General features: G+C 39.1%; 2 protein-coding genes across 6 annotated transcripts; one reads left to right on the top strand and one right to left on the bottom strand.

Moving 5' to 3' along the window:
* Nucleotides 1-58,889: 58,889 nt before the first annotated feature.
* On the bottom strand, nt 58,890-111,164 carry Pdhx (pyruvate dehydrogenase complex component X). 2 transcript variants are annotated; one of them, XM_048361489.1, is made up of 12 exons: nt 110,964-111,158; nt 109,652-109,706; nt 101,250-101,330; nt 91,879-91,979; nt 86,405-86,604; nt 82,531-82,629; nt 80,467-80,641; nt 78,095-78,242; nt 75,929-75,987; nt 72,817-72,975; nt 68,938-69,002; nt 58,890-59,985 (listed from the first exon to the last, which is right to left on the bottom strand). In XM_048361489.1, exons 1-12 carry the CDS (start codon nt 111,006-111,008, stop codon nt 59,727-59,729), a joined length of 1,446 nt encoding a protein of 481 aa, XP_048217446.1. In that variant the 5' UTR covers nt 111,009-111,158; the 3' UTR covers nt 58,890-59,726. The 2 variants fall into 2 exon arrangements, with proteins under 2 accessions (XP_048217446.1, XP_048217445.1); XM_048361488.1 differs by lacking the exon at nt 109,652-109,706 and having other exon boundaries at nt 110,964-111,164.
* A 215-nt stretch (nt 111,165-111,379) lies between these two features.
* Nucleotides 111,380-129,596, top strand: LOC125362666 (APAF1 interacting protein). 4 transcript variants are annotated; one of them, XM_048361490.1, is made up of 7 exons: nt 111,380-111,559; nt 117,096-117,196; nt 123,073-123,121; nt 123,672-123,789; nt 124,265-124,400; nt 128,343-128,510; nt 129,282-129,596. In XM_048361490.1, exons 1-7 carry the CDS (start codon nt 111,485-111,487, stop codon nt 129,379-129,381), a joined length of 747 nt encoding a protein of 248 aa, XP_048217447.1. In that variant the 5' UTR covers nt 111,380-111,484; the 3' UTR covers nt 129,382-129,596. The 4 variants fall into 4 exon arrangements, with proteins under 4 accessions (XP_048217447.1, XP_048217449.1, XP_048217450.1 ...); XM_048361492.1 differs by having other exon boundaries at nt 111,381-111,553; XM_048361493.1 differs by having other exon boundaries at nt 111,382-111,541.
* The last annotated feature ends 14,583 nt before the right edge of the window (nt 129,597-144,179 follow it).

Below are 144,179 nucleotides of genomic sequence, written 5' to 3'. Positions count from 1 at the left end.
AGATTAGCATCCTACTACTTGATCCACATCACCAATTCTGATTTTTGAGTGGTTAATTGGAGATAAGAGTCTTACAGGGACTTTTCTGACTTGGCTGGCTTTGAACTGCGATCCTCAGGTTTCAGCCACCTAAGTAGCTAGGAAGAGACTTTTGTCACACTTAGGACTCTGACCATTGGAGGTCAGATTGAGAAACTAGGGGGAAGGCACCCAGAATTTCTAGGTTTGTGCAAATTATGATTAGTCAACCTTTTCTTGCCAATAGGAGAACCAGTTGCAAGTGACCAGAAAACATAGGAAAGAGTCAGTCACATGTCTAAATTGCTAGAGGACTTGTGACTTACAGCCTCATTAAGATAAACCAGTGAGGCCAGGTGCTGTTGACTCATACGAAAAATGCTAGCTACTCAGGAGGCAGAGATCAGAAGATAGTGGTTTAAGGACAGCTGAGGTTAAAAAAAAAAAAAGTTTGTGAATGCCCCAACTTAAAGAATAGCTGGGTGTGGTGGCGTGTCCCTGTTACCTGAGCTCAGTGAAAAGCTGAGATCAGGACGGTGGCCATTCTAGGCTAGCCAGGGAAATGGAAAAAGTTCAGCATGGTAGCATGTGACTGTTATCCAAGCTACAGTGGGAAGCATAATTAGGAAGCCAACTTGGGCCTGTTTCAAATATACCAAAGCCTACCTATCTCAAATTCTGAAAAATAACCAGAGTAAAAGAGGCTGCAGGCATTGTTCAAGTGGTATAGAACCTGTCTCACAGCAGAAAGCCCTGGGTTCAAACCCAAAGAAGAAGGAGGAGGAGGAGCAGAAAAATGAAGGAAAGGAAGAAGAGGAAGAAGAGGAGCAAAAGGAAGAAGAGGAGGAGGAGAAGCAGGAAAAGCAGGAGATGGAGAAGGAGGAGGAGGAGGAGGAAGAGGAGGAGGAGGAGCAGAAAAATGAAGGAAAGGAAGAAGAGGAAGAAGAGGAGCAAAAGGAAGAAGAGGAGGAGGAGAAGCAGGAAAAGCAGGAGATGGAGAAGGAGGAGGAGGAGGAGGAAGAGGAGGAGGAGGAGGAGGAGGAGGAGGAGGAGGAGGAGGAGGAGGAGGAGGAGGTTAAGTTAGTCAGTCATAGGATTTCATTCTCTGAGTTCAGCAAAGCAGCTTACAAAGTGTGAGCCCACATTGCTTGCTTGCTTTGGAGCTCTGCTCGTCATCCCTCTTGAAGAGCTGACATGATCTGCTTCTCCCTGAACAAGCGCCCAACAGTGAGCTTTAGAACATGTTTCTCAGAGACAATGTCATGAGGACCTCCGTAGACATTACAAGCCTAGGAAAAGGAGCCAAGGCAAGTAAAAACAGCTGTTAGGATGACAACCAGCAACGCTGAGAGCAACTGGGCTGGGCCTTTGATTTATTCCTCTTATCCCTCTTATTCAGGCAAAGCCACATCATTTGAAAGGCGTCAAAAGGGATATGATCTGCCTGGATATGAGGTCATGAATTGTTGGTATGCTGGCTTAGGGGCAAGCAAGTCCATTTTAAGATTCTGAAGTGACTCCCAAAAACATTTCCTGAGTACCATATAAAAGTAAGTCATGAAAGAAAAACCCCCACAACTTGCTGTGATTTCTATGTTTAGCCTGGATATCTGTCAAACCTCACCCTCTGGGCTAACAGCCCACAAATATCTCATAGCCTTTACTAAAAGATGTCATGATCAGATGGATTTGTTAATTTCTTTGCCTTCCCCACCATCTTGACTGTAAGATCCATCTTTTTTTGGCCAGTACTGGTATGTGAACTTGGGACCTCTCACTATTGATTTGCTTTTTCACTCAAGGTTGGCACTTTAGCACTCAAGCCACATCTCTACTTCTGGATTTTTTATGTTTAATTGGAGATAAGTGCCTCATAGATTTTTTTGGTTTTGTTTTTTTCCTGTCTACGCTGGCTTTGAACCTCAATCCTCAGATCTCAGCCTCCAGAGTAGTTAGGATTACGGGTGTGAGCCACCAGTGCGCACCTGTTTTACTTCTTATCTCAAATGGGTAAAGTAGATGTTTCAAAAAGAAAAGGCACACAGAACTATAAATGTCCTTACTAAATTTTTGTTGAGAACTAAGGATTGATTTTTAATGTTTTTCTCTATGCAGAATCCTGGGGCTGAACACTGATAGCTCATATCTGTAATCCTAGAGATTCAAGAAGCTGAGGTCCAGAGGATCATGGTTAAACACTAGTTTAGGAAGAAATCTTTGGAATAACCAGCAAAAACCAAGAACTGGAGGCATGGTTTAATGTTGCAAACTGCTGCCAGTGCCTTGTCTGGCCCTGGCCCAGAGCAAGGTAATGATGGACACCGAACTAGGAAACTGGTTTTGGGATATCAGAGGGTCTGTGCTTCCCTTCAGCAACAGATGTCCAAGGTCCTGTGAACAGGGCTTTTATTGATCTTCCAACAGGGCAATACATGCAGGATGCAAGGTAGCAGTCTTTTTAAAGTTACTGACACCAGAGTGGGGGAAACAATCCTAGGATTGGTGACTTCCTATAAACAGGAGGTGAAGGTGAACAGCAAACACACACAATTTGAATAGGCCCCGGCCTGGTTCCAATGTCTGGGGAAGTTTGGATGCTGATTAGCTGACACCTAGGGTGGAATCTGTGGTCTTTGTAATGCTAGGAGCAATAGATCTTTCTCAGGCCACTCTCAGCCTTCTGAGAGTCAGAGAATGACATTCCAATGCTGTTTGGCAGACCTCATGGCTCTGCAATTACAGGCTCCCACAGTTTAAATGGTAGAGCATCAACTTGAGCAAGCATAGATCCTGAATTCAGATCCAGATCTGCAAACAAGAAAAGAGTCCCTTCCTCCAAAACAAAACCGCAAAGAACTAATATAGCCCACTCATCAAGTGGGCTAAAGACCTACAAAGAGACTTCTCTGATGAGGAAATGAGAACGGCCATGAGACATATGAAAAAGTGCTCTACATCACTGGCCATAAAGGAAATGCAAATCAAAACAACATTGAGATTCCATCTCACCCCAGTAAGAATGTCATATATCAAGAAAACTAACAATAACAGTTGTTGGAGGGGTTGTGGCCAAAAGGGAACCCTACTTCATTGTTGGTGGGAATGTAAACTGGTTCAGCCACTCTGGCAAGCAGTATGGAGATTCCTCAGAAGGCTAAATATAGAACTTCCCTATGACCCAGCAACCCCACTTTTGGGTATCTATCCAAAAAACCACAAACAAAATCACAGTAAAGCCACCAGCACAACAATGTTCATTGCAGCGCAATTTGTCATAGCTAGAATCTGGAACCAACCCAGATGCCCCTCCGTAGACGAATGGATCAGGAAAATGTGGTACATATACACAATGGAATTTTATACCTCTATCAGAAAGAATGACATTGCCCCATTTGTAAGGAAATGGAAGGACTTGGAAAAAATTATACTAAGTGAAGTGAGCAAGACCCAAAGAAACATGGACTCTATGGTCTCCCTTATTGGGAATAATTAGCACAGGTTTAGGCAAGTCACAGCAGAGGATCACAAGAGCCCAATAGCTATACCCTTATGATCACATAAGATGATGCTAAGTGAAATGAACTCCATTTTATGGAAATGATTGTTATATCACAGTTGTAACTACTTTCAACATCCCATGTGTATCTGTAGTTTCTACTATTGATGATGTTCGTGTATCACCTTCTTGTGATTGTATCTGCACTATCTCTGTAAACCTATCTGAGTGTATGGGAAACAGTGTGTACTGTTATTAGAATTAGGAAATTCAAAGGGAATACCAAAATTGAGAGATAAAGGGTAAAATAAGAGAAACAACAACAAAAGCAATACTTGCAAAACTGTTTGGTGTAAGTGAACTGAACACCGCAGGGGGGGAAAGGGGGAGGGGGGAGGGGGGTATGAGGGACAAGGTAACAAACAGTACAAGAAATGCATCCAATGCCTAACGTATGAAACTGTAACCTCTCTGTACATCAGTTTTACAATAAAAACTTAAAAAAAAAAAAAAAGAGTCCAGTCGCTGTTTCCCAACATCCAGTGGGGAGAGGAACAGGATTGGTGCTGGTTCCACCATTGGCACGTGGACTTCAGGTTCCGCCAATGCAGTAGCCATCTTACCAGCTACAAGGGAAAGTTAATTTTAATTCGTGTTTAATCTCTAGGACTTTGGTTGAAGGTAAGAAAAGGAGTGCTTTCTCTAACTCTCCAGACATCCCAAGCCCCCTGTGTGTTATGCTTCTAGAAGTGACTTGGAAGGAGCCCCATCCTCCCTCCTAGGAGAAAAAGCAGAGTCAAATTCCCAGTGAAGGTGGGAGGGATGAGAGGCCTTCAGACAAGTCCCAGACAACTAAGCTTTGAAGGTCATGGAACAGTTGTGTCTTCTCACTTCTGACTTCCCACAAAGGGAAAGAGAGAGGAATAAAAGGATCAAGCTGAGAAAAGAGAGTAGAATGGAAAACTGAAGGTAAAAGAAGAACAACTTAGGTGGGGAAATGATGGGGCCCTGGAAGGTGGGTTGGCAAGTTTAGGCTAATGAGCACTATCTCTGCTGCTATATTTCTCCACTGTCTCCTCAGTGGGTGCACTTAGTGATCTAAACAGAAAACCTAGGGAAATAGAAAATAAAAAATCTTTTCGAAGGCTCCTCCTGCACTGCCCCACCTCCCCCTCCCCCCCCCCTTCATCATTTCCCCTTGTAATCTTGTTGTCAACACTCACTGTGGGAAAAAAAACTGATGGCGGCCTGCCATGGTCCCAATGAGCCATTGCATTTCTTCTCTTTGCTCAAATTATAAAGTCTTTGTGTGTTCTTTACTTTTTTTTATTAACTTTCTCACAGGGATCCTGGTCCATCGATGATTCACTATAAGGAGAATGAAAAATATCCTGAGAGTATTTTCATCTAATGGGTAATATGTATAGGTATCTCCTCATAGATCTTCACACCAGTAATGAGTCAGCCGTCTGGCACAGAGCTAACTGGGGCCAATTCTTTCACAATGAGGACATCCCCTTCCTGAAGTGAAAGCAGGGTTTAGGGAAGGGCTGATCTCAAGGGCCTTCCTTAGATGACTTCTCTACTCTCGCTATATCCCCTCTCAAGTTGATCTCATACAGTCTTAGCTTTAAACACCAACACCCAAATGTATATCTGACTCCTTTGCACTCCAGCTGCCTTATCTTTAAATGCAATCTGTATGATATCTATTTGGATATCTAATAGGCATCTCACACTAGCAGGGGCAAATAGCACTTCTTTTTTCTTTCTTTAAAAAGACATATATGTGGAGCTGGGGATATGGCCTAGTGGCAAGAGTGCTTGCCTTGTATACATGAGGCCCTGGGTTCGATTTCCCAGCACCACATATACAGAAAACGGCCAGAAGTGGTGCTGTGGCTCAAGTGGCAGAGTGCTAGCCTTGAGCGGGAAGAAGCCAGGGACAGTGCTCAGGCCCTGAGTCCAAGCCCCAGGACTGGCCAAAAAAAAAAAAAAACCCACAAAAAAGACATATATGTGTATATTTATATATGTATATATATATACACATATATATATATATACATACTATGGCTATTGTAGAGGTGATGTGCAGAGGGGTTACAGTTACATAAGTCAGGTAATGAATACATTTCTTTTTGAACCATGTCACCCCTTCCCTCACTCTCTCCCAGTTTTTCCCTCCCATCCCCATGCACAAGTTGTATAGTTCATTTTCTACAGTGTTTAGTGGGAGCCACTGCTGTATTTGTCCACCCTTTATGCTACCTTATCTGTGTACCCCTTTGCCCTCCCAAAGACAGATAAACTAACAAACAAGACTAAAAGAAAAGACAGCAAAAACAGCAGCAGCAACAACAACGATTCTCTTGTTTCCATTTTTTGAATTTCACTCATAAAATATTATTATTATTTTTGCCAGTCTTGGGGCTTGGAACTCAGGGCCTGGGCATTGTCCCTGGCTTCTTTTTGCTCAAGGCTAGTACTCTACTTCTTGAGCCACAGCACCACTTCTGGCTTTTTCTGTGTATGTGAGGCTGAGGAATTGAACTTAGGGCTTCATGCATGCGAGGCAAGCACTCTACCACTAAGCCACATTCCCAGTCCCCTAAAACATTATGTTATATGATGATAGCTATCGACCCTTTGTAAACTGCTTCTATGAGTATCCTCCTTTGGTCACACAAATATCAGTTCTTGAACTTTCCATTCATACTACTCTATCCACATCCCAGCTGACAAGAACTTGGTCATGTAATTATATTACATTTGGCTCAGGCCAAATGCCTTTCTTTTTCTCTGTGTCTCACTGCCCTCCTTCAAACAGTAAGTCTTGTTTGTCATAAAATATATCTAGTTTTCACTAAAATTGTCCATGACCCAAGTATCTTTTTCATCTAATTATATTAACTTCATTACTGGCCCTTCTGCTTGTATACCCCTCTAATATGTTCTCACCACGCAGACCACAGGACTTAAAGTTTAAATCAGATCATCTCATTCTTTCCTTCAGATCCTCGCCTAGTTCTTAAAGGGAAAATCAAGCCTCAGCCGTACAGGCTCCAGTAACTCTCACTTCAATTCTTAGGATTCTCTCTGGGCTCTCCTCCTGTCCCAATGGCCTCCTGGATGTTCACCCAGATACTCCTGTGCTCATTCTTCTTTTCCTTCAGTCTCACCATTGGGTGACACCATCCCTTAATACTTTCCATGCAGCGCAAAACCCACTGTCCCACACCCCCAGCTGAGACTTCTCATGTATGCTGTATCTTCTAGTCCATTTATATATGCTCTCATTTCTATATGACAATCAGTCAGAAGTCATGAGAAGAGACAAAGGATAGGTTCCGGAAACAAACACAGAGTCAGGTGGCAAAGTATCAGGTTGTTCCAAAGGCAGAGACAGGAGCCAGGGAAAACACTGAGCCAGATAGGATGGGGTGATCTGTTCAGAACTGGATAATCTCAATAATTTCAGCAGGTGCTAAGCTACTTGGAGTGGTCCTTACATGCCTAGTGCCTGGCCTAAGGATGATTAAGGATATTGCCTTTGAGTTGCCCAGGCCAAATAGAGGTTTAGCTCTAGATTGGTTGCTTTGCCTAGAAAATGCAGGATCTAAGCTGGGCCCTTTGCTGTCTCTTAAGAATTGTCTGGAAGGTAGGGAACACAGACTTTTCTTAGCTAGAAAAAGCTATGTACAAATTTTAAAAACACCTTTACAATGAGTCTATTTTCTACCTCTACTATAGAATGTAAGTTCTTTGAGAACAAGCCCTTTTTCTCTCCCATTTCTCTATCTGCAGTGTTGGAAAAGTACATGAGATATTACAGGTGTTTAATAAATATTTACCAAATATATAAAGAAACAAATGAAGACTCCAGAATCTTTCCACTTTTGAACCCAGAAACACTACTTTCCTAGACCTATCATTTCAGTTTCCTTAGGACTAAAGAGAAGAAGAAGGTTTGATGGTTTCATATGAAGTTAGTTTTTAAAAATCAAAACATTGTTGTAAAGAAGACATTAAACTTAAGGGAAAAAAAAGTCTATCGAAACCATTAATTCCCAGTCCATCCATTTTGATCAATTTGTTTGGTCGTATAAATTCACACAGTGGGGGTGATGGGTAGTCACCTCATCAGAAGCAGAGAGACAGAAACATTGGGTCATAATTTCAATAAGATCATCCTCTCCCATTTCATTTCTTTCAGCATTTCTTTCTGTTTATAATTAGAGCATACATTCATGCCAAAAAAGTACACAAAATTTGAATGAATGGTTGATGAATTGTTGTAAGCTACAGACACCGATACTCATCCCCACATGATAGTTGAGACATTCATTGATAAGATGTACACATGAGTTAATTAATCTCTAGTGTGAATAATATTCCCTTTTTGTACAGGCTACCACTTATGTATCTGTCCTACTCCTGATGGATGTTTTCATTATTTCTACTGTAGCTATTATAATAATGTTGTATTGAACATTTTTGTACATAGTAGGATGAGCATACAGCCTCATTTCTGCCATATATATTTTTTTCATGAGTTTTGGACATGCTCTATTTCAGTGTGTAATAGATATGCCAAACTTTCCCCCATCATCAATGTATAAAAATTCTATTTGCTTCACATCCTTACTGATATTTAGTATGGTCTGTCATCTTAATTTTGGCTCTGGTGTTTGTTCAGTGATATCTCAATAGCTTCATTTGCATTTCCATTTAATTGTTGACTTCCCATGAGTTCACTGTTTTTGCTACTTGCATGATATGCCTGCTTGGGCCTTTTGTCCATGTACTTCCAACTGGGCTGTCCTTTCTTTTGTAATAATTCTATATATATTCTGAATGTGATCCCTTTATCCATACATTTACTGTAAATAGCCTTTGTCAGTCAGTAACTATACTTTTAAATGTTAATCTTCTTCATGGCATCTTTTGATTAAAGTTCTCTCTCTCTCTCTCTCTCTCTCTCTCTCTCTCTCTCTCTCTCTCTCTCTCTCTCTCTCTCTCTCTCTCCCTCTCTATACCTGGTATTTACAGGCAGTTTCCCATCCAAGTTTCTACTAGGCCTAATGCTCCATAACTTTTGAGATCATACACATTCAAGATAGTAACATGTTCTCCCTTACTTTTCAGGATAAAGTCCATCTTGCTCTTGCTATTTTCTAGTAAGTGCTTCACATGTACTACCTGCTAGGTACTTTCTTCCTGCCCCTTACGGACTCACATTATCACTTCAAGAATCCTGATTTCTGCATGTGTTTATCTTTCTCTTAGCTTCAGTATTTCCAGAAGCATGTGGCTTTTTCTGGGTATGGTGGCACTGCAATCAGGAAAAGGAAAGGAAGGAGAATGAGATATTACTTTTCTGAGGAGAAATGACCTGAGAGACATTTGACTTGATGAATGAAGAAATTAATGCTCAGAGAGGGAAATAATCAACCTAGGACCTCTTCAGGTGGTTAATGCTAGAAAAAAGATAAGAACTCAATTATCATGCCAAGCATGGTGGCTCACACCTGTAATCCTAGTTACTCAGGAGGCTGAGATCTGAGGATTGACTTAGTGAAACCAGCCTAGATAGGAAACTCAATGAGACTCTTATCGAAACAGGCAAAAAGCCAGAAGTAGAGCTATGGCTCAAGGAACAGAGTGCCAGCAATGGAGAGCAGGAGGCCCTGAGTTCAAGGACTAGTACCAGCACACACACACACACACACACACACACACACACACACCAACTCAACAACAGAAATGTTAGAAATGCTGGGTGCCAATAGCTCACACCTGTAATCCTAACTACTCAAGAGGCTGAGATCTGAGGATCATGGTTCAAATTGTGTGAGCAGACAAATATGCTGGATTCTTCAATTAACTAGCAGAAAGTAGAGGTATTTCTTAAATGGTGGTACCCTAGCTTTAAGCGAAAAGCTAAGAATGAACTCAAGATTCTGAATTCAAGCCCTTGTACCTGAGATGAAGCCCTGGTACACACACACAAATACACAGACACACAGACACAGACACACACACACACACACACACACACACACACAGATGTATGTTATTTAAGACCATGGGACTAGTGTCATCACTTAGAAGGGAATGGATGGAAACCTAGGTCAAGAAGCAAATATAGGACAATGTACCATCTCAATTACAGCACAATGGAATTACAAAAGTATAGTGAGGAAGAAGAAAACGTGGGAGTGTAGTTATAGAGGAAAAGAAAGGAAGTATTCAAAGAATGATGGGAGCAGTTTGGGGTAGGGGGAGTTGAAGCTATGTGAGAGGTCAGAGAAGAGAAAGAAAACCATAGGCATGGGGTGCTAGTCAGCTTTTTATTGCTATTATAACATGCCTAAGGCAATCAACTTCAAGGAAGAAAAGATTCATGGTTTCCAGCCTCACTGAAATTCAGGACTGGTGGCAAAGCAGAACTCTCTGCCATGGTGGGGAGATGGAGGGTGCCACACAACTAATGGTGGACAGGAAGCAGAGAAAAACAGGAAATGGTGTGGTCCTATTAGCTCCTTCAAACCACACCTGTAATACTAGGCCCCACTTCCTCAAGGTTAACTGCCTTCCAACAGCACTACAGGCTGAGAGCCTTTAGGAATTATAGAAGATCTGAATGGTAAGTGTTGGCAAGATGGAAGCCATTGGTGGCCTAGATGAGAGTAATTCCAGTGAGGAAGTAAGACTAGAGTGGGTGATGGAGAGAAAGAAGATGAGGAAATGGAAAGAAGTAAAATATTAGTCAGATTTTTACATGGAAATTCACATGGAAACAGGAAGGAAACCATTTGGGGAACAGGAGGGCAGTGTGATTGCTAGACCTTATAGCTGGAATGTGTATGGGAGAAACATGGGGTAAAGTGACAGCTGAGATTTTTGTTGTTTTTTATTTATTTATTTATTTTTGCCAGTCCTGGGCCTTGGACTCAGGGCCTGAGCACTGTCCCTGGCTTCTTCCCGCTCAAGGCTAGCACCCTGCCACTTGAGACACAGCACCACTTCTGGCCGTTTTCTGTATATGTGGTGCTGGGGAATTGAACCCAGGGCCTCATGTATACAAGGCAAGTACTCTTGCCACTAGGCCATATCCCCAGCTTTTGTTGTTATTTTTATTCTGCTTTTATTTGACTTAAAAATGTTTACAGTACTGTGTCGGGGATGGCTATACCTTTAAGACCTGGGACTGCATGGCTGATAGCCACTCCTACCTTCTCCCTGGGTCTGGAACCTCCCCCAAACCAGCCCCACCTCTCTTTTGCGAGCACATGTCTTGTAATGGCGCCCAGGACTGGTCCTTGGGGGACTGTGGTCTCCGCCTCTGAGGGAAGTTCTGTGACATCACCGTGATGGACAGTTCATTAGCCAATCGTTAATACCCAGTTAGTCCCTCCTCTTCCTGCCGCCATTAATGTTATATAGCCCCCCCCCCCCCCGAATAAAACTTTGGGAAGCTCCTGAAACTGATCCGAGGTGTCCATGTGTACCCGGCCTCCTTGGCGAGTATGGGGGGGGGGAGGGCATTCTTGCAGCCACACGCAACCGAGGCTACCTGTGGCCCCCATTCCACCTTGGATTGCCCGCAGGTCAGGGGGCCAAGGGAGAGAGTGAAAGGGGAACACATAAGGGGATAAAAGGCTTGGCTTCTCCACAAAAGGAGAGGTATAAAATTTAGCCCGGCAGTACTGGAGTTTGAACTCAGAGCCTTGCATTCATTCATTTACTATGTAGGTGCTCTATCATTGAGCCATGGTTTCAGTTCCTTTTTACTTTTGTTATTTTTCAAATAGGGTCTTATGTTTCATCCAGGTTGGCCTGGACTTCAATTCCCTTATTTAGGCTAAGATGATAGATGTGAATCACTATGATCACTTTTTTTTTTTTTTTTTGCCAGTCCTGGGGCTTGGACTCAGGGCCTGAGCACTGTCCCTGGCTTCTTTTCACTCAAGGTTAATACTCTACTACTTGAGCCGCAGCACCACTTCTGGCCTTTTCTGTTTATGTGGTGCTGTGGAATCGAACCCAGGGCCTCATATATGCAAGGCAAGCACTCTACCACTAAGCCATATTTCCAGCCCCCTCACCTTTTTATTGTTTAATATAGGATCTCACAAACTTTTTTGCCCCATAGGCTTCAAACAATAATTCTCCTGACATTCATTTATAGTCTCTGTGGGTCAGAGACTGTCCTGAGAGTTGTACACACATTTTATCAACTGCACTGTGGGGTAGATAGTGTTAACTCTCTCCTAGAGATCAGGAAATTGACACATTAAATTACAAAGACTAAATAATTTACCTTAAGGCACACAATGTGGAAACCAGCAGGACTAATTCAATCTGATCTTGATGCAACATTGAAGACAGGAAGGCTAAAGCTCTTAGGGTTTTGTTCTTTATTTTTGGTAGAACACCAATTTTGGCAAGTGGCAAGTAAGAATAGAACCTTCCATTTCCTCACTATGAGTCAGTTACTCCCCCAGATATCTTAGAATACGATGCTGCCCTTAGCCTAAGTGCCCAAACCAGTAACATCGGACTTGGCCTTTCTTTCTTCCTTCTCTCTCTCCACTTTGCAATTTATCAAGTCCTGTCAATTCTCTCTCCAAAATGTCTCGAGTCATCTACTTCTGTCCTTCTCTACCTGCAGCCCTTCAGTCTAGGCTACCATCATTCATTGCTCCCCCTCTCCCATCATTCATATCCACACAGATCTGTGCAGTCTACTTAAGACATGACTTGGATCTTACTACGACTCTCACGGAGTATTCTGGTTGGGTTTAATACAACATCTCAACTCTCTTATGAATCCCAAGCCATGGAAGACTAACTCTTCCATACTCCAGACCCTTCACCCACATCAGAATGATCCCCTGACTCTTTCTACAGATGTTACCTCCTCTAAATGTCCCCTGACTCTGAAGTAGGCCTCTTCACTGTATCCAGATTAAATATTGATCTATCCCTTCAAAGTCTCAATCAAGTACCTCAAGCACTAGGTATGTAATGTAGTAAGCACTTACTGTCAGTTCTTGCTATTATTTTGACTGTTGTTATAGTAAATGCTGTAAAATTGCATGCCTCATGTGCTACATAAATGGAGCACAGAAGAAGAATCATATCACTTCTGGATCCCCCAGGAGCTTCTAGAAAGGAAAACTGGATTTTTTTTTTTGAGAATAAAAGCAATGGGAAGTCACAAATCTTCCTTCTCTCTTGAAAATAATAAGAACACTTAATTTTAAAGCAGTTTATTCACGTCTTCATTTTTCCTAAATGGTTTTGCTCCCTTAATGGTTTTCTATAACTTAGTGACAGGTATCTAAAGTAGTATGTGTTCATTTCACTTTTCCAGTATTTTTATGAACAAGATAATGAATAGCTTCCAAGACAATGGAAAGAAGAAAAAATTAAGGATAAATTGATCACTGAAAAAAAATGACCCATGAATTAAATCAGTTGGCTTGGTCCTATTAAGATCTGCCTTTTCTCCGAGACAGGGGAGACAGCCTGGGGCCCCATACCCAATAGGGTGTGAGGCTGGATTCTTTTTTGACAAATGTTGTCCATTGATATCCATCACCTCACCATTGTAGCACTGCACACTGAATAGGGGCCCTGTTCAATAAGGTATAGAAGAGCCACTTGAAAGAATGTCACAAAGCTATTAAAATAACGCTAGTCAAGAAATGTTAAAACTTGAGGAAAGTCTCCAATTAGAATAATAAGTGAACAAGGAAGCCTATGAATGTCATGTATTATTTGTGCCATTGTGCTAGCAACACTCAATATACTGTTGCCTTAGGTTAGGCCTAATTCCTAATTGGAAGCACCCAGAAGGAGCTGGCCACCCAGCAGGTATCTCTGACCTATGATGCAATACCATTGACCCCTTAGCTCTTCCTACATGAGAAGCCATGATGGGAAACACCAAAATTAGTAACAATATACATCATAGCCTGTTTTTCTTCATTCTTCTGTGTTTTGCAAATGTTTCTAATCACCATTATTCTCTTTAAAAGTTTCCCTGGGAACTTTTAAAAGGCAGCTGCCCTGGGCTTTCCACCAAGTCTCTGCCTTTGCAAAGGTAAATAAAGAAATACCACCTCTGTGCCACCCACAGGATGGGCCAGCTTTCCCCTATAAGCCAACTCTGACCGGAAGTCTGTGGGTGGGATGGGTAGAAGTCTGACCTTTGGGTTGTTGTTGTAGTTCCTTTGGGCTGATAAACTAACACTTAAGTGTTTCCCTTTCTGAAGCCCCAAATGACAAGTGTCCTTGTGGTGAGGTGGTGGCCCAACTGCCAACAAGAACAGGCCCAAAGACACTTATTTTTTAGTTTGCCGTTAAGCAAGTGAACAGCTGGAGAACCGGAGACCTTAGGGCCCAACATTTTGGAATCAGAGTATGAAGTTTTGAATAAGAAGGAAAGGGGAGGCAAGCAGAGAGCTTCAGGGAGGACTGCCAGCTTTCCTGAAGATTGACTAGAAAGACATTCAGAGAAGAAATCCTGGGTGAGAAGACCACTGCCTAGTTTTTCGACAGCTTCATTTGATCAGACACAGACATGCTGAGTCCATGTGAACCAGTGTAAACCCAGGCAGTCTCAGAAATGGAATGCACCAATGGAGGCTGTCGATAACACATGGGGACTGTGGCAGAGTGGATACTACAGCCTGCTTAGCAGGAGATACTATTCCATTTGGCCTACATGGACCCAAGGAGCAAGTGTCTCCTCTTGCGTCTTACTTTGTGCTGATAAACAAGCTGGTGTGGCAGATTACTAGACAATGGAAAGTCCATTGGTTTCACTTTCGTAATCATCCTCATTTTCTGTCTTATACAAAGCCAGGTTCTCTAACGTTTGATTTGATTCTCTGAGCTACCCTAAATGTGTTTCATGTATGATGTGTTTAGTTTATTCCCTTTCTTTACATAAATTGGTTAATGTTGGTTTGTTTTGCTTGGAACCAAAGCTTTCCACCTAAAATGAGAGTCTCAACCTGTGTTTCTGCATTGCATACATCTGTGATAGCCCTGGACAGAAGGGCACTTCTCACCTCCCCAGTATTTAATTTAAGGGGAAAATGGGCTCCTCTTCCTTAAACAAGAACTGTGGCATGCTGGGTTTGATGAAAGCATTCATTGTTTTTTTTCCCTTCATCTATTTTCCATGAATTAAAGCTTCATATGATTTCCTAACCAGAGAAAGCCAAGTGGCAGCAGCCTCAGAGGAGCCTCTTAGAATAGGAATGTAAAGCTGCCCTGTCACTTGGCTTTGTGTGGCTGGCTTTGCACATCCTGCAGTTCCTGAGCTGGAAATCAGATTCTAGCATTGACACTTAGAAACTGGAACCATGGACAGAAGGGCCTTGAACTCCATTGAGGAGGTATCAGATGTCAAGTGCATAAGGTTCTGTTAAAAACATTACAGGAAGACCTAATATCTACGCAACACATCCAAAAATAGTTCCAACATAGTCAACATAGCTGTCATCAACCTAAAGGCTAACAGGATGGAGGATGACACTGCTGCCCCCACTGCCGTTATTGCTAGTACTGTATACAGTGTGGCTGCTATGTTTGCATTTTCAACAAATTCATAGATTTTAGCCCAATTAATGAGGTGATGGTGGAGGAGATGGGGACATTAGAAAGGTGATGAGGTAATGAGGGTAGTAGAGTCTTGTTAAATCTTGTATTATTGCTGAAATTAACAATGGGAGCCATTGATAGATTACCAGACATTTCTCCCATTAATGTTGGTTGCATCTACTCTTATGAGATTCCTATTTATTGAAGTAGATGCAATCATCTATATTTAAGTTAAAAAAACAACCTGAGGGGCTGGGGATATAGCCTAGTGGCAAGAGTGCCTGCCCCGGATACACGAGGCCCTAGGTTCGATTCCCCAGCACCACATATACAGAAAACAGCCAGAAGCGGCGCTGTGGCTCAAGTGGCGGAGTGCTAGCCTTGAGCGGGAAGAAGCCAGGGACAGTGCTCAGGCCCGGAGTCCAAGGCCCAGGACTGGCCAAAAAAAAAAAAAAAAAAAAACAACCTGAGGCTCAGAAAGATTAGTAAATAGCCTAGAATCACACTAATAGTATGTAGTGAAGCCTAGGTATGAATGAATCCAAACAATCTGATTCCAAAGTTGTGTACTGGACTAGCAAACTACATTTCAGTTGTTTTGTTGTTCTACCCTAAACTGAACTGGAAGCTCCTTTGCCCATGTACAGTTCTCATCTGACTCTTCCACTGTAACACTCTGTAGCCTGAGAGTTAATATCTCAGATCTACTAGAAGTGAGAATGACTCTACTAATATTTTCATCTCAGAGGGAAAAGGAGGAAGAATTCCAAGGAAGACGGTATCCAAGTCCAGTTCACAGGCCTGGGTGGTTTGAAAGACATGTGCCAGGGCTGGGAATATGGCCTAGTGGCAAGAGTGCTTGCCTCATATACATGAAGCCCTGGGTTTGATTCCCCAACACCACATATATAGAAAATGGCCAGAAGTGGCGCTGTGGCTCAAGTGGCAGAGTGAGCAAAAAGAAGTCAGGGACAGTGCTCAGGCCCCGAGTCCAAGGCCCAGGACTGGAAAAAAAAAGAAAGACATGTGCCAATACTCAGTCCTGAAGTTTGAACAAGCTCCCTTCCTTGACAGGTTGATTACCTTACCTGTGGTACTCAGGGCCAATGGAAATGGTAGCATGGGAAATGTCAAGAATGTAATAAATCATTTAATGCTGAAAACAAACCTTTTTTTGCAGTGTGTGTCTTCCCTCTTAAGATAGTATCCCCTGCACTGCAGGTATGAAAATATGGCAAAAAAAAAAAAAACCAAACAACCAGTAGTCTAGCTAGCAATTTATTTTCAAAGCAGTATTGGGAAACTTGACATTGTTTGAAGGTTACCCACAGACACTGTAAAAGTGTTTTGTTCATAGGCAACCTGGGGCAAAGTGATATATTCAAGAACCATAGTCAAAGGCAGCTCCACTCTCCTTCAATTCTTTCTTCCTTGGAAAGCCTTCTTCATACACTTCTCAAGCATCATCCATTTCCAGAGTCAGAGCACCCAAAGCCTTCCTACACAATTTCTGTCCTGCCTGACCAAGACCCTGAGACTTTTTGTTTTCCTTTATTTAATTAGAAAAGGAATTTTAAAGTATATTACTCCTATAACTGTTTAGTCCTTCAAAACTTCAAAAGATTAGTGAGTGAACAAAACCCATCAACTAATTCGTGATTAGCATGCTACTGACTTAAGACATTAATTAGCACTCTGAAAAATCTTTTGTAATTTGTCCTGAAAAACATTAATGGAACTTTCTGGTGCTCTGGTAGGCTGATAAAATAGAGATATTTTGTGTTTAGATAGAGTTATATGACACTGGCCTATGTGGCAGGTAGAGACTTTGATATTTAACTACCAGTGAGTGATGCTCCTGTATGCCCCACTTCCCATGGATAACACTGGAGTCATTTGTTAAAATAGTTCAAAGTGGCTCAGAGCTCTGAGTTACCATGCAGAAGGCAAGTGTCTTAGAGATCATCAAGACCTATAATAGATTTTGGGTTAAGCAGTAACAGTATCCCTTCATGTTAATCTACGGATACATTTGTGCTATATGTTACAGCAGCATAATCTAGTATATCCTGACAGATAAAGCTAGCACCTCAATCTCAAACCACAGTTTGGTTCCTAGCTACTGCTACAAGGGACATATGCCATCTATTAGGTATGTGACTTGAACAAGTAATTATGTTTCCCTAGAATGAGTCCTTGTGTCATCCTCTGTGGGACAGAGCCAACTGCTGATCTCTTTCAGGTATAAAATTCTACGTAGGTAACAATCCAAAATTGTGGGGTATCTAAAGATAACTATTACATGCCAAGACAAAACAATTCATCCCTAAACAAATGGGGAGATTTAACCCAAGCCAAACATTTTTACCTACTCATCTCACTGAAGAAGAGAGTAAAGATTCCAGGTTGGTAGTAAACTAAGTGCACATTTAGATTTTAGCTTGCACTATGGGGACACATAGTAGCTTATTATATTCTAGAAGTGGTCATTTAGTACCTTTCAGTTTTGATATTGGCCAAAACATATATATTCTATTTGGAAATTAGGCAACCTTTCTCACAGTCATTTAATGCTTGTTACTTTGTCTCTGGAAAAAAATCAGTTATTTATGAAGACAAAAAGTTATAGCATCTAAAACAGTGGCTCACAAGATTCAACTCCAGAATACCTCTTTGAAGTAAAACCTTTCCTGATGGTGTGTGTGTGTTTGTGTGTGTGTGTGTGTGTGTGTGTATGTGCATGCATGTGTATGTGCATGCATGCATGTGTGTATATGTTCATGTATTTGTACTTATGTGTACCTACGTATATGCAATGCTATAATATTCACTGATCAAAAATGCACTATTAAATGTTTTAGTCTCCTTTTATTCATAAAAATTTAAAATAGCACATGTATTACTCAACATACTTGGGCCTATTATGCATTCAGGCTGCAGGCAATGTTGGCCTGAATCTATTTCCAGACCCCTCACAGTAACTCCATGGTTCCCAAGGGTCTATTCATACCCCCAGGCTGGGAGTAGGAAACTTAAGAAATTTAGACACACAGTGAAGCCTATATTTGGCTCTCATTTCCTTCTCCTCATCCCTTACCTCTTGCCCTCTGAGAAGCAGAAACTAAGGAAGAATTTGGAATATTGAAGGTTTGGGAGTAGGAAGAAACATTCGTAAAAAAATAACGGGAAGAAGCACTGGACAAGAAAACCATGCAATCATGATATGTAGTCTGATATTGCCCCCACAGACAGTATCACTGGGCTAACAGACTGAGTCCTCATCAGAGAGAAATGAGCATGTCTTCCTTCCACGGCCTTGCTCAGTCATTGGCTTTCATGAGAAGCTGTCGGCTGACTACTTTCCTAGTTCTTTGTTGAAGAGTAGTCTGAATGGTATATCTCCACCAGCTATGCCCCACATTTGTTCCTAATTCCACAAAGCAATTTTGCTACAACAGACAACATAACTGTATGTGACAGTGTGATGTGTCCTTGGGAAATAGGCCCCCTCTAAACTAGAAGCAGAATCATAACCATCTGAGAACATAATTACATTGACTAATGGGCAATGTAGGATATGGGATTGCATTAGATGTACCTAGACTATCTTTCTGCAGAGGGAGCTTCTGGCAAACAGGAAATAAGATGAATAAAGTGCTTGCTGCACAAGTCTGGTTTTAATGTGATGCACACACAGTGGTAAGTACTGATAATTCACTGTTGGGAACTATGCAGAGGAAAATGAGGTCATAGAGGCAGGAAATTATCCAAGAGGCTGCTTGGAGGTGGGCTCTATGTCAAATGGCAGACCTGAACATCTACGGTCTCTCCTGTTAGCCTGGGCTAAGAACAGGCAGGGATGAATCCCAGCTAGGAACTATCTACAAGATCTAATCCAAGGAAACCAGGTCTTATTTTAAACACTGAACCAGTTGATCTCCAAAAATACATCTTTTGGAAACTACCATAATGGTTTCCAAAAAACTGTTCATCCTGACTAGAGAGAACAAACACAAGGGAACCATGCAGGGCTGCTCCATCCCATGCCTCCAGCCCTCCTGGGGAAAATCAGATTACTCTCATCCATTTTCCAGAGAATCTGTGGAAATATACAATAAATAATATACTATTACTACTTTACCACAAAATACATATACATACACTTGAAAACAGGAAAATGAAAAGGATGAAATAAAGACTCTTTCTTGAAAGATCATCTTGATTCTCCCTTCCCACAGGCACTCCTACATGGGGGAATTCTCCTAGCCTTGTTGATGATAAAAAGAATGTGTGGAAAGTAAGAGAACAGTACACTATTCCTTATTGATATAAATCCATCTGACCATATTGTTAGTGCTTAAGAGCCATTGGGACAGTGGTAGCAGCATCCTACCCATTTCTTCCTCTGTACCAGGAATACAGGTTAGGATTTAGATGGGGGGTGCATAGTATGGATAGTAACGGTAGTTGCTTACAAAGTTGGGAAGAAAGTTACATGTCTTTGTCCAAGCCACATGGATTCTTCTTCACCTTTCCCTTTAGCCACCAATAAATCCATCAATCCACAGATGACATTTCAAAGCTATGCCTTCACCAATTACCAATGTTTGGGATACTGAGCAAGACGGCTAACTTTAGATGACAAAATTCCCTATAGCTCAGTTCTGAAAGTCAATCACAAACACAAAGGCTTTGCTATCTGCAAGGGTAACTAGTGACAGGCCAGTCTGAAGGCCTCATCTCTGAGCAGAGCCAGTGATTATCAATGAAAAGGAGATTTCAAGGCCTGAGCAAACAAAAAGTAAAGGTCACTGCAGGGAGTAAGGTGGCTTGCAACAGAAACCGCACGTGTTTGTGTTCCTTCTGTGACTCGGAGTCTATTTCAACCACTAACAAATAAAGGACCATTTCCAGGTATGCTATGTTTGGTTAAACCCTAAACTTGGACATTAAGTATAACCCTAAGGCTACTAAAACTATTTTCTCTAAGCCACCATCATTTCACACGTGTTAGATTAAAAAAAATAACATGAAATAAAATTAGAAGCATGCAGAAAATGGTATAAAAATGGCTGTGGGTTTCCCACACAATGGGCAGGTCTGCCTTCACTACCCACACAATGTGGGAGTTGGGCTCCTTCCGCCTTGGAGATGCACTTTCAATACTGTTTCCCCATGTGATTTCCCACCTTCCCATGATCAGCGTCTCCCTCCCCCACTCTTTCCTTCCAAATTCCCATGTGCAGGTTTATGTTTCCAACCCCACCCCCAGATACGCATGTACAGGCTTTGCCCCAAAGCCTCCCCAGTGAGCAATATCTTTCTTTTTTTTTCTTCCTGAGGAGAGTAAGCACTGACTCATTGCCTCCTTCCTACCACAGTTTCCAAAACAGTCTTATTTCGTCCTGTCTCTATGCAGATCTTCCCAGATCAGGGCCACCATGAACATAAACACTTGTGGTGGGGGGAATCCCTCCTTACCTTCTGATCACTCTCGTTCCCTGTCTTTTGGTACATACTCTCCAAAACCTCTGAAAGAAATAGAGCCTACAATGGATGAAAAATCTTCAGAATATGTTTTTATTGCTGCATCTCCAACTCCCTTTTCAACAAAAGAAGACACATTTCTGTCATTAAAAGGAGACTTCAGGTCTTTAGAGAAACAGTATTGGGAAAAAAAAAAAAAGAACAGTTAGTAACAAGTCCATTCCGTATTATCTTCACACTGGGGCAGGAAAAAAAATCTATCTGAAAAACAATCTGAGACTCTGAATCAAGGGGCTGACTTCTATCTCTCTTCTCCCATGCATTGTGAAAAGCAGTAAAAAAAAAATAAGAAAGGAGCTGGGGAATTCCTATTGAAGGACATCAAGATTCTTAAAATGTTAATTATGAATATTCATTCCTTTATTATGTCCCTTTAGACAATGCAGAGTAAGGGTTATTCTTGAAGGTGGAAATTCACTCCTCAGCAAAAATCAACCTGATTTGCATCATAACTGGTTCCAGTTCCTATCTCTGACTGTTCTTGTTGGGTTTGCCTACCTCTAGACACTTTTCTCTGGTTGAGTTTCCAGATCCTTCTCCATGTGGAAAATCAGGCTCTGGGTGACTCAGAATGATTTTGGAAATTTCACTCCTATACCTGCTTGTCTGATCAAGTCCTAGACTGTTCCCTATTGATTTCCAGCAATAAACCCCTGCAAGCGCTCAGCTTTCGTCTCTGTCAACTTCCATGCAAATGGTGATGAATCATTCTACACCAGATTTCCTCAAGGAATCTACTGAGAAATTCTTCAGTCTGTCCTGCCCTCATTTTTCAGAAGAGGGAGTGCCTTCTTGTCTTCTGGAATGTTCCATGACTTGGCTTAGTTCTTATAGAAAGTACTACCTATACCTATGGGGTATAGTAAGGGATTCACATTCATGTCCATTAGAAGAGCATTAAACAAATGAAAAAGCAGCACCCTGTGGGTCAAAGGGGAATGTTCCACCTGAAGTCATGCTGGAGTGCCTGTAGTTGCAGACAGAGCCTCTAAGATGGTTTGCTTAACTAGATGACCGTTCTCAGAGAAAGACTTCTGTCCCATGTGGCTCGCATGTGACTTCTAGATGCTGTACGGCTGACCATCTAAGGGCTTTGCTCAACATGTCTAATCATGTGTAAAAATTACCTTTTGACTCTGGGGAGTTTCCCAACAGTACAGAAGCATTCCAAGGTCGCCCCATAAATATTACATAAGCCCAGGGCTGGTTGTTCACAGCAGGCAAGTAACTAGAAGCAAGTCCCTCTTCAGAGGACCTGAAATGAAACACAGTTAAGAGAATCTGAACTTCCAGGATCCCATTCTCTTCATTTTATATATCTAACAGATAAAGGAAGAATATATTTTTGCTATTATAAGATTTTTCAGGTTCTTACTTACATCCTTAAAGACATAGTGTAATGCATATCATCACTTCCGATATATGTACTCATCTTTGAGTACACTCCAAGATGACTCACATTCTCTCTGATGAATGATTTCACTCATTGATTCAATTGACATTATCTACATAGCTATGCAGATCACAGATACACCAATTGCTGTCTACGCCTCTTAATTTCCTTAGACAGCATAGATGGTACAAACATGCCTCCAACCCTTTATTGCAAACATTTTAAATCCCCTCCTTTATATCTCAATAAGATAACTTAAGTGTGCACATTTGGGAATTTCTAGTATCTCAAATAGCTGGATTCTAAGATGTTAGCCTCACCTCACCCAAATAATACAACCCAGTGCTTAAGCATACGCCAGGGAAGTATGCAAACACTTTAAATAGGTAAAACATCAGAAACATAAAGCACATGTCTGACAAGTGAATGCCGTAAAGTTACACCTATTGTCCCTGTGTTTTAGGTAATAGACTAACCCTAAACTTATAAACTCATATCCTTGGAAACTTAGCAAAATGATGACTGTTTGTTTTATGACCACATCAGATATCTAGATGGAATTCAAGAGGGAAAGATTTCGAGATATTCCCCAGAAAAAAGTGAAAAGAACTTTTTTTACTCACATTTGCTTGTAAAAGAGGTATTTCTCCTTCCCTTTCCTATTTCTTCCTACTTTATCCTAATGATGCAAAATAAATCCTTGCAAAACTTCATAAGAGCAACTATAGTTAACTGAAGCAAAAAAAAAAACCTACAATGAATTTATTAGAAGAATTTAGGGATGTTCACAACATAGACATTGAATTAGAGGAATAAGGCTTGGAAAAATGCAAATGCGGAGCCATTCCAGGGGTTTGAGGACTAGCATGTAGGCTGAAGTTCACTTCTCAGAAAGAACTGCCATAGGGTGTGCTGTGGACATTGCCAACTGCCATCACAGCAGCTGCTACTTCCTGTTATATACTGCCATTATTGCTGTAACGGTCCTATTTCTACGTGCATTCCAACCCAAAGAAGATTCCAGATGCTGCATAAGTATGGAGAAGTCATGCTGAAAGAACTCAGGAGAAGGGAGAAGTTTCCTCTGGACTTACAACTTCTATCAAAGTAGTAGAGCACTGGATTCTACCAACACAAAATGGAAGTGAAAGGAAACTCTTCAAATAGAAACAATTGAATGGTGGAGAATTAAAGGGAGGGAATCCATCATACATTTTAATCTTGTTCTCTCCCCAAAGCCATTTCATACTTCATTCCTCATAGAAATCTAATTTTTATTCTCTTTTTTTAAAAATCTGAGGTTGTACATAGCCCTTAGCTCAAGAGACCCAACTTTGAGTTGTATCGATCTTATTTCTAGTATTATTTGTTCTTCTTTGGCAAATTCCATGCTAGTTAACACATTGTGTGTGCTCATATCCATTTAGTCCATGATAAATGGGAATATTTTTGTCCTTTCCTTCCAAGAGGCAGTTGAAATGACTCACCAAATTTCAGACGGTCTAAAACATAAGAACAGTAAGAATAGAGCAATCTATGCCCACATGAAAAGTTCTGGTTCTCTAAGTGGTGGCCACTTCTCTCAAGACTTGCATGCTAGGGAGACACAAACAAGGAAGAGGGGTCAGTCAGGCGTCTTATATTCTCCTGGTGAGCCCGGGGTGGGGGTGGGAGTATTTTGATGCCATGTGAGCTTTTAGGGGATGGGACAATGGATCAGTTCAGTTTACACGTACTTAGTAGGGCTAAGCTATGTTCAGGACAAGTAATAACTAGGCTAGGAAAGGTGTTGAGCTGAGGTCAGAGAACCAGGCTACAATTCCCTGCTCCCAAGATAGGAATGTTGTTGGTAATGGCCACTTAGAAAGGAAGCTGGAAATAATTATTCTATTATTAGGTTTCATAAAACCTAGAGTACCTAGAATGGCACTTCTGTATCTTTATCTACAAATTACTCTAATAAGAAAAGAAATGAAGCAAATCATATTTTGAAATGAGCCTTTCAGACAATGAGTATGACAGAACAAAGCTTGTTTCTACTTGAATCCAGCTGTCCAACTAACAAGCTTTGTGACAATGGACAAGTCAAATTTCCCAAGGCCTAAGTGTCTTTCTATAATATGAGAAGTTTGGGCTAAATGTTGTCTGAAGATTTGAGCCTTAGCAATGACTAGATCACTTCTAGCACTAGTATAAATAAGTGTGTGTGTGTGTGTGCATGTGTACTGAAAGTGTACTGTGTAAGAAAGTCACAGAACACTATCCGTACAGGGCATCTGACTTCTGGAACAGGAGAGCTCCTCAGAAACCACAGTTGTTTAAATGGTCCCAAGGAGGTTATTCTTAATTCCTGTTTCCTAACATCCTGAATGTGGAACCCAGTAGAACTGATAATGGGGATACTTCCCCCAAATTACAACCACAAACTGAATGGGTGGGTAATGCGACAAGAAATAACAATTCTAACCTGAGACTTACTGATTCATGGCTCAAGAATGCACAGTGGTAGCCCAGCAAGGATTTCCTTTTTCCTCCCGAACTGCCCATGCTGACCCATTTATCCTTCTTTATTCATATTCTTTTTACCCAAAGTTCATTCTAGTATTAAGTTTTTGTGGTAAATCCTTGAAACTATTAAAACATTCTAAGGTGCATCACCTTCTTCATTGAGGGACTTACTACCTTTGGGTAGGAGTCATATCGGGGTTTGAACTCGGGGTCTCAACACACACTAGGCTGGCATAACACCCCTGAGCACTACCACTAGTTCTACTTTTCACTGGTTACTTTTAGGATAGGGTATTACCTGAACTGTGGTCCACCTATTTAGGCTTCCCTTGCTGGAATCAAATCCACTTGCCACTGTGTCTAGCTTCTCTTCGTGGAAATAGTGTCTCATGGAATTTTCTGTCAAGGCTGGCCTGGAACTGTGATCTTGATCTTCCACACAGCTATTGAGAAGGTGGGGCAAAGAGGGGAGGAGTCTCTAGATGCTAACTCTTCTGCCTTGTGTGGCCTCAAACTGCACCTTTCCCAACCTCAGCCTCCCATGTAGGTAGGATGATAGGCCTGAGCCACCAGCACCTGGCACCACTTAAGGACTCTGAATGTTTCTGCACCAGGCGTTGTGCCAAGTGTCAGCAATCCCACAATAAACAGATGGCTGTGTCCATGCTCTGTGGGATGCGCAGCCTAATGTGGGACCTGGAAAACATATAACTAAGAGCAGATGCATATGCACCCACAATGAGTGGTATGAAAAAAGATACAGGGCAACATGATACAGAATAATGAGGGGAAGGCAAAGGGAGCATATTTGCATGGAGTGATTAGAAAAGGTCCCTGCATGGGGTGGCTCTAGAGCTGAGACCTGAGGATGAAGGAGGCAGTGTGGTGAGTTTCAGGATCTAGTGGGTGCATGCCTGGACAGGGGAGAGTGGTAGATTTCCTGGCAGTGGGCAGGAGACGTGGGTAGGAAGCTCAGCTGTTTCTAGCAGCTGTGCAATGCCCTCTCTGGGTGAGGCAAAGAGGAAAATCATGTGAGATGAGCATGATGAAGTGGCCAAGGGCAGATGACACAAAGCCTTTGGAAAAATCTAATACTTTTCCATTGACATTTCCCCCAAATTCAATAGCAAAGCCTTAAAGCGGGTTAGACAGAGGAATAGCATAATCTTGTTTCTACATTGTTGGGTTTATGGACAATAAAACAACAAGTAGGAATAAAAATGGAATCAAGAAGGTCAGGTATTGTGGTCTGTGGTTGGAGTTGAGGCAATGATGATGAGGGCTTGGACTAGGTTTGGTGGGTTTTGGTCTCTCAGGCAGTACTTGGCAATGTGTGGAGATAACTCTGGTGGTCACAGTGAGTAGGTGCTGTTGGCATCTGCTTGATAATGGCCACAAAACTTCCAAACATCCTAAAATGTCCTGGGCAGCCCCTCATGGCAAGGAGTTCAAATGGCAATAGTGTTAAGGCTGAGAAACTACAATAAGTATTAGCAGGAAAAAAATGGAAAGAAGTGATGTAAATCATTGAAAAGCCAAAAATAACCAGAAATTCCACATAGATTAAATGCTGAATGACATGAAGAAATAACTCAAAGACGACTTCCAGACTTCTGTCTTAAGAAACAGGTTGTGAGAACATGTGAAATGCTGCTCAAATTTTCCATCCAGTAGACAAGATCAATTGTTTAGCCTCAACTTGCAGATCTATTCGTTACCCAGTGTGGGTTGCCAGATATGCAACCACGGAAGTTGGTCATAGTGGCACAGGGCACAGACCTGTCAGCACTCTGGAGATTGAGGCTGGTAGACCATTAGTTTGAGGCCAGCCTGGTTACACAGTGAGTTCCAGCATGGCCTACAAAATGAGATGCTTTATCAGAGAGGGAGAGAAGTGATAGGGGGAGAGAAGAGAGAGAACAGACAAGAGGAAATCACATTATGACTTAGTTTCTTTGTCTACAAAATGGGAATGACAGCGTATCTATTTTGAAAGTATATGATAGAATCAGTTATGCAATCATATAACATGCTTCAGGTAGGCTTGGAATATAGTGTCTTAGTTTCTTTATTTCTTTTTCTTTATATTAGAGCAAGGACTTCATAGGAGCCATCAAATTTGAACACATGTTTGGAAGCTATCAACATAGACATGGCAGTTAAAGCTTTAGGGGGAGGTATACAGATAGAAGAGCAAAAACACTCTAGACTGGACCCTGGGCACTCTTGGTAAGGGAATGAGAACAAACAGCAAGGACCAGAAAGTGAGTATATCAAGGAAAGCTATTCAAGGAGGGAGGGGATGCTTAACTGAGTTGAGGAAGAGACTATTTTTACATATACATACATACACATACATACATACATACATACATACATACATACATACATACATATATGTTGGTAGGCAGTAGAAAGAGGAAAATTAGTGATACATGCAGGAAAGAAGATGAATAAGGTACCAAAGTTGCTCAAACACTTTGAAATAGGAGACAAGTAGCTGATCAGTGCCATGTGCCCAGCTACTGTGTTAGGGAAATAAAGGTACTATATGGCAATTTCCTTTTATTCTCTTAGTAAAGTATGGGGTGAAGTACTCCAGAGGGAAGTAGAGAACAAAAGTATATGATTGAGTACAAATGATTATTTTGGAAACTGAGAAGGCTACATTTGTAGAGAAAAAATGGTAGGAATGCTGGACATCTTTTGGGACTTAATACTATGAATTTTAAGTGAAATCAATGAACATTGATGATGTATTTTTAATTCACACATAGCAATTGTAAATATTTACAGAGCATAGTGTGATATTTCAATACATGTGTCCAATGGGTAACAGTCAATCGAAGTGACTGGCAATCTTTGATTTTTCTCCTGCAATGTCCAGTGATTCACTGATTTCTGCAAGGAGTCAGGACAGGCAAGGGGGCTGAGGCTAGTTGAAGTGAATGCTTATAATAGTGGCCACGACATCCAGGATGAGATTTGAATAAAGACAAGAGTTGCTGGACAGGGAGAGCACTGGTGGTACGTCAAAGGATTTGTCATGAGTTTAAGTAGAATGACAGAATTGATGAGATGGTAGGTAGCCTGTGGTCACCAGAAGGAAGGATGGGTACTTACACTGACATTTCAAGGTGACATACTCTCTCAGGATGACAATACTCAGCATAGAAATGTGTGGCTGAGGTGGGGGGGGGCGTGGATTGGTAACTGTCCAATATGAGCATCGAGGACTAAGAACCTAGAACCTGGCCAACTGTCTATCCAAAAAATGAGTCACTAAGAACAACCTAGGATCTGACCTAGGAAGAAAAACAGAGTTTAACATCTTTCCTTACAAAGATGTGACCAACAAGGTACAGAATGGAAATAGAAAGAAAAGTGAGGAAAGATGATAAGAGAGGTTACATACTAAATGGACTGGAAGGGGACAAGAACAAGATAAGCCTCCACCTCTTGATCCTAGAGTACATGGGATATGGACAAATTTAGATTCAGAGATGAGGAGGTGGAATTGTGAATTGGCTTCCAACTCCCTGTTCGAGCACTGGGATGCAGGGCAAAGAAGAGGCCACAGTATTTTCCACTCCTTCTGCATACAGCAAGATCAGGTACCGTTGTAGGCTGACTTCCTGCTATCTGGGAGCCTCTCTCCCTCCTTCTCTTCCTTGTCCTCCCCTACTTCTCAGTGCAAAGAAAAGACTTTCAAACATTTGCAAACAAAATAGCTTCAGATCAAGCCAATTAAATGGAGTATGTGGTTTAATCCAGCGCCCATACTTAGTGCCCATGTGGATTGGGAAGTATAGTTTTTATGTCATCTGCATCATTCTGAGAGCATCCCATTCAACATAAGGATTCAAAACCTATTTTTAGGTTTTGTTTTAAATACTTTAGACGCAAAATACCTTCTAGGTAATATTTAAAAAAAATAAATTGTCCAGTTAACTCAAAGTTTGCCATGGCCTTTTAAATCCAGTTCTCATCCTTATATATAACATAGGCATGCTACCACTGTTCATGGTAAGTGTCCAAGATTAAGTTATTGAAGATCGACAATATACCTGGCATTGTTGAAGGCAATGTTCCCACATTATTGCATGTAATACCCACAGAAGTTTTATGGGCTTTTATCACTATTTACAAATTGAAAGAATGAGACGCAGAAGGATTAAGTGACTCTCCCAAGGTCACCAGCCATAAAGGTTATAGAGAGGAAACTATTAACAGAGCTTATGCATTTAAGCATGGTCATATGGACATATACTGCATGTAGGTAGCATGTGTACATTTATTCTCCCCTCATTCAAGCAGGCATCACTGGTTGATTACAGAACAATCCTACCAAGCTTATCCAATAAGCCATTTTTCTGGGAGCTCTACCAGTAGATGTTGCATGTTGGCAAAGGAAGTCTCTTTGCCAGTCCCACCCTACACTCTTCTGGGAGCAAGTCTCTGTTCTACTCCAGAGTTCTGTTCTACCCTGACTCCAACTTTCTACACTACAGATACAGTCGTGGTCTCTTTCAACTCTGACTCTGGCTAAGACTTAGCTTCAGGCCCATTCAATTCCATCACTGCCAATGAAAACCTGTAGCAAGGTAGTGATAATGGGTAGGACACAAAGGGAAATCTCAATAGCCATTTGCCCTCAGAGTTTTGCGCTTGCAAGCCATCTATAAAAATTGCTGTGTGGGGGCTGGGAATATGGCCTAGTGGCAAGAGTGCTTGCCTCATATACATGAAGCTGGGTTTGATTCCTCAACACCACATATATACAAAAAGGCCAGAAGTGGCACTGTGGCTCAAGTGGCAGAGTGCTAGCTTTGAACAAAAAGAAGCCAGGGACAGTGCTCAGGCCCTGAGTTCAAGCCCCAGGACTGGCAAAAAAAAAATTGCTGTGTGAACAGTGCACTTCTAAAACCTTAGATGTGGAGCCACATTCTAACATTCTTACAGCTCAAATATACCACTGAACAATGGTGAAAATGACTTTTAAAATGAAAGGGGGGAAAAGCCCATTTCATTTCTAATCAAGTAAATTATAAACCCAAGAAATTCTTTTAGTTTTGGAGGAAAAATGGAGATAATTATGCTTGAGATGCTACCTCAGAGGAATGAAAAGAAATGAGTTCTAATCAGCTATGTCATTCCAGAAAATTGCCTGTCCTCTCTGAGTTATGACTGGTATGCGAAATGTGTCCCAACATGCTGAGCCCCAACATTCTGGGTCAACAGAATCCATGTTTGATGAGCTCTTTCCTCATCTGCTTTTATCTCTAGAAGTCACCAGAAGTGTCCCACAGGTACTTGTCCCTGCTCACAGGTCATTATTTGTGGAGACCCTGTCCCCTCATGAGTGCGCAGTGTAGGGTCTCCTGTCTAACACCCATTGCATCATCACAGGCATGGAACCTTGGTGCTGTCCTGTGTAAAAGCTCTTTTGGGAACTGTCAAGTCTGGTCTTCAATCCAGAAGTATGGACAGAATATGCTGCCACCACCCAGGGAACCTGAGCGTCCTCACCCAGGGGATGTCCAAACTCTCAGAGACACCACTGTTATTCCTGACTACATGTCAGGGTTTTTTTCCTCTCTTTCCACAAAAACAACACGAATCAGGTGAACACTGAAGACCCACAAAGTATAGGACTGATCTAATCTGTCCTGGAAACAACCGAGACAAAGCCATTATCTGAGAAGCCAGGACAGGTTATAATTAGAAGCCCAGTGAGTCACAGCTCATGGGAGTCAGCTCAGAAACTCTCACTCATAAACTAAAACGGCAGTTTGATGTCTGCGTCTGCCGAGGGTCATCCTGGGAGCTGGGATTCAGCCTTTTACAAGGACTAAGGGTATCTGTCTGAGAGGGAAAAGAGAACCAAAGAACAGGGACATCCACACTGAGCCAGGCCTCCCTGTGGTGGGCCTAAGCCTCCTCCTGCTGACAGCTCTGCCTGACACAGGAAGTTGAGACAGTGTGATAATTGTTAATTTAATCTCATTACCTACTTTCTCAGCAGTGGCTTAAATTCAAGCATTTACTGCGCAACATTCTCGGCCTGATGGATTCAGAAAGCATCAAGGCTCTCAAATATCAGCTCTACTGGCTGGCGTGTGAACAGAGCCATCAAATATTCAAACCTTAGTCTATATTTGTAAAATGAGATTTTAAAATGAGGATTCATGATGGTGATGATTATGATGTTGATGACTGGGGCACCAGTGGCTGAGCATTGTAATCCTAGCTACTCAGCAGACTGAGATCTGAGGATTGCGGCTCGAAACCAGATCAGGCAGGAAAGTCCATGAGACTCTTACCTCCAATTATCCACCAGAAAACCAGATGTGGTTCTGTGGTTCAAAGCGGTAGAGTGCTAGCCTTGAGTGAAAAGGCTCAGGGACAGTGCTGAGGCCTTGCGTTCAAGCACCATGACCAAATCCCCAAAAATTAATAGTAATAATAATGTATGTGAAGCACTTGACACTGGATCCCACACCTGATTGGCTGATTGGTGATGAATTACCCTGCAGGCTCTTCCCTTCCCAGGAAAAGCCTCAGATGGGACTGATTCTGGGTTTTCCTCTAGACATAGAACACACCCTTCAAAGTGCTAATGTTGATGCAGCTCAGTAGACACCTTGTCTCAGAAAAGCCATTAGAAACCCCCAAAGTACTATATTTTTCTCCTGGTAAGTACAGCAGAGTAGCTCACTTCCCACAAGTTCCCACCACTTTGAATTAAGTGAGCACAACAAACGAATCACACCATTTACAGAAGCAAATTTGGGAGCCACTCCCAAAACAGAGGTGACTTGATTTTTCTCAAGAAACTGTCAGTCCTCCCCCAAACAACTCCTATAAGACCCAACACCCTAAAGCTACCTCAAAATATAAGTGAATCCAAGAAATGTACACACTGCCCTACTATGTAACTGTACCCTTTTTGCACAACACCTTGTCAAAAAATTTGTGTTTAATTAATAAATAAATTACAAAAAAATATATAAGTGAATCCAAGCACGTAGGCCATTTCATACTGTGAATTTCTATCCAGTGTGCTCTATGGCAGCTGAGAATCACTGTCACGAAGACAGAAGGTGATTATTTACATTTAGAAAATGCCTATTACAGCATCTAAATTATAACTATAGTGTTTCAAAAAATCACAAGAATTATCTCATATAAAAATAGATGCACCCTTTATTCAGATCAACCCTTTCTGGCTATGGGCAGCAAAGTAGAAAGTGCTTAGAGTCACAGGAGGCTAGGATTTCTTTTTTCTTTTCTTGTTCTTGTGCCATCACTAGGGCTTGAATTTAGGGTCTGGGCACTGTCCCTTCAGCTTTTTGCTCAAGGTTGGTGTTCTACCACTTGTGCCACATCTCCATTTACTACACTTTGGTGGTTCATTGGAGAAAAGAGTCTCACAAACTTTCCTTCCTGGCCTAGCTTCAAATGGCTATCCCCAGATCTGATCTTCCTGAGTAGCTAGGGTTCTAGGAGTGAGCCACCAGCATTTGGTGAGGCCAGATGTCAAAGCTAGTTTTTTCACTTACTTATTATATGAGGTAGGATAGTTCTGGGACTCAGATTGTCTATAAAGTGGAGATAATTACTTAGTTTGCATACTTTGTAGATTCCAAAATAACACACACATATATATCTATAGAGATGTATATAATCACAGCCTTTAGAATGAAGAGAAAGACTGTTACATAGTATCTATTGATCACAAGTCTAAAAATTAATTTTTCTAGGTAAGGTGCATTGTTTGCAGAGAATTCCCACACTGTTCTTTTTTCTGTACTGAGCTACTATTATGATTGATTTTTTTTTTTTTTTTGCCAATCCTGGGGCTTGGACTCAGGGGGTGAGCACTGTCCCTGGCTTCTTTTTGCTCAAGGCTAGCACTCTGCCACTCAAGCCACAGTGCCACTTCTGACCTTTTCTATATATGTGGTGCTGAGGAATTGAACCCAGGGCTTCATGTATAGGAGGCAAGCACTCTTGCCACTAGGCCATATTCCCAGCCCCATTATTGATGTTTTATAACTCTTGTCATCAAAAGATGCCTGTTTTCTCCCCCTTGTATCTGGGCTGCCTTTGTAACCTTGTGTAAAAGTGAGGGCATGCTGTGTTCCAAATCTTGGCTTCAGGAGATTGTATAGCTTCCTGTTTGATCCTTGCCAATAGCCATGTGGGTGAGCCTTATCTAGCTGCTGATTGGGGAGCAAACCATGGCCTCATCTTCTCTGGCCTTTAGGCAGTCAGTAAATAGCCATGTATGTGAATGAGGCCATCCCAGATCAAGCAGCAGCTGCTTGACCTATCAAGTGGATACAGACACATGATTGAGTGACAAGATTAACCCAGTTGGATTCAGAGAAACAGAGCTATCCACTAATCTCTAGATTTGTGGTACATGATCATTGTCTCAAGCTGCTAATTTTGGTATGTTTGGTGACACAGCAATAACTGATCCATGAGGTTTTTTTAAGCACTAGAAAAATAAATTCAAAACCATTTCAAGTAATAGAACTTCCTCCTCTTATAAATCCACAATAATGCTGTCTAAAATCCATGGCCAAGTTCAAGAGAAATAAAGGAAACCTCCAGGAGTAAGATAAAGAGAACTCAAAGATAATCACAAGGAAGAGCTAGTGTATACATTGAGCATGTATTTCTGGACACAGTTATGGGTGTTTGTGACTGGGGGCCCGGGTTTTAATCCTTACACATGGATGGGACATTTGTCTCACCCAGGAGATGTGGAGAAGTAGAAATGAAAACCTTGCTATATTAAACCTGAGTCTATAAAGAGCTGTCCTTTCCATGGAAAGAAGACTAGTTATAAAACATTTGTCTGCTGCCTCAGGGAAAAAATAAAGGAATCATGCCACTTGTCAAGGCTACAAGTAAGAAAAAATGTTGTCCTGGCAGGAGCAACACTGCATGCTGATAGACCATGCAGACCTATGGCTTAATCCACACTCCTTTTGTGGAATTAACACTAGAACCGTTCTAGGGCCCTAGAAACAAAAATGACACCAAACATTCTTTATAGACACAAAGGTAAGCTCATAGTATTAATATCAGAAAAACTGGAGACAATCACCAGAAAACAGAATCATTAGAGAGCTTGAACCCCACCAGCTGGAACTACAAGACAATCCAATAGAGGCATCAACATATGAAAAGGTTTATAAGAAAGGAGAGAGTGATCAGGTGTGGTGGTGCCTGCCTGTAATACAGCTACCCAGGAGGCTGAGATCTGAGGCTCAAAGTTAGAACCTAACTCTGGTAAGAAAGTCTCTGAGATGTTTATCTCCAATTAACCACCAAAAAGCTAGAATTGAAGCTGTGGCTCAAGTGGTAGTCTTAGAAAAACACCAGGATAGCACCCAGGCCCTGAGTTTAAGTCCCAGGACCAATACACACACACACACACACACACACACACACACACACACACACACACACACACACACACTAACAAGCAAGAAAACAAACAAACAACAGAAAGATAAAGAAACTCCAAAAAGAATATAATCAAAAGAAAAAATGAACAGGATATTAGATATGGCTACTGATAAAAATTTGTGAAGTAGTCAGGTGCTTGTGGCTCATGCCTGTAACCTCAGCTACTCAGGAGACTATGATCTGAGGATCTTAGTTTAAAGACAGCTGAGCAGGGAAATCTGTTTGATTCTCATCTCCAATTAATTATCAGAAAACCGGAAGTGGCTCACAGCGGCAAAGCACTAGCCTTGAGCAAAAAGAGCTCAGAGATAGTGCACAGGCCCTGAGATCAAGCTCCACAACTGCAAAAAAAAAAAAAAAAAAAAAAAAAAAAAAAAAAAAAAAAAAAAAAAAGTAAAGTGGAAAGCACAACTGAGGAAATTACTTAAAATACATCATGGAGAGAGGACAAAAATAAATGCACAGTTAGAAAATAAGAAAGGGAAACTGAGAAAACCACATAGGCAGTAATATAGATAGGGCTGTCATAACCATAGAATTTCAACAGCCCATTTTCAAAGAATCCAACACAAATAGCATCCATTCAATTTTTATACCGTGTTAGCCTTTATTTCATAACATTCCAGAGGTGATTCTATAGAAGATGAAGGAAAATACATAATTAAGAAAAAAGATAATAGCTAAGAAATCTCCAATATTGAAGACACAAGTTCTCAGCTTGAGGAAGTATATAACATGCATGTCAAGGCAAATAAAAAATAAATGAAGACTTAATCAGCAAGGGAGGAAGATGAGAAATACCAATGACAAACAGTAAAAACAAAAAGGAAAATAACCAGATTTCTTGAAGAGTAATGAGAAATCAAAACAACTGAAGAGTTATCAGCTACATCATGTCAGGAACAATTAAATGAAAACCTCAGAGTTCAGAGGCAACGATCTATCATTTGAAAACTCTGATCTAGGTCAATTTCCATGCCTCCACATAGCATAGTTCATTCACATCATAGAAGCTTATAATGGAGATAAATCATTATATATTTTTAAGTGAAAATACAAAAACAGAAGCAACAACAAGACAAAACATAAAACCAATCCAGATACTTTTATATTAGGAAGAAAAAAAACCCTATACATTTAATTTTCTAATAAGTATAAAGCATTGGAATACATCCTAAGGAAGGAACATAGTTGGTTACCTATAGGAGAAGACTGAAAATCAATTGGATGTAAAGAAGAGTGATTAGCCAGAAACAGTAGTTCATGTCTATAAGCCCAGCTATGCTGGTAGAGAGATTAAGAGAATCATGGCTCAGAGGTAGCCCAAACAAAAAGCTAGTGAGATTCTATCTTATCAGCAAACCAGCTGTGGTGGTCCATGTCTTATTCTCAGCTAAGCCAGAGACATACAAGCATAAGGATTGGGTACAAGCTAGCCCCTGGGCAAAAATGAGAGATCCTTTTTGAAAGGCGAGGCACCATTGTTAGGTACCTGCCTAGCAAGGATGAGGCCCCGAATTCAAACTTCAGTACTGCCAAACTGTTGTTGTTGTTTAATAAACAAATTCCTAGAAGCACACAACTTGACAGAACTGAATCATGAAGGAATAGATGTCACTTGGAAAGGAGACTGAATCAGTAACCAAAAACCTCCCAACAAAGAAACATCTAAAACCAGATGGCTTCACTGATGAATCCAAACATTTAAAGCATGAACACAAATTTCTTCAAACTCTTCCACAAAACTGAAGAGGAAGGAAAATCTCCAAAAATGCATGAAGGGAGTCACCAGAGATGATATTACATCTGGAGTGTCCTGTGCAGAATGAATCTAATATTAATAGAGAGATGATTTCCCTAAGTGCACCTGAAGAAAAATGGACACATAAAACCCCGCCATAAAATGCACCTCTCTGGGGGGAAAAAAGGATTGGATTTAAAATGGTGATTCAGTTGTCAGTTGTTTCATTCAGTCCATAAGAGCAGAGGATGTAAATGTAAAGATTTCCATGATTCTATTTTTGTGCTCTTTAGAAGGACCAGTTGGGCATTACTGTAAACCCTGGTATATTTGCTCAGCAGAAGTAACTCAATACTGATTACTCCAGGTTAACATTTTACTTTGGGACCTAGAGTTTGGTCTCCTCAGAACTGTCTTCCCCCCACCCCCACCCATATTTGGAGTTTACATTGCATTTTCCTTTTTTATGTTGTAATTGACAGGTGCCAGGGCAGTGATAAATGGCACTCTACTCATATCTAAGAACAGCAACTCTCAATGATATTATTACAAAGGCAAATAGCACATTTTCCACCACTACTGCCATCTAGCAGAGCACTAGATTCATTTAGCTAACCTGATTTCCAGGAGTAGAATTGCATTGTCTTCAACTAATTTCAAAATGATGCTTTCATATTTCTTCATATGTTCACACACAGCCAGACTGAAGGAGATACCCTCAGGAGAGGAACAGAAAGATAACTTCTCTGAACATTTACCATTTATCTATTGACATGGGGGAAAATGTATGTTGAATATTTCTTAGAATTCAGAAAAGAATCTGTTTTGTAAGTAAAGCTGACAAGTACAGAACTAAAAAAGGCAATCAGTACTTGAAGGAGCCAAAATAGTAATAAGTAAAGACTGTACATTGGCTGAGTATGGTGACTCATGTCTATAATCCCAACTACTCAGGAGGTTCAAGGCCAGCCAAGGCCAAAACAAAACAAAAAAGTAAGACTTGCATCACAACCAACAAGCTGGGTGTGGTAGTGCATACCCACAATCCCAGCTACAGGGAAGGCATACATAGGAGGATGGAGGTCTGAGTGTCAAGCACAAATAGAAACCCTATCTGAAGAATAACTATCAGAAAAAAGGGCAGGGGGTAGTGTGGCTCAGGAGATGGAGAGTGCCTGCCCAGCAAACATAAGGCTGAGTGCAAACCCCAGTACTTAAAAACAAAAACTAGAAGAGCTAACTAAAATTGACAAAAGATTTTACACTCTTTCTGTATGTATATTTTCAAGAAAAATTTGATGGGTCAGAAAAGCTACATCTGGAACATTTCTGCAATAAATCAATATTATTTGGAGATGACAATTTGGTCCTAAGCGTAACACAAGCTTGACTTCGGAAAGTTGATCTTTCACAAGAGCTTCCACACACGGGAGCCTTTAAGGAACTGGAATCAGTTAAAAAAAAAAAAAAAAAAAAAAAAAAAAAGGAAGTCTTTTGTTTGCACTGTCCAGTCACACATGAATGGCCAAATGACTTAAATGCCATTATGGTCCTGACAGCCAAACTTACTTTCCCCCATCTTTATAAACTATCACCAGCATTGGGTATAGTGAGTTAAGCTTGTAATCCTAGCTACTTGGGATTACTTGTAGGCAGCAAAACAAAAACAAAAACAAAGTTGGTGAGACTCCATCTCTACCCATGGCTGGATGCTCTGCTGCATACAGTCAGCTATGGCAGAGGCACAGTGGTTAAGTATGGTGGTACCTATCTGCTTTCCCAGAAAGAGGAGCATTGCAGTCCAGGTTGAATTAGGCAAAACATGAGACCCTATTTTCAAAATTACCAATGCAGATAGGAGCTACTGGCATGGTTTAAGTGGTGAGCGTGTTTCTTTAGCAATCACAAGCTCCTGAGTTCAAGCCCTAGTATCACGAATGAAAGGAAACTACCAATGAGACTTAACAGTTGTGAATCTCTGATGTGAGAAGGAACATCCACTTAGCTTAGCACCCAGTGTTGCAGATGTATTTTGGATTGTACACTGAGTTGGTACACTTAACGCTTTGACTCATAGAATTGATTTGTGTTAATTAAATATAAACTAAATAAGAAGTGGTAAATGAAAAAAAAAAGAAGCGGTAAATGGCTGCAAGAAACATGTGAAATTTGTTGGTGTTGTTGTTTTGGATTTTGCTGTTTGGGGAGTTTGAACTCAGGACCTGAATGAAGCTCACTCTACTTGTTTGGCACTCTACCACCTGAGCCCTGTCTCCTGCCTGGCATTTTGCTGGTTACTTTTGGAGATAGTCTCTGGAACTTCTTTCCCCTGGGCTGGTTTTGCACAGTGATCCTCTGGATCTCAAAGTCCTAGTATGACAGTAAATGCCACCGGAGCTGGCTAATGTTTGACAAACCTGGTGTGGAATTAAGTAACATTTTGGTATAGGGATAGGAGATTTATCTCTTTTGCTGCCCATAATGGATGAGATCTTAAAACAATGGAAGCCTATGAATCATAAACCTATCTAAGTGTCCCTACAGGGGATGTCCCTTATTTAACTCATTTAGAAACAAGAGGCTCACAAATTGAATGTGACTTAAAAATCAGTTGGAAATCTTTCATTGAGGTTGTTTCCGATGAACAGAACGCTCCCTGAGGGCTTTTGCAGGACCTGCCATTGGCTTGGGGACTATCTGACAGTCCCGTCTGCTCTGTGATGCCTGAGGCCTTGCTCCACATTGCTGAGTACCCACTCTGCCCAAGATTCTGGAGTGCATGACACCCTGTCCTCATAGTGCATGTAAGGGGGGAGGAGACAGGTGTTTGTTACTTAGCTGTAAGATTTTCCTTTCCTAACCTGGCTTCTACTCACCGGAGGCTTCCTTGAGAAGGAACATGTGTCCAAACTCCTTCCCATGCAGAAGATGGGAGGCTGACACAGGGCCTCCTGTCTTGCCCCCAGGCTGGGTTTCTGAGGACCCATGTAACACTTCCATCTTTAAAAATAGCTTGTAAAATGTAGGTGTTTACAGGTGTGTATCCACTTTCTTTTTGTCCTAATGCTTAAGCATTCCATGCATTTTTTTCTTCTATTGTACAAATTACATAGACTTCATACTGGGAAATTTGAAAAGACAGCAAAGAGAATTATATGAATGCAACATTGAAAATGTCAAACTGTGAACACTCTGGTTTAATGTGTTTTCCTAATCTTATCTGCTAGCTTTTTATATGTTTTTTTAAAAAGTAGAATTTTATTGCACACACAGCTTTGATTTCATGTAAATTAAAATCATAAACATGTATTAGAAGCCTTTCTCTTGCCAGAGATTACATTTCTCAGTCGATCTTTTAAATTAGCAGAGGGACAGCAGCGATGTCTAATTAAACTCTGCCTGAGACAGGCACTGGTGTGATCCTAGCTAGTTGGGATCTTAAGTCTAAGGATCACAGTTCAAAGCCAGCCCAGACAGGAAAGTCCATGAGACTCTTATCACCAAGTAACCAGTAAAAATCTGAAGTGGAGGTGTGGCTCAAGTGCCAGACTAGAAAAAATAGCTAAAGAACAATTCTCAGGCCCTGACTTTAAACCTTAGTACCAACACACACACACACACACACACACACACACACACACACACACACACACACACACACATTGGCTGAGTTCCTTCTGTCACAGCTTACTTATATGAGATGCTTTCCTCATGCTGGGGTATAGGCATTCATGTCCTGAAAGCCCCTGAGAAGATAAAACAGCTCCTCTTCCTTCTACAACGCACACAAGGAACACTAGCTATGACAGGTCACCTGTTCTGAAGTATAAGATTAGAAAGTGCTTGATTTCATTTGTAAAATTTCTACATACCAGGAACCAAAAAAATCAAAGGACCATCTTCTGTGTCACCTTGAATTGGGAAGAAAGTGTAAATAAGGTATGTGCTTATTTACTAGTATTTTACTAATATGTCCTTATTTACTAGTAACAAAAGTTACTAGTTTCTGGAAACTTTATCTCTTAGCCAAAGACTACCTTTGAGGTTCACTCAAACAGACTGACCACAAGGGACTCTGATCTCAAAGAATTGGGTGTCTAATGCAGAAATCCCATTTCACAAGCAATAAGATTATGCTGGAAAGCAATACATCCACACGAGCATGGAACGCAAAACTAACTAATATTGCTTTTCTTCTACAGTGTATTGCTGGCTAATGGTTGGTATTCATTAGATGTACACAGGAGAGAAGGCACATGAGGTAGAAAACTGAGAACTCAATGACTTAATTCTCACATTTCTCTTGCCTTTGTAGTTAATTAGCAAACATTCCTTTCTCCACCTTATAACTTTGTTGAGGTCATTATCAGTAACAATCTACCCTTCAGTTTATGTTATACTACCTAAATTATTCATATTACAGAAGAGTTTATCAACTTTCTTTATCTCATTCATCAAGAATTATTAGTGATGAATGTGCAAACACACAGAAGAGAGGTAAACAAAACCACCCAGATTGAGCAGAGGGCTAGCCCTTTAGCACAATGCTTATTATATCCTTGGTAAAGCTCTTTGGTTATCATGGCCTTTTGTTATGACACATCTGCACATATGTAATATGTACATATTATATAACATATTAATATGTAAAATATACATAATAAATATATATTATATGTAAAATCTCAATTGTTGCATATCTGTGATCAGCTGGTCTATACTGTTGCAATACGGCCTACCCTATGGGGAGGGCATGAGACCTAGTGTTGTGTGGTTGTTAGCAGAGGTCTGAAGCTACGCAGATCTGAGCTGCAATCTTACTACAGTCTGAGAATGTATGAACTAGGGCCTGTACCTCATAGATAAAAGAGATAATACATAGCTTGTTGAGAAGTGGTGAGGTGACATAAGTACAATGGTATGTACAGATGGCAAGTGGCTGTTGTCAGTCTGTGTCTCTGTTGTAGATGCTGAGCAGGCCTCATAAAGTTCAATCTGGGTCCAACTGAAGCTGGATTGGCCAGGAACCATCAATCAACATGTAGATAATTAATGGGTTCATCAATGCATTTCACTCCTATTTGTGAGGTTAAGATGTAGCCCAGTGAAAAGACTCTTATTTTTTAATCTTTTCTTTTAGCATCAGGCGGTGACATTTCTCCAGGCCTCTGACTCCAAAGACCAATGGAACTTTACAGTTTTCTAGCACTTCCTTCTCTGTAGAGCCCTCTGTAGAGCAGCTAGTAGTCATTATCGTGAAGCAAGCCCCTCTGTGAACCCATATGGGCATTATCTGGCTGTCTTTATTTCTTTAAGCATCATCTATCCCCCATCCTTAGGTTCATCTTATTTGTGGTTAAACCAAATTGCTTTTCAAAAAAGCAGCCAGGTGCCAATAGCTCAGGCCTTTAAGCCTAGTTACTCAGGAGTCTAAGATCTGAGAATCACAGTTCAAAGCCAGCCTACACAGAAAAGTATGACATTATGTCTCTAAGGAACCAGAGAAATGTCAAACAAAAGGAGTGTCTCAAGTGGTAGATTGCCAGCTATAAGTAAATAAGCTTAGTGAGAGTATGAGGCCCTGAGTTGAACCTAGTACCAATACACACACACACACACACACACACACACACACACAATCACATCATTGGGCTGAAGGCATAATCCATAGAGCACCTACCCAGTGAGTGTGAGGCTCTGAGTTCAAGCCCTATTTTCAATAAATGAATGACTGAATGAATAAATGAATAAAAAAATAAAGAATTTTTAAAATGAAAGATCGCATTTCTCAACACTGGATCTGAATTCAAAGTTCATCTGTGGTATTGATATACATAGCTATCAGATGAATGTGTATATACACACTCCCAATGCCTTGTTTAAGGCTTTCTGAGAATTTCTGGAGGTGATAAGCTGAACAGGAGGGAAGTGGGAAGGGCTAATATTCAACTCACGAGGAGTTACTACAGATTCAGGATTGAAAATCTGAAATGATATCTGTCTGAAATATAGTTTAAGAGTTTAGAATTAACCAGAAAGTCTTAAAAAAATTTGCAGGCAGGATATTGCCATTACACATCTTCTGTTGCAAATTATGTGTTCCATAGGAATGAAGTATGCAATGGCCCATCCAAGCCCCATGTAAATTGAAACACATGTCCATAGCTGGAACAAAAGCATTAGGACCACCTAATCTAGTAGATTCCACGGGGATGAATGTGTGTGACACCACATTGAAGGAATTGCAAACAGTCAATCTAAAGGAAGTTACATGAAAGCTAGCCAAAAAACTAACAAAACCATTAGCTTTAACCCCATCTTCCAGGGGGAACAATCATATAATGCACAGAGTTCATAGATTTGTGAACAAATATAACCAAAGGTTAGAAACTGACCTCAGAGAACTCTGACATAAAGCCCCTATTTTTTTTTTTCAAATTTTTATTATCAAACTGATATACAGAGAGGTTACAGTTTCATACGTTAGGCATTGGATACATTTCTTGTACTGTTTGTTACCCTGTCCCTCATACCCCCCTCCCTCCTCCCCCTTTCCCTTTCCCCCCCTGAGGTGTTCAGTTCACTTTCACCAAACAGTTTTGCAAGTATTGCTTTTGTAGTTGTTTGTCTTTTTTTTACCCTGTGTCTCTCAATTTTGGTATTCCCTTTCAATTTCCTACTTCTAATACCAGTATACACGGTTTCCAAAATACTCAGATAAGATTACAGAGATAGTGTAGGTACAACCACTGGAAGGTGATACAAGAACATCATCAATAATAGAAGCTACAGATACATATGGGACGTTGAAGTTAGTTACAACTGTGATGTAACAATCGTTTCCGTAACATGGAGTTCATTTCACTTAGCATCATCTTATGTGTTCATAAGGGTATAGCTATTGGGCTCTTGTGATGCTCTGCTATGAATTGCCTAAACCTGTACTAATTATTCCCAATAAGGGAGACCATAGAGTCCATGTTTCTTTGGGTCTGGCTCACTTCACTTAGTATAATTTTTTCCAAGTCCTTCCATTTCCTTACAAATGGGGCAATGTCATTCTTTCTGATAGAGGCATAAAATTCCATTGTGTATATGTACCACATTTTCCTGATCCATTTGTCTACTGAGGGGCATCTGGGTTGGTTCCAGATTCTAGCTATGACAAATTGTGCTGCGATGAACATTGTTGTGCTGTGATTTTGTTTGTGGTCTTTTGGATAAATACCCAAAAGTGGGAAAGCCCCTACTTTTCTTGTCTCCTGCTTTCAGCTCTGCTTCCCTCTCTTCTTCCTCCTCCCTGCAGTAGCTGCATCCTCTCAAGTGACAGAGCACGGAAATGTTTATTGTCTGGTCTTGAAAGCCACAATGCATCTAGAGCTAGAGAGGCCTTTTGAAAATCATACTTCTCTTTATTTGTTTCCATGGCAAGAGAAAAATAAGACTCTGTTTAAACAACAACAATAAAAGAAGCCACATCCCTCAGGCAGAAAACCTTAGACCAAAAGTTATTCAGCCTTGGGTAGACAATGCTGGGTAGACCTTGCCTGCATCTGAGGAAGTAGGCGACTCCTAATGGTACTGTGACAATGCAAAGTCAAGACTCAGAAGCTACTGTTAGAAGGCATGGACTAGCCAGGGCCAGTAGCCACTGCTTGTAATCCTAGCTACTCAGGAGGCTGAGATCTGAGGATTACCATTCCAAGCCAAATCAAGCAGAAAAATCCAGTAGAGTCTTATTTCCAATTAATCACCAAAAAGCCAGAAGTAGAGCTGTGGCCTGAGTGATCAAATACCAGTCATGATGAAAATGCTAAGGGACAGCATCCAAAGCCTGAGTTCAAGTCTCACTATAGGCAAAAATAACATAAAATATTTGTTATTTAAATAATTTAGAATATCATTGTTACTTAATTTTTAAAAAAGAAGGTACTGACTTCTTGTGGTTTTCTCTGTTTTTGGTTTCTGCTGTCAAGTTTCCCTTTCCATTGGCCTCCAGAAATCACAAATGAAAATCAGCTGGACTTTCAGAGCCATTGAATTCAAAGTAATCAAGAGCTAGCAAATAACTGGATGCTGGCTGACTTCTTCCTTTAAATAGGACCACTAAGAGACTAGGTCAGCTCTGATGCTGAGGCCAGAGAAGACAGGTACCATGCCCCAGACAGAGAGGCTCTCTAAGGTCAGGTAACTACAAAGCTGGGTCCCTCTCCCTTTGAGGAATTTGGGCAACCACCCTAGCAATTGACACAGTCATGTACTTCCCCCTCTATAACCTCAGTCCTTATTTTGTTACCCTTGCATGCAAGTGACATGCCCCATGTTATAGGAACATTTTATGTTCTCTCCCTATATAGGCTCCAAGTACCAAACTTTTCCCACCCACTCAAGGTCAGAGTTCCTGTGGATTAAGAGCATGCTCAGAAGACCCTAGAGAACTGGGCATACAATAAATGCTAAAAGCATTTAGAAAGAGTTTCTAGCAATTTGTTGTCACTTTTTTTTTTTCAAGGTTGGGGATTCTCTCCATAGAGTCACTGAGCACAAAAAATGGTATTTCTTGAGGTCAGACACCCAGGCATTTGTTCATGCTGGTACTTTTCCTTTAACTTTTTATAGTAGGCAGGCTCCCCTCTACCTAAAAAATCAAAGGGGAAACCCCATTTCATTAATTTACACACATCTTGCTAAGTCTTCTCAGGCTGTTCGTTTTCATACCAAGCCTCATCTTCAGCTGACAGCACAATCAGAAGCAAACACTACTCATTTCCCAATCTGTTTAGGCTCAGGGAGGTTAAATGAATATAGTAATCATACTGGTGGTTCATGCCTGTAATCCCAGCCACTCAGATCCGAGAGCCTAGTACTTGAGATCTGAGGGTTGAGGTCAAAGCCAGCCGAAGTAGAAATACCAATGAGTCTCTCACTTCCAATTAACCAGAAGTGGAAACATGGCTCAAGTTGTAGAACACCAGTCTTGAAAGAAAAAGCTAAGCAAGAGGCCCTGAGTTCAAGTCTGAATACCACCTCCCCCCACACACCCAGGAAAGATATGCCCTGAGCTTTTGGAGGAACTGTCTTCCTGCCCTGAGAGGGACCCCCACGACTTTTGGAGACCACCTAACACAGAAGATCAACGATGGTCCTCAAAAAAGTCCACACTCAATGTTAACTTACACTTAAAGGAATAAATGGGGCAGGAGAAAACAAGAGGGGTCATGAATAGTATGTGGCTGACACAGACAGTGACAATCTTGGGGGAGGGTTGGTGGGATTTTGTGCAGATAATAAGTGAGACATGGCTATAAAGCCCCCCCCATTTTCTGTCTGCTGGTGAAGTCATCAACTTTACCACTATACTGCTACACAGAATAATGCAAGTAAGATGGAGATCTTTTCATTCATTTTTACCATTGGGTGATATACCCACTTTCTGTGTTGCATAGGCAGCCCTACTAGGTCACTATTAACCTATCAGCTAAGTTCCATCAAAGCCATGTTTCATGGTCCTCAAAGTATAGGAGCTCAGTCCATTGCTATTTGACCTTCTGAAATCCTTGGGTTTCCTTCAGAATTCACATACTTACAATTTGGTTGTATGTGTGAGTATATGTGGTTTTCTTTTTCACTTGTAACTGGCACTCTACTACTTGAGCCAGGCCTCCAATCTGTGATTTTTTTGAGACTAAGCTAGCCTGGAACTAATAACCCTCCTGCCTCAGCCTCTTGAGGGCTGGGATTACTGGTGGGCACTACCACACTCAGCTCAATTTGGTAGTGTATCCTTAAACTATAATGTCCTCCACATTATGCCCATTTGGGATGCCTAAGCAAAGCAGACTAATTTAGGAAGTGGCCACTTTAGTCTATGGAAATCTGGCCCTCTAGTTGCCTAATAATCATGAACCTCTAGGAAAAGCTGCCTCAGATGAAAAGAAGCATAGACAATAGTTCTTGTTCTATTCCTATAGTCTATTCCTATATTCTATTCACAGCCATGTGACTTTGAGAAAAGACCTCTTTCTGCTGGACTAGATTTCTCTTCTTTAAAAATGAGAGGCTACCTGTCTGGTCTATCATGTTTCCTCCAGCTACATGTTGTGTGATACGTGACTGTTAGGTTAAAGATCTAAGGACTAGTGCATGCCCAAGAGTCTTAAAAATAATAGTACCTAACACTTAAGTGCTTTACGTGTATTAACTCATTTAATCCTCTCAATAACCTTATGAGGTAAGTGTTATAATTATGACCTCTATATTTTAGATGAGAGGGGAAAAAAAAGCATAGAGAGAGGTTGAGTAGCCCGACTTCTGTCTTACGTAGTTGCCAAGCTGGGGTTTGCGCCTTTAACCACCACGTACATGGGATAATAAGCACAGGTGGGGATTAGGCTTCCTTGACGTTTGCATGCTGAGAAAGGACAGAGAGGGAGTGTGAGAATTCAGTTAGTCTGTCAGTCGATGGCATTTTCAGAGAATCAAGACCAGAGCTAGAGTTACCCTCTCTATTTCTTGTGGGGCTATCTTGCAATTATCTTGTGTACAGCATTAATTAGCCCAGGCAAACACCAGCACTTTGTGGAGATAATGCAAATGAGGAGGATTCTGACAGCAAAGCATAGAATCACTCAAAGATAACCAGCTTGGGCTCTTGTGCTCACTGGCTGACCTGTCAGTGTGTTGAGGTAGACTGGAGGGGAAATCCTCAAATGATTTTGGTGGATGGAGTATCAGAAGGCAGGCAGTGGGCTGGGAATATGGCTTATTGGCAAAAGAGTACTTGCCTCGTGTACATGAAGCCCTGGGGCAAAAGAGTACTTGCCTTGTATACATGAAGCCCTGGGTTCGATTCCTCTGTACCACATACATAGAAAATGGCCAATTTTAGAAATAGAGCAGACTCATTGTTAGTTGAATTTTGATTTACTTTTTGAGCTTCAGAGAAATTCTACAAGCTTTGATTAGTGACTCACAGGAAGGTACTAAATTATGTATATCACGGTAGGAAAATAAGATATTATTTAGTTATAATATTGAAGGATTGTAGTATCAGCAAAATAAAGGTAGAGTTATAATTTGTGGGAAAAAACAACAACAGAAAATGGCCAGAAGTGGTGCTGTGGCTCAAGTGACAGAGTGCTAGCCTTGAGCAAAAAGAAGGTAGGGACAGTGCTCAGGCCCTGAGTTCAAGGCCCAGGACAGGCAAAAAAAAAAAAAAAAAAAAAAAGAAGGCAGGCAGACTGAGCAGTGCTTAAGTTTGGAAAGCTAAGTGGTCTCTAGAGAGGTCTTCATAATACAGACACTTTGAGCCTCCTCAAAAGCAGGAGCCTTTCACTAGGCCTCATCCTACCAGAGTAAGATCTTTGCAGAGGAAAGAACAAAGGGTTTCTACTAATAAATCAATTACAAACACACCAACCACCAACTCTACCAGGAATGTCACTTGCCAATCTATTACAGAGGGGTAATACTAAGAATTTACAGTGCTGTTTGGGTTAGTTTATTGTGTCAGTGAGAAAATAATGAATTAGGGGCTCTTTCCAATTTGTATATTGCCATAGAAGAGTTCTGTAGGAATCTTAATTCAGTGTCATTGAATTCTGTGCCCTTAGGGTTTTTTTCATCATTAATCTTTGGGGAGCAGTTATTCCATCGAGTAATTCGGAGTGTAACCCAGCATGCCTTTTGGGGGAAGCCAACAAAACAGGACTGTTTAATACAGCCAAGCCCACTGATGTGGCAACTTGGAAAGAATTCCATATGTTGATACTTCATTGAGCCTAATAACCACGATGTTTTGTGTGGCATGCATATTATTGTACTGAATAAAATACTTTTCTTTCTCTTGATATAAAAGTCATCACTACTATGCCTTTATCTACTGTACTTCATAACTCAGATGGTTATGAATGATCCTAACTTTTCAGCTTAAAAAATACAGGTTATTTCTGATGCAACCTCTCTGTTATCTAGACTTGTTCTGAATCCTAATATATTCTTAAGGCACAATTTCCAACTGAAGGCAGCACTCCCTCTGTGTTTAATGATTTTTCTTTCAAACCCTTCATCTGTTTACTCCTTCTCAATGCTTTCTGTTCACAGAAATCTGAATCACACACGATCAGATCCTCAGCTTTAACAATCACATGAAGGGAGTATATTTTCTTGTCTCTTTTTTCTCCCATAGGTCTCTGAATATTATTAAAATTCTGACTTCTTTAGGAGTGGAGTTCAGAGACATTCCTTCTTACTTATTTTTACTTTTTGCTAGTATGGAGGTTTGAACTCATGCTTGCTCAGCTTTCTGGAGTTCCACCACTTGAGCCAGGTCTCTAGTCTAGCTTTTTGCTAGATAGTTTCAGAGATAGAGTTTTGTGGGTGTTCCCTCTCAGACTGACTTCAAACCTTGGTCCTGTGGGCCTCAGCCTTCAGAATACCTAGGGTTACAAATGCGAGCCATCAGTACCTGCCTGGCTTGTCCATCAATTTTCATCCCACAGATTTCATTCCATGACTAGTTCAGGAGCTATAATGTATCATACTTCTTTACGTGCTGAGATAATGAAATGAAGACTCACAAAGTACTCCCAGGAAGGTCACAATATGGTATCTAACGTAAGAAAAATCATGATGGGGCTGGGAATAAGGCCTAGTGGTAAAGTGCTTGCCTCACATACATGGAGCACTGGGATTGATTCCTCAGCACCACATATACAGAAAAAGCCAGAAGTGGCGCTGTGGCTCAAGTGGTAGAGTGCTAGCCTTGAGCAAAATGAAGCCATGGACAGTGCTCAGGCCCTGAGTTCAAGCCCCAGGACTGGCAAAAAAAAAAAAAAAAGCAAGACATTCATCAATGAGCAGAAGAGTACTTGATGCACCTGGAAGAGCCCAGAAGAGCTCACCCATGAGCCAAAAAGAGCTTATGCTTGATTTGGACCTTAAAGGTAGCAGGGGTAAAACTTAAAGGGAGACCCTTGATGAGTCACAGCCAGATCCTGAGAAGGGCTTTGTACCCTGGGCAAAGAAATTTGAAATTTTTATTTTACCTTTTATATTTATTATAAAGGTGATATGCAGAGGAGTTAGGTCAGGTAAAGAGTACACTTTTCTTTGGACAATGTCACCCCTTCCTTTGCTCTCTCCCAGATTTTTCCTGTTGTCCCCACCCACAAGGTGTATAGTTCATTTTCAGTGTAGTGTCTAGAGAGTACCATCTGCATCTGTTTATCCTTTGTCCCACCATTTCTGTTCACCCCCCTCCCCCATTAAAGACAGATAAATGAACAAAAAAGACAACCCCCCCAAAAAAACAAAAACAGCAACAAAGATAAAAATCTTTTTTATTTCCTGGAGTCCATTTTGATAAATATTATTTTGTATGATCAGATGCACAGAGGCACTGTGCTTTTATGTTTGTCTCCTAAGATTGCACCACAATGGTAACACAGCATGGTGCCCAGTCTGAATGGACAGTATACCTAAGTTCATAAAAGTTAGTAAGATCATGTGTTTCCAGTTTGGTCCATTTGACCTTGTTTCTTGGCCTCAGTGACAGCACACCACTTGGTAAGAGACTGGGGAGAGATTGTTGGTTCAGGTTTACAATCAATTAATGGTCTGTGTCACCAGGACACAAATGACCTGCTCCAAGCTCTTAAAGAGCTGGGTTTGTTCCCAGGGAAAGCCAAGAAGCAAAGGGCAGTGATCGGCCATCATCATCTTGAAGGTTTCCTGGAATAAGGTATCTTTGTACAGGGTCATGAGTTGAGGGACGGAGGTGTACAGTACACTGATATTGGCAGTGAAGATAGAATGATAGTGGTGACAGAGGCACAGTCACAAGCCAACAAGCCCCTACTGTGACACATCAATGGTAGGAGCTAGATGAGGTAGAAGACATGGTACAAGAGAGCCAATGGTCCTCTCTGTTCCATGACAACATTGTTGCACAGAATATTGCAATGTTAGGTTGGAGAAATGAAGGTAAAAAGAAATTCAAGTGTCTAAACATGGCTGTGAGCCAGTGAGAAATGAATGGAACCATCCACGTGCTTTTATGTCTATTCTCTAAGCCTGTCACATCACATTACATCTTGTCCCTTTTAAATCATGCACTCACTGAACATTTGGAAGCTTTCAAATGGAGATGTCATTACAAATAGAAAGAAACTGAAGTGTGGTCATCTTGCATTGCCACTGGTATCTGATACTCAGGGCTCATCCGTCATAGAATGTGGAAACTGCTCAGGCAAAGTAAATGGATTCCTAGTGATCCCTGAAAAACTGTATACCCACTCGCTCTGATCATTAGTACTCTTCTTAGGAGAAACTGCAGGCCAAGTTGATATTATGAGTACATAGTAGATGGGTCTTTCTGTTTCCAAATAACCTATCATCTTTTCCTTCACATGTGTTTTATGATGGTCTTGTCAGGGTTCCAAAAGAAAGATTTAAAATGGTCACTCATGCTAGGGTGCCTCAATGTTCAACAGTAACTTCAACCAGGATTTGTTGCAGAAACAAAAGCAGTTTCAAAATCACTGGCTGTCACACTGCCAAAGTGCGCTCAGCCTAGCACAGTACCATCCTGAACACATGCTAGCACACAGCCTCCCTACACTTCTCTCCATTTGCATCATATTTCCTATTCTGCAGTGAGGAGCCAGGCTCTGGATACTGCACAGTGAATTATGGCATTCATGAAGCAGATGCATGTCTAAAGCATGCATTAAGAGTCTGGAGGCGACATTCAAAACTATCTGAAAGGTAGTTTCTAAGTTACCTTCAGAATACTTTTATAATGCAAAAAAAAAAAAAAAAAACCAAAAAAACCCAAAAAACCTTTTCCTATTTCATGCTATAGAGGCCACCATCTTTACCCCCCTATTTGCTGAACAAGCTCCACACCAACACAAGAGCTTTACTAAACAATGACATTTGAAAACTGCGGGCTACAGAAACAGCAAATTTCCCCCATGAGTCAGTAGCCAAACCAGCAAGAGATCTCATAGTTCCAACTAATTCAGCCCACAGCCTTTCATATTCAGTTCTGCTTCCTTAGTGCTGTGTTGAATTTCTGTGAGGAACGGAGAAACAAGGTTGATTTCTTTTTCTGCAGGACAGTGGTGGGCCCAGCCAGGACACCTCATGTTTATCACTAGTAGAAGTAAGAGTCCCAGGATCTGAGTACATGGGGAATGCTTCTTTACTTAGCCCCCCATCCCACCCTCTACCCTGAGGTCCCAAGGGCACCCACATAGGAAGAGAGAGCAGACAGAGAACTTGGTATGGAGCTTCTTCCTTATAACCCGATGAAGTGGTCCCTGGTGAGCTAACCTGTGTGAGGAGCATTCCTTGCTAGCATGGTAATTCCCAAATCTCCTAATACATCACCACCTTGGACCTACATCTATAGGTATCAGCATGGCAGGTTGGTCTACATCTCATTCCACTCAGTTTCCACGAAGGTGTCTAAGTTAGAAGGACTACAGCTTGTGATGTGCTGGCTTTAGCTTGTGATCCTACTGCTACATTTTCAGTAATTTTAAACACTAGTTGGTGAATACCACTGCTATTAAAAATTGTAACTTTAGGATTAAACCATACATATACGTGTATATATGTACACACACACACACACACACACACACACCCCAAATTCAGGGCCATGTATTTGCTAGGGAGCTGCAACAACACTTGAGACATGCCCCCGGACCTTTTTTACTCTGCTTATTTACGTAGGGTCTTGAAATTTTGTCAAGGGCTAGTTTCCAACTGGGCTATTCCTACTTACAACCTACCTGGTAGCTGGAATCAGAGCAGTGGGTCACCATGCCATGTCTATTGATTGAGATGGGATCTCACTAACTTACCTATCATAACTAGCTTATTGCTTGAGAGTGAGGTCTCACTAACCTTTTGCTAACTAACTGGTTTCAGACTTCAGTCTTCTTGATCCCCTGCCTCCTAAGTAGCTTGGATTATACGTGTCTACCACAGCACCCAGCCAATTGTATCTTTAATGGTGGAAATTGTATATAATGGTGTACTAACATCCAACCTTTTGCAATCTTACATCAGTGAAATCACATTGAAATCAGAATATTTAAGGAACTCAGGAAATGGAAAAAAAATCAGAGAATCACCTATCAAATGCCTTCAGATTTAGAGAAAGTAGCTGGTGGCTCATGCCTGTAATCCCAGCTACTCAGGAGGCTGAGATCTGAGGATCGTGGTTCAAAGCCAGTCCAGGCAGAAAAGTCCAAGAGACTCTTATCTCCAATAAACTACCAGAAAACTGGAAGTGGCACTGTGGCTGAAGTGGTAGAGTGCTAGCCTTGAGCTGAAGAGCTCAAGGGCAGCACCCAGGTCCAGACTGCAAGCCCCATGACTTACAAAATAGGGAGGGAGGAAGTACAATTGATGAATAACGTATATTAAACTTAAAAAAAAGTCATGTTTATAGCTGGTACATCACAAATAGCACAAAATTAGAGGAAATACTCTCCCTGTATTTGAAAATTGTTTACTTAAATAAGTACTCTTTTCATTGGCAAGTCAAATTCCAACTTAATCCTTCTTTGATTCACAAAGGAAAACACTAAGCAACATTCCCAGTGACACATACATTCTCCTGATGGGTGGCGGACACAAGAGGTCTTGGCAATCAGGGAAAACAACCAGACAGTGGTGGTTCATGCCTATAATCTTGAGGTCTGAGGATCAAGGTTTGAAGCCAGCCTGGGAAGACAAATCTGAGACAGACTTACCAATTAACCAACAAAAAGCTAGGGACAGAGGGTCTCAAGTGGTAGAGCACCAGCCTTGCGCTAAGCAAATGGGCAAGGACCTGAGTTCAAGCCTCAGTATCAGAAAAAAAGTCACTTAAAATCAGGGGAAGCAGACTGAGAATTACTTTATAAAATGTACAGTAAATTTGTATTACATAAACTGTACCATAAATGTATTATCTGTAAAGTATGTACGATTTGCTATCCGTAAAATTTAGACTAGCCATTTGATTACTATGCACATACATTTCTTCCCTAGAGAGCAAGTGGCTTTACATTTGCCCTGCAAGCCACCAAGCAAGGAACAGAGAATGTGTTGCACAACCTCCATGGCTTCTACCTTATCCATCCACACCCTTAGCACTTTGGTTTACTATTCTCCTATCAAGAAAAAAAAACAAAAAACACCAAGGATTATACAATTACTTCAAAAGGAAAATAAGTTTTTCTTAAGACTCAAAACGGACCATTTAATCTGCCTAATCCTGCCTTTATAAGAAGTCAGCTTCTCAAGAAGCTGATGTGACCACACCTGCCTTGTGGAAAAAGTGACAGTGAGTCCTAACAGCTGATAGACCTAGCTCCCAGCCCACTGAACCCTACCCCCACGGGTCCCCATGAGCTGGCTCCTTGGTTGCAGGGAGGGATACAAGAAGGGACAAGGAGTTTGAGCCTCCTTGGCAAATCTGGCAGGTTTAGAGTACACAGAAGTATTCAGTCTACCTTCTAACAGAGTACAAAGTGAGCAATGTGGCTTCTCACACTTATTTCAGAATCATCACTGCTTGTGATCTAAAAATGGTTTTGTGAAGATGAAATAAAGCACAATTACCAGCCCCAAATTATACAGATTTAAGAGATCCTGTTACCTAATCCTCTTGTTTGGTAACCTGAGTCATGTGACAATAACTAACATTAACCACTAAGGAGCTTATTTCAGTGCAGGGAAAAAAATGCAATGCAATTTTTCTTTAGAGAAAAAAAAAAAGTCCTGTCTTTAATCAAATCTATTAATGACTTGCCTATGTTACTCTGACATCCCAGTCCATCTGTCTACTCAATTCTTTTTTTTTTATATTTAGAATTATACATTCCATAATTTTCATGAGTATGTTTCCTTTTTGTTAATCTTATTCCCCTTATCTATTTTGTGTGTGTGTATGCTAGTAATAAGGCAATGAACTCAGGGCTGGTTCACTACCATTTGAGTCACAGCTCCTCTACTAGCTTTGGTTAACTGGAGATAAGAGTCTCATAGGGACTTTCCGGCCCTGGCTGGCTTCAAACCATGATCCTCAGATCTCAGCTTCCTGAGTAGCTACAATTATAGGTGTGTGTCACCAGCATCCAGCCACTTTGTTTTCTTTATTAAAAGTCCACCAAATAGCCCAGTAACTGAGTATCATGAAGTATACATCCTTGCTAAAATGTTATCATTGAATTAAAGAGAGCAGGAGTTTTCATTTATTACAACATATCACAAGTAAACAATGAACAGGAGTAGTCCTAAACTAGGTGCCAGTGGCTCATGACTATAATCCTAGCTCTCAGGTTGACACATGCAGGACTGAGGTACAAAGCTAGGCAAAGGAGAAAAATGTGAGACTCAATCTCCAACTGGTCATTGTAATACTGGACTGGAGACATGACTCAAGTGTTAGAGTGCCATGTGTCAGTAAAAAAGCTGAGAGTATGAAGCCTTGGGTCCAAGCCCTGGGAACTGCACCAAAAAATAGTCTTCAAATAAGATGCTTTTGAATGTCTCATTTATAGTATTGCAATACATTTACATATGCAGACATACATATAAGAAGACTTCTCTGACCAATGCCAATGCCACCAACTTAAACACATATCCACCTGCCATAAAAGGGAAACTGGTTTCAGAACATCTTAGAAAATGCATGTCATGGAGTCACTGTGGCATGTAACAGTACTTTTATCAGCGTGTTCACCAAGAATCCCCCAGTCCCTCAAAAACAAACAAAAAACTCCAAAAGTATCATGTTTGATGAAGGTTAACTTGAGGCTCTGAGGAGAGTTTTACCACTGATCACTGAGTGGGTGATATTAAAGACAAGGGCTGGAAAAGTTGCACAGAAACATACCCACTTGTAAAACAACTTGGGAAAACCCAAGAAGATATTTCTAACTATCAAGCTGCTATCTATCCATATAGAAAGGATGTACTTTCAACCACAAAGGCAATTATGATGTCTTACTTTTGCATTTCTTTTTTGGCAACTTGATTCCAGAACAAAACTGGGTGGGAAAAAACCCTCTCTGGCTACCCCTCAATAATTTGATCTCGAAATAAACCTGGAAGTGGTGTTTTCTGGTTTGACCTTTATTAATCCACAAGCTGCTTCCCTTTCATGAGCTGGAAGGTTACAGAAATAAATGGTTTATTTATACAGATCTGGAGGAAAGCAAATGTTAGGTCACTGTGGTTTTCGTCAGATTTACTTCTGTGGTATGTGTGATTCCTTGTAGGAGAAGCTACTGGGAAGCTGCTTCCACTATAACAAAGAGCAACATGCTCATAAAAAGTATTCTTAATATGCTAGTCTATACTCCAGAATTTTCTAACCAATTCATGCAAATGCATTTTCCAAAGCAAGGATAAGTGATTGTACTTAATTGAAGAATTAAAGTAAAAGTTTTAGATTTGTTCCAAGGCAGTATGTCTCAAGCAGAAATTGGATGGCATTATGGGAAAAACAAATCCAGTATCTGTGATACAGAACTGGGTAGGGAGACACAAAACATAGGTAGGGGGACAGTAGATCAAACCGCTATTTAAATACAACTCACAAAGATACAAGGCAGAGCTTCTCTGAGCTACATAATATGTGCCCAAAATCTAAAGTTTTTGTTTTTGAAATTTTTTTGACCACATTTGGTCAAGACTGCACTAATAAAGCTGCAAATAAGGCAGATTTATTGCAATATAGTACTAGTAGCTAGCTTTCTGTATTTTATACATCATTTTGCATACTTAGCATGGTTTCTAACTCAGACTACATTACTGGCGTTTCAACCCAGGCAGGGGCAGAAAAGTCTGTGAGACTCCATTTCCAAAATAACTGAAAAATCCCAGGCTGGAGATATGGCTCAAGTGGTAGAATGCCAGCCAAGCAAGCGAATTGAGTAAACACAAGATCTCCAGACCATACCAGGTACAAGCAGAATAATAATATCCTACATTCACATAGAATTTCATGTTTTACAAAGTACTATGAATAATTCATATCAACTGGTAACAACTATCATTTTTAAAGCCTGTATTTTCATGATAAAAGAAATAATTTTGGCAAACTTGAATTGAGAAATTAAAAAAATAATTCTAGATGAGAAAAAGCAACTGATATAACTAATGATGATGGCAATTATTTACCCAAGAGTTTAAATTAAAAGGAATAGTTCAAGTTGGCTTGATCATTTTTTGTGTGTGCTGGTCCTGGAGCTTGAACTCAGGACCTGGGTGCTGTTCTTGAGCTATTAGGCTCAAAGCTAGCATTCTAGCACTTAAGCCACAGCTCTACTTCCAGCTTTTTGATGGTTAATTAGAGATAAGAGTCTCACAAACTTTCTTGTCCAGGCTGGCTTTAAACTGTAATCCTCACATCTCAGCTAGGATTACAGGCATTGAGCCACTGGCTCCAGGCTGGCTTGAATTTTTTAAAAAATAAAAACCACAAAGAGATGATAATGAATGGAAAAATAGATTTATATAATATCCTCAAAGAAACAAAAGACTTGTTAAGAGAGGCTAATAGTCATTTTCCAAAAGTTCATTTATATACTATATTTAATTTCAATTACATGATATCCTCAGTATTATAAACCTAGACAAGTTACTTTTCTTTCCAACTCTGCCTGCCACCTCCTTTGAACATCATTAGAAATACTATGAAAACCAACAACTACATAAAATGATTTTATTGAAAGGCTACTGTTTTATTCCCTTTATAAAAAGTATGAATGTTTTCTGAAATACACCTCTTGCTATATATACCTTACTAGAATTTTACTCTTTTCAGTATTGGCCAATGTGAGCCAAGAGGGAAATCACATCATTGGTTGCTGCAATGTATGATGCAACACACCCACTCTGCTTATTTCACCATTTCCTACAGCATCCTGAACACACCTCCTTTTCCTTCTTCTCTAAAGATCCTGAACTAGTGCAGATCTTAATCATCTAAGGATTTCATTATGGCTAAAATTCCAGCTCTCTTCCGCAAGGAAACTGCTCCATTTTTTAAACTACACTGATTTTAGGAGTAAACTTAAGTAAATTCTGCATTCTTTACTTTCTTCTTCAAAAATCTGAATTATCTCATCTTAATAGTATATTTAAATGAATGATTCTTATGCGCATAAGGTAGTTTTCAGTTTTTCCTTTTGCAAAGTGAGACAAAGCCCATCATGATGCAATGTGGATCATGGACAAATTTTCCTTCAAAACTAAGAGTTCAATGCCACTTTTCTCTCACACTCACACTATACAATATATGAAGTGACAGCACCCCCTGGCTTCCAGTGAAACGTTAGAGAAACAGATTTACTCTTTACACAATGCTTATACGCAGCTTAGCGTGAAGTTGAAAATGCAATGAAAAAAAGATCTAAAATTAGAAAATTAGAAGTGCCACTTGACATTACATAAAAAACCTGCAGTAGCATATATGAATTTTTAGTGCTATGTCAAGTAAAAGAGATTAGCCAGCAGTGTACAGATTATTTTCATTTATCACAAAATAGTGAACTGTATATAATGCTAGCTGGGAATTGCAATCAGGATGAACAGAGGGAGCCATTTTGACTTAACAATTCTAATATTCATTGGTACTTTGCAAGTGTTAACTGGAATGTGTGTTGCTGTTCCCTACAGGTCGTTTCAATGTATTCGTCATTTCTAGCGTTTAAATGGAAAAAAAAAATGACCATGTCCAAAATGCCATCTTTCTGCCCTCGGTGAATGAATACCTATCATTCTGAGTTGACAGCCATGGGGGAGGGGCTTGCTGACACACACACAAGCCAGAATTCCACACACTCCCTTCTCAAATCAGCCTTCTTTAATCACAGGCTGCAACAGCATTCTTTTTAGTAATTACAATTTCCTAACACATACCTAATCACTATAGGATACTAGAGAAACTGTTTTTGATCAAAATAAACGAGCATTTGTACCAAAACCTGAGAAGTTATGCCACGAGTGCAGCTGATTTGTGGAAAGTATGGGTGTGTTGTACAGGCAGGAATTTTGTGCAGTTCACAATTCTTTAAGGTATACATCTTGTCTATAGGGAAATTTAAGCCTACCACTAATGGGCACCTGTCCATGGAAAAAAGAACTTCAAGCCAAGTTTATTTCACGGCCACCTCTTGCTCTACTCCTCAGTATCAAAGTTAGGAAAAAGAATAATAATCTCAGCTAAAACTCACCTTGAAAATAAGGGAAATTGCTGAAGTTATTTTAAAACTGCATCTGGTCACAAATTTGAGCATAACTGTTAATATGACAAAAGAGTCAAAGATTATTTTTAAAATGCTTGTTAAATGTGAGTAACTGAATTAAGCATTCTCTTAACAACTGATAGATCAGGGCATTAATTATTTGAGTGTTCTTTTGTTAGAGCTCATAACTCTTCATGTCATACCATATACAATTTGCACCGTATCGTCTTTCTTCTGCTGATTTATGTCAACTGATACTAACAGATTTCTTGTGAATGATGAATTAAATTACCATTCATTACCATCCAGTTTAAATACTTATCCTGCCAATATAGCACTTTCCAAAGGAGAGAAAGTTCTTCTTAGCATTGATAATTAGTGAAAATTTCATTCTACTAATGGACTAAAAAAAAGACCTTTCTCATCTGTTCTGCCTCTTAAGTCTATTTTTTCTGATGTTTTACATTCCTTATCACTTTTTTAATGTCCTACTTTTTTTTTTTTTTAAATTTTTATTTTTGCCAGTCCTGGGCCTTGGGCTCAGGGCCTGAGCACTGTCTCTGGCTTCTTTCTGCTCAAGGCTAGCATTCTGCCCCTTGAGCCACAGTGCCACTTCTGGCCATTTTCTACATATATGTGGTGCTAGGGAATTGAACCCAGGGCTTCATGCATAGGAGGCAAGTACTCTTGCCACTAGGCCATATTCCCATCCCTACTACTAATTTTAAATCCCTTTTATTCCTGTCCAGAACTTTAAAGATGTTTCAGAGAAATTGTGAATGAACCTCAATGTCCTAGAAATAAATACCTTAACCAAACATATAAAATAAAAAATAGGAATTTTTATTATATTTTCTCACATTCTACTGCACAATGTAACTTGATTAAATGCATACTGTATATGAAATTCATATCGTATATGAATCAATACTAATTCAAGATGTTTGGGAGGAGATAACAAAATTTATTCCAATCTATTCCAACTCATGATGGTGAGCAGTCTCCATGTTTTTCATTTAACCAAACATTGTTGGTCTCTCTCATTCATCAGTTTTGTTTCTCTAGTAGTTCATCTTTAGAAGATCACAATTACAGAAGTGAAAAAAAAGACCAACAGAAACATACATGGTTAAAACATATATGGCTTTATATACATAAAAATTTTAATAATGTTGCCACAATCCCTTATGTAATGTGATCCTTATTTACTATCATCTCAAATAAACTTCTGCACATATTAAACTGTTCAAGTATATCTATAGCAGTGCTTATAAGATTTCACTGCTAAGTTAACAGGAGTATCTTTGAAGCCCACTTCTAATTTCAACAAGATAGAGTTCCATTCATTTTTTGAGTTTACAAGGTATTGTAAATGTAGGATTTGAGCCAAACATGATCTGATTTTCATCTAGATACATTTGAACCTTTCTGTACAGCACCAGAGGTTAAAAATGGGTTTGACTAACCAAACCTTCTCTTCTCTTTATTGGTTTGTTCTCATACTTCACAATAAACTCACACTGAAAAGGAAGACAATGAAAATCAGAAGCTTTCAGTTTAAATAAATATGCAACTCATCCACTTCATATTTAAATACCTAACTGTTTCCTATTGTGTTTTTTCATAGCAAATATTTGATGCAGTTCCCATTTTTGAGGACTAAGCAAGAAGGATAGGATTTTCTAGGTTTGCTTTAAAACTTTCAAGAAACCTGGTAGCTAGTTCATCGTCAACGACTCGGCTGTCGCTTGACATGGTGACGGTGATGAACTGGTGCTGCTGCAGCGTGCCATTCCCCTCTTCATCCTCAGTGAGCTTCAGCACAGGGCGGGATCTCCCAACGGCCAAGATGCATGCCTGAGGAGGGTTGATCACTGCAGTGAACTCATCGATGCCGAACATCCCCAAGTTGGAAATACTAGACGGAGAGGAAAAGAGAGCTGAAGATGGCAGGACCCCACTTGTTTTTTATTTGACTGAAAACTGTACTGTGCCACTATACTTTCTACCAATTTATTCAAAGACCAAAGACCATACTGACACATCGATGTAAATCTTATATCTCATTTATTTGTTTTGTTTCCAGTCCTGGAGTGTGGACTCAGGGCCTGAGCAATGTCCCTGGCTTCTTTTTGTTCAAAGCTAGCACTCTACCACTTGAGCCACAGCACCACTTCCGGCTTTTTTCTATATATGTGGTACTGAGGAATCGAACCCAGGGCTTCATGTATACAAGGCAAGCACTTTACCACTAGGCCATATTCCCAGCCCTAAATATTATAACTCTATTATACATTTGGCAGTCAAATGGAATTCTTATGAAAATATGACAAGATAAAGAAAAACCGTAAGTACTAAAAAAAAATGAAACTTATTATTTATAGACTAATTGTGTACATAGAAAATCTAAAATGAATAAGATTAATAAGTGAATTAAAATTACAATACATAATTGAAAAGAAACACAACCAAATGGAAGATGTCAAATTTTCTACAACTAGTCAAAAGATTTAGTGCAATCCCAATTAAAGTCCCAATAAAGTGTGTGTTGTATGTGGTGTTGGTGTGTATGTGGTGGGGGATAGCAAAAGAGAGAAAAGAGAGAGGAGGAGAAAGAGGAAAAGGAGGAGGAGGAGAAGAAAACTATGATAAGGGAGGAGGAGTTAGAGGGAGGGAGGAGGGGGGAGAAAGGAGGAAGAGGAAGAAGGGCAGCAGCAGCAGTGGAGGGAGGGACTAACTTACTCTAAAATTTATTTGGAATAAAAAGAGCTAGGAAACAACCTTGAGAGTGAAACAATCTGGGAGCTTTTTCTTCCACATATCCAAAGGTACAGCTTAGTGGTAAGTGAGCAAAGTATACGCAAATAGTCAATGAGAAAAAGAGACAGAGACCAGCAAATATATGGCACATTCTCAATTTTATGGAAATATTTTCAATAAATAAGCTGGGTTAATTTAATATTCAAATGGGGAAAAAAGAGAACACTGAGCTCTCGATTTCATATCATAGAAAAACCCAATCTTAGACGGACACTGAACTACATATGAAAAGTAAATTGTAATGCTTCTTGATGACAACACAGAAGAATAACTGCATAGGAGAGGCAAAAACTCACATTACAAAACAATGCTATCAAGTATGAAGAAAAATGCCAATAAACAGGGAATTCATTAAAATTCAGAACTTCTGCTCATAAAAAATATAACCCTAAAATCCAAAAGGCAAGTCATAAAATGGGAAAAGGTATTTGAAACAGGATATATCTTGCTAAGATGCGGGTACCCGGAAAGACTCACTCATACAAATCACTTTAAAAATATGGATGTAGGACTTCAAGTATGGTTTGCTATAAGCAACAGTATGGTTTGTAATAGACATTTAAAAGTAATACTGCAAAAATTAAAAACACAAGTAGGAAGGAAATAGTTGAGGTTTGTGAACTTAGTGTTTATAAATTTATTTTTTAAAAACCCCTAAGTTTAAGAACTTGGATATTACTGGGCACTCTGTGTCTAACTTGCAATTCTATCTAGTAGGGAGGCTGAGATCATGGTTACAGGCTAGCCCAGGCAAAAAGTTCATAAGACCTCTTTCAAACAATAGTTGGGTAAGATGGTGTGTAGCTATAGAGGGAAATATAAAATATGAGGATCAGACGGCGGCAGACACACGCGGATGGCAGGCTGAGCACCAACGGACCGAAATCGCAGAGAAAGCGTGAGTACTCCATGAAAGACATTCTCACTTGCGCCCACAGAGCAGCTCCTTGAAGGTAGCCCTTCCCCCACCGCCAGAGCAAAGCGCCAGCTTTGACACTGGCATAGGGACAGACCAGACTGGAACTAAAGTGGGCCTGGGGAAAGCGAGGACAAAGCGGCAAAGAGCAAAGGGCAAGAGGGACCAACCAGTGAGAGCCGGCTCTGCCCAGGAGGCCGCCCCGCCCGGGAGGGAGGAACCTCCCCAAGGCAATTGTCTCTCAGCCAGGTAAACCAAGCCAGAGGTGCCCCGCCCTGCTGAGTCCACAGCCTATTCAAAGCGAGGCATTAAAGGCAGCGGCCCAACAGCAGATGCCAAGACTGTTCACATGCCCCATCTACAGTGGACGCCCAAGACCTACCTGCTAGCTGTGTGAACCACAGAGCCCCAGGATTTCACTTAACAGGGGAGGAGGGTCAGAACAGATCCACCCCCTGCAAACTGAAAGCAAGTCAAACCAGCCAAGCAGCAAAATAGACTGCAGACCATTGCAAGGAAACCAGAGACTGTACAAAGCCCACCCAAACAATGAAATGTCTTTTCAAAACATTTCTTAAGCTTTTTTTTTTTTTTCATTTCTGAAACATCATTGGTTTTTTGGTTCTCCATTTTTACCTTTTTGTTTTATCAAGTTTTTTTTTTTTTGGTTGTTCATTTCAGTGTTTTTTTTCTTTTTTTAAAATAACTTTTCTCTGTTTTGTGAATTTGTCTTCCAGTATTTTTTCTTTATTTCTCCCTTCACATTTTCTTTAAAAATTTACTCTCCTATGAATAACACCTCTACTCTTTTCTGCTAACACTCCATTGACTATCATTTCAACCTTGTTCTTTCTCCTGATTCTACTCTTCTCCACATTTCCACGTCACTGAAACTAAACCAAATCATCACCACCCGCCATACACTTTACTCTATTCTCTTTACTATCTCTAACTTACCCTCCTGACTTACTTCCAGATTGCATTGACTCCTGGTTATTGGATAGAGGGTATCTCTGCTCAAACAGAGTGAATCAAAGGGGTTCAAAGACAAAGCCATACAGTTAAAAAAGAACTTAATATAAGAACAAAAATTGCTCATAGGGTTGTAACAGTAAATAAGTAACTACTGAATACAGGGTTCAGGAGTGGTTGTTATATCAAAATTGTATTCTTTAGGAACACCAAATCTAACTTTATATACAGGTATATAAGGTATATCTGTATATAACTGTGAACTTCTAAGATTTACACAACAGTTTGGTAAGGTCTGCTTTGGATCTTAAATGGTGCTCACAAGTGCTTGTAGATTGGCATTCCCAATCCAAATGGGCAGAAGAAACACAAAAAAGATGGCAAACAATGGAGTCTCATCTCCCACTCAAAACAAGCAGGAAGTAAAGCAGTCAATCAAAGACACAGAAGAGAACCCTCAAAATGCTCTACAAAGTCTACTGATAAGAATGATAAATGAAAAGTTTGAATCTCTTCAGTCAACTATTCTAGAGCGTGAGGAGGCAAAGCAAAAATTAATGGAGAATTTCATGGCCTCCACAAATAGAAAGATAATTGAACTTCAAGAGTCAAATAAAAAGATAGTTACCCAGCTAAAAGATTTGAGTGACAGCACTCAAACCAAATCAATGAAACCAAATCAATGACAGCACTCAAAACCAAATCAATGAAGTAAATGAAGTAAAGAAGTCCATGCAGGACCTAACAGGTAAGTATAGCAAGGACATGGAGATCATCAGGTAAGTCCAGTCAGAAGGAAAAGAGATTCTGAAACAAGTAGCTAGCCTACAGTCCCGACTAACTGAAGCAGAGGATCGAATCTCAGGAGCTGAAGATTCCCTAGAATCTATGGGTAAAGATAAAAAATCAATACAAAACCAATCCAATCGACAAAACAGATTGCTCCAGGAGATTCAAGACACAATCAGGAAGCCCAATTTAAGGATAATAGGTATTGAGGAAAACCTGGAGAAGGAAGTTAATGGAATAGGCAACCTATTTAACAGAATACTAGCCGAGAACTTCCCAAATATAAAGAAGGATAGGCTATACAGATACAAGAAGCATTTAGAACCCCAAACCGACCAGATCAGAGTAGGACATCCCACCAACACATTGTGATCAAAACAGGATCAGTAGAGACTAAGGAAAGAACCCTTAAAGCTGTTAGGGAGAAGAAAACAATGACATATAAAGGAAAAGCAATCAGAATTACCCCAGACTTCTCAGCAGAGACCATGAAAGTGAGGAGAGCCTGGAATGAGGTATGCCAAACCCTAAATAAAAATAACTACCAACCAAGAATACTGTACCCAGCTAAACTCTCATTCATAGCCGAAGGTCAAATAAAAGTCTTCCACAGTAAGGAAAAACTAAAACAATATATCTCCACCAAACCAGCTTTACAGAAAATCCTCAAAGATGTACTATACAAGGAAAATAATCAACATACCAATGCAGACAGAGAAATGAACCCTAAATAGTAAACCAGAATATCAGATCAAGAAATGGGAAGACACAGCTTTTAACAAGATAGGGATAATGAAAGGAACAAATGATCAGCTCTCAACCCTAACTCTCAACATTAATGGACTTAATTCTCCAATTAAACGACATAGGCTCATAACTTGGACAAAAAAATCAAGATCCATCTTTCTGCTGCCTCCAAGAGACACACCTATCCAGCAAAAGTAAACATCTTCTAAAAGTGAAAGGCTGGAATCAAATCTATCAAGCAAATGGCCCCGGAGTTGCAATCCTAGTATCAGACAAAATTGACTTCTAATTAAAAAAGTTAAGAAGAGACAGAAGGTTACTACATACTAGTTAAGGGATCTCTCCTACAGGAAGATATAACCATCCTAAATATTTCACACCAAACAAACACTACTGACTCTAAAAACACTCATAGACCCAAACATATTGATAGTTGGGGACTTTAACACTCCACTATCACCTCTGGACAGATCAATACCCCAAAAACTGAACAAAGAAACCACAGAACTAAACAACTGCGTAGACCAACTAGACTTAATCGACATCTACAGAATATTCCACCCAGCAACAACAGAATACACATTCTTCTCAGCAGCACATGGAACATTCTCCAAAACAGATCACATCTTGGGGCACAAAGAAAATCTGTACAAATTCAGAAGTATCAAAACCATTCCCTGCATTCTCTCAGACCACAATGGAATAAAATTAAAGCTCAACTCAAACAGCTACCACAGAAAATCCTACAATTCATGGAGACTAAGCAACACACTGCTGAACCATCAGTGGGTCACTGAAGAAATTAAAACGGAAATTCAAATGTTTATGGAATTAAACCAAGATGAGGACACAAAGTACCACAGCAAAGGCAGTACTCAGAGGAAAATTTATATTTCTGAGTGCATACACCAACAAACTGGAGAAACAGCAACTCAATAATTTTTTTTTGTTTGTTTGTTTTTTTGGCCAGTCCTGGGCCTTGGACTCAGGGCCTGAGCACTGTCCCTGGCTTCTTCCCGCTCAAGGCTAGCACTCCGCCACTTGAGCCACAGCGCCGCTTCTGGCCGTTTTCTGTATATGTGGTGCTGGGGAATCGAACCTAGGGCCTCGTGTATCCGAGGCAGGCACTCTTGCCACTAGACTATATCCCCAGCCCACAACTCAATAATTTAAGGAAGCACCTTAATGTCCTTGAAAGAGAACAACAAGCCAAACCCCAAGTCAATAAACGGAAGCAAATAATTAAAATCAAATCAGAATTAAATCAATTAGAGACAAAAAAACATCGAAAGAATCAACAAAACAAAGAGTTGGTTCTTTGAAAAATTCAACAAGATATACAGACCCCTAGCAAACCTGACCAAAAAACGAAGGCAGCACACTCAAATAAACAAGATAAGAGATTAAACAGGTAACAGAATTCACACCAATATTTCTCAAACTCTTCAATGAAATTGAAAGAGAAAGTTCACTACCAAACATATTCTCTGAAGCCTCATCCCAAAACCAGGCAGGGATTCATCAAGGAAACAGAACTATAGACCGATTTGCCTGATGAATATAGATGCAAAAATTCTCAACAAAATTCTGGCCAACTTCAACAGGTCATCAAAAAAATCATACACCACGATCAAACTGGATTCATCCCAGGGATGCAAAGTTGGTTCAATATCCACAAGTCAATTAATGTAATCCACCACATCAACTGGAGCAAAGTAAAGAACCACATGATTATATCTCTGGATGTGGAAAAGGCGTTCGATAAAATCCAGCACCCGTTTATTCTAAAAGCCCTGGAATAACTGGGATTCCAGGGAACATTCCTGAATATAATCAAGGCAGTTTATGACAAACCAACAGCAAGTACAACTCTAAGTGGTGAAAAACTAACGCCATTCCCTTTAAAATCAGGAACAAGACAGGGATGTCCACTCTCTCCCCTTCTCTTCAACATAGTACTAGAATTCCTAGCCAGAGCAATTAGGCAAGAAGAAAATATAAAGGGGATCCAAATAGAAAAAGATGAAGTTAAATTTTCTCTCTTTGCAGATGACATGATCCTATACCTAAAGAACCCCATAGACTCTACCCTCAAGCTACTAGAGCTGATCCAAAACTTTGGTAAAGTTGCAGGATATAAAATAAACCCTCAAAAATCAACGGCCTTTCTCTATGCTAACAAACCGAAGACCAAGGCTGAAATCAGGAAAGTAACTCCTTTTGCAAGCCTCAAAAAACATAAAATACCTACGAATAACCTTAACCAAAGAAGTAAAAGACCTCTATGATGAGATCTTTAAAAACATGAAACTAAGGCAGAACTAAGGAAATGGAAGAACCTCCCATCCTCCTGGATTGGGAGGATTAATATAATCAAAATGGCAATATTGCCAAAGGCTATCTACAAACTCAATGCAATACCCATTAATATCCCAACACAATTTTTTAATGAAATAGAGGAAGCAATCCAGAAATTCATATGGAACAATAAAAGACCTAGAATAGCAAAAACAATCATAAGCAGAAAGAACAGTGCTGGAGGAATTACAATAGCAAACTTCAAGCTGTATTATAAAGCTATAGTAATAAAAACAGCTTGGTATTGACACAGGAACAGGCCTGAAGACCAATGGAACAGAATTGAAGACCCAGAAATGAACCCACAGAACTACGCCTACTTAATCTTTGATAAAGGAGCTAAAACAATAGTATGGAAGAAAGATAGCCTCTTTAACAAATGGTACTGGCAAAACTGGTTCAACACATGCAACAAACTAAAACTAGATCCGTATATATCACCCTGCACCAAAATCAATTCCAAATGGATTAAAGACCTTGAAATCAAAACAGACACCCTGAAAACACTAAAGGAAGGAGTAGGAGAAACACTTGGGCTCCTTGGCACAGGACGGAACTTCCTTAACAAAGACCCAGAAAGGCTACAAATCAAAGAAAGGTTGGACAAATGGGACTGCATCAAACTGCAGAGCTTCTGCAGGGCAAAGGACATAGCTCGTAAGATAAACAGAAAGCCCACAGATTGGGAGAAGATCGTTACCGGCCATTCAATGGACAAAGGCCTCCTATCTAAAATATATGCAGAACTAAAAAAATTACCCTCTTCCAAAACAAAACCGCAAAGAACCAATAGCCCCCTCATCAAGTGGGCTAAAGACTTAAAAAGAGACTTCTCTGATGAGGAAATGAGAATGGCCAAGAGACATATGAAAAAGTGCTCTACATCACTGACCATAAAAGAAATGCAAATCAAAACAACATTGAGATTCCATCTCACCCCAGTAAGAATGTCCTATATCAAGAAAACTAACAATAACAATTGTTGGAGGGGATGTGGCCAACAGGGAACCCTACTTTATTGTTGGTGGGAATGTAAACTGGTTCAGCCACTCTGGAAAGCAGTATGTAGATTCCTCAGAAGGCTAAATATAGAGCTCACCTATGACCCAGCAGCCCTACTTTTGGGCATCTGCCCAAAAGACCACAAACAAGAACACACTAAAGCCACCAGCACAACAATGTTCATTGCAGCACAATTTGTCATAGCTAGAATCTGGAACCAACCCAGATGCTCCTCAGTAGACGAATGGATCAGGAAAATGTGGTACATATACACAAATATTATGCCTCTATCAGAAAGAATGACATTGCCCCTTTTGTAATGAAATGGAAGGACTTGGAAACTCTATGGTCTCCCTTATAGGGAATAATTAGCACAGGTTTAGGCAAGTCACAGCAGAGGATCACAAGAGCCCAACAGCTATACCCTTATGAACACATAAGATGATGCTAAGTGAAATGAACTCCATGTTATGGAAACAATTGTTATATCACAGTTGTAACTACTTTCAACGTGCCATGTGTAACTGTAACTTGTATTATTGATGATCTTCTTGTATCACCTTCCTGTGGTTGGACCTATACTATCTCTGTATTTTATCTGAATATATTGGAAACCGTGTATACCGGTATTAGAACTAGGAAATTGCAAGGGAATACCAAAATCAAGATACACAGGGTAAAAAAAGACAAACAACTACAAAAGTAATACTTGCAAAACTGTTTGGTGTCAATGAACTGAACAACTCCTGGGTGGGGGGGAGAGGGAAAGGGGTAGTGGGGAGAGGGAATGAGGGACGAGGTAACAAACAGTACAAGAAATGTATCCAATGCCTAATGTATGAAACTGTAACATCTTTGTAATTCCGTTTGATCATAAAAACTTAAAATAAAAAATAAATAAAAATTTAAAAAAATATGAGGATCCAGGTCCAATCAAGGCCAGAGACATGGCTCAGTAGAGAGTACCTGTTAACATAAGGACCTACCTAGCTTCAAACTCTAGTACTATCAAAAAGGATCTGATTGTCATTTTGTACTAGCTAATGTCCATTCAAAGGAATGTTTATTTGAACACCAAGAGATTCCTATAGCATTTCTATGAAGGCTTGACTAGGCTGAGGAATATTTTCACATTCTGTTGGTTGAATAAACTATGTGATAGTTTGCTTAAATTAAAATAAAAAGAAATGAAAGGGTTGGCAAAGACTTAATTAGTATTATATCTAGCTGCTTTATGCTACTGAGAATTGAGATTTTAAATTTTACCTAAAGGATCCTCCTTGATATTCTTCAGGCAATAATTTTCCATCTCTTGCTTTCTTTGATAGAGCCTGGTAAAAATACAAACATGGCATGACAATAAAAAACATAATACTCAATCATGTCACTTGAATATTTGTATAGAACAAACTCTCATCTCTGATGTTTCTCATTCTTTTATTGGTAGTACTGGGGTTTGGTAGGCTTTCTGCTTATAAGGCAAGCACTCAGCTTGAGCCGCATCCCCCAGTCCTTCTCATATGTCTTGATCTGTCTTTGCAAGATGTTTACTTATAACATTTTCCCTTACAAAACACAAATATTTAAAGTAAGTCACCCTTTTCAACCCAGCATGTTTTAAAGAATATATCCAATGATAAACCAGCAACCAAAGAAAGAAATATACCACAATTCCACAGCCAATGCAATAGGTTTATCTTTCAGTGTTCATTTCATTTGTATCCACAATATATACCTCAGACAAAGGTAAAGGAAAAAGAGAATTTCATATTTCACTTCTCAATATCTTATGTACCACAGATTTTTAAATGTCTGCCTAATATTCTAAAAACTGCATTGTCCATAATTTGGTCGTTTTCCCAACATTATAATTTTGTTCAATGAATTAGTTTAGATCAATTTTCAGAAGTGAAATTACAGACTGTCCTTTTTAGGCTCTTGATTTCAAATATTTCATGACTAGTCTAATTATATAAGCAATGCAGTAATATACTAGTTGCATAACACTCTTGACAATACCAACTTTTAGACTAAAACTGACACATGGCAATGAAAAGACAGTCAACATCAGACTGTGGGAAACACAGAGGGTCAATAATTAAATAAACAATGTTGTTTCAAAGACTGGGCAATGGGATGGTGTGAGGAATCTACCAGAGCTGACAGAAGCTATAGAGCATGAAGGGAAATGAAAGAGAAAGGTGATGTGGTACAGAGGTGATTAAGTATGTGGTCTACAATCAAACTGCCTGAGTATGAATATATCCTTAGTATGAATATATCCTTACTCAGGATTAACCAAATTTAATGAAGCACTTAGCCCACAGCCTCGCATATTGTAAGTTCACAAGTGGAATGCTGGTTAGAGAGTAGGTTGACAGAGAAGCACAAGAAGCCAGACCTCAGCAAACCTTCAGAGTCTACTTCTTAAGTGCTGGGAATGCTCAAGGACTACCTGGGACCATTCAATTCCACAGGATTCTGACTCCCTTTCTCTTGCCAGGAGGTTGCTGAGGCTATACCCTGACTTTCTAAACTTAAGGTTCCTTCAAGATACAAGGGATATAGAAAGCAAATGTATTATTTCAAGAAATCTGTATTAGGGCAGTAAAGTTGCTACTTGTTCAAATTCAGAAACAAAGAAATGATCCTATAATGGTTAAAATTTAAAAATAAAAAAAATTTTAGTTGGCAGTGCAGTAACTAATGTTTATACAGTATTTTATACTTTACATGGCCTTTTTGTTCCTTTCCCACTAGTGATGGAATTTAAACTTGGGGATTGATGCTTGCTAGACAGGCCCTCTACCACTTGAGCTACACCTTCAGCCTCTTTTTTTTTTTGCAATGATTATTTCCAAGTAGCGTTTTGGTTTACGCTCAGGTTGGCCTGGGCTGGGTTGCTGGAGCATGCACCACTGTGCCTAACCACTGCGCTTCCCTAGTATCGAGGATCACAGGCAGTCATGGTGTTCAGCCAATGGATGAGATGGAGACGCCAACTGTTATGCCTAGGCTGGCCTCAAACCTCAATCTCCATTCTCTGTCTACCTAATAAGTAGGATTACAGGCTTGAGCCTGTAATACATGACACATATAGCCCGACATACATGCTGTTTCATTGTAACTTCACATCATCATTGCAACACATGCATTCTCAGTGCTGCTAAAAATCTTTATGAATCAAAGGCATATAGAATAGACCCTTATCCCCTGCTTTCACTTTTCCATTTGTGACTTGTGGTCAATTTCAGTCTGAAAATATTAAATGGAAAAGTCGAGACAAAAATGCAAAAGTTTTAAAATGCTGTTGTTTTGAGCAACATAAAATCCTGACCCACCTGAAAAAAGAATTATTCCTTTGTATAAGGTATTCATATGGTAGCTGTCTCAGTACAAGATCAAAGGTCCTAGTTTAACAGTGCTGTGTTCACATAACCCTTATTTTACAAAACAATGTGCACAAGGATGAGAGAAATGATGCCTACAATTTTATCACAGTGTCTATTTCTCTATTTACCTCACACACATATTATAACTGCTCTATTTTGTCTTTACTTTTTTACTGTTACTCTCTTAACTGTGTTTAATTTACAAATTAAACTTTATCATAGGCACTTATACATAGAAAAAGTAGTATATACAGGGGGGTTCCAAGCATCCATGGGAGGTGTGTGGGAATGTACCACTTTGGATAATGAGGGACTATTTATATCCTAGTGAACCAAACTGGCCAAATTAATGCCACCTTTCAATTAAGAGAAACATTTGCATTTGTAGCTATAAAATCAACCTTTGCAAGTCTTTTCAGAAGAATGAAGAAAAACCTAAAAAGGTCAATTCCCCTAAGTTCACACTTGATGTATACCTAAATTCTATTATATGTGTTTAAAAACGTGTATTTATTGGTTTATTTTAGATGAATAGAATAGACTATGTGTTTATATACTGTGTCAGATCACCAAAAAAGTCTTATCTTCTGTCTTTTACCCTTCTACTACCACATATTCACCAGATCCTTGATACGTGGAAAGAAAATAAGCACTTACCTAAATGAATGTGAAAATTTTAATAGAAAGACCTGTAATACTTCTACCACAAAATACTCTCGGAAATCACTGCAGCTGTCAAAGCTGACTTATTTCCTATATCCCTGGCTTTACTCAGTATGGCAATTGGTGGGGGGTGGGGGGGAAATCACATTACCACAGATTGGAGAAAACAAACAAACAAAAAAACTACTTTTCAAGTGGTCCAGGAAAAATAAAGCACTTTTGCCACTGGAATACTAAGTAGTTTTAGTGGTGTCAAGTTTAGAGAGAAGATGAATAAATAAGAATGGAATGTTGGGGATGGGGATATGGCCTAGTGGCAAGAGTGCTTGCCTCGCATACATGAAGCCCTGGGTTCAATTCCCCAGCACCACATACACAGAAAGTGGCCAGAAGTGGCGCTGTGGCTCAAGTGGCAGAGTGCTTGCAAGCCTTGAGCAAAAAAAAGCAGCCAGGGACAGTACTCAGGCCCTGAGTCCAAGCCCCAGATCTGGCAAAAAAAGAAAAAAAAAGAATGGAATGTTGTTAGCACTGAGCTCTATTACCACACTTGTGGAAAAGAGTTTTAGCTTTGTTTCAACTTGAACATTTTTCTGAAATGGAGTCTTTGGGACTGATTTTTTTTTTTTGCCAGTCCTGGGCCTTGGACTCAGGGACTGAGCACTGTCCCTGGCTTCTTTTTGCTCAAGGCTAGCACTCTACCACTTGAGCCACAGTGCTACTTCTGGCCGTTTTCTATATATGGGGTGCTGGGGAATCGAACCCAGGGCTTCACGTATATGAGGCAAGCACTCTTGCCACTAGGCCATATTCCCAGCCCTTTGGGACTGAATTCTAAAGTTTTGTGATATCAAGCTTTTGTCTGGAAAGTTTCTGAATGAGATGGATCACTAAATTATTTACTTACATGACATTTCTGAATTTTTGAATACTAAAGATTCTTAAAAGCAGTCATATCTGGGTAAGAAATAAAAACCTAGACAAAAAGCTAAGAATCACTTGGTAGTACACAGGTGTTACCTGAGGTAATTTCCTCACAGAAGTACTAGAGTGACTGGATGATGGGAAACTATCAGTCTTTCTTAAGACCTACCTTTACAGACTTGGAAATTTCCTGTATTCCCTTAGCAGCAGCATCTTTTATGATTGGAGTAATTAAACCTTTATCTGTTGCCACAGCCACTGAAATGTCAATAGAGGATAGCTGTTTCGGGCCGGTCCCATCCCAGCTGACATTAACACCTGGCATTTGCTGGGAAACAGAGCAAACTCGTTAAAAGAAAGAAGCAGATCTTGTCAAAGAAAAATAATTAACATTATTATGCCCTTTCCAAAGCAAATAGCAGGACAGAAGGAAATAAAAATTCGGTTTGAAAAAATAGCTTGGATTTCTGCTCTGATTATTGTGGCTGTGAAGAGTATTTAAACAGTATTTTTTTTTTTTTGAGGCAAATCTGATCTTTTTGTTTTGGTCTCCTTAGTGACTAAAGGAGGCCTTCCTTTGTTAAATCTAATTATCAGAAGGTATTTATCTGATGACTAATATGACCTCCAGGGAGAGAAAGAATAGCAAAGGGTAGTGATATTCAACAATTTTCTTTGGCATGAAGAAAATCTGACTTGTTAGAAGAGTTCTGGAATATATATTAGCAAGTCCTCAGTAAATATCTCTTTCATACAACAGAGATCCCCTAAGCTTCACAATCAGAAGATATTAACTATATATGAGAATGTATACATTTCATATATAAATAAAGCAGATAAAAAATTGTCTGGAAATGATAGGTACTAACAATGTTGACAAATATAACAAGAGCAGCTTATGAATACAATAGATCTTGATCAATGTCATACCATTCAACATTCTCACCCATCTCTCCCTACCCTCTCCTTAATTTTGTAGGGCATACATTGGAATTTATTTTACTGCATTCTCCCGTTTCTCTTCATATGTCCACCCCTTTCCCCTTGACTCCTCTGGCAAATAAATTTAATTAGAATGTATGTAGCAAACCCCCATGGGACATGGTCTAAAATGTATTTAAAATATTTAGTATTTAATATGTATTTTAAGGCTATTAATAAAACAGTAATTAAAATGTGCTACACATTCACGTTTTCTAACCAAATATTTCTAAATACACATGCCCAAAGAAACATCTGAACAAAAAATACGTAAACAACCCTTCCTCCCCCCAAAAACCTCCCTCAGGACTAAAAACACAAATATGAAATAATAAAAACATAAGAGAGTTTAGAATAATCTCAGACAGTGAGGATATTGGGAAAACTCTAGGAAATAAATTTCAAGATTGGGATAGTAATTCTGGGTATTTAGATGAAACAGGTGATACACTAGGAAAATCTACAGTTCCATAATTTGGGGGAATAAGACCTAAGTCTGAACTCAGAGCCTCCTGTCTGCTATGCAGGCACTCTACCACTTCATCCTTGTTGCTAGCCCTTCTGTGTTTCAGTTTTCAAACCTCAGATCATAATCCCCCTAGTTTTGCTTCTAGACTGGCTGAAATTACAGGCATGTACCCTCATGCCTGACCCAAGCTCTCATAATTGATTAAAACTGAAATTACAGTCAAGAATTATGGGAGATGGAAAATGGGAAGGTTGCCAAGATTCCCACTCCAAAACTGAAGATAGTTTCAAATATTTTTCCTGATGAATCCCACAAGAAATAAAAATCCTTATAACTGATTTAAGTACAGATAAAAGAAAAAAGAATCCAAATGCACTTAATAAAGGCAATGTTTAAAAGAAAAAGGCCAAAGCTTATGGGAAATTTGGAGTATAATTACAGTTTCTGACATAAGCTTGAACAATGAAGTATGAACAAAAGCTAGTGACCAATTCAAAAAGTGTAGGAACCATTCACAATTAGAAAATCATAGATGTAATTTAAAATATTTGGTTAAGAGAAAAGCTGCATAAAAAACAATGTACATGCTGAAAAGATGAGTCTTTAAACTGCATTACTGTATTTTTTTCATTAAAGAAGGCCGATTTAAAACTGGTTCTCGGTGGAAAGACAGGAAACCTGGGCTGCAGATGTACACCTCAGGCCACAGTGCCACTTCACCTGCTTTCTTATCACCAACACTGGGAGAGCTATGAGACTCCTCAAAGAGGACATGTCCAAACCTAGGTTCCCCATGTCTAGCCCACTCCTCTCCCACGTTTCCTAATCTTAGCACATAGCCCACTCCTCCATCAAAGACTAGAAGCTTACTTGCTCTCATGCCTTACATCAAATCCAAACGCAGAATGGTGCCGCTTTTGAAATGTAACTCAAATTTCCACCTCACCCAGCTCTCCTGTTACCCCTAGTCCAATATTATCTGCAGCCTGCTCTGCTGTTTTTGCCTTGGTTGCTCCATGAACCATATTTCAGAGACCAGAGCAGTTACTCCTCTTTATAATGTAAGTCTTGATCATGTAAGTCTTTTAAAACTTTCTAAACGATTCTTTCTCATTCACGATAAAATCCCTAGTCCTCACCATGGTCAATAAGGCCTCATGTACAGTGGTCATCTAATTCATCCTCCTTTCCCTCCCCCCTTTCAAGACTTCTTGTTTCCTATGTTCTCTGTTTTACTAACTCTACTAACAGTGTCTTCGTTTAATGACACACTCACTAGAGCTCCGCTGTCTGGAATGCTTTTCTATCAGATATCTATTTGGTTCTGTCGCCTCTCTCATGTCTCTCCCACCTTTCTTCCCTCTCTCCCTCCGTCATTCCTTCTCTCTCTCTCTCTCTCTCTTCTGATTATGTCGCCATATGGCCTTGCCACAGAGGCCTTAGAAAACAGCTCCCTAGTTATTCTACACCCATTATTCTGCTTTCTTTTTCTCCTATCATTTTCATCATCTTGTAGGCCCCATAACACAGTAGAAACTTTGTAACTATACTGCTTAAAGTGCACTTAGCACAAGACTAGATAAAATAAAGGGTCTCTACTCCTAGAATTAGTTTGTGAGCCCTTTTGATTCTTGGCTTCTTCATCAGTAAAACACAGGAAAGTATGCACAGTCGTATGCACAGAATGCTCACTTTGCATAGCTGATGAGCGCTAATAAAAAAGCTTAAAAAATACAGGAAAGTACTAGGATATTTTTAGCAGTAAAATTATAAAAATCCTCATACATAAGATTATTCTAAAAGCCAATATTACTAGGGGTTTGGTACTTACTCTAAGAGAAACAGCTGCTGCCTTGATGATAAAATCGTTTACTGAAACTTTAATGTCACCTGAAAGAAAAATTATATTAAAATTAGCCTTGATAATAAAACTTTAATACTGGTTGTTAAGATTTCAAAACTTATAAATGACAAATGGCACCAGCAAAAGATGATAACAAATCTTAGAGAACTCTGTTTGCTTAAGTGGTAAGGCTTCCTTGATTAGAAAAACTTGCAATACATGAAGACTTGGATAAAAGTAATAGCCATGAATGTAAGTTTACTTTCAGGGGCTGGGATGCAGTTCAGGGCCAGGGAATGCATTGAGCATGAGCAAGACCTTGAATTTGATTTCCAGCAGCCTTTAACCCTTAGCAAAAACTTTACTGCTGGGCCTTGATTACACTTTCTGAACCCCAAAGCATGCATTAAAACTATGACATAGGGGCTGGGAATATGGTCTAGTAGTAAAGTGCTCGCCTTGTATACATGAAGCCCTGGGTTCGATTCCTCAGCACCACATATATAGAAAAAGCTAGAAGTGGCACTGTGGCTCAAGTGGTAGAGTGCTAGCCTTGAGCAAAAAGAAGCCAGGGACAGTGCTCAGGCCCTGAGTTCAAGCCCCAGGACTGGCAAAAAACAAAACAAAAGAAAAAAAAACAAACTATGACATAAAGAGCCAACACCGATGTCTCTGAAAGACAATGGTCTTTCTGGTTTTCTGTGGGCCAGAAAACTTAGAAGATGATTCATTTATTTCTCATTTTCAAATATCCTTATTCTGTAATGCTTTATGATATATTAACTGTATCAGAAGAGTGCTGCAGGTAAGTGCATTAATTATATATACACTTACAAGGACTGTTTCAAATTTTCTTACTAGGGTGTAGACATTTTTACCAACAACAGAGTATACCAGGTACAATAAACAAGAACTGTTTCTCACAACAAGATATAGCAGAAGCCAACTACGAAGCAATGTTGGCATGGGTCCTAGTACACATGGGTCCTAGTGCAATGGGTCAATGGGTTCTCCACCTAGACTTACAGTGAACGCACTTGAGTCAGTTTCCTTCCAGTACACATAATGATTTTAAGAAAAAGCTGGAATCTCCTCCCTTTCACACAGAACTGATAAAAACATCTGATCATACTGATGTTTTGCTTTTGTCGATGGATAAGTAGTGCTGAAAAATGAACACATTTGATTCTTTCTTACAAGAGCTTTTTAGAAAAAGACACTAAGGTCAAGATTTAGGCTTTGGTATATGGGAAGAAACAAACAGTCCTATTATTATTAGAGTATCATGGGATTTTATGTGAAGTAGTAGCATATTTCAAAGGTTTCCTGGAGATTATAGATGAATTGCCAATGTACTGATCAACTATCAAGGTAAGTGTTACTCTTTTAATTGTGCTATCCAAAAATATGTAAGAATTCATCTGTTTCTTTATAATTCCCTTTAAGAGTAGAACTATAAATAGATTTCTAGTGTTCAAGAACTTGAAATCTGAGGATCATGGTTGAAAGCCAGCCTGGGCAGGAAAGTCTGTAAGACTCTTATCTCCCATTAACTATCAAAAGGGACAGTGCCCAGGCCCCGAGTTTAAGCCCCAAAACTGGTAGGAGAAAAAAACCAAACAATAACTTTCAATGATAATCACACACAAAAGATTCAAATGCATGAGTATGGTATCTTTATGAACTCCTTCTTCCCAGTTTGCATAGCTCTCTTAGCTTGCCTTTCATTTAACCTACTATCCTTAGGTACATCGATCCATAGCTACCACCAGCTGTAACTTTCAAACCTACCACCTAATTCCTCAGTCCTCACCTAGCATCACTCTGTCATCAATGCATCTCAAGCATTCTTGGATCGATCACTTTACCTTGGAACATTTCAATCACTTGCTCCTTTGTGTCCATACTCTCTGGGTTTTCTTCCTTCTGTCTACTCACTCATCTTAAACCCTTTTTCCAACTGTGGCATGTCCCCAAAAGGAACTTTCATTCCATACTTTTGATACTACTGCTATAATGAAGGTTTTTTCCCAAACGCAACTTCATTTTTCTTTTTTTTGGTGATAGCACTAATCCACACCCAGACAGAAAGTGAAATTAAAAGCAGGATTTCAGAACAGTTAAGTTAGCATGTGTAAACTCCAGTTTACTAACCTCTGACTAAATCTTGTCTAACTTTTAAAACTGCTCCCAGGTCACAGTCAGCAGTAGCATATGCATGAGGTACAGTACTTTTAGATTCAGTTAACCTCTTGGCAATAACTCTTCGAATATTGCTAGCAGGAATATCGGTGAATGTGCCCTGCATAAATAAATGAAAAAAAAAATAACTGCAATTTGTCCATTAAAATAAGAAGGTGGGAATGGAAGAAAGTAGAAGAAATAAAACAACTGCCTATGTGTAATCCAGTTTCAGTGACTGGCTAATTCATGATATTAATTAAAGACTAATACAGGAAACGAGCTATTAAAACTATTTGTATATGAGGGAAAATCAAAGACATTTTAGGCTTTAGAATACCCTATTAAATTCAAAATTTGCAGCTATAAATGAGTTGTCTTGTATTTCTATGTTTAAGAAAATTATAAAGAAATCTACTAAATTAGAACTAATTTCCTATCAATATGTCCATGCACATATATTTGTATACATATTATATGTACACAGATATGAGAGAAAAATTGGCAGCAAAAACAATACAGATACATACACACAGACACACACACACAAAATCTATAGGCAACTTTTGTGAGAAATAACACAGTAAAATCCAGAGCAGCAAAAATGTGCCTACTGCAGGCTGTTCTTACACAAATGGCATAAAGTAGAAAAAGATAAGCAAAAAAGTGCCTCTAATTTTGTTGGTAACTTAAAAAAGTCATAATGATCATTTTTTTTTACTAGGAATTAAAAATATAAAGTGTAGAGCCAGATGCTGGTGAGGAACATCTGTAATTTTAGCTCCTCAGGAGGCTGAATACACCTTAGTCTTAGATAAGGATTGTGGTTCAAAACCAGCCTGGACAGAAAAGTCTGTAAGACTCTTACCTCAATTTAATCACTAAAATGACAGAAGTGATGCTGTGGTTCAAGTGGTAGAGTGCTAGCCTTGAGTACACACACACACACACACACACACACACACACACACACTGGACAGAAAAGTCTGTAAGACTCTTACCTCAATTTAATCACTAAAATGACAGAAGTGATGCTGTGGTTCAAGTGGTAGAGTGCTAGCCTTGAGTACACACACACACACACACACACACACACCCGTAACTTTCCTATAGCTTTTGCACTCTGTGGCATGAACCTTTCTTAACAGTAGGATGTCCTCAAATTACATATATAATTCTTTCCTTATCCTCATTTATTCTTGGAGGATATTACAATTGCCTCAGTATAATATAAAGCAACCAAAAATATACCTGTTTTCTTTTATACAAATAATCTCCTATGGAATTAGATATTTCATGTTAGCAAAGTATCTGACTACATAGATGGTTTCTATCAGATGTTTTATAAACATCTGATAAGATTTATTTTAATTTGATTAACTTACTTTTTAAAGATTTGACAACATAAAGTTTTTGTGTATTTGTGTGTTGTACACACACATAAATGTACACAAAAATGTTTGCTGTGACATCTGCATTTACAACTCTTTCAAATACAGTGAACTATATTTCTCTGTTAGTAAGAGCAGTGTAGGTTTATTTTTTCAATTTTAAATATCCTGTATTCATTCTGATGGGAAGTAAGTGACATGAAGTACTAGAAAAGGAACATAGAGACGAAAACTGAGAACTCTGAAAACAAAACACAGATGTTTTACTGCATATGTCTGAGATATAACAATGTCATCATATCTGATTGTTTATATGGTATAGTCCACATGATTCTTTTTTTTAAATGTTTTTATTTTATTTATTTATTTATTTTAATGGTTTTCTTTTTTTTTTTTTTTTTTTGGCCAGTCCTGGGCCTTGAACTCAGGGCCTGAGCACTGCCCCTGGCTTCTTTTTGCTCAAGGCTAGCACTCTGCCACCTGAGCCACAGCGCCCCTTCTGGCCGTTTTCCATATATGTGGTGCTGGGGAATCGAACCGAGGCTTCATGTGTAGGAGGCAAGCACTCTTGCCACTAGGCCATATTCCCAGCCCCTCACATGATTCTTGATAGTGAGGCTGCTATCATTCTCTAGCTAAAAAATAAAATATCCATTAAAAGGAGCTCGTGTCAACTACCAATGATTATTAAACTCAAGGAAAACAAGACAAGCAAATTATCCTGCCTACACAGCACATCTATGGTACTGAGGTTGTGGAATGTATGATAAATTTAACATGAATTATAGTTAGTGCTGCACAAACATTTACATTGTGACATGAAGTCTGCAAGAAAAGCTTCTGAACAGTTATTTTCATCAGAACTTTAAGCTATTACTAAAATGGATAAATAAAATCATTAGTAAGTAATTTTTTCCCCTCACTTATCTGAAAATTGTACTCAGAGGGAATTACCACAGCATTGGGTTGTCCAGGAGTTGATAATGGTGGGATCATTGGCCGGGGATACAATGGTCCAGTTGTGGCAGGGGGTGGCAAAGAGGCTTTCTGAGTGGATGGAGGAGTTGGGGCTGGTCTAGACTCAGTAATCTTGCCCATTTGTTTCAGCTTGACCAGATTGAGAGCATCTCTTGAAATTGGAGAAAAATAGATAACTATTATTACCAACATAGAATATAAGCTCGCCACGAGAAAACGAAGGTCAGATATAAAAGGGCAATACAAAGGTATATAATAAAAAATTAATTATTTGAGTTCAGAAAGTAATTTCTTCTACAAGGTTTTCTGTTATTATTTAATAAGTACAGTTTCAAAACCAAATGATAATTCGAAATTCCTCACAGTACTGGGTATAGGTAATTTTCAAAAAGTAAATTCGTTTTTTTATTAGGCAGTATCTAGGTAGATAAATAATTTACTAATTAAAATATGCCTTTAGTATGCTTATGAAATAATTTTCAAATAGCATTTAGAGAGTATTAATTTTCCCTATGGCTTTCATTAGGATATTTGCTAAATCATTACTCATTCTACCATAAATGATCTTGTTTATGGCCTGGAAATCATACCATACTTAATTTGCCCAATATGTTATGAACACAAGCTAAAGTAATAAAGGTAACTCAGAGAATCATTTAGAATAATAAATAATTAAACCAGCAACTACCCTTTGTAAAACGAAAGCTTCTACATTATTTCATAACCTTTGACTATCCCAATCCATTAGTTAAACATGAAATTAGCCTATGGTATTTGAGAGGACAGACACGTATGTTTCTTTCTTTTCTTTTTCTTTTTCTTTTTTTTTGCCAGTCCTGGGCCTTGAACTCAGGGCCAGAGCACTGTTCCTGGCTCAAGGTTAGCACCCTGCCACTTGAGCCACAGCGCCACTTCTGGCCATTTTCTATATATGTGGTACTGAGGAATCGAACCTAGGGCTTCATGTATACGAGGCAAGTACTCTTGCCACTAGGCCATATCCCCAGCCCAACACGTGTTTCTCATTGCTCTCCCACAAGTTGTCTGCCTTTACTGATAATTTTGTATGGCCCGAGAATGATGTTGTATTATCTAAATGGCCCTTGGCAGGAAAAAATGTTCTCCATCTATGCTTTAAAACATTAATACAATTTAAAATATTTAATGTGGCTACCAATAGGAATGCATACCATATTTTTATAGAAGTTGTAAATGAGTCAAAAGCCAGTTTAATTATTCTTTGTCTTCCCTATTAGATTAAGTCCCAATAGAGAAGGGATCACTTGTTTTAATATACTCTTGAAAGACTTGAAAATTTAAACAAATATAAGTATATTTCAGTTGCTTGAATAGGGAGACTGTCATAAAGATGGTAGCTCTTACTAAGCTAATTTAATACAATTCCATAAAAATAAGTGCCTTGCTCTAAAATAACTGTAAAGCAAGAGAAACTGTTTTAAATTACTGAGAAGAAGAGTTAAAAACTAAACTAAGAAACTAGTTTATGGAAAAAGAAGAAAGGAAGAAATCTATATCTTTATCAGATTTTAAAGCATATTATGAAATATAATGTAGCACTAAAAAAGAATGGTACCAATTCATGGACAAACAGATCAATGGAACAGAAAAGGAAATCTAAAAGGAGAAGAAACTGCACATGGAAATTAATTGTAGTAAGTGAATAAATCCACAAGATAGGAATTATTTTTTAAATGTATTCTCATGTTTTAGAAATTAACTATGATTGGGTGATAATGTAATACAAACTTGAAATAATATGTCTTACTGTTCTGCATGTTAATTTTCTACATTCATCTCCAATTCTAAGCATCTAGCTTAGTTTCTAAATTAGAACTGTTCTTCAATAACGCTACAATTACCCAGAAAACAACCCTTGAAAGGGGGTATAATTTAGACTGACAAAAGTAATTAAAAGAACAAAAGAAGTGTACCTCCTTTTAAATGCTAACACTGAATAAATTCTTTCAGAATAAAAAAGACAAATGATAGAACTGATTGTGAAGGAGAGCGCACACATACTCTTTAGTAAAGATCCCTCGAGGGCCAGTAGCTGTGCCCTGGCTGGCATCCAGTGCATGCTTTTCCAGAATATTACGGGCAGCTGGACTCAAACGGAATCTAAGAAGAAACATGAAGATTAATGGAATTAATTAACACATTAACTCAAATATATCTAAATGTTCAACAGTTTTACTGATCATTAGAAAAACAAAATCTTTCACTAAAGTTAAAATGACTTCCATAGATAATTAAGTCAAATACTCTACCCATGTAGTTTATAATATGGTCAGAACATATCTGTAAAACTCAAGTTACTATTTAAAAAATATACAAAGAGGGCTGGGGATATAGCCTAGTGGCAAGAGTGCCTGCCTTGGATATACGAGGCCCTAGGTTCGATTCCCCAGCACCACATATACAGAAAACGGCCAGAAGCGGCGCTGTGGCTCAAGTAGCAGAGTGCTAGCTAGCCTTGAGCGGGAAGAAGCCAGGGACAGTGCTCAGGCCCTGAGTCCAAGGCCCAGGACTGGCCAAAAAAAAAAAAAAAATACAAAGAACAATATTATGCCATTTGCAGGGAAATGGATGGACCTCTAACAAATCATGTTAAGTGAGGTAAGGCAAGCTCAGAGAGACTAACAGCACATGTTTCTCTCATATGCAGAAACTAGATCTAAAATACACTGGGACATAACAAATAATAATAAATTATACAGGGCCCTAGGCATTCACATACAATGAGACCAAAGGAGGATATTAGGAGAGGAACACAAAGGCACAATGCCTATGTGCCTCTGATAATATAAAACAATACTTATTAAAATGAATTCCAGGAAATGGAAATGAGGAAGTTTTTTTCTTTGTTGTTGTTTTGTTTTCTTTTAGTCTTGTTTGTTTATCTGGGAGGGTAAGGAAGAGCATAGAAACGAGGGACAAAGAGTGAACAAATGCAGCAGTGGTACTCACTAGATACTAAGTTGGAAATGAACTATACAACCTGTGGGTAGTGACAGGAGGGAAAAACAGAGAGAGGGAAGGGGTGACATTGTCCAAAAAGAAATGTACTCTTTGCCTGACTTATGTAACTGTGACCACTCTATATAACCTTTATAATAACAATAAAAATGTTTTTGAAAAAGATTTAAAATAAGAGTAAATATTAGAGGGTAAAGCTTTCATTCTGCTTCAAAACATTTCAGTGGTTCCTCAATAAGAAACTATCAGGGCTGGGGATATAGCCTAGTGGCAAGAGTGCCTGCCTCGGATACACGAGGCCCTAGGTTCGATTCCCCAGCACCACATATACAGAAAAACGGCCAGAAGCGGCGCTGTGGCTCAAGTGGCAGAGTGCTAGCCTTGAGCGGGAAGAAGCCAGGGACAGTGCTCAGGCCCTGAGTCCAAGGCCCAGGACTGGCCAAAAAAAAAAAAAAGAAACTATCAAATAGTGAAGGAAAAATATACTGTTTGGTCATGTATGTTTTTGATTGTGGAAAACTATCAAATGCACCATGCTAAGCACTTTCAGGTGTACACTTGCCTGGCATTTAGTGCATACAGCTATTTCCATTTTCTTTCTTTCTTTTTTTTTTTTGGCCAGTCCTGGGCCTTGGACTCAGGGCCTGAGCACCTTCCCTGGCTTCTTCCCGCTCAAGGCTAGCACTCTGCCACCTGAGCCACAGAGCCCCTTCTGGCCATTTTCCATATATGTGGTGCTGGGGAGTCGAACCGAGAGCTTCATGTGTAGGAGGCAAGCACTCTTGCCACTAGGCCATATTCCCAGCCCTATTTCCATTTTCTATGTCCAGAGCTTTTCTGGGTCTCCCAAACTGAAACTTGGTATCCTTTAAACAATAACCTTCTGGGCCTTCTCCCTCAGCAAGGCAAACTGTACTTCTGCAGAAGGGTGTATCATCAGCCAGAAATCTGGCAGGCAATCAATCACACAGGGCAATCAAGCTGCTTCCTTCCCTATTTATGCCTAATGCAGCAGGCCCTGCCCCTCTGCTCAGACTGGTTGAGCTCAGGTTCATAATCTGCTAAAGACTGCTAGTTTGAATCAAGTAAGGTGTATTTACATAAAGTGATCATCAAAACACTTTGAAATAATATTAACAGTATACAAGTAATCTCAAAACATACCCATACCCCTGCTTTTTCTTAAACAATTCGAAGTTTGTCGTCTGAGATAGGTCTTAATTTCATCTTGGAAAAAACCAGTTAAAACAAAACCTTACTTTTCAAAAATCCTTCCTTATCCCAAATCAGCTCTTTTTCCTTCCCATACTTGCTGAAATTGTCTTAGCAGAATAAGCAGCAAAAGCTAAGCCATCAGCCAAAGTAGAAACTTTTAAGCAATGCAGTTTGATAGAAGACGGTTTTTCTCACAACCAGTTCAAGGGTCATTTTTAGCCTATCTGGGATATCAGACTCATGCCAGTCTCTAATGATGGCTGACAGGATTGCAGCACATATTGCTGTCTTTGAAAGGAAAGAATATCAGTAAGCATAAGACATTAGATGAGTCCGTTTTCTGATCTTCATGGTAAATGGAAGAACTGAAAATAAAAGGACTCAAGACCCTAAGGGTTTTTTTAAACAAGCACTAATTATACTCGTTTATCATTATACATACAATGTATAATTATCAAATTAGTATATTACATCTCATAAATACAAATAATGTTTAAAGTAAAAACAAAACAAAATAATCAGCACTTCAAATATACTACAATATTTTTCTAACAAATATTGACAAGGATAAAACAAAAGAATATTGATGGGGTGAAAGTAAGGGAAATAAACTTAAAAGATCTGGATTTTAAATTTAAAAGCAGTTCTTAATATAGCCATGTTTCTATGAAAAACCTCTTTTCAGGAAAGAGTTAATTTTTTATAATTATAGAGAACATTAAAATAAATGAAACTTGTTAAAATTTGCAGGGTCCATCAGTTAAAGCTATGTAAACTGACAATGACTATATATTAGTTTAAGCTCTAATTTGTGTCAGTCTTAAATACAGAATAGTTTAAAAACATAAATTAAGGGCTGGAAATGTGGCCTAGTTGTAGAGTGCTTGTCTAGTAAGCATGAAGCTCTGGGTTCAATTCCTCAGCATCACATATACAGAAAAAGCCAGAAGTGGTGCTGTAGCTCAAGTGGTAGAGTGCTGGCCTTGAGCAAAAAGAAGCTGGGGCAATGCTCAGGCCCTGAGTTCAAGCTCCAGGACTGGCAAAAACTAAACAAAACAAAACAAAAAACCCAAAACAAAAACAACAACAACAAAAACCCCAAATGTTAAAATGATCATTGAATTTCACATTAGTTAAAACCAGAATTCCTTATTACAGTGATCAGAATTCTGTGAATGGGAACACCATAATGAAGTCTGGCCTATCCAATGCCATTGTGGAATTCTTGAACCCACTTCAAGCTCAGTATGCACACAGACTGCTTTGTTCTCTAATGGATAAGTAGGGCTGCCAGTGTACCTGGAACATAAAAGGATTTAATAATTGCTTATTGAGTGAACAGTGATGGTAAAATAATTACTCTTACATGCTAGTGTCCTAAGAGAAAAAAGGCAAGATTGGTAAATTCCTACTTACTATACAAGGATACTATCAATACAAAAACAACTGAAGCCGTAAAAAGTTGGGTGCCAGTGATTCACACCTGTACATTGAGACTGATTTAGAGCTAACCCATACAGAAAAGTTGTTGAGACTCTACCACCAAGAAAAATTAGCAAAATGCCAGAGGGGAGGCATGGCTCAATTGGGAGAGCATCAGCAGTAAGCAAAAAAGTCAAGTAAGTGTGCCTAGGCATTAAATTCATGCCATAGAAATACCACAGCAGTTTATTCACATCATCATTCACATAAACATACTCACTGCATCAAGCCTGCTGGGTGTTGCTTCTTAGCAGGGACAGAAATCTGAGGTTCTGGTGAGGGGGAAGGCATTGCTGGTTTTGAAACTGGTGGTGGAGGACCAACATCTTTGGGAATTTCAACTTGTTTCCAATCTTCTCCTTCTTCAACCATCAAGCCAATTAGTGAACCTAGCCTTACATCTTTAGCTCCTTCTTCAACCTATATTTTAAAAAGAAAAAAATATGGTACAAATGGAAAGGTAATGATTGCCATGAAGTAGCTAATTTCTTTGCTGACTAATTTGGTACTGGCTAGGTAGACCTCTTGGAGCTAAAAGCTGCTTTAAAGATGGCCTGCCTCTACCATTAATCCTTCCCCTTCCCTTTTTTTTTTTTTTTTTTGGCCAGTCCTGGGCCTTGGACTCAGGGCCTGAGCACTGCCCCTGGCTTCCTTTTGCTCAAGGCTAGCACTCTGCCACTTGAGCCACAGCGCCACTTCTGGCCGTTTTCTGTATATGTGGTGCTGGGGAATTGAACCCAGGGCCTCATGTATAGGAGGCAAGCTCTCTTGCCACTAGGCCATATCCCCAGCCCCCTTCCCCTTCCCTTTTAAAACTCTCGCTTTACCACTTTCCTAGTTTCTTATGCTACTTCCTAAAGTAAAGAGTCCTGAACCTCTCTTTTTTTCTCACAGTCTTCAAATAAATGCTCAGCCTTTTTATTAGCTTAAATAGGCTCATGAGCTTTTGTAGGGACTAGCCTCAAATCCCAATTCTCCTGACCTTTATCTTCCAAGTAGCAAGGATTATGTTAACCACTTTGCCCTTCATTCATCGTTTGATTTTTTTTCATATAAATAAAAGGTATTTACAATTAGCCCTGCTAACTTATAGCTTATCAATACAGAAGAATTTTATCTTAAGCCTGTCATTTAAAGCATTAGTCTTCCTTCCCAGTGTATACAGACTTCCTAGGTTTTAATACTGGCTGCACTACTTACTAGTTATACATTATTAGTAAAGTTTATTTCACCATGCCTGTTTCTTGCTCTGGATAATAGAAATAATAAGTAATAATAATCTGTCAGAGCACTCATAAGAAATAGTCATCGGTAAATGACTTGGAATAGCAGTAGTCATATGGCATAAACGTTAAAGTTATTATTACTGCTGTCGTGGCACTGTCAGTCAGGCTGTTAATTTTTAAAACAAGAAATATACTCAACAAGGATCAAGGTTTAACTACCAAGTGCCCATGGCTGAGAGTTGAAAGTGCATACATAGGTCCAACATGTCTGTGGGAATACTAGGGAGTACACAACACTATATGAGACCTGTGATGAGCTGTCTTGATAATACTAACAGAAACTGCATTCTGTGCCTTTATAGGAGTTCCTGGCATGGATTCAGTCTTAAGAGAGGCTACCTTTAGTCATATACAAATGTGTTAAATGGCAACCTACAGAGCTTATCAGCATATCCAAAGCTGAGGGCAAAACACAAAATGTCTACAACCATATTTCCTAACAGAGAAATTGAAGGGATTCATTCCATCAAGGAATATAAAAACCATCTCTAGTCCTAGATACAATAATTGCACATTATGCATTTATTTAAGTATTTTCAATTTCTCTAAAATTTAACAGTTTGACTGGGTGCCAGTGGCTCATGCCTATTATCTTAAGAGGCTGAGATCCGAGGTTAGAGGCCAGCCAATGGCAGGAAAGTCTGTGAGATTATCTCCAATAAACTACTCAGAAAAAGCTGGAAGTGGTGCACTGTGGCTCAAGTGGTAAAGCACTAGCCTTGAGCACAAAGAGGCTCAGGGACAGTACTCAGGCCCTGAGTTCAAACCCCAGGACTGGGGGGGAAAAATTGAATAGTTTGAAAACTAGGACAGTTTGGTCACTGACAGAACATGTGCACAGATGAGTATTTGGCTCAGCTGTTTGTCATCACTTTTGAACCATTACCCAGATGACACTTTTTTTTAACCTCTTTAATATAAATAACTTGGTGAGTGAAATTCACAATAAACACTTGTTTAAAAGGAAGAATAACAAGAAAGCAAGTCAATGACTGTTAAAATTTGGAGAGAAAAAAAGAAACATTGTCTGACTTTCAAATTCCAGACGGACTCTAACCTAGTATTAATACATTTAATTCTAACAAGCTATTTGGGTAAGCTATGATTATTACTATTATTTCTACTTACAAATTACTTGCTCAGGATCCCAAGGCTAGTAGGTGGTAGTGCCAGAACTAAAGTCTGAGAATAGACAGAACACTCAATATGATCAGTTCTGCAAATCTAAAATTACAACTACCTGATCAAAAATGCCATCTGTGAAAATGTCCTAAAATTAGATTGTGGTGATGGCTGCATACCTCTGGGAATATTTTTTTTAATCACAGAATACCACAGAATAGTACTATATTTAAATTTTTATTAATAAAGATGTACCACACAAAGGCAAAAGCAAAATAACTGCCACCTATTGTATTTTTAAAAATAAGCTTAAAAGAAAAGATATAAAGTAGATGTGATTGATTTAGCTTCTTTCCTCAAGATGTGTCATTTATCCATTTCAATATGAAAAAATGACAACTGAGAATAACTTCTATTTAGTAAAATTTCCCCTGGGCTCTAAAAGGGTACTTTCATAATTTAAAATATAGTCTACAAAGACAAATCAATTCAAGGTTACCCAGTTTCAAATTCTTGCCATAACTTTAGAATCATTCAAGAGACATCTTTGACGTCAATTGTGGGCAACTAAATAAAAATAAGGATGGAAGAAGTGTAATCTAACAAAGTAGTATTGAAACAATACACTTTCTAGCCAAGCACTAGTAGCTCACGCCTATAATTCTAGCAACTCAGGAGGCTGAAATCTCAAAATGGTGATTCAAAGCCACTCTGGGCAGTAAAGTCTGAGACTTGAGCAAAAAAGCTCAGCAACAGCATCCAGGCCCTAAGTTCAGTGCCCTAAGCTCTCACATAAAATACACTTTCAAAGAAAAATACCAGACACAGCTTTAGAGATTCAGTTAAGAAACTAACTAAACAATGTAGTAAGAATATTAATCTGTTGGCTTTAATATTCAGGTAATCAAGCATTTTTTAGTTGCCTTAATATCTATGGAGGTTATTGTTTAGAACGAGTTCTATTTTGATGGTTATTTTGAAGGGTAGTCTACAAAAGTTATAAAATTTAAGTAGTTTTAATATCCTATACTCTTCACCCTCAAAGGAATATTCTGGAAGCTACATAGGCAAGGACTTCAAATATGTCACTGTAAGACTCTACTAGCATTTAAAAGATCTGCTGTCCAATTTGCTTAGTACCAAATTTAAAAATAAACTGATGAACTGATTGTATTCAGGTAATAACATAGAGATTTCTACACAATTTACTAGTGATAAAAAGGAAATTAAAAAATCCTTTCATTAACTGAAATAAGTTAGAAATAAATTACAAAATTATTTACATTGTTGTAATTATTCTTTATCATCGTAACAGGAACATCTAAGGTTTTTCTGGTTCTAATTATAATGTAATAAATATTATGTTCCATTTAAAGTGGATTTCACATGAGAACAGTATGACAACAATAATACATCTTCATGATAAAAGAATACAAAAGTTTCTCAGAGACTATGGAATTAAACTTCTAGGAAAAGTAAAATTTCTAATGTGGGTTCAAAGTGTTTATACAGTTTTAGGACTTATTTTTAGTGCTTAGCTTTAGAACATCCCAAACATTTTAATAAGCTCAGTTGAATCTAAAGTAGAAACCTTTTATATGTATTCCGATAAAAATCATTTTACTGTGTGTGTTAATATAAGAATTATGAAGGATAAAGGTATAGCTCTTGCTACATTTATAGAAAGTGGTGGTAGTGGGGTATGGTAGAGTAAGAGTAGACAGAAAGAGGAGATACTACTAATGAATCTTAATTTTTTCTCTATTTTTGTCACATACATTGTCACAAGAATATAGTCCCATTTAAAAAAAAAAATTATTATTCTTGCCAGTCCTGGGCCTTGGACTCAGGGCCTGAGCATTGTCCCTGGCTTCTTTTTGCTCAAAGTTAGCACTCTTCCACTTGAGCCACAGCGCCACTTCTGGCTATTTTTGATATATATGGTGCTGGGGAATTGAACCCAGGGCTTCAAGTATATGAGTCAAGCATTCTTGCCACTAGGCCATATTCCCAGCCCCTGTAGTCCCATTTTTATAGTCCAAAAAGCATTAACATATTAATAAAGCCACAAAGGCCTAAAACATACATGCTCTCTTTTTCTTTGCTCAGAAAATAACTGTGTTGTTATGGCAGCAGTAGGACTAGGCAGCACCTGAGGGCACACCTCGCCCTTGCAGAGCTTCAGGGGCTGGATGAATAGCACTGTTGCCCCACTGACATGGTTAGCAATCTGAAATGCATTACTAAGCAGCCAAGTGAAAAATGCTCAGTCCTGGATGACTTTCATAGGCAAACAATCCAGAGCCAGAGCCAAGAGAGAAAGAGCCTGCCAAAAAGCATAAGAAATTAGAACTGGGTTTTTTACATAATGTAACTCAAGCAATCTTTTTCAAAATACTACATAAATTGTTTTTAATTATTTTGGGTACCAATATTTTAATTTTTTTAGTTATAATGTCACAAAAATTGTAAACATCAATTCATATTTCCTTCAAGGATGATTATAGTATACAGTTTCAATCTGGCTATTAGTGTCTTAGAAAAAAAATGTTTAATCTCCTAAAGAGGGGCTAGAAAAAAAATGGGTAAGCGGATTTACTAATGAAAAAAATGCTAAAAGATCTACATCCAAATATAGCATAATATTCCAAAGTTTGGTGTTTGGACAGCATACCCAAAGGAAGGTGTGCTATCCATGCTCAACTAGAGGAAAGCTAGTAGCTCAGAATGAAAAGCTATCAACAAAGGACACCAACAAAGGTGTGGCTCACTGAACAAATCAAACTGTATAACCCTCAATGGCTATTAACTATCAAGTCACAGCCAATCAATACAAAGAATTAGGCAGTCATAGAGACTGCCATGGGAGCTAAGGATCATCAAGAGCTCAGCAAACAATTGTAATGATGGGATTAGCGATGTTTATTGAGCTCTTTGTGGGTTACAGTTTAGGATAAGCACTCACATGTTTTGTTTTGTTTTTTTCCCCTACCACCTCATGACATTATACTCATCTCACTTTATTATGAAGATAAAGGAATCTGCTACTCATTCCATAGCTACTAACTGACACAAGTTTTAACTATATCAAGTTAGCAGCAGTGTGACTGAAGAGCCTACAGTCCTGGCTACTATACCATGTGCTCTAAGTTAATATGGAAAAAATAGCCTATTAGACTTTGACAGTGAAATAAAGTGATCCACCACTGCAAATAAAGTGATCAAATAAAAGATAGCATTGCATAGGAATGCTACATTTAGGAAAGAACTGAAATGAAACACTTACAACTATTTTGGCCAAGATGCCATCCTCGCCTGAGTCTAAGGTAACCACAGCCTTGTCAGTCTCGATTTCACACAACGCATCTCCAGCACTCACAGCTTCACCTACAAAACAACACCAGGTTTGTTTCTTTCTCTCTTTAAATCTCAACATTAATATGTGAAAACAAATAACAAAATATTCTGTAGCTATTTCTGCTTGTTTTGTAAGCAGAAGTAGTTCTCATGGTGTGTGTGTGTGTGTGTGTGTGTGTGTGTAAGCTTTGTTATATTTTTCAAGTTACATTTGTTATAATAAAAAAGCTGTCATTGAACTTACATTAAAAGTGAACGACAAAGGCAAAGTTCCAAACTCAGATAGTGTTCTTTTCAATAGTTGGACTCTAATTCCATGGACAGACATTTACTACATAGATAGTACTAAGGACAAGTTCAAAAAGCCTGTCAGTACCACATAGCATAAATGAATAAAAGCATAATGAGCCAAAATGATATGATACAGAAAAGACAGAAAAACTCAAAAATTTGATCAGGATCTGCACTAGACAGGTGTGAGTTTCTGGATAAAGAAGCAGGTTCACAGTGGGGAGAAGGGAGTAGATACAGAACTTTCTCTAGGGAATAAAGAAAGCTCAAAGGGCCTGCTAGAGCCAGGGCTCTCAGACTGGATTCCTCTTAGAGTTAGACTAAGTTAGGTTTATATTCATATGAAGCTGGCCCAATGAACAACTTAAAGTTATTGACAAAGACAGAAACTGTGGGTAAACTAGATATATAAAATCACTCTTCCAATAACAGGAGCCCAGTTAAGCCATGCTCTAGCTCCAGGACTGCAGTTGCTAATATTCCTCATATCAAAAGCAAACAGAGGGTATTATGGGGAGATAAGAAGGGGCAGAAGGAAAAACATTAAAGCAACAGCAAAAATCCATTCATAAGTAAACCACAAAACAAAGTTCTGAAACTTATGAAGAAATCTAAAAAAGCAAGCCACAAAGTCAATAATCACAACAGTCTGCATTTTAGTACAGCAACTCATTTAGTACAACTTGCCAAAGATTTTTAAGATAGATATTTTTAAAATGTTAAAAATAGGGCAAGAGTGCTTGTCTTGTATACATGAAGCCCTGGGTTCAATTCCCCAGCAACACATATATAGAAAATGGCCAGAAGTGGTGCTGTGGCTCTAGTGGCAGAGTGCTAGACCTGAGCCAAAAAGAAGCCAGGGACAGTGGCTCAGGCCCTGAGTTCAAGGCCCAGGGCTGGCAAAAAAAAAAAAAAAAAAAAGTTAAAAAATAGAAATGAAGGTAAAAGCCATCACAAGCACAAACACATTTTTAAAAACAATCATAACCTACACAAATGAAACAAAACCATATCAAGGAAAAAGGAAAGAAAAACTAATTTGAAATACTGGAAATAAAAACTTAAAGTGTTACTGAACTAAAAAGAATCAATGAGATACATTATAAATAGAACATAGTGAATGAGTGATATTAAAAGTTAGCACTAAGCAGCTATCAGGAACTTAATATGAATAAACAAAAAGATTTTAAAAAGGAAAAAGCAGTTAGGTGCTACACAACAGAGGCTGCAATGCTGGTCTACATGAGATCCAAAAGAAGAGACTGGAAAGACAGGTGGAGAAGCAGTACATGAACAAATTGTTGAGAACTTCCCAGCACTAACTAGAGGAGATAGGTATCTTCACAATGAGAGTTCAGAATAGTTGTTCTGGCTCAGAGGAGGCAGAAGGAAATCTGTAGCATTCTAGGAGCGCTCTAAATCTCTTTTAAGTGTTAACATCATGGTACATGTATCTACAAAAATGGAAGGAGCTTTCATCTTATGCACATTATACCTTTACAAAAAATTTAGCAGGACGGGCTGGGAATATGGCCTAGTGGCAAGAGTGCTTGCCTCGTATACATGAGGCCCTGGGTTCAATTCCTCAGCACCACATATATAGAAAATGGCCAGAAGTGGCGCTGTGGCTCAAGTGGCTGAGTGCTAGCCTTGAGCAAAAAGGAAGCCAGGGACAGTGCTCAGGCCCTGAGTTCACGGCCTAGGACTGGCAAAAAAAAAAAAAAAAAAAAAAAAAAAAATTTAGCAGGGAAAAAAAGGAGTATTAGAGTCCATGTTTCTTTGGATCTGGCTCACTTCACTTAGTATAATTTTTCCAAGTCCTTCCATTTCCTTACAAATGGGACAATGTCATTCTTTCTGACAGAGGCATAAAATTCCATTGTGTATATGTACCACATTTTCCTGATCCATTCGTCTACTGAGGGGCATCTGGGTTGGTTCCAGATTTTAGCTATGACAAATTGTGCTGCAATGAACATTGTTGTGCTGGTGGCATTACTGTGATTTTGTTTGTGGTCTTTTGGATAGATACCCAAAAGTGGGGCTGTTGGGTCATAGGGGAGTTCTATATTTAGCCTTCTGAGGAATCTACATACTGCTTGCCAGAGTGGCTGAACCAGTTTACATTCCCACCAACAATGAAGTAGGGTTTCCTTTTGGCCACATCCCCTCCAACAATTGTTATTGTTAGTTTTCTTGATATAGGACATTCTTACTGGGGTGAGATGGAATCTCAATGTTGTTTTGATTTGCATTTCTTTTATGGCCAGTGATGTAGAGCATTTTTTCATATGTCTCCTGGCCATTCTCATTTCCTCATCAGAGAAGTCTCTTTGTAAGTCTTTAGCCCACTTGATGAGTGGGCTATTGGTTCTTTGCGGTTTTGTTTTGGAAGAGGGTAATTTTTTTAGTTCTGCATATATTTTAGATAGGAGGCCTATGTCCGTTGAATGTCCGGTAAAGCCCAGTCTATGGGCTTTCTGTTTATCTTGCGAGCTATGTCCTTTGCCCTGCAGAAGCTCTGCAGTTTGATGCAGTCCCATTTGTCCAACCTTTCTTTGATTTGTAGCCTTTCTGGGTCTTTGTTAAGGAAGTTCCGTCCTGTGCCAAGGAGCCCAAGTGTTTCTCCTACTCCTTCCTTTAGTGTTTTCAGGGTGTCTGTTTTGATTTCAAGGTCTTTAATCCATTTGGAATTGATTTTGGTGCAGGGTGATATATAAGGATCTAGTTTTAGTTTGTTGCATGTGTTGAGCCAGTTTTGCCAGCACCATTTGTTAAAGAGGCTATCTTTCTTCCATACTATTGTTTTAGCTCCTTTATCAAAGATTAAGTAGGCGTAGTTCTGTGGGTTCATTTCTGGGTCTTAATTCTGTTCCATTGGTCTTCAGGCCTGTTCCGGTGCCAATACCAAGCTGTTTTTATTACTACAGCTTTATAATACAGCTTGATGCTGGTTATTGTAATTCCTCCAGCACTGTTCTTTCTGCTTAGGATTGTTTTTGCTATTCTAGGTCTTTTATTGTTCCATATGAATTTCTGGATTGCTTCCTCTATTTCATTAAAAAATGGTGTTGGGATATTAATGGGTATTGCATTGAATTTGTAGCCTTATTGGGAATAATTAGTACAGGTTTAGGCAAGTCATAGCAGAGCATCACAAGGCCCAATAGCTATACCCTTATGAACACCTAAGACGATGCTAAGTGAAATGAACTCCATGTTATGGAGACAATTGTTATATCACAGTTGTAACTACTTTCAACGTCCCATGTGTATCTGTAGCTTCTAGTATTGATGATGTTCTTGTATCACCTTCCAGTGGTTGTACCTACACTATCTCTGTAATCTTATCTGAGTATATTGGAAACCGTGTGTACTGGTATTGGAACTAGGAAATTGAAAGAGAATACCAAAATTGAGAGACACAGGGTAAAAAAAAGACAAACAACTACAATAGCAATACTTGCAAAACTGTTTGGTGTAAGTGAACTGAACACCTCAGAGGGGGAAAGGGTAAGGGGGAGGGGAGAGGGGGGTATGAGGGACAAGGTAACAAACAGTACAAGAAATGTATCCAATGCCTAACGTATGAATCTGTAACCTCTCTGTACATCAGTTTGATAATAAAAATTTGAAAAAAAAAAAAGGAGTTTTAGTCCATATTAGATACACAGTAAGGAGATTGCAGGCTATCAACAACAAAAACACAATTTAAAAAACTATCAGAGGAAAAAAAGTTACCTCAGTGGAATGACAGAGTGAGAGCACACTTCTCAGTAGCTGCAGTAGAGGTCAGAAGACAATGAAGTAACATCGTCACATGCTGAGGAAAATAACTATGAAATTTTATATGCAGCCAAACCACTGATTAAGGATGAAATAAAAGTATTCTTTATAGACATACGAAGCCTAAGAAACTTTACCACAATTAGTGATCACCAAACAGAGCTCTTTCAAGACACAGTTCATAAAGGCAAGTAGACAAAGAGAGGATTCAGGGACACAAGAAACAAGTTATTAGTGAAGTTGTTAAAATGTTATTAACCGTTTCAAAATTATCACTAGAGGGCTTAAGAGGAGAATGTTTTAGTTAGGAAAAAGTACAGAACGACTTCAGATCTAATTGGCAAAGCAATTGAAAATAGAAATATAATCTAGAGAATTAAAAAAGAACAGAGGAAAATAACAAAACGTATCACCTTACAGAAAACAAGAACCCAAAAACAAAATTAAAAAGACAGAGAATAAAACTAGAAATGTGGGCATCTACCCAAAAGACTACAAACAAGACCAGCACAACTATGTTCATGGCAGAACAACTTATCATTGCTAAAACATGGAACCAACCTAGATGCCCCTCAGTAGACCAGTGGTCCAGGAAATTGTGGTACATATACACAGTGGAATTCTATGCCTCCATCAGAAAGAATGACACTGCCCCATTCGTTCAAAATGGAAGAACTTGGAAAAAATAATATTAAGTGAAGTTACCCAGGCCCAAAGAAACATGAACCCTATGGTGTCCCTTACAGGGAATGGCTAGGAAATGATTAGGCTAGTCATGGTAGAAGATCAAAATACCCAATAGCTAGCTACCTATTCACATAAGATAATGCCAAGTGAAATGAATTCTACGTTTCAGAAACAAGAGTTATACCACTGTTGTAATTATTTTCAACATGCCATATGAAACTGTACCTATTGTATTTTTTTCTTGTCTGTTTGTTTGCTTGATTGTTTAGTTTTGTTTCTCTTGTATTCCCTTCCTGTGGTTGTACCCCCACTACCACTATATCTCATCTGAATACTCTGCATCCTGTTCATACGGGTATTAGAACTGGGGAAGGGAAAGGGAATTTCAAAATTGAAAGACAAAGGACAAAAAGACAAACCATTCCAAAAGCAATACTTAAAAAAACCCATTTGGTGTAAATCAACTGCACAACTCTTGGGGGGGTGGAAGGGGAAAATGAGGGAGGAAGTAACAAGTTGAACAAGAAATGTACTCCTGCCTTACATATGAATCTATAACCCCTCTGTACCACACTTTGACAATAAAGAAAAAAGTTTAAAAAAAAACTAGAAATGTACAGAAATGGTTTGGTCTAACATATGAGTAATAGTAAATGTAAATTATTAAAATCATCCATAAAAAGCAGACATTATCTAAATGATTACAAAAATAAAATCTTTGCAAAGGTTATCTTATGAGATAGAAACTAAAGCAGAAAAAAAAATAAAAGGAATAAAACATATAGGACATGAACACACCTCCTTACATATACCACCAAAGCAGTTGGAACAAAGATTAACAGGCTAACATAGCAAGAGAATATGAAGGAAAATCTTATACAATTGTCACTGTATACACCAAGATGATCAAATAGATAAGAAACAGCATATCCTCAGTTAAAATAGTTCAAAGCCATTCACAGAAGTTATTTTAATAAACATATTAGATGCTATTTATTGATCAGCTAAAAAGGACCTCATCTACACTCTGAAGAAATGCCCTCACCAACAAATATTTCTATTGGAAAATGTATTGAGGCATTGAGTATACTTTAGTGGAAAACACAACAATTTCAAATTTCTGACCTACTAAAAAGTAATTTGAAAATGGCAGCAGGATGAGGTAAAGTCAGAATACTCTGAGAGCATTCAGGAGGCTGAGAGAAGTTTCCTAGAACACACCTCCACCTCATCTGAGCTTTAAGAGATGAGGCAGAGGCAAGTGAAAGGGCAGGGACTCAGGCAGAAGGCAACATACTAGCCCTCTGGAGGCAGGGCCCACACACTTCAGAGAAACAAGTGCAAGCAGCACAGGAGAGACTTGCTGAGATCACTACTGGTGAGGTAAGCAGGAACAGACCACAAAGCACCTTGGTATCTCACACGGAGAAAACTACAGCCAGATTATGTTTCCTTATATAGTGCCTAAAACAGATTCTACTTTGAAAGGAAAAAGAAAGTCACAACCCTCTTGTTTCTATTGAAACAGGACCACCTACTAAACTAGACAACCACTCAAATTCATCTGAGATGCCTAGAAATAAATTCTGGATATTAGAAAGCAGAATAGAATGATGTCATATCACTTGTTTTCGCTTATATTCAAATCCCATTCTTTTTAAGATCCATGTACAGATTCTACTTTAGCAATAAAACCTTTGCTTGACTTACTCAGACAAATGCTACTTCTTGAGTTCCCATAGCAGTTATAATTAAATTGAAAATAATCACACATTGCATTAGGGAGTGTCACATTGCTACATTAGTAACTTTTTAACTTGAACTTCCCTCTATTGAGGAGACTGTGAGATTCTTCACAATAGTAAGAAGACATAGTGTAAGCATGTTAACATTTGATTTGTAGGATGCTTTTGACAGTAAAAGAATTGGTGTCTTCCTCTTTTAAAGCTATATCTCCATCTATTCAGATAACACAACCATACATCAATTGTATGTGAGGGCCAAGGTGGGGAGGGAGGGATGAACAGAGAGAGGGAGGAAGAGGATGTGAGAAAAAAAAAAGAGAAAAAAATCTAACAACTGTGATATGACAAACTTTACCCACAAACCACAGTAGTTTAAAACTGTATTATTATATAAGGAAGCAATACTCCTTATATCATAAAACAGTCCCAGCAATAGGCAAACCAATGTAAATGCCAAAGAAAAAAACCCTGCTGAGACCAGTGGGCCATCCCCAGCTCCAAGTCTACTGTTTTCATTTTCAAAACTGCTTAGAAGAGTAGTAACACAGGACCTAGGAGGTTAGACCCGAAATCCACTCCAAGCCACTGTACTGATGATCTTAACCAATTTGACTCAGTGATCTTCAGTAATCTGACTCAGAAAGATTTTTGAATGTGTTAGCTACAGGAAAAAAGATATCATAGATCTGTGTTAGGTTAGCATTTCACATATACTTTTAGATAAGACTTCACAAATGTTTAAATATAAACAATACTGGTTAGGTGCATTCCTAACAACCATTAGGAAGCTAGAGTCTGACTCAACAAGCATTTTTGTTTAAGGCACTGTCCCAAGCACAAAAATAAGAAGTTGTGTCTGTCCACAAAGAGTTTAGTGTAGTAGAGACATCTGGGCAGCTAGGATGGGCAAGGGCTCAGATGCCTTCTCCGCTGTCCTGGTGGTAGCTGACTGGAGGCAGGAGGCAGCAATCCTGAAGTGTCCTGAGCCAGCTTCAAGTGGTCCCCATGTCCATGTGGTCCAAGGCAGTGGCAGAGGTGGAGCAGGCCCAGAGCAAGAGTGTAGGCCCCAGGAGGGGCCCGAGCAGAGGCCCGCCCCCAGGGGTGGCTCCCCAGCACTGATGCCAGCAGCATTGTCCTGGACTTTTCTCCAGATGGATGGGCAGCTGACAGTTGGCAAATGGATATGTAATTAAATTCACATGTTTCTTTCACTCATTCATTGATCCATTTTGTTTTTGGTGGTACAGGTAAAAGAACTCAGGGCCTTGTGCTTGCTGAGTACTCTACAACTTAAGCCAGCCTCAGATGACAATTCTCTCATATCTAATTCCCAAGCAGGTGGCATTATAGGTGTGCACTCTACACCTAGTCCATATTTCTGTTCTTATTGGTGTAATGATTAAACATCATTTTCTATGGTCAAAAGACATTTGAAATTCTTTTGTCATAAACCACCTGTCACATAGCTTGCCAATTTTCCTAAGTGGATAGTTTCATTCTGCATTTGATGGAGATATTCTTTGTGATACAAAAAGCAAATGTTTTCCTTTTTAGTCAATTATTTTTCTTGCCTTACTATGATACCTATAGAAGTTATTATCTTGATCATTAACAGTATTCTCCTTTTTTTGTCTGGATTCTGAGTTATAAACAGGATATTAATTTTACTGTATGCTTCAGAGGAACTCATTAATTTTTCTTCCTTGTACTGATATCTGATTCACTTATAAAATTTATCCTTGTCACAATATAATCAATAAATTCAGTTTTGTCTCCTTTGTTTTGTGGTGATCCTGGGACCCTACGGTCTGGGTTCAAACTCAAGGCCTGGGTGCTATCCCTAAGCTTTGTGCTCAAGGCAAACACTATCACTTGAGCTACAGCTTCACCTCTGGCTTTTTGGTAGGTTGGCTTTGAACCAAGGTTCTCAGATCTCAGCTTCTGAAGTAGCTAGGGTTACACATGGTAGTTTGTCTATGCTATATAATTTGCTTCTGCACTTTCTATTCAGTTCAATTAAGTCTAATTATTTATTAATTTAATTTTTCATTTGTCTGTGTTCATGCATGCATGCCAGTGCCAGTGCCTGAACTCTTGCTCTCAATCAGCCTTTTCTGCTTATAGCTGACTTTTATCACTAGAGACATGACTGCAGTTTGGTATTTTGGTGGTTAATTGAAGATGGAGGAGACTCACATAATTTTCTGTGTGGGCTAGTTTTAAATCATTATCCTCCAGGACTCAGTTAGGATTACATGTGTGAAACAACAGCACCTGGCTTTAGTTTATCTTTTTAATCACCAATCAGAGGTTTAATTATACAAACTTATATCTTAGTAACTAGCAAGCTATCCTCTTCCTTCATGGCTCTTCTATGGAGAGTTTTCCTTATAATTCTTATTTGTAAATTCTTTCCAATGAAATTTATAATGAATTCGTCTACCTTCAAGAAAACAAACACACACACACACATACGTCACGATAACACTACAAATTAAGGTACTGACAAATTTATGATGCTGAAATTACAGTTAGGAAAAAGGACTAACAACTGGGGAGAGGGAGCCTGAAAATATTTTACTATTCTGTGCTTATGAGAAGAAAAGACAAAAGCTAAACCCAGAAAAGTATGTTCTATTAATATGGAATGTTTTTAGTTAAACAAATGTGCACCAGCTAGCAAAGAAGCAAAACTTACTCCATTCACATCATGAATTGTGTTATACAGCTGACAAGAAAAAAAGTAATCAAATAACAAATCACAGCAAGCATTGTTCATGCACTTGCTCACCTTCCTTCTTCAGCCATTTCACAATGTTCCCTTGCTCCATTGTAGGAGACAGGGAGGGCATTAGTATCTTAATAGGCTCACCTGAAATTTAAAAAAAAGAACAAATTAGCCACAACACACAAAGAATGGACCCCGAAAGGCATCAATAAGTAAGTTCATACCAAGTGCTATATAAGAAAAAGGAGACTACGAAGTCTACAAGTCCCAAATGGCAAACTATCCAGTAAATCCTATGGAAACAGAAAAATTTCAACTGTTTTAACAAAACTCTCTTTAGAATACCAACAGGACCAGTCTTCTATGCAAAGTTTCAAGAAATAAAAAATAGAAAGAAAGAAAATGAAATTTTAATTTAGGTTTCATCTTCTTTTTTCCCTTTTGTTTCACAAGATAGATTAATAGATAAGATAGAAAGACAGATATCTAGATAGATAGGTGGATAGAATTTACAGGTAAAATGACCACAAGCCCATCTCTTTCTGTTCTATCAGTGCTCACTGAGTGTAGGGAGGAATCTGCACATTGCCTTGTAGACTCTCTTTCAACCAAAAACCTCAAAGTCTAAATGTAGGATTGTACTGAGAAATCCAACCATACAAGGCCACAGTTATCACATTTCTCCAATCTAACCTAACTCAGCATTGAAATGTAATCCATTTGATCTCTGCCAGTCTTTCTTTCTCTCCATTGATACCAAATTTTTTTTTTTTTTTTTTTTTTTTTTTTTTGGCCAGTCCTGGGGCTTGGACTCAGGGCCTGAGCATTGTCCCTGGCTTCTTTTTGCTCAAGGCTAGCACTCTGCCACTTGAGCCACAGCGCCACTTCTGGCCATTTTCTGTATATGTGGTGCTGGGGAATTGAACCCAGGGCCTCATGGATATGAGGCAAGCACTCTTGCCACTAGGCCAAATTCCCAGCCCCTGATACCAAATTCTTAAAAAACTAGAAATGTATGATTATCTCTCCTAATGGTCCTACAGTGAAACAGTCCAAAATAAACACCAAGCCAACATCTCTAGTTTATTAATGAAATGACTACATTTCAGACTTTGAATGTTCAGATTTGAATCTGCCTGCTTAATTCTCAAGGCTACAGATGATACTGTTTCAATTTATGTCTCAATGTATCTTCAATATGGATAAATTGTAACAAGAAATAGTTTATCTCACATTTTTCTTAGTAAAACAAATTCCTGGGGCTGAGAATATGGCCTAGTGGCAAGAGTGCTTGCCTTGTATACATGAAGCCCTGGGTTCGATTCCTCAGCACCACATATACAGAAAAGACCAGAAGTGGCCCTGTGGCTCAAGTGGCAGAGTGCTAGCCTTGAGCAAAAAGAAGCCAGGGACAGTGCTCAGGCCCCGAGTTCAAGCTCCAGGACTGGCAAAAAAAAAAAAAAATTCCTGTGGATTGCAACAGGTATATCAAGATATTAGATAGAAAACACTGTAAATGTTTATGTACAAACTCAATATACTGCTATCTATAAAACATTGAAATATCAAATTATTGAATGAACTAGAATTAGAGATATCCAAATGAAAACACTTGCCTAAAGAATGCATAGCCAGTTCAACACTTAACATTTATGTTTTGAAGCTCACCATGACAAATATGCTTTCTAAAAAGTAAACAGAGAAGGAAAAACACCCTTTTAAATAGGGCCATGGTAAGAAGCTAGACTATTTCTGAAAAGCATAACTTAAAAAAACAAAAAGTCTTGATAGGTTGTTCATGCCTGGCATTATGAGACAGGATATTTCATAATTACATACATATTAAACTTTAAACTTGAAAAGCAAACTAGATGGACCACATTGCTTCTCAAACTAGATTACAATTTATGACAAATACTAAATCGGTTCTCTCAGAACAGTCTTCCTTCAATATTTTTATATTTTGGTTCTGCTGCCACGATACAATTCATATTCATTTGATGATTCTCTCTTCTATTATAATCTCTCACCTAAAAGGGTTTCACATTCCCATTATTCCTGACATTAAGGATCATTTATGAAACCATTGCAGTTATTAAGTATTATTTTCCAAAGCACATCTAGGACCTCAAAAATTTTCATATTTTAAGAACAAGTTCAAAACCATAATCATTCCTCATCCAGTCACCCTTCATGGATGAACTGAAATTGCTTTTGTGAATAACAATAATAAAATAAAATATCCTGTAATAGATCACTATCCTTACTCTGAAATGAAGGTGACAAAAAGCAAAGAGAGACATTCTAGAGACATCTCCATTATTCAGTACTGCTCCTTGATGGATGACACTTGGCTTAGTATAGAGAGTAGAATGTGCAAAATGTTCTCTGATTAATAACAGATCAATCCTCAGACTTGCATGCTAGGAAAACCATTTCAAAATATAAATACTAATTTGTTAAGAAGAGTACATACTTCATTCTATTACATCTTGTATAGGCTGCAACATTATGTACATCTCTGGCCAATATATTTTTCTGATTAAGGAGTAAAATTACATAATCAGAAAATTTGCTTTGGGGGTCAGTTTTGTGCACAATATCTGCCCTTTATGGTAGCTACAGTGTGGGCTTTCCTAGATCTCCTTGAATGGGATCAACCTACACCTATATCATTTCATTTTCATTAGACATTCGTTTCCTTCTCCATTCCAGCAAGCAGAATGTTCTATAACTCTCCTGACAAACAGACAAGGCCTTGAAATGTATACCAATTATATCTCCTACTATTATCAACTGGCACAACCAGGGGTAAGAATTAAGGAAAGGTAAGGAAATGAGGTTTGATCAATTGGATATATGTTATTTTAAGGAGTAGTGAAAAAAATACTCAAAAGTTAAGTTATCTGCCTTCCTAAAACATCAATTATAAGAGGTACAAAAATGTTAAGCTGATCATGGTAATGTATATTATTAGAGGTTTATATTTAACCATACTTCAAAAAGTAAAACAATCTACAAATGAGAACTGTCTTAACCTTTTTTGCCTGAATAGAATGACATAGATTACAGTAGCTGGCTGAGCTTGTGGCTCACAACTGGAATCTTAGCTACTTGGGAGGCAGAGACTAAGATGACAACAATTCAAGCAAGACCAGCAAAAAGTTTTCAAGACCCCATCTCAATTAATAAAGTGTTGGAAATGGTGGTAAACACCTGCCATCTCAGCTATGCAAGAAATCACAATCCATGCTGGCCTAAGCATAAAACAAAAAGGGTTGAAGGCATGTATGACTCACATAGTAAAGCACCTGCCTAGCAATTGCAAAGCCTAGGATTCAAATCCCAGTACCTCTCACTAAATATGAAAAATTTTTAAAAATAAGAGCAACCTAAGAAAATCTATCACTAAATTTTATACTCAATTTCTAAATTTCTTCAAATATGCTCTTTCAATTTTCTTACAGGATAACTCTAGCTTTAACAAATGGTACATGAACTCTAATTTCATATGCCATAAAGTATTTCTTTTTTTCCTAGGAACAAAATTACATTTCAGCAAAACCAATTATATCAGGGTTAAACTTATGCTGTATAAATATATTCTGAGAAGTAATTGGATTAAGAAAGAAATTAACACAACAAACTCTTGCACAATCAATTGCTTTGTGGCTACTGGGAAGCAGATCTAAGCTGCATTACTCTGACTAAAGTAATTAAGGAAAGTCAGCAGTTTACATATGGTGCAGCCGAAGCATCATGCTCTAGCCCATTACGTACTATACCCAAAACACATAAGAATCATGAAATGAAGATAGAGGAAATTGAAAGGGAATACCAAAATTGAGAGACACAGGTAAAAAAAGACAAACAACTACAAAAGCAATACTTGCAAAACTGGTATAAGTGAACTAAACAACTCATGGGGGGAAAGGGAAAGGGGGAGGACGGAGGGGATATGAGGGACAAGGTAACAAACAGTACAAGAAATGTATCCAATGCCTAACGTATGAAACTGTAACCTCTCTATACATCAGTTTGATAATAAAAATTTGAAAAAAAACAAAAATAAAAAAGAAGTAAATTACCGACCAATACTTAGTGTAACATTCACTTGCATCTTCTCAAATAGGAAAAGAGATTAGTCAATCACTTCTTATTCCACTGCAAATAAACTGAGCCTTTCAAATTAAAAAATTAAACAATTCTGCCATCTTCTGGCTAGATGAAATAAAGCAAAATGATTTCAAAGTCAGCACCGGCCTTAAATACAGATGGTTACTATATTTTTAATGAGTTTTCTCACATCAGTTTTCTTTGTTCCAAGTTTTTTTTTTTTTTTTTGGTTTGGTATGGGTATAAAATAAACTGAAAATGCTTAAGATCACAATAGAAACGAATGTATGAGAGTTTGTATAAGAATACATTTGTGGATCTTGCTTTGCATGCTAATAAGCAATATATTGCCTAGGTTCAAGTTGCAGCTCTATCACCTACATGTTATTTATTCTGTGCCTCAGTTTCCTCTTCTATAAAAAAGTGATATAAAGAGATTTTCATAAAGAAATGGGTAACAAAAAGTCATTACAATGGTTCTAGCAGGCAGTAAGTCTCGAATATTCCAGCTATTCATTTTCGATAGCCATAGAAATGACTAAGGGAATGGACTCCCAAGGCATCCAGATGGTTGGCTCAATGCACACTATCCTACAATGTTGCAGCACAACACAATTCGTTCCTGGAATAACTAGAGGAAAAGCTTCCTTTTCCTCTCTCCTTTACCCAACTTTGTTCTTGGAGCTAAGGTCCATTAACTCTCATTAATCATTGACAAATGCTTTACCTCCAGTTTGTCAAACCAAAGCTAAAAGACAAATCATGATGTTGATAAATGCTTACTGAGCACCTGTCTTGCTATCCTAGACCTGGAAAAAAAGCCCAACAAACAGAATCTTAGCTTCAAAAAGATGATACCATAGATGGGATGATAAGTATTCAAACATATGAAGTAATAAATAAACATGTCATGAGACCATCAGCTAATAGTGAGAGCTGAGGTTCCTAAACTAAAAAACAGAAATTAAGTGTTAGTGAGGATGTTGTGAAAACAGTATCCTGTGCATGGTAGGGGTAAATGTAAAATAACCTAAGCAGTATTAGAATACAGCAATTCTAAAAAAAATGTTCTAATAAAAATTACCATAAGATACAGCAGTTACACTTTTAGGTATACACCTGCAAGGAGTTGAAAGCAGGAACTTGAATAGACATTTGTACAACCACTATTCACAATAGTCAATAGGTGAAAACAACTCAAATGTGCCACAAAAGACTGTATCAATAAAATAAGGTTTTGAAGTATGACTGAACCTTTAGAAGAAATGAAATTTGAGTATGTGAGACAACATGGATGAAATCAATGAAATAAGGCAGATATGATCTCACTTATAAGAGATACATAGAATAGTGAAGAAAGAACATTGGGCTCTATGACCTGCATGGAGAAAGAATGAGAGATACTGTTTAATGATCAGAGCTTCAGTGTAGGATAATGAAGACATTCTAGAAGTGGTTGTTAGTGCACAGCAATGGCAATGTCACCAGACAGTACACTTAAAAATTATTGGAATAACTTAAATATTCATGTTTATGCGTGCATATACATACACACAGAGTCAAGGTCTACATTTATGGTTAACCTACACAAGTCTGCAATGTGCAAAATAAACAAACCCTGAGGATCCTGTCAGTTGCTCAGAACTATAACCTCTGCAAAGGGGCTAAGTTAACTGGTCTTCAGATTTTAAATACTCTGGTTCTCTTACTCAAGAAAAGTCAGTTGACCTAAGTCTGAAAAGGCACCTAGATCTTTCTTTTGGTCTTCAATCTCACAGTGACAGGGAGCAAAAAGATGGAAAACAAGGTGCCATCTGCTTTGCACTTCTGGAGGACCATTTCATGACAGGAATGGAGCAGAGGAGGAAAAAGACTGAAGATAAGTTGTTAGTACAACTACTTATTTAGCATCTACAAAGTTCTCCTTAAGCATTCTTTTAAGGGTTTAAGGGTTGAAAATGTCAAAAGGAAAAATAATGAGTTCATTTATGTCTTGCTGGTAGAGTTTTTTTTTTAATATCAAAGCTTGTTAATTTAAGCACAGAAAATCTCTAGGTACAATCTCAATACTAATATTAATATCGCAATATTAATTGAATGCATGAGGGAAAAAAAAGGAGATACAATGAATACTTGATTATGGATCCCAGCAGAATTATGTCACTGTCTGTGCAGCCTAAGTAGTTATCTCTTTTTTTCTTTCACAAAGTAAGATATTTTAGTAGTAATGACACTGTGAAATAATATTTGTGATAGCTACGGTATCAGTGTTAAATAATACAATTTAAGACATTAAAATTCTGAATTATATAAAGGGTATCCAGGACTACTGGAGAGACATAAAATAACTTCTTGCTTTATTAGGCTTCTAAGTAATACACTCTGTGTGTGTGTGTGTGTGTGTGTGTGTGTGTGTGTGTGTGTGTGTGTGTGTGTGTGTGCACGCGCGCATGCGCAAGGCCTGGGGGTTGAACTTAGGGCCTTGGTCCTGTCTCTTAAGCTTTTTAGTTCCAGAATAATGCTCTACTACATGAGCCACAGCTCCACTTCTGACTTTTGGTAGTTAATTGGAGATAAGAGTCTCACAGACATTCCTGCATGATCTGCCTTTGAACCTTGGTCCTCAGATCTCAGCTTCCTGAATAGCTAGGATTACAGGCATGAAACCCTGGAGCCCAGAAATATTTTTTTTAATGTCCTTGTTATCTTGGCTTTATTGAATTTTACTATATAATGTATAAATATCCAACTATCCTGTGTGTGCTTTCTTTTGCTAGACTAAGTGGTGTGATATTTCTTTTTGGCCTTGTTCCTGGAATTGGATTCATGTAGAAATTTAATTTCATGGTTTAATACCAGGACCAGTGTTGCTAGCTGAAACCTCTTCTGAAATGTTTGGATTATTTCACGCAGAAGAAACATATTCTACAATAATAACCTGCCTAACATTAAAATGTGCCATTAGTATGAATCAACAGAGTCCCTACAGGAAATAAAGTATGTGACTGAGGAGTATTCAGTACATTTACCATAGCAAGTGATCCATTTCTGAAACTGTGTAAACAAAAGGACTTTCTTATAAGAAACATTGCTAGGGAACAAATTGGCTGAGCAAATATATATGCCAAGATAGTTTGCTTGTAAACCTATTAGTTATGATTTATAGAGGATAATGAACTAAAAAAAAGTTCTACCACTTCAGAAAATACATAAACGTATAGAACACATACAAATTAAACTAGATTGCCCTCTTCACCCAATCTTTAGTGTGCTTTCAGTCTTTATGTGCTTCTCAAAATACTCAGTTCCCTCTGTCCTATATCCTACATCTATTTCCCTAAATCCACAAATGACTAGTTCATACAAGTACATGTGTGGCCACAACAAAGACATTATGGACTGAGTATAACATAGCCTCCCAATTGATGTGTTGGGAACTTGGTTGCCAGATGATGGGCTTTTGAGAAGTGATTGTCTTTTGTACAGTATGTATAGTATATAGTATATAGTATGTATAGTACATAGTAAGCTCTTGATAAATGTTTATTATTCCCAGCCCCATTCCCCTAACTTCATACTTGTTGTCCAAGGCCCTCTTCTGCCCAATTGTACATTTTTTTCCTGTGTGAGTATGTACTCAAGGTTAGTAAATCTATCACTCAAATCCTTGATTAATCAGTCAATCTAAGTAGACTGATAAGATTTTATTTCCAACCAACTAGCCAAAAATGCCATCTGGAGACATAGCTGGAATGGTAGATCTAATACCAGCTGCAGCAAAATAAAAATTTTTTTTTTAAAAAGTGAGTTTAAACCCTGGTGCCCTGTGCAGCAGTGAGTGCACACACAAACACACAAACACGCCCGCACACACACACACACACACACACAAACACAGAACTATAAGGTAACAGTGAATTTTTGTCATTTCAAACCAATCCTTTGTGTAAGACTATGTTGAGATACACTACTCTTTCCCTTTTGGGTGGTGTTAAAACAGCACAGTTGTTCATGGCATTTGTCTGTAGATAGTGGAAGAGGAGAAGGTAGAAAATCAGAAAAATCACAAAAATTACCCACATAAATTCTAAAAGCAAGAGTCTTTAGTTTTTATCCTTTTCCTTGACTGCAAGGAAAACAAAATGCAAGATCATTTTTGTGTGTGTGACTATATAGCATCTTTACTTTGTACATAGTCTAGAAGATTCTCAGAAGCATCTTTTATAAACAAGAGCAAGAACCTTCCTAGATTATTCCCACCATTAGAGCTTTTAATACTCATGATTTTCTAAGGTAATCAGTCTCAAAGTGTTGTACATCAAACACCAAAATAAAACATTAAAACTCACCTAAAGTTGCAAAATGCAGATTCCTGAGCTCTACCTGAGACAGAATTTCTGGTGGCTGTGGAAAAGTCAATTTTTGACAAACTAAGGAATGAAAGAGAATACTATACACACAGGTAAAAACTACTACTCTACGGTGCACTTTATGAAACATCACCCTTGAAGAGACTGAACTAAACTGCCCTCATCACCCAATCTTTAGTAACTCCAAACATTCAACTTACTGTGTTGACTTTGTGGAAACATTTCTAGTGTTTTTTTTTTTCTTTTCTGAGACCCAAGCAGCTTAAATATGTAGACAGTGCCTGCTGCACTTAATTACAGTATGAAGACTGACTAAAAATGTTTGTCTTACTTTCTGCCCCCCACCTGAACCTTCTCCCTCAGATTCCCCACATATAAAAAGAATGCCCAGCAAGCCATTTTACATACTGTGCTGTGAATACTGGGAAAAACTGTTTTTGGTGCCAATATCACTATTAAACGGCAACATCGTGTAACAAACCTAGCTAAGATTCCCATCCTCAATTTCCACTTTTTTTTTTTTTTGTACTCTGAGCCAAGGCACTGTCCCAGACCTCTTTTTGCTCAAGGCTAGCACTCTACCAGAGCCACAGCACCACTTCGGCATTTTCTGTGATTAACTGGAGGCAAGAGTCCCACCGACTTTCCTGCCCTGGCTGGTCTCGAACCCGCGATCCTCAGATTTCAGAGTAGTTAGGATTACAGGCATGGGCCACCGGCACCCGCGCCATGTTTTATTGAAAACATTTTCCCGGTCATGTCTGTGCTGCCATAGTTATTTGCAAATCAAATATTTTAAATTACTTATCATTGAGGGGGTAGCAGTCCAACTGGCCTTTAAAATCTTAGATCTCCCAATAGGGACGGGCCTAGAGAATGAAAAATCCACTAACCTGTAGCTTTTGAATTTAAGCAACTTTGGGGGAATTTTTCCCTGTCACAGATAGATATTTGACAACGCTAAAGGAATCTGAGAAGTAACGGAGGAGAAACGGCCTGAGAGAGACCGGCGTTGAAACACGGAGCTCTGGGTGCCTAAGAAATAACCCAAATTCCAAGGCAAGGTCACCGAGAAGCCAGGGCTTCAGGGAACTCTCCTGGGTGGGGACAGCTCTGTGCCGCGTGGCTTTGGAGGAGTCGTCCGTCTCCTCCCGGCGGAAGAGGCAATGGGTACAACCGGAGACACCTGGCACCTGAACCTGGCACCAGCACAGCCCGACCCAGGCCCCCAGTCACAAATGCCCTGCCTCAGGGCCCATTGCTCAGCTACGTGGAGACACAGGATACTCACCCCACCGCCACTGCGAACTGTGAAGCCATCTCCAGCTAGTCCCATGGCCGACAGGCGACACCGCAGGAGCCCTAGGTAACCCCACACTTCGCCGGCTGCCGAGACCCAGGAGGTAGCGCAGCAGTGGAGAGTCGCAGCCCAGCCTCCAGGAGGCCGCCATCTTTCCGGCTTTCTCCGGGGCTGTCCGCAGCACAGCCTGTTCACCAACCTCAAGGTCCTTCTAAGCCCCGCCTCCCAGGAATGGCCATGCCTTCAGACCTCTTTGCCTTTAGGTACCGCAAACTAGCCTTCCTGGCACAGCCCCTAACCTCGGTGACCTCGCCTCCCAGCCCGTCTGCAACCAGGATCAAGCAATGGGAGAGGTTCCCTCGGACCCCGCCTCCGCCCTGTCAGCCCCGCCCTCTCAGGCTGCCTCGAGCGGTGCCTGATTGCCCTTGTGGCCTGGCCACTTTAGTCCTGGTGGAGCGTCCGGAGTATCTAGGATCTGGGGTCGGGGGCTGCGTGTCCTCCGGGGCCTGACCATGTCTGGCTGCCTTGCTCCTGAGGGAGACTGCTGCTCTCGGCCATGTGGCGCGCAGGTAGTGGCACAGGTAGAGGCGGGTGCTACTGCAGGTGCCTTGGAAGCGGGAGGCAGGGCGGGGGTGGCGGGTCGGGCAGCCGAGTGGGGCTTCGGAAGGGCGCGCGGTCGGGGGCTTCTGCACCTGGGATGCCTGGTCGCTCCCGTCCCCCCCTCCTCCCCCCCCCCCCCCCGCCTTCCTGACGTTCTTGCTGAGGGATCCACAGCGCTGCAGGCTCCAAACTGTGAACGGGGACGAGTAAGGGAATGTGGGAAGTATTTGGCCCATTTATGTGGGTGCCGAGGAAGAAATAGCCCGTCACCCCGAGTTAGAAGTGGAGTTAACACTGAACCGCCGGTTCTTATTTTTTACCTGTTCTTTGCCTGCACTGTTTTAGATTGGTTAAGGCATGATCCTAAGAACGATTTTTTTCCTTGATCGGAAATCAAAGGGAAATGCACCCTTAGGCTGTCCTAAGTGTTCCACAACCGCGGTATTAACTTTACACTTTACTATTGTTACACCTCTCCCCATTCTGTCCCTCAGTTCAGGCATCGGGGACTTCCTCACCTTCCTGCCAGAAAACGTACAGTTCTGCCAGAAAATAAACCCACGTTCTCCTTTGATACTGGGAAACCAGTCGGTTCTTCTGACTAGTGTTCAGGATCGGTTCTTCTGACTAGTGTTCAGGATCTCCTGGCCACTCACCTACCAAAATCAGTTCTTTCCCTATCTCTTCTATAGATCTGTTTGTTCCTTTCTGGCAGATGGTTCTCAGAGTCAGCTTGGCTTTCAAACCCCTACATGATCTGCCCCCATCCCAACATTTTTCCACCTCTCTCTATACTTAATCTTTCTGCTCTGTCAAACACTGTCATTCCTGGACCTTCACACTTTCTTCACACACAAAACTGTGTGTGCTAACATTAATTCCTCACACACTTGATTTTTTCACATCCTTTCCATCTTTGGTTAAATCCATCTGTGCAGAGGAAACTCTCAACCTTCTTGAACAACATTGATTCCTGCTATTTTTCTCCAAGTCTCTTGTTTCCTTCTTGTGACTTATTACAACTTATTTTTTAATTTTCTATTTTTAAAAACTATTTCCTACAGTTAAACTACAAACATTTATTCTATCCCACCTTCTCTAAGGATGAGGAATCCAGGAGCAGCTCAGCTCAAGTTCTGGCTCAGGATCTTGTCAAGAGATGCCTACCAGGCTGTTGCCTAGGGCTACATTCACCTCCAAGTTTGATTGCAGATGGAGAATATTCATCAGAGCTCACTCGTGTGAACTCCAAAGGCCTGAGTTCCTCACTAAATGGCCTTCTGCATAAGCTGATTGTTCTCAGGACAGAAGGCGAGAGAGATCCACATTATGTCAATTCTGCTGTAGTTTTTGATCCATACATACCAACAGTGGTACAAGGGGAAAGGACCATACCTAAGAATATCAGGCAGTGGGGATCATTGGGAGCCATCTTGTAGGTTGACTACTACAACTACATTAACTGAAATTGAGAGACTTATCTAAAAGACTAGTGAAAGAAAATACTTGAAAAGTTCAACTAGAGGCAAAAGGGTTCAACAGGGGTGGTAATGATGCTTTAGATGGTTTGAGAAACAATTCAGTAATCAAAAGTAGTACCATTAGTGCTCATGGAAGGAACCAGTAAGCTGGAGTAGAAGAAAATATAGACAAGGAGATCAAATAGGAAGAGGATTGCCTTTATACTCCCAAATGTCAGTCCCTGTGAGAATTTTCACTGTTTCTTTTTTCAGATTAAAAAATGAGGACAATGAAACATGTATATCATAGAATTAACTGCATTCAAATTGAAAGCCTTTTATTCTGACATTATTCTTCCTACTCATTTTATGTTTAAAAACCTTTTGCCAAAGGTGATGGTGGACAGTTAAATAGAATTGTCATAACCTAGCAGTTTTATGCCATTTCCTAAAATTGAAAAGAAAGAGAGCAATCACTGGTGTTGAATTTCACAAGTCTGTGAATCACAAATCCAGATTATTAATATGAGGAAAATGATCCCAGATAGTACCATTGAAATGCCTTATAGCATACAGCCAGTAGGGGGCAGAGCTGAAACCAGGCTCCATGTCTTGAACTGCTTAGTCGGTGCTTGACAGAATTTTTTAGTGTGATACTGGAAAGGAGCTAGAAGGCTTTTGAATAAAAATGACATTGTGAAGATTACCAATGGAAACAGCCGGGAGAATGAAATGATGGTACAGAAAGAAACAGACCAAGCACAGAGAGAAAATCAGCGCCAGCCCCTTGCTGAGGCCAGCCAGGAAAAACTGAAAGTCTGAAAGGAGGGCAATGGATGGCACAAGACATGATTCACAGCTCTGTGAATTGTAGAGCACTGACTGCTATGCACATGACTGGTACTGATATCAGTGCAAGTTGTGTCCAGTTGGAGCCTATTTATTGTTACCTGAGGATATTGTCTAATTTTGCTCTACTTGCAAATTCAGGATTCTTGCTGACTTTTGTATGACTGACCAGTTCTAACATATTTTTAGTTTCCTCATTGATTTCATTTAAATATCTTTGATACTTCGTGTGTTTGTGTGCTAATAAACATATACTCCACCACTAACCTACATACTCAGCCTGACATTTTTACTTTATGTTTGTTTGAAGAGTCTCCTGAGAAAACCTTTACTTTGATTTGTGTAGTATTTTCTTCATTTAAAAGAAACATTAGACCAGCTAGAATTAGACCAGTTGTTAGTGTTAGTTGTGAGTAGGTATATTGGTGACAGTGAAGCCTGAGGTTCCTTAAAATAACTAGATTGAAAAAAATAGAAGAATATTAAAAAAACTATTTAGACATTCATATTGTTATTAAAGATTCTTAAATCCATTTATCACTAGAACCTATAGCTACAAATATTTGATTATAATCAATCTTTCCATATGTATTTCAAATTATCCTAAGTGAAAACCAAATGTAACAATAACAGAAAAGTAACAGTGATGCTCAAGGAAGAATTAGATACCAAGAAAACCTTTCCTTCTCTTCAACTCTTGTTAAAATATGCATTCTGACATTTACGTTCTTACTCTGAACAATTTAAGTGACTTTAATTATAATTTTACTTGTGGGTATGAATGACTGACTAAAAACGTATGAACAACAGCTGCCTTAACATAGCTATTCCTCTAGCCTGAAGCTGGCTAATTGCTCTGATAGCTCAGTACTGGAAAAGACACAAGGAGAAGAGAGACCTATAATAACAGACCATTTTCTATAATGTTTGCAATTCACTGCGTATTCACTAAGGATGGGAAAATTACAGGAGTTCTCCTATTAGCTGTACTTTAATCCATAATTAAAGTATCATTTGTGTTTCTAAAAAAGGGGGAAATAAATTATATGGGACAGGCATAATTTTGGCTAGATTTCTTAAGGGAAGATCAGATACATACATGTTTGAGTATTAATTTTAAGTAATGAGAACATTTTCTTTAATTCAGCAGTGTTTAATTTTGTTGTGCTGGGACATTATGTCTATTGTACATCATTTTGCTCCTTACGGCATTCTCGTTTTATAGATGAGTAAACAGATCCAAAGTCATCTGAGCAATGAATAGTGTCATATGAATTGGACTTTAAGTCTGCTAGGCCCTACACCTGTGTTGATGAAATCTTTTTTAAAAAAGAAGCTTCCTAAATTTCCATATTCCAAATTTTATCTTTTATAATACAATACTAGTTTTCATAATAATTGAAAATATATAGAACATTAGCAACAAATTGAGGAAATAACACAATTTTAAGTATCCAGTCAAGTAACCAAGAATTCAGTCCCCAAAATAATGATCCTTCTCTGGGTTCAAAGATATTTCTCCCCCTTAACCCAGGCCAACTGATAAAGACCTGCTCCCATGTTGTCCTTTTCTATAAAGTGAGTCTTCCTTGGCAACCTTTTCCCAGGAGTGTAGCCATTGGGGTTTGTAGCTGAAAGATGTCCTCATTTTAATCAAATCATAGATGTTATCTTGTATTTCTAATGGCTTCCATAGCTGTCAAAACTGTAGCTTGAGGTCCCCAGAATGCTGAAAACATGTTCAGGAAAATCCTGGCTTTGGAGCTTCTATTCTCCCAAGGGAGTATCATCCCCTTTTCTTTATGGCCTTGTGAAACCCTGCTTTCTCACCAGTTCTACCATTTATTTTTAAATAATTGGAAAAAAATAACAGTTGTCATATTTACTTATATTTAGTAACGAGGGTTGTATATCATGCTACCAGAAATGGAATTTATTGTATTTCTACTTGATTGGTTTTGTTTTCATTTAGTTACACTGTATTTTTAATCTAGACTTCATAAGACAGTGGCTGTATTATTTTCTAAAGATGTAATTGTTGGAGTTACATATATACATGAAGTTTGAAGCTTGTCCTGCCTTTATGTATATGCTCCCAAAACATGTATCATTGTATAAATGGATTCACCAAGTGTTGTGATTGTTCCTGCATGCTTGATTTTATTTTCCATTATTTCCTAATGTAACCTAGTAAGAGAAAACAAAAAAAAAAATCACATTGGATAAGAGAGCAGGTCTTATTTCTTTTTTTTTCCTGGTATCAGAGTGTGAACTCAAACTCATACATGTTCTGTTGGCATTCTACCCAGTTTTTATTGGTTATTTTGGAAATGGAATTTCATGTATTTTTCTGCCTGAGATGGCTTTGAATTTTAATCTTCCAAATCTCATCTTCCTGAATAGCTAGGATTACAGACATGAGCCACTAGTGCCCAGGTAACACAAGGGTTTTTGTTGTTGTTGTTTGTTTCTTTTGTTTTTAAATTTGAAGCTAGGTGTCATGACACACACACACACACACACACACACACACACACACACACACACACACACACACACACACACACACACACACACACACACACACACACACACACACACACACACACACACCTCTGTAATCCAGTATTCAGGAGGCTAAGGCTGGAGAATCTGGATTTATTCCATGCATACCCTGCCTTTATAACATGTTTTGATAACAGTTACTTTCTGGACATGCTAAAGTGTGTTTTTTGCCGCAGTAGATTCTGTTTTCTTTGGGCTATTTTAGACAATACCTTGTAATGCATACTGAGCCCACCTTTACTTAGAGCCTATTCCATAGTGTTGGACTCTACTGCCCTACACCAAATAATCCCAGGTTGCCATTAATGTAGTAAATACATTTGTTTGTTTGGGAAGGAGGGTTAGTGGTACTGAGGATTAAAACCAGTGTGTCCTGCCTGCTGTGGCTGGAGCTACATCCCACCCCTTTTGTTTACATTTTCTTTTTGTGATAAGATGTCACTAATTCTTGCCCTAGCAGACCCCATATATCTGGGATTACACGCATGTACCAGCACATCTAGCTAGTAAATCCTCTTTTCAAACATTAAAATAAACTTTTTGTAATCATTTTTCCCTAGCTGTACCTTCTCATAGCCATTTAGAAGTGCCAACTGGGAATAATTACTTGATGAACTCTCTGTTAAAAAATCATTATCTTCTCTTTCAGGACAAGGAACATCCGAGATACCTGATCCCAGAACTTTGCAAACAGTTTTACCATTTGGGCTGGGTCACAGGGACTGGAGGAGGAATTAGCTTGAAGCATGGGTAAGTTTTTGACTAATTTTATCCCTGATAATTCCCCTTTGTAAGCAGACAACAGAGAGCCCATCTTGTGGTTCAGAATGCCAAAGAATAGCTGATACTACTAGCTGTGATACTGACGGCATCTCATTTCTAAATGGTCAAATGGGTTGAGTGTGGTGGCTCACACCTGTAATCCTAGCTACTCAGTAAGCAGAAATTGTATAAAAAGTTAGAGACCCCATCTAACAAACAAGCACCTATAATCCTAATCTAGGGAAGTCATATGTAGACACTTACAAATACGCCTAAAAATATCCAAAAAAATAACAAGCAAGTGTAGGGGCATGGCTCAAGTGGTAGTAAGCATGAAGCCCTGAGTTCAAACACCATATCATCAAGAAGAGAAAGGATATTTGCAGAATTAAACAGAAACATTATCCTGATGTTATTTACAATAGTAAACACCTAAGGTATTAAACAGAAACATTATCCTGATGTTATTTACAATAGTAAACACCTAAGGTATTGAGAACTGCAATTTCTAATCAGAGTAATTTGGTCCTTTACCTTTGGAATACCAAAGTTAGATTATATTCTAAATATGTTCATATGTCTGGAATTATAAAAGATCCTCTTTAGGTAGATAAGATTGTTTCAGTGTGTCAGTTACATATTTTGAAATCATTTTAAAAATTAAAATAATAATAGATTATTAACTATTAAAAATTCTAAAAGTTACTTCACTGAGTTCAAAAAATAGTCCCAAAATAGCTTTAAGAAAGCAATTCTAAACCTATTCCAAGCAAGTTTTTTTTTTTTTTTTTTTTTTTTTTTTTTTTTTTTTTTTTTTGGTTTTTTGGTGCCAGTCCTGGGGCTTGAAATCAGGGCCTAGGCACTGTCTTTGAGCTGTTTTTTCACTCAAGGCTAATGTTCTACCACTTTGAGCCACAGCTCTACTTCCAGCATTTGTTGTTGTTGTTTTGCCAGTCCTGGGGCTTGTACTCAGGGCCTGAGCACTGTCCCTGGCTTCTTTTTGCTCAAGGCTAGCACTCTACCACTTGAGCCACAGTGCTGTTTCCGGCTTTTTCTACATATGTGGTGCTGAGGAATTGAACCCAGGGCTTCATGTATACAAAGCAAGCACTCTACCACTGGGCCATATTCCCAGCCCCACTTCCAGCATTTTTTTTTTTTTGCCAGTCCTGAGGCTTGAACTCAGGGCCTGAGCACTGTGGTCCTGGCTTCTTTTTGCTCAAGGCTAGCACTCTACCACTTGAGCCACAGTGCCATTTCCGGCTTTTTCTATAAATGTGGTGCTGAGGAATCGAACCCAGGGCTTCATATATACAGAGCAAGCACTCTACCACTAGGCCATATTCCCAGCCCCACTTCCAGCATTTTTTTTTTTGCCAGTCCTAGGGCTTGAACTCAGGGCCTGAGCACTGCCCCTGGCTTCTTTTTGCTCAAGGCTAGCACTCTGCCAACTTGAGCCACAGTGCCACTTCTGGCCATTTTCTATATATGTGGTGCTGGGGAATTGAACCCGGGGCTTCATGCATATGGGGCAAGCACTCTTGCCACTAGGCCATACTCCCAGCCCCACTTCTAGCATTTTTGGTAGCTAATTAGAGATAAGTGACTTTCCTGCCTGGGCTGTCTTTGAACTATGATTCTCAAATCTCAGCCTCCTGAGTAGCTAGGATATAGGTATGAGAACATAGCACCTCCTGGCCATTATTCCTTAGAAGACAAAATATGGCACTAGACTTAACTTCATTAGATTTAGTCAGGGTCTTTCCTCCAAAAAGAGGAAGAATAGATACTTTGCTGACAAAAGTTAAATAGACTCATCAGCTCAAGGATTTCTAAAACAAAGTGAGAAAGATTGCTTTATTTCTTTATCCTAGATCACTTTCATTAACAAATTTGGATTCTTAATATATTTGCATACTAATAAGGATGCATTTATTAATGCCCCCCCCCCCAGGCTGGATTGCATTAGAAAAATGGATCTAAAAATAAAACAAAACATTTTCAACCAAAGGAATTTGTTGCCAAGATGTTGCCAAGATGATGCCATGGTAATTTCATCTGCTTCAGATTACCAAATGACTCATGAAATATTAATTGAACAGTGGGAAATAACAAGAAAGCCCTTAGCCAACAATGGGCACAGTTGTGGGTGGAAGAGTCCCAATGAGATCATGTTGCAGTTAGTCGATCTGTATGTCCGTCTGTGCCAGGTGCTCCTCTACTGATTCAGCCTTGTGCAAGCTTTTGTGTTGGTCTATTCAAAATAAACCCTATATTAACAATGATTTACTTTTGTTATACATAACTCTTTTAGAAGTTGAATTGACTTCCCTGTTGTGTTATTGCATAACTAATTATATCCTAAATGTTGCCTTTAGTTAACTACTCTTTTAGTTTTATGTGTATTTCTATGAACAAAGTAGAGCTCCTCACCAAAATGAACTAAAAATAATCATTTCTAACTGACTCTCTAGAGCACCAAAAAATAAAAATAGAGCAGAACTCAGGCCTAAACTCCTAGCTACTCAGGAGGCTGAGATCTAAGAATCATGGTTTAAAGCCATCCCAGGTAGACAAATCTTGAGGCTCCTTCTCTAAGCCCTAGTACTAGCACCAAAATACAAGAGGGCAGCAGAGGAGTTTGTGTGCTTTGTGCAGAATTTTAAAAAAAATTTTTTTTTTGCCAGTCCTGGGCCTTGGACTCAGGGCCTGAGCACTGTCCCTGGCTTCTTTTTGCTCAAGGCTAGCACTCTGCCGCTTGAGCCACAGCACCGCTTCTGGCCGTTTTCTGTATATGTGGTGCTGGGGAATCGAACCTAGGGCCTTGTGTATCCGAGGCAGGCACTCTTGCCACTAGGCCATATCCCCAGCCCCTAAAAAAAAATTTTTTTTTTTGGCCAGTCCTGGGCCTTGGACTCAGGGCCTGAGCACTGTCCCTGGCTTCTTCCCGCTCAAGGCTAGCACTCTGCCACTTGAGCCACAGCGCCGCTTCTGGCCGTTTTTCTGTATATGTGGTGCTGGGGAATCGAACCTAGGGCCTCGTGTATCCGAGGCAGGCACTCTTGCCACTAGGCTATATCCCCAGCCCCCTAAAAAAATTTTTTTAACAAAAGTGTATAAAGGACCGCTCCTTCTAGCAGGGCACTGTGATTGTGTGTGGCACCATAAACCACTTACTGGCACATCTTTTAAATGCAATGGGTTTTATACCATTGCAGTCAATTTACAAGAAAGTTACATCATGTGTAACCCTTTTCTTTGCATAGTCTTAATGGGTCAGGAGCTCCCCCTAGAGGCGCTACATGGGAAGAGCCATAGTTTTAGGGCAGTGTGATTGAACTCTCAAAATCTGGACTTAACTGAATAAAGTAGATGTTTTGTAATAAAATATTGTGAACCCACAAAACTGATTTTATCAAGAATATCATGTTGCTAGTGATGATTTGACTTTTCTCTTTGGACAAATAAACTTGGGGTCAAGTGTCAAAGTTTATGCTTCCCAAATAATGAAGACAACAGCTCTTTGGGAATATTAGAATAGCTGACTGATTCCAGCTTACACTCTTACTCTTTGTTACCGAGATATATATAAAAGACAGCTTAAGACCTAAAACTGAGTTAAACCAAGAGGAAATGAGATACCCAGAAAATAATACTAATCACAGTTATTCCAGGCTACTCAGTCACTATGGTGTTTAGATCCGATTCCTTCCACTCAAATTTAGTATAACCTACTTTCACATGTAATGTTGATGGGTGTCAAAGACACTGATCCTGTTGTATTTGATTAAGATTACAGTTAATAATTCCATGCCACTGAAGCTTAATAATATATAAATGACTTTTTTAAAACACCAGAGAGCAATCAAAAATAGTCCCATGTAAACACAAAGTATGAACTTGAGTTTTTCTTCCTGCCTACCATAGAGTGAAAGAACAGGGAGTAGAGAGAAGTCACTTCTAGCACTTAATACCTTGAAATTCAAAGTGTTTTTATTTGTGGCATACAATACTAAACAGGTATTTCCCCTTAGTCTTGGGCATGTTTCCCTCTGAAAATCAAAGCTCTGTCATATTTATGTTTTATCCAACCATCTCTTTCTTTGTACCTGTTAATGAGCTTTTTTTTTTTTTTTGGCCAGTCCTGGGCCTTGGACTCAGGGCCTGAGCACTGTCCCTGGCTTCTTCCCGCTCAAGGCTAGCACTCTGCCACTTGAGCCACAGCGCCGCTTCTGGCCGTTTTCTGTATATGTGGTGCTGGGGAATTGAACCTAGGGCCTCGTGTATCCGAGGCAGGCACTCTTGCCACTAGGCTATATCTCCAGCCCCTGTTAATGAGCTTTTGTCAAAAACTTATTTAGCTAATCTCACTCACCCAAAGTTGATTGAAGTCTATCTTTGAGCCTGTTTTACAAAGGCAGTAATAAAAATTTTTTAAAAAGACAGTATGACAAATCAATTGAACAAGTAGAACAAGTCCCCTTGGTTTTCCTGCTTTGTAGATGGATTTTTACTTATCAGCACTTTAGTTGGTTGTTCCTAGAACTGTACAATTTCTCCCTAGGCGAAAGCCTTACATTGAGTCTAGACTATCTTCCCTATTAGATCACTGGTGTTTGGCAATTGTACAAGATGATTCTTTCCCATGTCTACGGGTTCCCGAGGAATGTTCCTTGATTGTCCTGTGCAGCAGAGAGCACACCTAGGCGAGCTAATCAAGTGTGTACTTTCTGTGCATTGAATTTCAATCATATTATCAGGCATTGATTTTTCTACACTTGAATTTACTAACAGACTTCTACTTCACTAAGTCTACAAGTTTATTAGTAGGCTAACTTTGACAACTAAATGCAAGCAAGCCATCCTCATTTTTACTGAGAAGCATTGATATTTGTTCAGCATCCCTATATCTGTGCCTTAGTGGTAGAAGTTAGGGTACTAGGTGCCGGCATTTCCTTGGTTTGTATTTATGTGGCAGATTATCAGTATACTAGGCAGCAATAGAAACTGGTCAGAAAGCCAAAGAACCTTTTTTGAGGATATATAGAATTTACAAAAGTTTTGAAGTTAATTTGCAGGTCTGCAGATTAAGTTTGGAAATACCATTGTAGAGTTTAGCAGCTTTCTTATTACTGTATCCTACAACAAAGATCTACACATGCAACTTTTTTTCTTAAGACAATGTGGACTTGAACTCATGATTCTTTTGCCCTGGCATCCCCCAAACTGGGATTATATATGGGAGCTACCATGCCAGACTTACATTTTTAACATTTTGCCTCTGTTTTAGCTTTATTACCAAGCATTTTCCAAGATACAATTACTTTGCAAATAGAAAACAGTCCTAAAGTTTCAGTGTTAATGTTGTAATTTAATAAACTTGTCCAGTAGAGGGCTCTGAACTTCATAGTATATAACAACAGTCTTTCATGTAATAAAAGTGAACCTGATGCTTTGCATGAGCATATTCCCCAGTTGGATTTTAGAATAACCATATTTCACATGTTGTTTGATAAAGTCTGCTTGTTCAGGTCTTAAGATGCTGAAAAAAAAGACAATATATTCAGTACATTTTTATTTCCACTAAGTAGCTACAACCCTAATAATCATTGATTTGGTACCATGAAAAGAAGTATATATGAAAATGTGAAAGAAAAAAGCAACAGTTTGCTGTGCTGCCAACATTACAAAACTATTCAGATAATTTGGTATTTTTTTCTGTTTAGGCTAAACAATTAACCAGCTAGCTGTTTGTATGACTTGATTTATAAAGAGCATTGATGATTAGACTGCAAGGATACTGCTTTTTGCAAAAGCAGAAAATTCATTAAATAAATACCAATGTTTATATTTTGTGTTACCAGCAATGAAATCTACATTGCTCCTTCCGGAGTGCAAAAGGAACGAATTCAGGTATAGTAAAGGGATCCTTTTCTGTTTGACTATTGTTTTGTAAACTGGAGTTACTTCTAAAAGACTGTTAGTCCTGAAGGGTGGTTATATTGTGATCATTTAAGCAATCAACAAACATTTGTCAAGTAATTATTAAATATTTGTGGATTGATTACTGAGTTGTTGTTTTTTAACTATGTAAATCTCTTATATGCAACCAGTGTATGTTTTTGACATCTCATTCAGCCTGTAGAGGGCAAAAGAGAGTAGTGAAATCTTAAATTATAACAGAAATCAGTATAATTTTTGCAGCCTAGTCACATTGTCTTATTCAGATTGGGTTAAGTAGATGATGGTCTCGGGTGGCTCAATTTAATTCATATTATATTGTAGCAAAGTTATTCCAATTAAAAGTGATTATTATTTCAAAATTCTGAAGTATCATTGTATGTTAATGCTCAATTATTACACTACATATTACATATACTGAATTGCATACATAGAGGCAACAGGGACATTTCTAATTGATATTAGAACGTGTCTTGTGTTCTTTCTCTCCTTCTGCAAATAGCCAGAAGACATGTTCGTGTGTGATATAAACGAACAGGACCTAAGTGGACCTCCAGCATCTAAGAAGCTTAAAAAAAGCCAGTGTACCCCTCTTTTCATGAATGCTTACACAATGAGAGGTATGCAGAAAATGTGTTTGACAAAGAGTATTGAGAAGACCCCCCTAAATAATAATAATTATTATTTTAGTTAACATTTTTTTTTTTTTTTTTTTGGCCAGTCCTGGGCCTTGGACTCAGGGCCTGAGCACTGTCCCTGGCTTCTTCCCGCTCAAGGCTAGCACTCTGCCTCTTGAGCCACAGCGCCGCTTCTGGCCGTTTTCTGTATATGTGGTGCTGGGGAATCGAACCTAAGGCCTCGTGTATCCGAGGCAGGCACTCTTGCCACTAGGCTATATCCCCAGCCCTAGTTAACATTTTTTGAACACCTACTAAGAACAGGTCCTTTTAATATTTTCACATATTCACATTTCAACATCCATGATCATTTTACTTGGCTTTTCAACCCCTGCCCCCTGCCCCCAGTCACCTTGTGTTTGTATAGGTGTATTGTCTTTCAAAAGCATGACATGTCTTCACTATATTCTTTCTCCAGGAGCAAGTGCAGTGATTCATACCCACTCTAAAGCTGCTGTCATGGCCACCCTTCTCTTCCCAGGACGAGAATTTAAAATTACACATCAAGAGATGATTAAAGGAATACAGAAATGTACCTCAGGAGGATATTATAGGTATTTTTCTTTAAAAAAATTTTTTTGGTAAATAGGATAACTCATCTATCTATCTATCTATTTATTTATTTATTTATTTATTTATCCACCCTTGGGGCTTGAACTCAAGGCCTGAGCACTGTCCCTGGCTTCCTTTTGCTCAAGGCTAGCACTCTACCACTTGAGCCATAGTACCACTTCCGTCTTTTTCTGTTTCTGTGGTGCTGAGGAAATGAACCCAGGACTTCATGCATGGTAGGCAAGCACTCTACCACTAAGCCACATTCCCAGCCCCGACTCATCTTTTTTCTGCATGTAATGAGATGCTGTAGAATCTAGGTTAAATAATATCCCACTCAATATTATACTTCTTCTAGATCTCTTTGTCAGCAACACAAGTCCTCCTCCACCCTTCCCCAGCCTAGGAAATTAATAGCTTCATGAATAATGAAATGTTTGGTAAAGGAAAGTGAAAAAAAAATCTTGGCTATGATGATTGTACAGATGGAAAAATTATATCCCTATCTTGAGGCAGTCAGAGAGCAGGATCTCTTCTTCACATCACCTTCAGGAGACTTGATCCGAAATTGCTTTTAAGATTTCTTGTTGATTTAGTTTAGTATTTCTAGAATATTTTCATAATTATAAAAGTTTAGTATTCATTTGAATTAAGGAGAACTTGGTGTTTTGTTTTTTTGTTTTTCAGTGTGGAAAGGAGTATGGATGCTAAGTATAGAACAGTGACCCTCTAGATACATTTAAATAAATCTTACATCCAACAAAAATGTAGCTATTATTCACAAATTGAGATGCTTAGTGTCATGAGAAAACATATTCCAATGCTGAGTTACAAGCTAAGCCTTGTCTTTGAGCTCAGTAGCATTCTTCTGAGCCTTCACCCTTGGTAATTTCCTAAAGGTTCTTGATTCTCCCTGGCCTTGTTTAGAGGAAGAGGATGCCAATTGTACTAAAGTATTCTTACAGCGATCTCTTATTGTTACTACATGTAAGAGAAAATACGTGTTTAAACTGGTGTGCTGGGAAATTAATTTCACTTCATATTTATTATGTGCCTAAAGCATTCTTCAGCACTGTGAGAACACCTATGTACAAAAGCTAAGTATTTTAACTATAAAAAGTATACACACCAAAGCAAGTATAGCCCCATATTGCCATTTCCATATCTAGGTCTTGAAGGAAGAGTTCCATTGGGTGCTGTGAGTTTCAGATACATTTGGTTGCTGTGGAGAAGATATAAACACAGACCAGAGGCATGTGGGGAGAGTGAGGTAGAATCAGAGCATAATAGAGTGCCTTTTATGGATTAAAGAATGGCATCAATGGGCATTCTTTGTTATGCATAATAAAACATTTGTGTGTGTGTGTGTGTGTGTGTGTGCATGTGCACATGTGCCAGTGCTGGGACTTGAACTCAGGGCCAGGGCACTGTCCCTTAGCTCTTACATTCAAGGTTGGAGCTCTGCCACTTGAGCCACTGCCGGGCTTTGCTCTACCCCCCATCCACGTGTGGGGCGTCCTGGGCTTCTCTGCCTCTTCCATGTGTGGTCCTCTCTTGCTCTCTCATGTCCCCTGGCCAGTAAGGATTTATCGCGGGAATGGAGACCACGGGTGACGCGTAGTCGCGAGACCCCCATGCCCACCAAGGAAGACACGGGCGCGTGGGTGTCCCGGAGAAAGCCTCAGGGGTGGTCTGGTTTATTCAAGGGAGGGGCTAACAGTTTATACCCCCAGAGGTGCGCGCAGGAGAGGGGCTACTGGATCTTAACGATTGGCTAAAGGACTGTCCATCTGGTGATGTCATGGAACTTCCTCTATGGGCGGAGACCACAGCCCCCCAAGGACTGGGTCTCCGCCATTACACACGTGGCCGAGCCAAGAGGCTGGGGCGGCTTTGCTTCTCTTCCAGTTGAAGCCGGAAGGTGGGGGGACGGGCTAGCTGGGCCGTCCCCTCTTAAAGGCAGAGCTGTCCCCAACAAGCCACCTATATACTTTTGGCTTTTTTACTAGTTAATTGGAAATAAAAATTTCACCGACTTCCCTGCCCAGGCTGGCTTTGAACTGTGATCCTCTGATCTTAGCCTCCTGAGTAGTAAGAATTATAGGCACAAGCCATCAGATCTCGTGGCTAATATATATTTATTATAGCCCAGTTAATATATATCATTTGAAATGTTTTAGAATCTTGAAGAATAAACACCCTGGGAGGGAGGAATGTTAGGGACAGAACCCAGGACCTTGCACATACTAGGCAAGCACTCTGCCACCAAGCACCAAGCTTTGTTTTAAGGTAAACCTTTACAATCTTATTTTTGCCTCATTAGTAGTAAGTAGTAATAGTAGGATCACTATCATAGCTCAGGAGATAATAATATTGTATCTGTATCTAGGGAGAATCCCAAAAGTCTAATCAAAAGAAGAGTCAACAAAAACTGGGAAATGTAAGGAAGGATTGAGTTTTAATATTCTTGATTCTATTGCATTTGAAGTCTACCTTTAAAAAAAGAAAAGAACAGAGCTGTCAGTGTAGCACAATGGTAGGAGGTTGTCTTAACTTTTCATGGAGCCCTGTGTTCCATCTTCAGCACACAGGAAAAACAAAATAAAACCCCCAACCCCTTATTTCCTTAACAGGGTGTCTACATGTATCCATGTAATTGTCCTCCCTGTTGGAAGCAATGTGTCTGCCTGTGGCAGAGTGAAAAAAACATTGCTAGAACACTGGGGGCCACCTGCCTCTGTTTCTTATTTAGCCTGTTGGCTTAAATCCTGTCTAGGAAATAGGGAATTGCCTTGAATTAGCTGTCAGATGTTGATTTACTGTGAAACTATTTTACACCTGGAAATATTTCTAACTGCTCAGTGTACGCCAGAGGAAAGGGTAACATTGTAATAACTGCTTGCCAGTTTTACCAACTCATCCCTTCCATGTTTAAGAATATTTTGTAATTACTTGTATTTCACCTAAAATGAAATAATGGCAACTCCACAGTGACAATATGATGGTTATCTAAGTGATTATTCACATGGAAATAACTTAGTCTTTACCTTCCTGAATTGTAGTAAGTCCTACAAACACTTTAGGTGGAACTCTTACTAGGTTTACTCACTACAGAGGTGTTGAAAGGTGGATGTGATACTAATAATTTAAGAGAAAATCATGTAAAAAGGATAATTTGGCTATTTTTATTGGTTATAAGTAACCAACAAGAATAGACTTAGAATGTACTCATTACCTGACATATAAAACTGTAACCCCTCTGTACATCACCTTTATAATAGAAATTTTAAATATATTTTTCGAAAAGAATAGACTTAATTGTACTATTAGCTAAGATGTTATATTGAATATTTTTACATTATGATCTCATCCCATGTGTTTATTGAGTACAAAGTGGAAATAACAAGCTCTAATGTTCCAGATGTGAGAATATCCTGAATATGTTGTCATTCCCTTAGTAGTTCCTATTCTGTCCACAGCCACATTGATAGTTACTGATTTTTCTGTTTAAGACACTTTGAAGAGCTGCAGAGATGAGATATAATAGTTGTATATTGATGGGAAATTCCTTCTTAATATATAGTTCCATTTTTAATCTGTCTATACTTCTGATTCTAAGATGTATCATTTCCCATCTCCTGTTAAAAAGGTTATGATTGTCTGTGCTTCAAGGAAGTACTTGTATGATCTTGATGATTTCTTTGTTAGGGTTTGATACACTCTACAAATTTCTGCCATTTAGAAATGCCTGCCAAATTCCCAAGATATCTTTTGATACAGATGTTTATGCAAGATACCCAGAAAGACATGCAATATCTTGTTCATAATTTGGAATGGTTTTCTAGAGAGAAAGAGAGTATCTGAATGGTGACTTGAAAAATTACAAATTATGTATGTGAATAGCTTTGTTTTGGTGGGGAATGAAATGCTTGTTTGTCTTTCAGGTATGATGATATGTTAGTGGTACCCATTATTGAGAACACTCCTGAGGAAAAAGACCTTAAAGAACGGATGGCTCAAGCAATGAATGAGTACCCAGACTCCTGTGCAGTACTCGTCAGGCGCCATGGAGTATATGTGTGGGGGGAAACATGGGAGAAGGCCAAAACCATGTAAGTATAAGGACAAGAGCATTTGGACAAGTCAGTCACCACACTCAGAATGTGAAAATATGCAAAATATGTTTTGTGATTTAAAAGGAAGTATGATTTTTTGCATTTTATTGATAAATTTGGTTTACATTTAAGTAGTTTTATTATTTCTTGATTTTTACTGTGCATTGATTGATGGGATCAACTCTTATTTGGAGGAACTCTGATAGAAGAGGAAAAAATACACCATCTTAAGTAATGTGAATTTTATTTCCAAAAATGCACATAGTAAAGATAATTTTTCCAATAGTTTAATTAAGTATATGATTTACTTGTATACTATTTACAACTGTTAATTTGTTAATTACTGTATTGACACTGGGGCTTGAACTCAGGGCCTTGGAGTTTCGCTCAAGGCTAGCGCTCTATCACTTGAGCCACAGCTCCGTTTCCAGCTTTTTGCAGGCTAATTGGCAATGAGTCCTGCATACTTTTCTGCCTAGGCTGGCTTCAAAACATAATCCTCAGATCTCAGCTTTCTGATTGGCTGGGATTCTAGATGTGAACCAATGGCAGCTGGCTGTATTTTCTGAGCTGTATGTAAGGGGTTTTCTCAGTTGCAGGTGAATCTTTTGGATGTTCTAAAATCATTAGGAGTAAAACTAAGTAGAAAAACATACTGGCAATAGAAACAAGGCAGAGTTAACTAGCTAGAGGGAGGGGTGGTTGGTTAGAATTGAAAATTCTATTTCAGTGAACACCTTCTGTTCCTTTTTGCTTTTTCTTTCACAGGTGTGAGTGTTATGACTATTTGTTTGATATTGCCATATCAATGATGAGAGTAGGACTCAATCCTACACAGCTACCAGCTGGAGAGAATGGAATTGTGTAAGCCAAGTGGAAGTTTATCTATAGAGATAAATCTCAACTTAATTATTACTTAAGTGAAACTTGTCTATTTTTTAAATGAAGTTTTTAGTGATGCTATTAATTTGTCACTAAATACTACAAATGGTCACCATCTCTTCTGACATTGAGAATTAGCTTTATTCTTGTAATTTTAAGCAATAAGGCAATGGAATAAAGGTTTTTCTTTTACTCAGGTTATATTTATTTTTGTTTTTATTTTGGTAACAGCAAAACATTTGTTTTAAATTTTTATTTGTATATTTTCAGAGAATTTGTCTTAATCCTTAATGCTGCTAATGACAACCAGTTTTGTTGGGAAATTTCCAGTTCATTGTGGAGTAAATGCTTTTTCTTTTTTTCTTTTTTTTTTTTTTTAATTGCGCTCACTCAGCTTGCTTGCTCATCTGGTGCTCTTTCTCATTAACCATGCCTCCAGCCCTGATGTTTGTTGGTTATTTTAAAGGTGGAGTCTTGTAAATTTTTCTGCCCTGGCTAGCTTCTAACCTTGATTCCCCAGATCTCAGCCTCCTAAATAGGTAGACTTAAGGTGTGGCCCACTCTTGGTACGTGAAATTTATGTGAACTATTAAGATTAAAATGGATTATTATATTGGATGTTAAACAGTTTTTTGTTTGTTTGTTTGTTTGGTTTTTTTTTTGGCCAGTCCTGGGCCTTGGACTCAGGGCCTGAGCACTGTCCCTGGCTTCTTCCCGCTCAAGGCTAGCACTCTGCCACTTGAGCCACAGCGCCGCTTCTGGCTGTTTTCTGTATATGTGGTGCTGGGGACTCGAACCTAGGGCCTCGTGTATCCGAGGCAGGCACTCTTGCCACTAGGCTATATCCCCAGCCCAATGTTAAACAGTTTTATGGATTTCTCTATAAGCTGTAGTGTTATTCTATGTAGGCTGAACAGCTAAAAAATCCAAAGTTCTGTGAGAACAAGCACACACAATGTACAGAGAATGATTCTCCCACCTAACCTATATAGCAGTATAGTCAAATTCAGATTCACTAAAAGTGCTGTGTGAAATTGTCCTCTGAATTGCACATAACTGAACTTTGTATTTAATTTGGGGTCGTGTACTGAAAGTATCTTATTATGCATATGCAGATATTCCAATTCCAAACTAGTTTCTGACAAAGACTATTCAACCTGTAATGTAGTATATGACACTTGTTTAGGATCAACTCTGAAATTCTAGTTGGATGACACCAACTCAGATTATCATACCAACTTCAACCAGCCAGCACTATAGTTCATCAGAAAATGAGGTTTATTATTTTGTTGTTTCATTTTCTCTTTTGAGACACCTATGCTGTCTAGCCCAGGTAGACACAAAACTCAAGTTCCTGCTTTAACCTCCCGAGCTGGGATTATGGGTGTGTACCATCATACTCAGCTACAAAGGGTTGGGTTTCCGGTTCTTATTAACATAGCTGAAAGCAAGGCCCACATGATCATAAAGTTTAAGTGATTAATGCTTTTTCCCCAGTAGTGCTGGGGATTGAATCCAGAGCCTCAAAAACTCTAGGCAAGCACTTTAACACTGAGCTTTGCCCCCATCCCTGATTGGTTTCAACTGATGAAGAAAATTAAGAATGTACCACCTCTGAATATTGAATCTCATTTTCTCACCTCTAAATCTGCCTTTTAGAGATTGTTCACATCAGATCTTTGCCTTCAGCAGTTCCAGTCTCACCCAGACCCAGTTTGTTACCATTTTTCATTACATCGCATGTGTTTGTACATATGTATATGTGTTGCCTCCTAATGAAACAAGTGTGTAGCCTTGGTATTTGACCCACTTCATGATATTCTTTTTCATCAAATCTCTATCATTTCCTCTCTACCAACTCTCAGGTGAGAATCTCACCTCACACTACAAATACAGCTAAAAGTCCTGCTTCACAGTCCTACCAACCTGCCTACTTTTTGTGTGTGTGGAGTTTATGCTGAGGCTAGTTCCATTGTCACCTCAGACTCATTATTTTCTGACCTTTGTCAGGAGATTTGATTCTCAGGATCCCACTCATCTCATTTCTCTTTTCTACCATCAATTTTTTACCCTCTTCTGTTGATATAAAAGCACACTCTAATATCTACCACCTTTAAATATACAAGCACACATACAAGCACACACAAAATCCTTGCCCTTCACCTTCACCTAACTCTAGTATCTTTGCAGTGAAGTTAAAAAAAATAATTGTTATACTTGCTAGTTTTCTATTCTCCCACTTGGTCCTTGACCTACTCCAGTCAGATTGCATCTTTCCACTATAGCAGCTCTTATGAAGTTAAATTCTCTATGAGCTAAACCTTGCTGATGCTTTTGCTTTCTTGTTCTAAATGAAACTTGTCTATCCCTGGAAAACACTTTCCCCTGAAGTGGAAGTGGTGGTTGTTTCTGTTTCTTCTTACCACCGGGCCTAGGGGAAGGAGGTCAATAAATTTTTTGGTTGCTAAATATCTCCCCCTTCCCTTATTCCATTGAACTCAGCAAACTGACCATACTTAATCTTCAACTGTCTCCTAGCCCCGTAACTGTGTGTGTGTATATCTTAGTGAAGCTGAAGGAAACCATGTTCAAGGGGAAGGGCCTTGAATGCTATAGGCCATTTGATTGCCCTTTACCATTCCTTCTTTCGCTTTCCTAGATAACTGGTTCTGGCTTCTTAAACTTTACACTTCCCCCTGCAAACTCAATGTGGGCTGATGACCTTAGCTGCTATTTTTCTTAAAAAAAAAAAAAGTCATCAAAGGAGAATGTACACACCTTCTCACTGCTGCATGTTCTATGCAGTACCAGTGAGCTGTCTCTGCTGACCACTGCTGCAGGTCCACTCAATGTTCAAAGACATTGCAGCAATTTCTCCCCTCTTACATGCCATCAGATTTTCTTTATACTACATCTACTCCTTTGATGGATAAAATGTGCTGTTTTCTTACCTATCTTTGCACAAACAAAAAGGGCTGCAAGATCATCTCTAATTCTAACTCTTGAGTTTACTCTAGTTAGATTTTTGTCCCTATCGCTTTAGTGCAGCCATTATTAAGTTCTGCATTCTCTTATCCTCCTTGCATCTCTTACCAGATCTTCCAGCCTCAGCTGGATCTTCCTCTTTAGCTCTGCAAAGTTTCAAGTGTCACCTGCATCAGCCCTTGGATAGCAGTTCTCCATCCTCACTCAGATGAGTTGGTGATCTCATCAACTTTCATAAAGCTAAATACCAGCTTACTCTGGCAACTCATACATTTATATTTTGTGCCCCATATTCCTGATCTTCTGACTTATTTGTCTTTTTGTATGTTATCACAGGAATGTCTAGTACACATCTTGAAATATATCTGATACTTTCTAGATATCTTGGGTCCTTTGGGTTTGTTTTCCCCATTAAATGAAGAATTATGAAGCAAGAAAGGTAGGAACAGAGGCCAACAGAGGTGCCAGGGAAAGTGAGGGAAACATTTTATCTACTGGTAGCTTGGTACAAATCTCCAACCAGGACCCACAGCTGGGATGGCCACCGTATGCCACATGAGGTCTTGTCCACCTACATCCTAGGCAAGGAAGAGAGGGAGGGGGAAGAGTACAGACTTCTTGGTTCAAGAGAATGAGGAAGCACAGAAATTGGTAGCCTGGTGTGGGCTTATGGAGTCCCTCTTTTTCAAGCCCTTTTGGGCAAGTCTCAGCTGTTCTGGCATCTGGTTAGGTCACTAGACACAGTGTCATTTGAAGCTTCTGCCAGGTCTTAGTTACCCAAAATCTTCAAGAAGAGGAGAAAGTCACCCTATCTCCACATTTTCCCTTTTGCCTCCTCCTCATATCCAAAACAAATGTCATCTGAGCACTATAGCTCATGTCATCCCCTCCCCCCACTACAGAACTCTTGGTCCTTGCTTTGGTTTTTTTGTAAAGTTCTTCCAACTAACACACCATTATCTGATTATTGGTCTTTTTCCTGCTAGAATGTTAATCCCATGAAGGCAGAATCTTCATGTTTCTCTAATGATATATCCCTATTCCTCAAGTAGTATTTGGCATGGAGTACAGATATGCCATACATATATTTTGAAGGAAAAACAATTTTTTTTTTTTTTTTGCCCAAACTAGTGGTCAGGTCTCTGTCAACAACATTCTAATGATTTCAACTCCTAGAAATGTTTCTCTCTAGGCTTTCATGATTCCAGGTGCATACTATTTATTTTCTACTCACCTCATTGGTCACTTCTGTGGATCATTTCTTGTCTTGTCTTTTCCTCTATTAGAATTCTAACTGAGGAGGCCCTCAGGATTTTGTCCTTAACTGTTTACCATTGGCCCATAACTCTAAATATTACCTCCCTGTTTGTAATTCATGATGTTTTATCTTTGCCTTTGACCCCTCCTTTTGGTTCCAAATGCTTTCTCTAGCTCTTACTCAGAATCACTCCTCAAATATCTGACACCTACCACCATAAACCTACCATAGCCAAAACAGCGCGATTGATTTTTCTTGCAAACCATTACTTCACTTCCTCTTCAAACATTTTCTGAAAGTTAATGCCAAAATCCTTTTATGAGATGGACTCTTGTCTTGTTTACTCCAACCAAGAAAAATGCCTGCCACATTTTAAGCACTTGCTCAATATTTGTTTTCTGGATTCTTGAAGCTAGTAGAGGTTTCTTACTAAGCAAATTTCATTTTCCTAATTTTTAAAGTGGAGTTAAGAATAAGATAAAGTGTGTGAAAGAAGAAGTGAGATAAAGTTTGTGTGGTGGGTGTACAATAAATAGTATTTGTTTCTTCATTTCCCTAAGTTTTATTCAATGCTGTGATAATCATCTTAGATTATTTTATTAACTGTTTCATATATAATGTCTATGTAATCATAATAGTCTTTTAAAGCAGGCATTTTCCCACTTTTTGGATGAAAAAATTGAAGTTTAGGTAACAGTAATAAAAATGCATAATTTATGTGAGAGAAAATATGCAACCATCTTAACACAATACCTATCATATAGTAAGCAGTCTAACCATCTACCTTTCTAGGAACTCTTAGCTTGGCTAACCTCACACTCATTATCATTCAAGGTAGGAAAGATCTGCACACCTATTTTAGAAGTGGGAGAACAGCTGGTAGAACTCTGGATCTCCAAATTCTTTTATTTTATTATCTTATTTTATGTTTTATATATCCCTTTTGTGTGACTGCAAGGAGTTAAAGTCTAAAAGTGAATTCAAATCCTGCCAGGGAATACTAGTTCCCAGTGCCTGGCTTTTTTGTATGACTCTTGTTTTCTTAATTACTCCTACATTAAGAAGGAAAGGTTAGTTATGAGAAAAGGATTAAGCTGGCAAGAGATCTAGATCAAACTTTTATTTCATTAAGTGCAAGATATGCCATTCACTCTGATTGAATAAAGGATTAACATATTTTAGTCAAGAGATTGACATTTTGGAGTGGTTTGGACCCACCCAACTCTTTTGTGAGAGGTAACTTCAAAATAGTATAATTCCCGTAGAATGTTCCTCAACCATCAGAAAGGTAAAATCACAACTTTAAGGAGTATTTCATCAACATTTCAGTTATTTCCCTTTGGAAAAGAAAAGCTTGACTAGATCTCAGCAATTCTAGTCAAAGCAATCAGATGTAGGATGAACATATTTAAATCACTTTTCAAGAAGGAATTACACTTCTGTGCTGCAAGATGTTTTTAAAAAAGAGAAGATTTGTTTTGGATATGAGGGCTTTACATATTAAAGCTGGTATTCGTTCAGAGGGCTTTTGGGAAGTGGTTGGATAATAAAGGCTCTGCCTATCAATGGCTTAATCCATAGATAGATTCAAAATTTAAGTAGACTGTTGACAAGTGGGAGAAATGTGGAAGGTGGAACCTAGTTGAGGGTTTGGGTCACTGGAAACGTATCTTTGAAGAGTGTCTTTTCAGAGGGCTGGGGATATGGCCTAGTGGTAAGAGTGCTTGCCTCGTATACATGAAGCCCTGGGTTTGATTCCCCAGCACCACATATACAGAAAAAAATGGCCAGAAGTGGCACTGTGGCTCAAGTGGTAGAGTGCTAGCCTTGAGCAAAAAGAAGTCAGGGACAGTGCTCAGGCCCTGAGTCCAAAAAAAAAAAAAAAAAAATGAAGAAGAAGAGTGTCTTTCCCTGGTCTTGTTTTCTCTATTTTTAAATTAATTTGTTATTGAGATAGTGTCTATAAATCTTACGCTGGCCTTGAACTCATCTTCCTCCTGCCTTAGACTGGAGAGTGTTGGGATTACAGACATGTAATCCCATTCTTGAGGATGTTGATCAGGTTTTCACCAACCATTTATTTACTATTTGAGTAGTACAAATGACCATTGTTGATTTCAGGTTTATTTACAGAAAGGAAGTTATTGCCCTGGTATTCGGTCCCTTTAGATGAACTTTCAAGTAATTAAATACCACTGAAAGTGAAACTCACTGGCTAATTAGTATCCATTCTCTTTTCTCATGTATGGTTCCTATTAATAATCATTAATAAATATCATGCTCTAAAGGTAAAAAGGTTATATGTGGGCTGGGGATTTAGCTCAGCGGAAGAGCGCCTGCCTGGGGAGCACAAGGCCCGAGTTTGGTCCTCAACTCTGGGGAATAAAAAGTTATATGTATGTAATCTTATGCTTTCTTAGGCTTACATTTTTTTCTAAAAACTGTAAAGCAAAGTGCCTTAACCTTATATGATATATATTAGTGTAAGGAACTAACTCTTAAGCAGTCATGTGTGTTAGTGTAAAATATAGTAATCCCAGAAAGAGAAAGATAAATTCTGCGTGTTCTTTCTCATCTGCAGAATCTACAAAATGAATGATATGAATGTAAAAATGGGGAAACTGGATACAAACCAGCAAGAGAGGGAGCGTAAAAGGAGGGGGTGAAAGGGAATGGATATAATTGAGGTACTTTATATACATGCATTAAAAATTGGATAATGAAGCCATTTAAATTGTTTTAAAAGAGAGGGATAACAAAGTAATAGAGGAATTAAAACATAAGTAAAAAGAAAGAAATAAAGAACAAAGGAAAGGAAAGAGAAAGAAGAAGAAAGAAATGAGGGAGGGAGGGAGGGAGGGAGGGAGGGAGGGAGGGAGGGAGGGAGGGAGGGAGGGAGGGAGGACTCCTACCTGAAAACCTAGTGACCACCTGTATGCTTATGTACTTGATACAGTTAATTGTTACTTCAAGAAGGGCACAACAGGGAAGAGAATGGCAATAGATCTACTTGGGACAATTAATGTTCCTGCCAAAAACTGGGGGAAAATGTTACCCCTAAAATAATACTGCTGTAAACCTTAAGACTACATCATTTCTCCATAGAATCAAATTAGGAAGTAGATGTTAGCTAATGTTGAACACATGACTCTTGGCCCTCCAGCAATATTAAGGCAGATATGAATGAAGAGTAAATGAAATGTCTCTCAACTCTTCTCAATTCCACCGTGAGAGCATTGAGCCAGAGAACAGTGCTAGCATTTCCCTAGCCTCAGGTCCTCAGCTCCTCCCACTAGCCTCGAGATCCACCCGTACCTAATGAGCCATTCCTACTCACTACCTACTTCCCCTTTACTCCCAGAAAGAGAAGCTGCCACCTGGATAAAGTGCAGACGCCATGTAGCTCCCTCTCCCGTGGGATCTATGGCCCCATTAATAAACCTCCTTATGAACCTTCTTCTCCTGTCTGTGATTATCTCCGCATGGTCCTCTGGGATGGCCGGGACCTATGCTTTCAAACAGAATGTCACATTACCTTTCATATTATAGAAAATTACCTATTACTATTGATATTACAGCTATGGAATGATATAATTGGTCATTGTAGTTAGTGGAATGGGGCTGGAAAAGACTTAAATCCCTGTTTGGGACAGAATTGGGAGGGGAATTTTAATATCAATCAACAATATATTACATCCCAAAGGAAGAAATGTGGGAGAAGAATATTTTTAAGAATCTTACTGACCCAATAAAGGTTATTTGGTGTCTCTATTGAATGTCATTAATTTTTATGAGTCTTTCCATTAGCAAACTATGAATCACTTAATGCATTAACTGTATTTAATAGTGATTGCATAAAATCTTACAGTGTAACAAGATATTTTACTCTTTTATTCCTCTTCTCAACAATCCCATGATTTCAAAGGTATTACCTTCCACCCACGACTATAGGCTTCTGGTGAGCAAGGTTATTGCCCTATGAGTTTCCATAGCCCTGTGCCTACTTGTAGAAGATAAAAAAAGTTTCTCTTTGGATGAATCTCCATGTTGCAAAGGAAGACACATTCAGAAACCTTGCCTGCTGGAGACCCAAAAACCATAGAACTGGGAATTGGTCCTGTGCCTTTGGCTCTAAGTTCTATTGTAGCTAACCAACCTCAATAAACAAATCTCTCTTAGCAAATGCACATCCAAGCATATGAACCACATTTTTCACAATTGTTCAAGATAACATACATAGAGATATTCTTAGATTAGTTTACCTGATTTTGTATCTTCTATAAATTTCCAGGCATATTCTTGCTGACATGTTAGTAAAATCGCATATGTTCTTTTAACAGTAATTTTTTGGGCCAGTCCTGGGGCTTGAACTCAGAGCCTGGGCACTTTCCCTGAGCCTCTCTGTGGTTTAGGCTAAAGCTCTACCACTTGAGCAACAGTGCCGCTTTTGGCTTTTTCTGAGTAGTTTATTGGAGATTGTTACAGACTTCCCTGCCTGGGCTGGCTTCAAACCATTATCCTCAGATCTTAGCCTCTTGAGTAGCTAGGATTATAGATGTGAGCCACCAGTGCCTGGCTTTAACAGTACTCTTAAATATGATTACCATCACAACATTAGAGTGTTAGAATATTACCAAACAAGCAGCTATTCTGCTGTCTCCTTCTAACATCCTTAAAAATGAACCTAAACTAACTGATAAACCTGCTCATTTCTGCTCTTCCCATTTTGTTATAGTAGTTCTTTGGAGATGTGAGGATCCTGGTAAATTCTGTCACATATTGGCTGTTTTTCATTCAAACCTCTTCAAAGCTTTGCACATACGTGATGCTTTCCAAATATACTTTCAACACCACTTACAAGATACCAGGTATGATTCTACCCTTTAAATCCTCTTTTTTTTTTTTTTTTTTAGCAATTATTGCAGTCAATGGCATCTCTAACCACTGATCTTATCACAAAATAGAATGAATTAAGTCCTTTCAGTCTACATTCATCAATGTCATGCCAGCAGTCAACATGCATCTTTTGTAGAAATATTCTGGAGAAAGGCTTCTTCTTGCTTTCTTCTTAAATTTTACAGCCAGTTGTGATGTTCTGTTTTACCTTTTTCTAAAATCCAGAAGTCAAAAGTGAGCTCTTACTTCACGGTTTTTGTTTTGTTTTTACCTACCCAAATAAGAAAGACATTGCTTTAAAAAGGCTTGCTGAGGGCTGGGGATATAGCCTAGTGGCAAGAGTGCCTGCCTCGGATACACGAGGCCCTGGGTTCGATTCCCCAGCACCACATATGCAGAAAACGGCCAGAAGCGGCGCTGTGGCTCAAGTGGCAGAGTGCTAGCCTTGAGCGGGAAGAAGCCAGGGACAGTGCTCAGGCCCTGAGTCCAAGGCCCAGGACTGGCCAAAAAAAAAAATAAAAAGGCTTGCTGAAAGAGCTGACATTTCGGAGGATATTAATTTTTCTTGGGGTATCATGATAAGAATTTCTAGGTAGCATTTATAATGACTCTGATTCATTAGGTTTACAAATTAATATGATTTGAACTACTAGCAGCTAATCTTTAGTCAGCCAAGGCTATTCATCAGGATTTTTTTTTCTATTTAAATGTAATTCTGTAATCCTAGCAATCAGGAGGCTAAAGGAAGAGGATAGTGAGTTTCATGCTGGGTTACATGAGGCTATCTTCCCTCAAAAAAAAAAATTTCAAATGCATGAGGTCATCTGTAGCTTTGATATAAAATAATAAAACATTTTTATAAATTTAGAAAATATAAATACATAAAATACGAAATATATAAAATTAAAATCTTACTACCATAACCTATCACCACTTCTAATATTTCGTATTACTTTTACAACTTTTGGGGTGCTGGTTGTAGGGCTTAAAGCCAAGGCCTGGGCTCTGTCCCTGAGCTTTTGGACTCAAGGCTAGAACTCTACCACTTGAGCCACAGTTCCATTTCTTCAATTTTTCCTACTCTTTTTTTTTTTTGGCCAGTCCTGGGCCTTGGACTCAGGGCCTGAGCACTGTCCCTGGCTTCTTCCTGCTCAAGGCTAGCACTCTGCCACTTGAGCCACAGCGCCCCTTCTGGCCATTTTCCATATATGTGGTGCTGGGGAATCAAACCAAGAGCTTCATGTGTAGGAGGCAAGCACTCTTGCCACTAGGCCATATTCCCAGCCCCTCATTTTTTCTTAATAGGAGAAATTTTATTTTCTTATTTTTGTTTTCTTCCTTATTTTCCTTTCCTTTTATTCTTTTAATTTATATCTTTACAAAATTCTCTCTGGACTTGTACTTTCCCAACACCAATTTTCTTAATATACATGTTAACATTTTAAATATACTTATACTGACATATAAGAGAATTGCTTTGTCTTTCTTTCATTTTCTTGGATAGAAATCCAAAGAGTCTTTTATGTTCTTGTTTTAACTAATCCTCATACTTCTACAGTATTCAGGTATTTGTATGTATGTAAAGGTCAGCTATCATTAGTATCTACTGGGTTTCCCTCCTATCTCTTATCTCATGCAGTTCTGGGATGATTGTCAATCACAGTGACCTATTTTCCCTGTGGCTGCAGGTATAAACATGTGACCCATGAGGGCCTCTTCATTTAGAATTCTAACAGAGGAAAAGACAAGAAAAGATCCACATTAAATACGGTTCCATAAATATTGTGGTCTGCTTCAATCTATCCCATTTACTTTATTTTAGATATATGTTTATTTATTATTTTACATTGATATTTTAAGAATATAGAAACAGTGTTAGAACATTTATATATACCTATCCTCATTCTAAAAATAACAGATCTGTTTAAAAATTTACATAATAAAGTGAGGACCAGTGGCTCATGCCTATAATCCTAGCTCTTCAGAAACTGAGATCTAAAGGATCGTGATCCAAAAGCATCCTGGGGGAGGGGGGAACTCAAGACTCCATCTCCAAAATAATTGGCAAAAAGCCAAGCTGGAGACATTGCTCAAGTAGTAGAGTGCCAACTGACCAAGTAAGCCCAGCATGTATAAAACTTTGAGTAAAAAACTTTACATACCAAGATGGTTTGGAGAAAAAGGAAGGGAAAGAAAGAAATAGAAATACTAAAACGTTGAGGTCCCAGGTTAAAGCAAAGAGTGCTGTAAAGCCATATCAGATTTAGTATCAAATAAAGTGACTTCCATAGTAAATAAATTTATTTATCTTCCTATTCACCTCATTCTACCCAGCTGGCTGCATTGGTTTGGATTAGAAAATAAAGATGGATCTGCTGGGAGTATTTAATTCATTTTTTCCCATTTTGCTAACAAGATGTGGAGGGGACTTTTAGATCCATGATGAAAGAGGCTTTATGATTGGACACTGGTGGCTGGTGGCTGTAATCCTAGTGACTTAGGAGGCTGCTATCTAAGGAGTATAATTCAAAGCCAGTCTGGATTGGAAAGTCCGTGAGAGTCTTATCTTCAATTAACCAGCAAAAAGGCAGAAGTAGAGGTATGAATGAGGAGGAGAGGGAAGGAGCAAGGGAGGAGAGAGGAGAGGAAGAAAGAGAGAGACACCAAGACAGAATATGGGTAATTTTTTTGAAGTACCTCAGGCCTTCCACTTATTAGGCAGGCCCTCTACCCCGTGAGCCACACTCCCAGCTCATTGGTCCTTCCCAGTCTCCCCTGAGGCCCTCACACCACCTGTACTAACCTACAAAACGTTCAACACTTGAGGTGTGGTGGCTGCTGAATATGTCTTACTTTCACACCATCAAAAAGTCAAAGATAAAAAATTCACAAGTCAAGGTCTCCTAAGCCAGGGACCCCCTGTATATAGAGAGAGATTTAGAAATTCTATTGAATCTGTTTCTCTGAAAAACTGACCACCAAAATTACCTTGCATCCAAATCAGCCATCACCATGAGCTGGGTTTTGTCAGAACAACCAAGTTGTAGCTCAGACAGGCCAGCCACAATTCATCCTAAACACAAGTCGGATACCTGGCGTCAAGCATTACTTAGTCTAGAGGTCACAAGCAAGTTGCAACAGAAGATGTCCCAGAAGTCCACATTATTCATTATTGTTGCACCAGCACCCCTCCCTTTGCCCTTAATTGCTACACGGTGATGGGGGGGGGGTATTATAACCAGCTGAGAGTAGAGGAAGGAGCCTGGGTTTGGTTTACAGAAAGGGTCACTTCAGTGTGTACGTGCATGTAAGACAAAATAGGGCTAGAAGTTGCACTGTAGCCCTGCTTAGGGGTGATCCTAATCTAAAGAGTTGGAGAAGGCGGGGGAGAATGTTTCTTCACACGGACAGGGTTTTAGGTGATACACCTGATGACTAACTTTATATGGACACAAGAGATGGCACAAACTTAAAATATAATTAGTTTTGATGATACTGGATAATGGCCTTGATCCTGAAAGAAGAAAGATTACAAAATTAGGATGAAATCAGTCCAGAATAGAAATATGAGAACAGATATGTCTGTGGATATGAAATGCGGGAGACCTTTGGAATCTGTTAATGCCCACCAGAGGGCACAAACTAAAGAGCAGGTATGAAACAATTAGTTGCACTGGATGACTCAGCCAGTGGATGTCATCCAGCCTGTAAATCTCTTTTTCTATAATCCATCCCATAAGCAGTTGCTTGATTAATTATTTCAGACTGCACAAATCCTCAGTGGACCACACCCCTAGGAACTAAGGACAACTTTACACTTTGGCATTCACAGACAAGTTTTATGGGAATATTTGAGGACTCACAGAAGAAGGAGGCAACCAAAAGACAGATCTGAAAGCCCTGATAGGATCGTGATGCTGCATGGTTATGAGCTCATTAGCCTCTCATGTTTAGACTTGACCTGGCATTAGGTGTCCCTTGAGCACTCAAAAATAGGATACTTTAACTCAAATGAATGTGGTGATATCATCACCAGTTGTAACTGGTATTTCATATCTAACTTAGCCTTCTTCTGTGTTGACTTAGCAAGTAGTCCACACAGTTGTTGCTACACTGAGACTTGCCCAAGAGAGTTCAGACCCTTGCCACTGGAAGAATCAAACTGCTTTTCTCCACTGTGAATGGTCTATACCCTACCTTGGTTTCATAGCTGCCTTCAGGGTGAAAACACAAGAGCGTCCAATTAGTGTTATAGTCCAGAAAATGGTGTAATTCTCAGCAGTTCCACCAACCCTTATTAGCATTTCACTGCAATAGCAGTATACAAAGGTAGAAATGTTCAGTAGGTAGCTATAAATATGGGTTAGTACTTTGAGGGGGAGAAAAAAAGTAAGAATTCTCAGTACATCCATGAGTGACTCAGTCATCTATTCACCTATTCCCTTACTTGATAATATAGACTGAACATCTACTATGTATTGGACACTCTTGAAGATATTAATGACTTGCTGGGGAATGGAGAGATCCAGTTTCTATTGTCTTGGAATTTAGAGTCTATAGGATCTTGGGAGAATAACATTGGAAGCCATAAGTAAAGATGGTCCTTCCAAGGGTGTGGAGAGACACTAAGCTCTGGGGACACACTCTGCAGAGGAAGAAAGAAAAGATCCAGCAATGGGAATAGAGAAAGAGGAAGCATGCAGGCATATGGAAAACCAGAAAGTGCCTAGCATAAAGTTTAAGATGTAAGAGTTCCAAAAGGGAGAGTGAAGTTGAAATCATCATCTGCTGCTTTTTTAAAAAGTCAGGACTAAGATAATGAAAAATGCAACGGTAGTTGCAAACATGAGCTTTAACCTTTAGAAAAAGACAAATTTGCGAGTACTGGTGATACCACTTATTAGTGACTGTGAACTTAGGGGGGAAAAAACCTATGCTGGGAATTAAAACACCCTCTTTAGAGGGTTGTATCAGTGATACACATGCAAAATGTCAAGTAGGTAATTAATAAAGATGTTAAGACTTTTTGTTCTGTTTCATTTTGTTTTGCACCTCTGAATTTGACAAACAGAAGAAATGGTAAAGGATGATTGCCTGAAGTCTTTTGAAGAACTTTCCAATTTAATATGTTCTTCCTTATAAAATGTTCTAGTGGTTATGTCTCAGCCCATCCACTTTTCACTATTTATCCCTCAGACAAGATGTGGGCAGAAGGACAAAGAAAGGGAAGGTTTGTCATCACAATTTAGGGTCACCATTTAGAGTTCATATCTCAACCTCTCAGTTTATAAGAATGTGGCCAGCCACACAGCTAGACATTTAAAGAAAATTGGAACTTGGGACTGAGGTGAACTCTGTATCTTATTCAGCCCACCGCCTGTGTGTTGGGGACTGTTTTGGCCTTTGTGGGGGAAGGGCGCCAAGAGCGAGACACTGCCCTTCCCCCAGTCTTGGGACAGTGTGGGAGGGAGCCCCTCCCACCTTCCGGCCTCAATCGGAAAAGAAGCCCCCCCGCCCCTGAGGGGCGAACACGTGCATGCCACCATGATGGGGTTGTCCCGCCCACAAAGGAAGTTTCATGACATCACCTGATGGACATGGTCTTTAGCCTATGACTGGCCCTTTGGCCAGCCCCCTTTCTTTCC

This window comes from Perognathus longimembris, chromosome 13 (assembly GCF_023159225.1).
Source record: "Perognathus longimembris pacificus isolate PPM17 chromosome 13, ASM2315922v1, whole genome shotgun sequence".
Lineage (NCBI taxonomy): Eukaryota > Metazoa > Chordata > Mammalia > Rodentia > Heteromyidae > Perognathus > Perognathus longimembris.
This window is presented reverse-complemented; position numbering and strand designations above follow the sequence as displayed.

What these genes read in the sequence shown, in the direction of transcription:
- Pdhx (XM_048361488.1), bottom strand. Translation starts at nt 111,123, where the DNA reads ATGGCGGCCTCCTGGAGGCTGGGCTGCGACTCTCCACTGCTGCGCTAC. An exon ending in CAGTTCGCAGTGGCGGTGGG is followed by an intron (nt 101,331 to 110,963) that starts GTGAGTATCCTG and finishes TTTAAATTTCAG; the next exon opens with GTGAGCCTATTAAGATACTA. An exon ending in GAAATGGCTGAAGAAGGAAG is followed by an intron (nt 91,980 to 101,249) that starts GTGAGCAAGTGC and finishes GTTGTTTTGTAG; the next exon opens with GTGAAGCTGTGAGTGCTGGA.
- LOC125362666 (XM_048361490.1), top strand. Translation starts at nt 111,485, where the DNA reads ATGTCTGGCTGCCTTGCTCCTGAGGGAGACTGCTGCTCTCGGCCATGT. An exon ending in GGAATTAGCTTGAAGCATGG is followed by an intron (nt 117,197 to 123,072) that starts GTAAGTTTTTGA and finishes TTGTGTTACCAG; the next exon opens with CAATGAAATCTACATTGCTC. An exon ending in TGGGAGAAGGCCAAAACCAT is followed by an intron (nt 128,511 to 129,281) that starts GTAAGTATAAGG and finishes TTTCTTTCACAG; the next exon opens with GTGTGAGTGTTATGACTATT.